At 39.3% G+C, this 121,763-nt stretch overlaps 26 protein-coding genes across 26 annotated transcripts; 14 read left to right on the plus strand and 12 right to left on the minus strand.

The window, feature by feature from the left end:
* Positions 1-6,265: 6,265 nt before the first annotated feature.
* EAE98_010833 (uncharacterized protein) lies at positions 6,266-7,080 on the minus strand. Its single transcript, XM_038958455.1, has 3 exons — positions 6,955-7,080; positions 6,718-6,855; positions 6,266-6,659 (listed from the first exon to the last, which is right to left on the minus strand). Exons 1-3 carry the CDS (start codon positions 6,962-6,964, stop codon positions 6,496-6,498), a joined length of 312 nt encoding a protein of 103 aa, XP_038805115.1. The 5' UTR covers positions 6,965-7,080; the 3' UTR covers positions 6,266-6,495.
* Positions 7,081-8,017: 937 nt separating this feature from the next.
* EAE98_010834 (uncharacterized protein) lies at positions 8,018-9,539 on the plus strand. The gene is made up of 3 exons (XM_038958456.1): positions 8,018-8,255; positions 8,421-8,517; positions 8,569-9,539. The coding sequence occupies exons 1-3, from the start codon at positions 8,231-8,233 to the stop codon at positions 8,855-8,857; spliced, it is 411 nt and encodes a 136-aa protein (XP_038805116.1). The 5' UTR covers positions 8,018-8,230; the 3' UTR covers positions 8,858-9,539.
* A 2,817-nt stretch (positions 9,540-12,356) lies between these two features.
* Positions 12,357-17,031, plus strand: EAE98_010835 (uncharacterized protein; the record flags this gene model as incomplete). Its single annotated transcript, XM_038958457.1, has 10 exons — positions 12,357-12,373; positions 12,431-12,471; positions 12,526-12,535; positions 12,606-12,625; positions 12,683-12,814; positions 12,866-13,119; positions 13,172-13,288; positions 13,333-13,663; positions 13,719-13,816; positions 13,871-17,031. The coding sequence occupies 10 exons, from the start codon at positions 12,357-12,359 to the stop codon at positions 15,242-15,244; spliced, it is 2,394 nt and encodes a 797-aa protein (XP_038805117.1). The 3' UTR covers positions 15,245-17,031.
* On the minus strand, positions 15,416-16,933 carry EAE98_010836 (uncharacterized protein; the record flags this gene model as incomplete). The annotated part of the gene is made up of 1 exon (XM_038958458.1): positions 15,416-16,933. One exon carries the CDS (start codon positions 16,931-16,933, stop codon positions 15,416-15,418), a length of 1,518 nt encoding a protein of 505 aa, XP_038805118.1.
* Positions 17,032-17,293: 262 nt separating the features above from the next.
* EAE98_010837 (uncharacterized protein) lies at positions 17,294-22,452 on the plus strand (the record flags this gene model as incomplete). The annotated part of the gene is made up of 2 exons (XM_038958459.1): positions 17,294-17,475; positions 17,523-22,452. The coding sequence occupies 2 exons, from the start codon at positions 17,294-17,296 to the stop codon at positions 22,450-22,452; spliced, it is 5,112 nt and encodes a 1,703-aa protein (XP_038805119.1).
* Positions 22,453-22,850: 398 nt separating this feature from the next.
* Positions 22,851-23,682, minus strand: EAE98_010838 (uncharacterized protein; the record flags this gene model as incomplete). Its single annotated transcript, XM_038958460.1, is given in 4 exon segments — positions 22,851-22,977; positions 23,006-23,399; positions 23,459-23,632; positions 23,646-23,682. 4 exon segments carry the CDS (start codon positions 23,680-23,682, stop codon positions 22,851-22,853), a joined length of 732 nt encoding a protein of 243 aa, XP_038805120.1.
* Positions 23,683-24,825: 1,143 nt separating this feature from the next.
* EAE98_010839 (uncharacterized protein) lies at positions 24,826-26,350 on the minus strand (the record flags this gene model as incomplete). Its single annotated transcript, XM_038958461.1, has 5 exons — positions 24,826-25,155; positions 25,371-25,772; positions 25,826-25,883; positions 25,936-26,025; positions 26,250-26,350. The coding sequence occupies 5 exons, from the start codon at positions 26,348-26,350 to the stop codon at positions 24,826-24,828; spliced, it is 981 nt and encodes a 326-aa protein (XP_038805121.1).
* A 1,165-nt stretch (positions 26,351-27,515) lies between these two features.
* Positions 27,516-28,886, plus strand: EAE98_010840 (uncharacterized protein; the record flags this gene model as incomplete). The annotated part of the gene is made up of 2 exons (XM_038958462.1): positions 27,516-27,593; positions 27,647-28,886. The coding sequence occupies 2 exons, from the start codon at positions 27,516-27,518 to the stop codon at positions 28,775-28,777; spliced, it is 1,209 nt and encodes a 402-aa protein (XP_038805122.1). The 3' UTR covers positions 28,778-28,886.
* A 9,012-nt stretch (positions 28,887-37,898) lies between these two features.
* EAE98_010841 (uncharacterized protein) lies at positions 37,899-40,912 on the minus strand (the record flags this gene model as incomplete). The annotated part of the gene is made up of 11 exons (XM_038958463.1): positions 37,899-38,427; positions 38,484-38,987; positions 39,063-39,224; positions 39,285-39,358; positions 39,426-39,447; positions 39,497-39,591; positions 39,639-39,857; positions 40,018-40,204; positions 40,254-40,325; positions 40,478-40,637; positions 40,687-40,912. 11 exons carry the CDS (start codon positions 40,910-40,912, stop codon positions 37,899-37,901), a joined length of 2,250 nt encoding a protein of 749 aa, XP_038805123.1.
* Positions 40,913-44,897: 3,985 nt separating this feature from the next.
* On the plus strand, positions 44,898-47,035 carry EAE98_010842 (uncharacterized protein; the record flags this gene model as incomplete). Its single annotated transcript, XM_038958464.1, has 2 exons — positions 44,898-46,662; positions 46,716-47,035. 2 exons carry the CDS (start codon positions 44,898-44,900, stop codon positions 47,033-47,035), a joined length of 2,085 nt encoding a protein of 694 aa, XP_038805124.1.
* Positions 47,036-48,906: 1,871 nt separating this feature from the next.
* On the plus strand, positions 48,907-50,027 carry EAE98_010843 (uncharacterized protein; the record flags this gene model as incomplete). The annotated part of the gene is made up of 4 exons (XM_038958465.1): positions 48,907-49,011; positions 49,075-49,162; positions 49,238-49,297; positions 49,390-50,027. The coding sequence occupies 4 exons, from the start codon at positions 48,907-48,909 to the stop codon at positions 50,025-50,027; spliced, it is 891 nt and encodes a 296-aa protein (XP_038805125.1).
* An 860-nt stretch (positions 50,028-50,887) lies between these two features.
* EAE98_010844 (uncharacterized protein) lies at positions 50,888-52,871 on the minus strand (the record flags this gene model as incomplete). Its single annotated transcript, XM_038958466.1, has 3 exons — positions 50,888-52,449; positions 52,510-52,713; positions 52,763-52,871. The coding sequence occupies 3 exons, from the start codon at positions 52,869-52,871 to the stop codon at positions 50,888-50,890; spliced, it is 1,875 nt and encodes a 624-aa protein (XP_038805126.1).
* A 325-nt stretch (positions 52,872-53,196) lies between these two features.
* On the plus strand, positions 53,197-54,054 carry EAE98_010845 (uncharacterized protein; the record flags this gene model as incomplete). The annotated part of the gene is made up of 1 exon (XM_038958467.1): positions 53,197-54,054. The coding sequence occupies one exon, from the start codon at positions 53,197-53,199 to the stop codon at positions 54,052-54,054; it is 858 nt and encodes a 285-aa protein (XP_038805127.1).
* A 9,406-nt stretch (positions 54,055-63,460) lies between these two features.
* EAE98_010846 (uncharacterized protein) lies at positions 63,461-64,913 on the minus strand (the record flags this gene model as incomplete). The annotated part of the gene is made up of 2 exons (XM_038958468.1): positions 63,461-63,773; positions 63,832-64,913. The coding sequence occupies 2 exons, from the start codon at positions 64,911-64,913 to the stop codon at positions 63,461-63,463; spliced, it is 1,395 nt and encodes a 464-aa protein (XP_038805128.1).
* A 5,545-nt stretch (positions 64,914-70,458) lies between these two features.
* Positions 70,459-71,942, minus strand: EAE98_010847 (uncharacterized protein; the record flags this gene model as incomplete). The annotated part of the gene is made up of 4 exons (XM_038958469.1): positions 70,459-70,522; positions 70,573-71,612; positions 71,691-71,845; positions 71,897-71,942. 4 exons carry the CDS (start codon positions 71,940-71,942, stop codon positions 70,459-70,461), a joined length of 1,305 nt encoding a protein of 434 aa, XP_038805129.1.
* Positions 71,943-72,415: 473 nt separating this feature from the next.
* Positions 72,416-75,862, plus strand: EAE98_010848 (uncharacterized protein; the record flags this gene model as incomplete). The annotated part of the gene is made up of 7 exons (XM_038958470.1): positions 72,416-72,511; positions 72,566-72,786; positions 72,836-73,197; positions 73,248-74,305; positions 74,355-75,017; positions 75,065-75,355; positions 75,416-75,862. The coding sequence occupies 7 exons, from the start codon at positions 72,416-72,418 to the stop codon at positions 75,860-75,862; spliced, it is 3,138 nt and encodes a 1,045-aa protein (XP_038805130.1).
* A 777-nt stretch (positions 75,863-76,639) lies between these two features.
* EAE98_010849 (uncharacterized protein) lies at positions 76,640-80,633 on the minus strand (the record flags this gene model as incomplete). The annotated part of the gene is made up of 7 exons (XM_038958471.1): positions 76,640-77,266; positions 77,416-77,649; positions 77,727-78,655; positions 78,706-78,916; positions 78,969-80,283; positions 80,396-80,474; positions 80,594-80,633. The coding sequence occupies 7 exons, from the start codon at positions 80,631-80,633 to the stop codon at positions 77,021-77,023; spliced, it is 3,054 nt and encodes a 1,017-aa protein (XP_038805131.1). The 3' UTR covers positions 76,640-77,020.
* Positions 80,634-81,417: 784 nt separating this feature from the next.
* Positions 81,418-83,093, minus strand: EAE98_010850 (uncharacterized protein; the record flags this gene model as incomplete). Its single annotated transcript, XM_038958472.1, has 3 exons — positions 81,418-82,784; positions 82,843-82,960; positions 83,031-83,093. The coding sequence occupies 3 exons, from the start codon at positions 83,091-83,093 to the stop codon at positions 81,418-81,420; spliced, it is 1,548 nt and encodes a 515-aa protein (XP_038805132.1).
* Positions 83,094-83,800: 707 nt separating this feature from the next.
* On the minus strand, positions 83,801-85,864 carry EAE98_010851 (uncharacterized protein; the record flags this gene model as incomplete). Its single annotated transcript, XM_038958473.1, has 3 exons — positions 83,801-84,769; positions 84,819-85,112; positions 85,172-85,864. 3 exons carry the CDS (start codon positions 85,862-85,864, stop codon positions 83,801-83,803), a joined length of 1,956 nt encoding a protein of 651 aa, XP_038805133.1.
* A 2,412-nt stretch (positions 85,865-88,276) lies between these two features.
* Positions 88,277-93,819, plus strand: EAE98_010852 (uncharacterized protein; the record flags this gene model as incomplete). The annotated part of the gene is made up of 6 exons (XM_038958474.1): positions 88,277-88,496; positions 88,552-88,587; positions 88,755-88,931; positions 88,997-91,598; positions 91,647-92,610; positions 92,659-93,819. The coding sequence occupies 6 exons, from the start codon at positions 88,277-88,279 to the stop codon at positions 93,295-93,297; spliced, it is 4,638 nt and encodes a 1,545-aa protein (XP_038805134.1). The 3' UTR covers positions 93,298-93,819.
* A 958-nt stretch (positions 93,820-94,777) lies between these two features.
* EAE98_010853 (uncharacterized protein) lies at positions 94,778-99,022 on the plus strand (the record flags this gene model as incomplete). The annotated part of the gene is made up of 1 exon (XM_038958475.1): positions 94,778-99,022. One exon carries the CDS (start codon positions 94,778-94,780, stop codon positions 99,020-99,022), a length of 4,245 nt encoding a protein of 1,414 aa, XP_038805135.1.
* Positions 99,023-99,616: 594 nt separating this feature from the next.
* Positions 99,617-100,737, plus strand: EAE98_010854 (uncharacterized protein; the record flags this gene model as incomplete). Its single annotated transcript, XM_038958476.1, has 4 exons — positions 99,617-99,694; positions 99,954-100,053; positions 100,143-100,516; positions 100,612-100,737. The coding sequence occupies 4 exons, from the start codon at positions 99,617-99,619 to the stop codon at positions 100,735-100,737; spliced, it is 678 nt and encodes a 225-aa protein (XP_038805136.1).
* Positions 100,738-100,851: 114 nt separating this feature from the next.
* On the minus strand, positions 100,852-101,871 carry EAE98_010855 (uncharacterized protein; the record flags this gene model as incomplete). Its single annotated transcript, XM_038958477.1, has 4 exons — positions 100,852-101,112; positions 101,237-101,421; positions 101,533-101,637; positions 101,742-101,871. 4 exons carry the CDS (start codon positions 101,869-101,871, stop codon positions 100,852-100,854), a joined length of 681 nt encoding a protein of 226 aa, XP_038805137.1.
* A 3,566-nt stretch (positions 101,872-105,437) lies between these two features.
* EAE98_010856 (uncharacterized protein) lies at positions 105,438-107,027 on the plus strand (the record flags this gene model as incomplete). Its single annotated transcript, XM_038958478.1, has 5 exons — positions 105,438-105,519; positions 105,587-105,774; positions 105,876-106,065; positions 106,325-106,416; positions 106,617-107,027. 5 exons carry the CDS (start codon positions 105,438-105,440, stop codon positions 107,025-107,027), a joined length of 963 nt encoding a protein of 320 aa, XP_038805138.1.
* Positions 107,028-107,959: 932 nt separating this feature from the next.
* Positions 107,960-108,769, plus strand: EAE98_010857 (uncharacterized protein; the record flags this gene model as incomplete). Its single annotated transcript, XM_038958479.1, has 1 exon — positions 107,960-108,769. The coding sequence occupies one exon, from the start codon at positions 107,960-107,962 to the stop codon at positions 108,767-108,769; it is 810 nt and encodes a 269-aa protein (XP_038805139.1).
* Positions 108,770-113,481: 4,712 nt separating this feature from the next.
* EAE98_010858 (uncharacterized protein) lies at positions 113,482-113,950 on the plus strand (the record flags this gene model as incomplete). The annotated part of the gene is made up of 3 exons (XM_038958480.1): positions 113,482-113,547; positions 113,613-113,813; positions 113,879-113,950. 3 exons carry the CDS (start codon positions 113,482-113,484, stop codon positions 113,948-113,950), a joined length of 339 nt encoding a protein of 112 aa, XP_038805140.1.
* Between the last annotated feature and the right edge of the window lie 7,813 nt (positions 113,951-121,763).

Here is a 121,763-nt window from a genome sequence, read left to right on the forward strand (position 1 = left end):
AAAGTAAATATAAATAATAACTTTTTCAATTTTTCTTTTATCCATTACTATACCTTTTCAATTAGATTAAGATCTGAAAAGGAAAATAACCAATCAAAACCTTATACATTATACTCTAATTGAACTCTACAAACATATCCCGAATACACCTTAGAATTATTTTTTATAAATATATATTTAAATCCTAACTCATCAAATAATAAAAATACAACAAACTCAAGAATTTATTATATATACACTTTAAAGATAATACTTTTATTACCCTCAAGTTTCTTCAAAAAGATTAATAAAAATTTATAATTCTAACCAATTACCCCTCATATTATCATCAATACTCTTCCTAATCAATATACTAATTTAATATAATCAATATACCTCTTTTCATCAATTTGTTTAATAATTTATATTCTACCTATCTTTTTTAGTTTAAAAAAGCTTTCATCCAATTATATAACTAGCCTCTAATCCCCCCTTTTTAGTCTAACAATAATAATATCATTAATTCCCTATTATCAATATCTATATATAAAATCTAATCTCTTTTTTGCTTGCATTCTTGAGATAAAAAATCTAGGATATACTATACACCTTTTATATTTATATCAGTATAATTCTTTTTGAATTGTATATATCAAGACAATAATATTAAGTACATTTTTCATTTATATAAAGATTATCCTCTTTCCATTTTAATTTTTTATAATTATTCTTATAATTCAATAAATCTCTTTAATAATTATTTTAGACTTTTAATAAAACTTTTTTTTTCGAGTTTTCTAAATCGAATTAGATTTAAATATATTTTTTATAATAAATTATAATATACCCAAATTTAAAATAATCCAATCCCAGAATTTTTTATTAATTTAAATTTGAATAACTCTAAAGTATCAGGGAATATATCAATTTTAATAAAATTTATAATTATTATTTTTATAATTATATTCAATATTTATTTTGAATTTGAATAAAAAATAATGAAAATTAGAATAATAATTGAATTTTTAATATAAGATATAAAAAATTAAATAACTAGATTAATCTTACTAAAGTGTACGATAAGCCGGGGCCTCAACTCTTACAATATAAGGGATTTTATTACAATCAATCTGTATAAAGATTAGCAAGGGTATATGAGTAATTCTTACGGAGCTACTTCGAGCTGATATTAATCTATATATAATTATAAATTATAGAATTTTGATAATTTAAAAGAATTAATGAAAAGTCTTTATACTACATTACACCTAGTTGATTTATTACTATTATCTACTCTAATAATTAATACTCGATAAATCAATTTATATATAATTATTCTATCTTTATAGATAACATTAAATTTCTTAAAAATGAATTCGATATATTAATTATATTTATATTAAAAAATCAGAATAATTGATAGAACTTGTAAAGAAAGATCTATAATAATTCTCATAATGATTTATATGATAGGAATTATCAATATAATTATTAAATGATTCCTTATACTAGTTTGATTAGATATTATAGTATTTATATTATGGATATCTAATATATTATAATAGGTCATAAAAGTTTTAATAATTTTAATCTTGTTTCTATTATCAAGAGATTAAAAGAATTTAATGAATTAAAAAAAGATAATTTATATAAACTCATTAATTTTTATATTAATTCTATATTTAAAAAGCTCATAATTAATCAATTCAATCTTGATTTGCATTTTGATTCTCTATTAGATTAAAGCTAATTAATTAATGTGTATTTATTATTAAAAGTTGAATAATTCATTAATATATTAACAATCATTTAATTATATCAAATTACAAATAATCTAAGAAGATAGATTTTGAGGATTTGTTTTAATTTATTTATATTTTTTCTTGAGAAAATGGAAGATTACAAATAATAATATCAATAGACAAAATTATTTGATCAATAAAAATAAAACTAATGTTATCAATATTATTTATTATTAAAAAAATTGAACAATTAAAAGAATCCAAGAATTAAATTCAATTAATGTTTTACAATCAAATATATTTTTATAATAATCGAATAAATTGTTATTAATTATAAAACCTTGAAACAAAACTTTATTTAATATTTAACTATTTGATTTCTATAATTTTAATAATCCTATTAATTGTGAATAAATTATATTACAAAATCTGGTTAGTTCAAATTTTTTTATAAAGAATATTATTTTATTAATTTTTAATACAATTATTGAAATAAAATTTTAAAGTTTAATTAATATAAATATAATGCCTTTGATTTTAATATAAAATCATACATAATTCATTTTAAAACTAAAACAATTTAAATTATCAATAATTTATTTCAATACTAATATTACATAATATTTTTTCTTAACTTTATTTTTATTATTATTTAATAATAGCTTAAGATAATTAGTAATAAAAGGATTTCTATCAAATGTACTTCCAATGATCAAATTGTATTAAAAAATAAGACTATTTAATTTATCCACTTTTTGTTCTTGAAATTATGTAAATTATTTGACAATCAAGATTCTTAAAAATTTATTAATAGATTTTCAGATTTGAAAAACAATTCAAAGTATGTTTAATATTATTAATCATTATTATCAGAAACACAATAAATATAATATAATACAAAAACACAAAAAGTAATTTACAATTAATATGAAATGGGAAATATAAAGATATTGTTAATAATTAATCTTAACATCAAATTCAAATTATATCAAAATAAAAGATCAAATGATTTTTTATTTCTCAAAATAAAATACAAGATAATCGATAACAAAGAATCCTTGTTTTATTTTCTTTTATTATTAATACAGATATTCTAAAATATTTCATGTATTTTTTTTGGATGTGTAAGAAACAAGTTAGATTATATATCTTTTAAAATGTAGAATATTAGTATAATTCATTAAATGATATCAAAAATGAAATTTAAATCGACAAACTTTAAATAGAATTCTAGATTTAAAATATATTACAAAATATAATACAAAGTTTAATATTTATAGTATTCGAAATTTTATAAATAAGAAACGTTTTTCTGTACAAATAAATAGATTCAATTTTAATTTGAAAATAGATCTTTATTAAGTTTGTTAGATCTATTGGATTTATTAAATTTGCTAGATTTATTAGATTTATTAGATTTATTAGATTTATTAGATTTGTTAGATTTGTTAGATTTGTTAGATTTGTTAGATTTGTTAGATTTGTTAGATTTGTTAGATTTGTTAGATTTGTTAGATTTATTGGATTTGTTAAAATATATAATATATAACACTATATGTTCGTTTCATTCAAAATCTTTTTTCAAATATCATATTATTCTCATTACATTCGAAATCATATATAATTATCTTTAATTTATTCAAATCCTTTTAAAAGAAATTGAGCTATTAGATATCAACAAAAGTATATCTTTGTAGACTCAATGCCTTCAATAGCATATAATATAAATATCAATTATTATAAATATTTTGAATCTCTATAGAAATTATTAGAAGCTATTACTTTTCCCTTTCAGCAATCAAGAAAATGCTAATAAAATACTTATCAACTATATGTAGAGTATAATCAATTTTATCAATCTATATACACAATTGATTATTCTATCAAAATATCGTTTAATTCAACTTTTTGTAATAAATTAATTGATATCGATATCTCGAATTTTCTCATTAATGTTCAAATTAAACTCGACTTCATCTCTAAACATTCTATCAACTTATCGCTATTGATAATATTCAGAAGTATAGATCTTTAATCTGCAATATTGTAAGGGAAAGGTCTTTTTTATAATCATGATCTCTAATATTAATATTCTTTATCTCAATATCTCAATAGTTTCTCAAAATCTCAATAGTTTCTCAAAATATCTATTTTAATTAAGAGTAATTACTTTTATATTTCAATCTTCATTTCAATGTTACTATTATAGTTTTAGCATTAAGATATTCTTAAAATTTAATAACATCTACAATGTTCTATTTCCTTTCGAAAAATAAAGTATATAAAAATAATTATTAAATGAAGACGTTTCTAGAATTTTGATATTATTTTAAGTACTCTAATTTTAGAAAATATAAAGATATCTATCAAATTTAAGATTCGAATTTTATTCATCCTTAAGTATTATTACAAGGAGAATTATAGATGTTAAAGAATTTCTAAAAAATCGAAAAAGCTCAACTTCCTATATATATATACTTTAACCCAAAATATAAATATTTTATATCTGAGCTGGAACAATATAATAATATGTATAAAAACAAGCTAATGCGAATGAACATTTACTAGATAATAAGAATATTAGATTTTAAAGCTAATATAGATATAGATAAATTCGAATAAGAAATATATTTAAAGTAATATTGAAATAATATTAGACTATATCGAATTAGATCAAAATAAATAAGATGTTAATTATTTTAGTTAATAGTATTCAAACTTTACTATTAGTTATTAAAGAAATTGAAATGTTTAGACATTTACTAATTTCATATATTAGATTCAATATTTTATCTAATATTATATTCTGTTTAGAAATTTAGAAGATTTCAGCTATATATCAGATCTAACTTATATTGACTTTAATATAGTATTTATAAAAAACGGTATTAGATTCAGTATTTTCAATATAGTGAGTCTATCTAGTTAAAAAATCCATTCGAGCGTACTCTTAATATTTATAATATTAATATTTATAGTAGCTATTATTACATATTATATTACGTATTTGTTTATTATAATATAGTTTTCAGTAATATGATATTGAAACCTTTATAGAGTCTACAAAACTATTGCTTCGGCAACTAAAAATCAATTTCGTCAATTTAAGATAGATACTCGAGGTGTAAAATAGTCAAATGTTGTTGATGAAACTTGAATTTTAGTAGTCCGAGCCTTGTAATGAGATGGCTCACTCTTATTTATTATCTTCAATTTAACATGGGGTGTAGAGAATATACTTCGCTTTGCTATTAACACATAACGAGGGTTTGAATTATTCAATCAAGATAAAGGAAAGTAAATCAAACTCCTCTTTTCCTGGGGTCCAGGAGTAACTCCCGAATCCTGTCGATTTCGAAAAGATTGAATCCTAGCCTAGCTCTCAAAGCAACCACAAGAACACGTAGGTTCTACTCCTCGTTGGAGTATATATAACATATAGCACATATCATATCATACTATGACTGTTAGCCTTTCAAGTTCCACTCGTCACATCAAGTAACATATCAGACGACATCCTATTATCCTTTTCTTTCGACTCTGTATTCAGCGAACCTCTTGTTTGGTATATCCCCAATGACAAGTTAAAATATTCAACCTTAGTAGCCTTTTCATTACTTCAATCCTGCCTATTCATTTGTAAAGATGGAACGAGTTCGAGGGGAGAATATTCAGAGCGCGGAACAAAGACTTCATAATCGGTTAAATGTAGACCTGGTGTTTGGAACACTTAGTTGGAGTTATGCCGGTAGGCCCCAGATATAAAAACAAATGACGACATTAGAGGCTACAGTGTCCTGTGTGAAGATAAATCCACAAGTCAAGTTTGTCCAGTGTAGAACAGAGTATGAAGGTGCTAATCGCCCAACCCAAACAAAGTGCCTCCGTCACAAGCTAAATTCAAGTTCTCTCCACGTGCATGTCGGAAAACAGAGCGGCTCAAGGGCAAACAAACAGAGATGAACCAGGCATGAGAAGGCCATCCGCTGCTACGAAGCAGACATATATATTGTTTCAACGAGGAATCAGAGTCACCGATGAAGTTTATATCTATTGTCAGAGATGTTAAAGCGGGTGTATTGCAAATTTCAACGAGAAACTGTAGATCAGATAACACACATGTAAAGACCGTTTCAAATTGAAACAGCATCACTGTACGGTATGGGAGGATTCAGACAGTGTCGGATTCATGGCCAGTAGCACGGTGATCTACATACTATCATCTCAAGAGAACAAATGATTGAAAGCAATTGAGAACAATCAATCTACGTAGTAGCCAGAGGACATGATGAAGCTGACCTCATACTATTGAAGAACTCAGATGAACGTACTGGATACCATCATATTATTCGAGAACACCAGTTGTCATAAAGGCAAATAAGCATGATGAAAATAAAATAGCAAAGGTGAGTTATATGGAGGACATAAAATGCAGAAAGGCGGTGACACGAGGGACGTCGTAGAGGAAGAAAAGTGGTACCACCCAAGGATGGCGCGTCATTCACACTTAATGCCAAGAAACAACAATAACACCGAAAGACGCGTACAGAAACACAATCACGAGTTGGAACAGATAAATGAAGATCAAGAATTGTGTGTTGATGGTTTTGATTATCTCATGGACCAACCATGCCGGAATACCCCAATATCCTTATGATACAATAAACACCTGAAAGCAAAGACCCATTTCCGTAACACACCCATCTTCCGACACAACAAGTCGAGGAAGAAAATTCATAATAGACGTAGAAAAGAACCGTAAATATGCAACCGTTTAACCACCGAAACCGTAGAGAGTACGTCCTTGGCGCTTGAGTGCGTAGACAACGTCGAGGGATGTGACAGTCTTTCTCTTGGCGTGCTCAGTGTATGTGACAGCGTCGCGGATAACACCCTCCAAGAAGCTCTTCAGAACACCACGGGTCTCTTCGTAGATCACTAAGTGAGAATGTTAGATGTATATTCGTGTGACGAGATGTGCGAAGTGGTAACTTACTGGCTGAGATACGCTTGACACCACCACGACGTGCGAGACGTCTAATAGCTGGCTTGGTTATGCCTTGGATGTTGTCTCTCAAAATCTTGCGATGACGCTTAGCACCACCCTTTCCGAGACCCTTGCCACCCTTTCCGCCTGTGAAGAAGACGCGTTAGTAAATTGAACGCGACGAGAGGAAGGAATGAATCCAATTGAATGGAGGTGAGGTAAGGCAAGGACAGGGAAGATACTTACGTCCAGTCATGATGAATGTGGGTTATTAAAAGGAGATTGTGTTTGGGGTATTGGTATTTTGTTGTTTGGAAATTTGGAAGGGCGTTGTGGAATAGAATATGGAGATATTAAGAGTTGGTATTTGGGAAGAAGTTCTGTAGTTCTTATGAAAAGATGCACTAAGGCCCCTTCCGCATCACCACGCTAAATTAAAAACGCGCTAACACCAATCGGTTCAACATCAACAACAGGCCAGAGCAAGCTTGGTAAGCACGGATTGAAATTATGATTGGTTGGATTGAGAACGTCAGAATGCCGGATTAATTGATCAATGCAATAAGGCTGTGAAATTAGGTGGAAGTTAGAACTTTTAATGGGCAGGTGCTTGATTACGGATGAGGAAAGGGTTTTATGCTTCATGGGGTCCGGTAGGTACAGCAGTCACATGTATGTATGTATTGATAGCAACCACTAAGAGAGGTAGGTAGGCAGAGAAGAGGAGTACCGGATTATCTTCACCAAGCATTCACAGGTGGACGAGGAAATACAATTCAGTTCCATCCAGAATGGCTTTCACCCACTCGTTATCGACGTTGAGTCACTGCTGAGATCGTCACATTAGGTTGAAACTCGGAGGTGTAACACAAAGTCTTGCAAGCACGGTAGAGTGTCCATTCACCAATATGTTATAGCATCGTTGTTCTTTTCTTGAAAGATGATGAATGGTAAGCATTTACCAGCAGGATGAAACCAGTAGTATCTAGTAGTCGTAAGTTACTGCCTTTTATTGTATAGTACAGTATGTACAGCACTCCCAAATCCATATCCAAATTCAAATCCAAATGCCATGCCTTAGGTTTACCTGTTCCTCTTCCATTCCTCCATCCTTCTTTCGGATCTTTCCCCAGTATATTCACCATCCGCTTGCACTTGACTGGGTAGTTGCATAATGAGATCCTTGTTTTCAAAATCAATCCACTTTGTACCGCTTTAAAAAATGCAAGTTGAATTCTCATTGGTCGGTTTACTTTAAAAAACAAAAGTTCTTTTTTCAAGCGATTTGAACAACTCAAAGCTCCTTTCCCACAGATTACACTAGCGTGTTTTTTTCCACAAAAGCACAGCCAAATCAATCACTCACTAGCGTACTTTCGGATACAAATAATCGCCATCGCCCATTTCTATCTCTCTTCTTCTACATCATACAACCACCACTTCAATATCCACTTCATCCATTTCATCAACCCACAACAACCATAAAAGATCTCCATCAAATTATCCATTAGAAGTATCAACAATGGCTCGTACCAAGCAAACTGCCCGTAAGTTATTATCCCCATCCTCTCCATTACCCTTCAATCATTACCTCTTTGTCGCGTCGGTCGCAATATTTTACGTTTGCGACCGATCGCCATTTGCAACAACGCGACTCCTCCACTTCGCCACAACAACATCACCACTTGAGCATCGTTGCTAATACTTTACAGGTAAATCCACTGGTGGTAAGGCACCAAGAAAGCAACTTGCTTCCAAGGCTGCCCGTAAGAGCGCCCCTTCTACCGGAGGTGTCAAGAAGCCCCACAGGTAATTACTCACTTGCAGTCTATTGCTCCAACAATCACTAATTTCTTTCAGATATAAGCCAGGAACTGTCGCTCTCCGTGAGATCCGTCGTTACCAAAAGTCGACTGAGCTCTTGATCCGAAAGCTCCCTTTCCAACGTCTCGTTCGTGAAATCGCTCAAGATTTCAAGTCCGACCTCCGTTTCCAATCTTCCGCCATCGGTGCTCTCCAAGAGTCCGTTGAGGCTTATCTCGTCTCCCTCTTCGAAGACACCAACTTGTGTGCCATCCACGCCAAGCGTGTCACCATCCAATCTAAGGATATCCAACTCGCCCGTCGTCTCCGTGGTGAGCGTGGTTAAATTTGGTTTCTTTTTTGACTTCTCGATGTCTTCAGCTTGAAAGCGCTTCGGCTTTAGGTCGATTGACACTGGCGATGGATCGGGGTGGATGATAATGCTTTGGGGGTATCTTACAAGGGTTTTACGGCATGGAGTTCATTTTCATTTTATGGGGGACCTGCGTTCTTACAGGCTGTACATTATTCAGCCAGCGACGGTGCGCTGAGCTAATGACAACAGATAACAATCACGATTAGTTATCAATCTTTTAAACAAACATTCTCTTATCTATCATTGTGAATATCGTGATTTGTTCTATTGTTTGAAGCAACACCCACCTAATCCAGACACAGCTGCAATTGTGACCAAAGTGACACCGCTCTACAATAGATTGCGCGTATCCGGACCAAACTAGTGGCTCGTCTTTAAGCCCTCAAATATGTTCTTTCCCTTTTGTTGTGCATGTCCCTTCTTGCATGTACGCTACTTAACTACTAGGTATATGGTCGACGATCATCCATCTGTGGATGTATGCCCTTGGAACTTACCCCTCGAATATCGTAGACTACATAGTATTTATTATTTACCCCCCTTCTACTAGTAACTCTTACTTCCTCCACATCCGCAATTCCGTCTGCTGGTAGAATATACCCATCACAAACCACACATGCTCCAATTGTTACATATAGCTACATAGCAGCACCTTTCCCTCATGCAATGTCAATACAATGGCCTCACCGCCAATACCCACTCAGGATTTTCTTTCGCCCTCTTCTTCCTCACTACTCCCCACATGACTTATATGCCTTTTCACCTCTACTGTTAAAGCTACTATGAACTGTTCACCAAATCGTCATGAAGATTTCTGAAAGCTTGAAGCTATCTTTTATCCCCTGGTTCATCACCATTGATGCAATTTTTATTGTCTTAGATTAGCAGCGTCAAGGAATCTTATCCCTTTGTGACTGTCTAAAGCGCAATTATTTTACTGTGAAATGTCCAGCTGTATCCTTTCTCTTTGAATTGTAAGAGTTGAGGCCCCGGCTTATCGCACACTGCCCATTTTTCAATCATATTTTTTAAAATTTAATAATAAATCAATTACACAATATAATTATATAAAAATTGAATATAATATTAATAAATAATAGCTAATTTTTGTATTTTAATTGTATTTTCAAGCTTACAGGTCAATCTTTTAGTATATAGTCTGAAATCTAAGGGATTTACCCTCTCCCAAAAAGCTTACAATTTATATTTCAATTTTTTTATAAAAATAAACACAAATAATAGCTTTTTTAGTTTTTTTTTTATCCACCGCTATACCTTTTTAATTAAATTAAGATTCAAAGAAAAGGATAACCAATCAAAACCTTATATATCATACTCTAATCAAGTTTTATGAGTATACTTCAAATACACCTTAAAATCATCTTTTATGAATGTATATTTAGATTCTAGTTTATCAAATAATGGGAATATAATAGATTTAAGGATTTATTGTATATATATTTTAAAGATAATATCTTTATTATTCTCAAACCTTTTTAGAAAGATTAATAGAGATTTATAGTTTCAATCGATCACTTTTCATATTATTACTAATATTCTTTCTAATTAATATACTAATTTAATATAATTAATATATCTCTTTTCATTAACCCATCTAATAACTCATATTCTATTTATCTTTTTCAATTTGAAAATACTTTTATTTAATTATATAATTAACCTCTAATCCCCCCTTTTTAATCTAATAGTAGTAATATTATTAATCCCTTATCATCAATATTTATATACAAAATCTAATCTCTTTTTTACTTATATCCTTGAGATAAAGAGTTTAAGATATACTATATACTTTTTATACCTATATCAATACAATTCCTTTCGAATTATATATACTGAAACAGCAATACTAAGTACATTTTTCATTTATATAAAAATCATCCTTCTTCCACTCCAATTTCTTATAATTATTTTTATAATTCAATAAATCTTTTTAATAATCATTTTAGGCTTTTAATAAAATTTTCTTTTTCGAATTTTCCAAATCAAATTAGATTTAAATATACTTTTTATAATAAATTATAATATACCCAAATTTGAAATAATCCAATTCCAGGATTTTTTATTAATCCAAACTTAAATAACTTTAGAGTATCAAAAAATATATTAATTTTAATGAAATTTATAATTATTATCTTTATAATTATACTTAATATCCATTTTGAATTTGAATAAAAAATAATAAAGATTGAAATAATAATCGAATTTTTAATATAAAATATAAAAAATTAAATGACTAGGTTAATCTCATTAAAGTATATAATAAGCCGAAGCCTTAACTCTTACCTATTTATTTCACAACTGGTTTCCAAACCATTTGGAAAGCAAAGGACCTATAGCTTGCTTCAGATACTGTGTTAAATATTTTTCTTGAAGACTTGGGAGCCTGTAGTGTATCTGTTGTTCCTCCCTCATTCTCCCTCGTCCCACTACCAAGCAGCTCGTATTCGATCAGTTCTGTAAAGGGATCTCTTCAGATTTCTACACCAAAACCTCCATGATATCCGTACCACTAATGTGCATAAAACAACTTTGTGATTTATCTCTATCTTCTGGAACTTCGAAAGAAATGAATTTGATAGAAATCAATGAATTGAGATAAAGAATGCATTTAGCCATAACTATGCCACCATTTAATTGACATTTTGAACAGACCAAGCGTACCTAATCTACACACCTTCAATGCTCCTCGAGGACACCAATCGCAGGTTACTGTTCTCCTCCTCCATTAGAGGGTAGCAGTGAAAAGCACAATCTCAGGAATAACATTTGCAGAGCCTGCAGGTGCTCCTCCAAACATACGCCACATATTTACAATCTCCCAAAAATATCACTTCACCCTTGCGTTTGGACCTCACAAGCAAAGCAAGCTTTGAGGTAATCTTTACATTTATGAGGATTTAGGTATCTGAAGCTGGGAGAAGTGTGCTTTGAACAGTGAGTGAGCATGAGAAGAGGCTTCGAATTGTGAGTCATCGAGAATTGAAAGATCATACCGTTTAAAGTATGGAGCAGTCAAATGATAAACGTGAATATATGTTCCGTTCCTAGAGATTGAAGCAGTGGAGGCAAGGGAATGTTCATGAATATTTCACCAAGACGCGTCAAAGAGTCTACATTGAAGGTTCGGTTCGTTGGTGTCCCATGTAGGCAGGTACGGTCATTGTTCAAGAAGAAAGAAAGAATTTTGGTGAATCTTTCTTTTCCACAAAGTAAAAGTAAATACGCAATTTATAAAAACCAAAGCATGCCCCAGAAAGTTCAGATAGTAAAATACGCGTTGAGTTGGTATGAAATGCTGCTTCTCCAACTGACCTGAAGTAACAGCACGGATGCGGTGCCGCTTTTGAGCCAGCCCTACGCCTTACAAGAAGGCTATTTTACTTCAACCTCAAATACAGCCATTTTTAATCAGCAACATCAACAGCACCAACAGGGCTGCCTCTTCAAAATGAAGTTCAATATTGAGTATGTGTTTGTTAGACCGATAGGAAAAAGTATCATTTGAACTGATAGATGAACCAGTGATTTGCCGGTGCTCTTTCCATATCCTAGGATATATCCAGGTAGGCATCCAAGATGATCTTGATACTGAGTCCAAATTCTGATGTGTTACACAGAACAATATGCGTATGTCATTCACTTGGCTGTAGTTTACATCAGAAAGAACGTTCGATGCTAATGTATGATGTTAAATCAGCTATATGTGCGATCTGAAAAGTATTTTGCCCCTTACCTACTCACCGTAAGATCATCCGTTGCTGATACGTTTGACAGGAACGCTTGATGCCGGCGGCCATTGCGTTTTGGAGATGCCTTCGGGTACTGGAAAGACTATCTCACTGCTGTCTTTGATCGTTGCGTATCAACAATACTACCCAGAGCATCGGAAACTCATTTACTGCTCACGTGATACAACCCAATCCTGAAGATGAAGGAGACATGCTAATGAGTGCTTAGGTACTATGTCCGAAATTGAAAAAGCGTTGGCAGAATTGAAAGCTCTTATGAAATATAGGGCGGAACAACTCGGACACCAGGAAGATTTCCGTGGATTGGGATTGACTAGTCGTAAAAATTTATGTCTTCATCCTTCTGTGAAGCGAGAGAAGAGTGGTGCTGTTGTGGATGCTCGCTGTCGAAGTTTGACGGCTGGATTTGTGAAAGAGAAGAAGGAGAGGGGTGAAGATGTACCGGTGTGCATTTATCATGATGTAGGTTTTCGTTGCCATGTTGATCAGCATCGTATTGACGCGTCTATAATAGAACCTGGACCTCCTCGAACCACATAATCTTATACCAAATGGAGTATGGACGTTAGATGGGATAATGAGATATGGCGAGGAACACAAACAATGCCCATACTTTACCTCCAGGCGAATGGTGAGTGGTAATGTCTTTGCAGCTTCAGTAACTAATGGAACTAGATGTCCTTCTGCAACGTGATCATTTACTCGTACCATTACTTACTCGACCCCAAAATTGCCGAGAGAGTTTCTAAAGAGCTTTCAAAGGATTGCATAGTCGTATTTGACGAAGCACACAATATTGATAACGTGTGCATCGAATCCTTAAGTACTGATATCACGGATGACTCGCTTCGAAGGGCCACTCGTGGAGCAATGAATCTCGAAAGCAGGATTTCAGACTTAAGGGATAGCGATTCAGAAAAACTCAAGGATGAATACGCCAAGTTGGTCGAGGGGCTACGCGGTGCTGACGAAGCTCGAGCAGAAGATGCCTTCATGTCAAATCCTGGTTCGTTTGTATTCTATCTCACACCAAAAATGCGTGGTCACTCACATCTTTCTAGCTTTACCAGATGATCTCCTCAAGGAAGCCGTCCCAGGAAATATTCGGAGAGCTGAGCATTTTGTCGTTTTTCTGAAACGCTTTATCGAATACCTCAAGGTAAGTAAAGCAAGCTATAGCCACATCGAAAAGCTAGCGGCTAATCTCAAGAAGACACGAATGAAAGTCCGGCAGGTTATTTCGGAGACACCGGCATCTTTCTTAGCTCATCTAAAAGAGTACACATATATCGAGAAGAAGCCGCTTAGATTTTGCGCAGAACGTCTAACATCTCTTGTGCGGACTTTGGAACTTACTAACATTGAGGACTATCAGCCACTTCAGGAAGTTGCAACTTTTGCCACCCTCGTAGCGACATATGAAAAGGGATTTCTTCTTATACTTGAGCCTTATGAGTCTGATACCGCCGAAGTTCCTAATCCTGTTCTTCACTTCACCTGTCTTGATGCCGCGATAGCAATCAAGCCCGTCTTTGAGCGTTTCAGCTCCGTAATTATTACGTCAGGTACTATTTCTCCACTCGAAATGTATCCTAAAATGCTCAATTTTGAGTGCGTTGTTCAGGAGTCTTACCCCATGACTCTCGCTCGACGCTCTTTTTTGCCTATGATTGTCACAAGAGGATCTGACCAGGTTGCGATTTCTTCGGGATTCCAAGTTCGAAATGAGCCTGCTGTTGTCCGTAATTACGGCAATTTACTAACAGAGATGTCTAAGCTCACTCCGGATGGCATGGTCGTTTTCTTCCCATCCTACTTATACATGGAGTCGATTATTAGTATGTGGCAAGGAATGGGCATCTTGGATGAGGTTTGGAAATACAAGCTCATTCTCGTGGAAACTCCTGATGCACAAGAAACATCTCTAGCACTAGAGACCTATCGCACGGCGTGCTGTAACGGACGAGGAGCTATCCTTCTTTGTGTCGCTCGTGGAAAAGTCAGTGAGGGCATCGACTTCGACCACCAATACGGACGCACTGTGCTATGTATTGGAGTACCATTCCAGTATACCGAATCTCGAATCTTGAAAGCGCGATTAGAGTTCCTCCGTGAAACATACCGGATCAGAGAGAATGACTTCCTATCCTTCGATGCCATGAGACATGCAGCCCAATGTTTGGGACGTGTACTTAGAGGGAAAGATGATTACGGAATCATGGTGTTGGCCGATCGTCGATTCTTGAAGAAACGAACTCAATTGCCAAAATGGATCAACCAGGCGATTCTCGATAGTGAAGTCAATCTGAGTACGGATATGGCGGTAGGAAGTGCGAAGAAATTTTTACGGAATATGGCACAGCCATTCAAGGCCAAGGATCAGGAGGGAATCAGCACGTGGAGCTTGCAGGATCTGGAGAAATTCAAGGAGAAGCAGTATGAAGAGACGCTTCAAGCATTGAGAGGTGGTGGAAAGGGCGACCCAATGGATGGCATCAAGAATGGCAACGAGCAAACAGTTAAAGAAGATGAGTATGGCATGGATGATGATGAAATGGAGGCGTCGTTGATGCAGTTAGATGCGTAGGTAAACTTTGATGGACAGTTATCTATTGACGACAGGAAAGAATATGCATCACAATTGTACGATATCAATGGCAGCTTTGTGGCCTAAGAAAGGAAAATAAATTGGTTCATTTGGTATCTAATTCTGGGGTAGGGCTCTAATAATGAAAAGGTATAACTACAGCCATTACTTCTAATTCATGCTCTTCGCCACAGTCCAAAAGCTGTCCATTTTTGACCTTGTCAAGGCATCTCGAGCTGCACTATCTGTCTCGCACACCTTACTTTGCCACTTCCTGAATGCTCTAGACTTCTGCTCTCCTTCCCAGACCAATTGGCAATTGTTCAGCGTCATATCCTTCAACTCTCCTTTCTCATCTTCTGCCTTCAACCAATCTTGCAATGCATCTGCTTTTGTACCCTCCTTGATTCGTGTGGGTGAGTTTTCAGTCCAGTCTATTCGTTGCATCATTAGCTTTTTATATTGCCTGATACTATGCTCGCCACCCTCGACAACTACCAAATTGAATCTTGGATGTAGAATACAGATGCCTGTGAGAGCATGCTGTTCTGCGTTTTTGGCGATTTTGAATCTGTGACTACCATTTGCAAGGCTCCCAATCTTAAATACTAAAGCATGAATGCCCTTTGCGGCATCCTTCTCCTGATTTGCAGCCAGTTTCTCGTGTCTTTGTTCTTTTGTCAACTTTCGATCTTGGTTCGTCTCGACATGTTTCTGGTGTCGATCTGCAATTTCTCGGTTGACACGAGCTTCGACTGCGGTTGGATCCTTGACAGCTTCTTCTCCTAATACACGCATAAGATTTCCCTTCTTGACCTTTGGAGGCGGCGCGGGCTCCAATCCAAGTCTAATCTTTGCTTGCTGTTCCTTCAATTCAGCCATTCGACGCTGTCTCCGTAGTTTGGCTTGTTCTTTCGCGGTCAGGAACATAGGTTTAGGCGCAGGCGCATTCTTTTCCTGTGGCGGTTCAAGTAAAACGGGATGCTGAACATATTCTGTAATAATTGAGTCTGGGGTGCCGATTTTGAGAGTCTTTGGATTCGAAATATCGTCATAATTCTTGCCATCTACCAGGCCTTCATCCCACCATTCGATCTCTGGCGGTGCTTCAACAAGGAATTTCTTCTCGGTATCGATATCCTCGTCAATACCAATCTTTCGCGAAGACTCGGCGATACGCTTTTTCATAGCCTCTAGGGCAGCCTGTCTTCGAAGCGCATTCGCTTGTGCTATATACTTCCCCTTCTGGTTGAAAACTAGTTGTCTCGAGTGTCGATTCTTTGGCGTTGCTGTTTGCCCACCTAGGCTCATATCAAAGTATGGATTGTTGCGAATCTCTTCCGTCGAAGGCCCCGAAATATCGAGTTGTTTCCTAGGCTTCGCCGTCGCCTTTTCTTGTTGAGGGCGAGCATTTCCGATGCTGGTTGCGAACTTGGGCGCAGTTGATTTTGAGGGCTTGTATTGTCCAAGGTCTTGCAGTGCTGGGTGGAGATCGACATTCAAACCTCCTTTCGCAAGCATAGGATGTAAACCGACATTCAACCCACCCTTTGCCTTGCTACCACCGACTGCAGCTGCGACTCTAGCTTTTAGAGATGCGAGCTTCTCGGCAGCAGACTCTGGCTTGCCAACACGGCTGGAGGAATCATGTCGAGGTGCCAAAATTGGAGAGGCTTTCCCTCGATCCATGTTGTCGAAAATATATGTTTGTCAATTGTGTATTAGAAAAGAGATATGTGGCACACATACACCAAGTTGGTGATCCTGAAGTATCGTAATCGTTGAGTGCTCACACGCGAATCATGAGGAAGCTCTGCCTGGCCGTACCAAAAACCTAGAACTTTAACTAACACGTGATCAACAGATGGGGTTATCGTGCTGCCTTATCAGCACCGGGGGCCGGCGAAAAAAAAGTTTCCCCGACGAAAGGAACTTTTTTTTGTATCTACATTGAAGCTTCAACTTGCGAACTCTACGGAATCGCAAATTTCCAATCTAATCCCACAACCTATGGCAGTATTCCTGCTTTAGCGTTAACTGCCAATCACAATGAATATCTCACAGCCAGTTCCGTCAGCCATTGAGAGCGTTGACTTTGCATTTCTTTCCACGGCTGAGATTAAATCTCTCTCTGTAAAGAGGATAGAGAATCCTGTTACTTTTGACAGTCTTCTTCACCCAGTTCCAGGAGGTCTTTACGATCCAGCTTTAGGCGCATGGGGTGACAATAAGTAAGCAATATATCCATCCAATTGCATAGAATACTAACATTAGAAAGCTGCACAACATGTAATCTCAGTTCCTTTTCCTGCCCGGGTCATGCAGGCCATATCGACCTACCTGCACCTGTTTACCACCCAACTTTTATGGACCAAGTTTTGCGACTATTGCGATCAAAATGCAAGTATTGTCATCAGTTTAGAATGTCGCGCAAGGAAGTCAATCGATACGTTTGCAAGTTGCGCCTGATTCAACAGGGTCTGCTGAGCGCCGCCGAGGAGATTGAAAACATCGAAGTTGCTCAGCCAAAGGAAGGAGAAGAGCCTGCTAGTGATTCGGACGACGAGTCTCCTGTCGACAGTGTCATTCGAAGACGACTTGCATTTGTCAAAAAGGAGCTCAAGGCCGCTAAGGCCTCTGGATGGGAATGGAGAAGGGAAAAGCATGAAGGTGTGGCTGAAGCACGCCGAGTTGTAGTTAAGAGCTTTATGAAAGCAATAACTGCAGGAAGGTTATGTGGAAACTGTCAAGGTATATCTCCAACTTACCGCAAGGACCGATATGTAAAGATTTTTGAGAAGTCTTTGAGTGTCAAGGATAAGGCCAAGATGGCTCAAGGCAGCTATCGAGCTGTGAATGCCGTTCAATTGGTTCATGGTGAGAAGAAAGATCGGGATGGCGACGAAGGTATTGCAGATATCGACTTGGAATCCAACGAGGATGAGGATGAAGGCGAAGGCGAGAGCCTTGATGTGGATGGGGATGTAGTCATGGATGGCTCTGCGACTCCAAGCTCTAAACCTCGAGTCGCACCACTACCACAGCGATATGTCGATGCTATGGAAGTGAAAGCATCATTGACATTGCTGTTCGAAAAAGAGCAAGAGATTCTGTCCCTTGTTTACAATTCCCGATCATCCGCCAAGAAGCCATCCGCGGTTAAAGCAGATATGTTCTTTCTACAAACACTTCTCGTCCCTCCAAATAGATACCGCCCCGAAGCGAAGACAGGCGATGGCGAAATTGCCGAAGCACAACAAAATTCACTGTACAAGCAGATCTTGAAGAGTGCTGATACTGTGAACCAAATTTACCTCGATATCCAGAATCCCGATAGGCCGTCGCAAAGCCAAACATTGAGAAAGAGAGATTTCTTTGACCTCCAAGAAGCTTGCTGTTCAATGCAGGACGCTGTCAACTCCTTGATTGACAGAGATCGAAATCCTATCCAAGGTGCAGCTGGAAAGAAGAACGAAGATGGAATCAAGCAAAAATTGGAGAAAAAGGAAGGTCTTTTCAGAAAGAATATGATGGGCAAACGTGTCAACTTTGCTGCTCGTTCCGTCATCTCTCCAGATCCAAATATCGAAACAAACGAAATCGGTGTTCCTCCTGTTTTCGCCAAGAAACTCACATACCCAGAACCTGTCACAAGTCATAACTTCAAGGAAATGCAGCAAGCAGTAATTAATGGTGTTGACAAATGGCCTGGTGCTGCTGCAATTGAAAACGAGAACGGGCAAGTCATCAATCTACGCTCAAAGACACAGGACGAAAGAATGGCACTAGCGAATCAGTTGCTTGCATCGTCCAGTAACGGAGCTAGCGGTGCTCGCAACAAGAAAGTTTATCGACATCTTACCAACGGAGATGTTGTGCTCATGAATCGTCAACCAACTTTGCACAAGCCCTCAATTATGGGTCACAGAGCCAGAGTACTTCCAGGAGAGAAGACAATTCGCATGCACTACGCCAACTGTAATACCTACAACGCTGATTTCGACGGAGACGAAATGAACATGCATTTCCCACAAACCGAAGTTGCTCGCGCAGAAGCGCTACAGATTGCTGACACTGATCACCAATATCTGAGTGCAACCGCTGGTAAACCTCTAAGAGGTTTGATTCAAGATCATATTTCCGTTTCCGTTTGGATGTGTAACAAAGATACATACTTTGATCGAGCTACCTATCAACAACTTATCTACAATTGTATTCGCCCAGAAAGTGGGCACATTGTAGGCGAACGCATAGAGACTGTGCCACCTGCAATCATTAAACCTGTCGCACGCTGGACTGGAAAGCAAGTCATCACAACAATATTAAAAAATATCACACCTCTCAACTGCGCCCCAATATCTCTTACAGGAAAAACACAAACTCCAGCTGATCGATGGGGTGCGGACTCAGAGGAAGGTGTTGTACTTTTTAAGGGCGGTGAGTTCATTACTGGAATTCTGGACAAAGCCCAGATCGGTCCTGCTGGAGGTGGTCTCATCCACTCTGTTCATGAGGTTTATGGTCCTGCCACAGCTGGAAAGCTTCTCAGTATTCTTGGTCGTTTACTGACGAAGTATCTCCATATGAGGGCTTTCACTTGCGGAATGGATGATCTCAGGCTCACCCCCGAAGGCGAGAAAACCCGTATTGAGACTTTGTCAGATGCTAGTAAGATTGGTCTTGAGGTGGCTGCCAAGTACGTTTCTCTCGAAGACCAAAACCCTACAGAAACAGATCAAGAGCTGCTCAACAGATTGGAGGATGTCATGAGAGACGATTCCAAACAAGCAGGTCTAGATGCTTTGATGAACGCTCGCGCCGGAAAGCTTTCTACCTCTATTACTAATGCATGCCTTCCCCAAGGCTTGGTCAAGCAATTCCCACACAACCAGATGCAGAATATGACAGTTTCTGGAGCCAAGGGTAGTGCTGTCAACGCCAATCTTATCTCTTGTAATTTGGGACAACAAGTCTTGGAAGGACGTAGAGTACCGTTGATGGTGAGCGGAAAATCTCTTCCTTGCTTCAAGCCATTCGACACCCACATTAGAGCGGGAGGTTATATCGTCAATCGTTTCTTGACTGGAATTCGGCCACAAGAATACTACTTCCACGCAATGGCTGGTAGAGAAGGTTTGATTGATACAGCAGTCAAAACTTCGAGATCCGGATATCTACAAAGATGTTTGATCAAGGGTATGGAGGGTCTTAAGGTCGAGTATGACACGTCCGTGCGAGATTCCGACGGATCCATGATTCAATTTATCTACGGTGAAGATGGACTCGATGTGACCAAGCAGAAGCATTTGACCGATTTCAAGTTCTTGTTGCAGAATCTCATGTCGGAGCTTGCTCAGTTGAACTATGGCGACCCTCGCTATGATACTATTTTTGAAGAGAAGGAAACAATCATTAAACGCATGAAGAAAGCCTTGAAGCATGCGAAAGCAAATGATCTCAATGGTCCAGATCCGGTTCTCTCCGAATACAACCCTGGAAAATATGGATACGCAACATCTGAGAAATATTTTGAGACTTTGACGAACTACATGAAGACCAACCCAGATGGTATGGTTAAGGACAAGGATCATCCAGACGGTGTCGGACCAAGGAAAGCTTTGGAACCCGTTCTCGTTGCCAAATACTTGAAGTCTGTCGTTGAACCTGGTGAGGCTGTCGGTATTGTTGCCGGCCAATCTGTAGGTGAACCGTCCACACAGATGACACTCAACACTTTCCATTTGGCTGGTCACTCTTCTAAGAACGTCACACTCGGTATTCCACGTCTTCGTGAAATTGTCATGACGGCAAGTAATCATATTTCAACGCCATCCATGACTTTAACACTCAACGAAGAGCTTACGCCTGATGAATGTGAAAAATTCGCCAAGTCCATAAGTATTCTTTCATTGGCTGAGGTATTGGATTGGGCTACAGTCAAGGAGCGAATTGGTCGTGGAGTAGCTTTCCAGCAAGCTAAGATCTATGATATTCACATCAAGCTCTTCCCTTCAAAGGAGTACTGTGAAACCTACGCCATTGACGTCGATGATGTTCTTTTCACACTTCAACGAAGGTTTACATCAAAACTTCAACATCTTACACGCAAGGCTCTAGGACGAAAGAAGGTTGAAAAGGCTGGTAAAGCAAATACCGCTGCGGTACCGGAAATCGGAAAATCTGTCGGTACTATAGAAGAGGCTAGACCAGATGCAGAGAGAGAAATGGGCGAAGATGACGAAGATGACGATGGTGATGATGATGCAACCAATGACAAGCAGAAAGCAAACCGCTCTGAAGCTGTCAGTTATGCTGCAAACGACGATGAAGATGATGCGGTTCAAGCACAAAATGCCGAGCCCGAAGATGTTGAAGACATGGAAGACGAGGGCATTGGGGGTAGTCCACGTGCACCACAAAGTGATGAAGAAGACGAAGGCGATGACGAGAATGGAGAACGTAAAAAGCGCAAGACAACCGCTGCGTCTGAGGAGCTCGAAGCCCAAGTCAAGAAGCGATGCGAAGACATCACTCGTTTCCGCTTCGACCAGGATAATGCAGAGTGGTGCGATGTTAGCCTCGAATATGATGCCGACGTTCCTAAGGTTCTCATGCTTTCTATTGTTGAAGAAGCTCTTCGATCTTGCCTCATCCAGCATATTCCAGGCATTGGATCATGTACCTATGATGGGGATAACGAAGTCAAGGATTCTAAGACAGGAAAGATGATTAAGATACCAGTGGTTCATACCGAGGGTGTTAACCTTAAGGCAATGCAAAATTATGCCGCATTTATCAACCCCAACAAGATCTCGACCAATGACATCGCCGCAATGCTTGAGAATTATGGTGTGGAGGCTTGTCGATCAACGATCGTTCAGGAGTTGCACAGCGTTTTCGATGGTCACGCTATCGCCGTAGATATGCGCCATTTGAATCTGATTGCAGACTACATGACCAGAGGTGGTGGCTTCAGTCCGTTTAACCGAAATGGAATGAAGGGCAGTGTCAGTCCTTTCATGAAGATGAGTTTCGAAACAACCGTTGGTTTCTTGGCGGATGCAGTCGCAGAGTGTGATTGGGATGACCTGGCCAACCCAAGTAGTAGGATTGTGATAGGAAGGATGAGCAAGGTCGGCACTGGAGCTTTTGACGTTCTTACTAAAGTGCCGACGGGAAAGAATGAGGATGAGGACATGGAGGATTGAGTACTAATCTAGGGAGTTGGAGGTTGCTAGGGTTTTTTATTTGGCGTTCTATCGAAGGCATAATGTGAAAAGTGTATTGGTATATTATGATGAAATGGAATAGAATTTACTTAACCAAAGCTGATCATGCCTTTCTCGTGAAGTCAAATTCTAGCATTTTGAACTGTTTTGTAATTCACCTGATTATATTGTACAACAAACTCTGGGGCCTGTATGTGGTATTATGTGATAAAATTATATAAATTGAGCCTGGTAGCCAAATACTTTATGAGGCGGTAGGAGAAAACCAATGTGAGAAAAAGAAAGGTAGTTGTGGAAGACAAGAAGATAAAATGCTTAAACATCTATGTATCATGGGCTCTTTCAAGCTAATAAGGCTCCCACAGCAGCTGTCATTACTAGCATCCACCAGGCCTCTCTAAGGCAAGTAGCCCCGCCATTAAATTGCGCAGTGACCGCACTTCCAATGCTTGTGTAAAAAGAGCCTTCTTGGCTTTGGTGGTTCGATCCAGGTCAACTCTTGATCTACCAGCAATGTTTTTGAAGAACTAACAACATACACAGACTTTTGAAGAAAACTTTTGGTAAACTCAGTTCATGGGAAGAAACTGATACTAATGATCCTCCCCAAACGGCAAATTTGAATACAGAGCTAATGAGTGGTAAGGGCAAATTGAAATGAAAGTCATGGGGGAGAATGTTGACTAGAGACCAGATGTCCCTTTCAAAATCCCACTGAGCTTTGTGTTCCCCAGAAAGGAGAAGTGCTTTCATTTCTGTCAATCCACCTAGGACATCGAACCCTGGGAAAGGCCATCCCTGAGGCGGATTCTTTAAGTAGGACAATGTACTTTGAAATTGTAAATCAGATTCGATGAACTCAATGAATGAGATGGACCTATTGAAATTCAATGGAACTGATTTAAGGCATTCTAGAGCGGTTGATGCTGCAAAAATGGGTTCATCTACGCAAAGTTAGTCTGAATTATTTGCGTTCATGGTCAACTAAATGTGATCTTATCTGGAGATTGGCGGATCATTGCTGAAACGCTTGCACATGCTTCAGATGACGCATCTGTGAAGCCAGTTGGAGCAAATTTCGTTGATATAGTTGGGCTAGAGGATTGCTTGTGTGTTTCTTGAGCAGTCTGACTAGAAGAAGCAGCGGCAGTTGTGGATACTGCATCTCAAACTGCCAATATACACGCAGCCGTGAACAATGAAACGCATTCTGCAGAAAAAAACTCTTGGAAAAAGACTGTAAGAAGAGATAAAAACTCCACAGTGAACAACAGCAGTAAAGCTAAGAAACTCCAAGAAAAACACAGGTATGAAAGTAACGAGAGATAAATCAAGGATCGAAACGGAGATATGATAACGTTACGCTTGGAAGATGACTTTGATATAGATATTGAAATGCATGATTCTGGACCCGATCTCTTCATCCTGCAGCGCTGTGGGCTTTGTCCCATGCAGGTAAGATCCTTCACTGCAGCAATCTTATCGTCGAGAAATCCTCAACGCGTTTAAGTTCACTATCAAACACAGGGCTGATACTACCCGATCATTGTAAATAGGTTAACAAACTCTGAAAAATGATAAGGATGGTGATTTGGGGGTAGCATCGAAGAGCCAGAGGCTGTGATAGACGTCGATATGTGAGTTCTAACGTGTAGTTAAAATTCCGAGCTGCAAATATTACGTGGGAATAAGATTTCAGGCGCAAATAAGCATGGGTGTGGATGAGAAAATTGACCCATCAATTGACCTACCAAGAGGCTCTGTTCGGTTAATACCTCCTAGACTCAACCCTTGACATGATTATCTGAAACAGGGACTTCAGATGGACAAATTTATGCTTACTGGTGTGTAGAGAGTGATCGTAAGATAGGATAGTACTTATATATTCTAGCAATAGTTCGATGCTATTACTCCCCGGAGTTGGTTTTTAGCGTTCTGCTTCAAATGTAGCCGCGATAACACTCAAATAAGACGCAAATTGATCTGAATTCTCCATCTAATTGCATCGACCTTCTTGATCTTCCCAAAGTCAGAAAGATCGCGAGGATGCTAGATTGATATTATGTGGTGTTACATGTCGAAAATTGAAGTACTTTATGTCATGAAGCTTTAATTTGCCTGAGAACTACCCAAGCGAGTGTATTCGTTTATTCGTTACATCACGTTGAAAGCACATGGCTATATCCTTTCAATGCACTTTTCAGATACGGATGGATTATTGTTGTAGATGACAGGATCGTTCATTGGACGAATCTCAGCTATTAGTGGATGATTGTACAAGTCGAAGATTGGGTAACTCCAAAGCATAATCCTTAATTACCAGATCTCCAATGATTTTTTATATTGCTGCATCTATTGATCAAGAGTAGCGACAGTAGGATCCCAAGCACATACATAATAGTCCCCGGTTTCCAGCCCATTCATCTCCTCTGCCGTGAGCTCGAAATCATAAATGTCGGCATTTTCCTTAATTCTGCTGGGGGTAACAGTTTTTGGTAAGGGTACAAAGCCCTTTTGTAAACTCCATCTTAGCAGGATTTGGGCTGAGGTTTTGTTGTACTTCTTAGCGAGTGGTTGAAGCAGTTTAGAGTCATGCCTCTCGCCACGAACAAGAGGGGAGTATGCTTCTAGAATAATGCCTCGTTTCTCACACCATGAAACAATATCAGCTCGAGCAAGCCACTAATTCAAAGTCAGTCCTATTGTACTTCGGAAGAAATACGATCGATATTTACAACGAGGCAATGAGGGGCAGTTGGGAACGAAGACAAATTAAGGAAGCACAAGAGAGGTATCTCAAGAAGAACCATTCCAAATCTTAATCCTTGATTGGATGATTGCGTAACGAACTTGATAAATAGAGGGGATTGAGATGAGCAGGCTATAACCCAACTTACTGGATGGAGTTCCCATTGACCAACATCAATAACGCCACCTCTACCCTTCCCTCTTTCCTCCTCGAGTTCTTTTATATAAACTTCCATTTCATCCAGATGATGAACACCATAATTGCTGACGCCAAGACTGCGAATTTTTCCTTCTTCCTGAGCCTCAACTAGAGCTTTCCAAGCACCTTTACGAGCATCTCGCCCGCCATAAGGAGCATGGATGAGCATAAGATCAATGTAGTCAAGCCCAGTTTCCATAAGGGTTTTGGTAACTTGTGCTTTAGTGTTCTCATAGCTCAAGGCACGAGGTGGAATTTTACTAGTAAAGAAGATATCTTCACGTGGAATGCTGGATTTATGAACGGCAACGGCGCAAGGGCCTTCATTTCGATATGCCGCAGCTGAATCGACCTGTGCCAAGTTAGAGGAGTACCAGAAGCCCCTTATCTTGGAATTGATCTTACATGTCGATAACCTGCATCAAAGGCTTTGGTCACTAGATCTTCACATTGAGATGCTGGACTAGATTTCGTATTAGTTTGGCCCATATTCCTCGATGGTGGTATCTCCGTACGTTTGGTAAACTCCATACCCCAGGATAGGAATATCATATCCCGAGTTCATACGAAGCTTTGAATTGATATCGAATTTCGTCATATTGTTGCTAAAGTATAAGTCAGTTTGGAAGTCCAAATCAATGATGAGTTGTATGGAAAGATGCGGTAGAAACTAGAGTGGCAGTGACCGAGGAGAAAGATCCAGAGTTTAAGAGGAACACAATTTAATGGTACCTAAGTATATCAAAACATCCTGGATTTGAGAACACATTCGATGCAAGGTAACAGAGAGAGGATGTATTAAGTGAGATACTCATCACGAAGTACGTACTTTTTGGAAGAAGCTGTAAACGATCTTGAATGAGTAGCTTGAATCGATGGCTTGAATTGATTTCTTATGAGATTGAGACGTGATGCTAAAGAAGATCTCATGTTATAAAGAATCTAACTGGAAAACGCAGCGAAGAAGAGAAACAGGCCTACCTAAATACCCAATTTAGATATCTGATGTATTTCCGCGGTAACCTTGCCCCTCGATTTCAAATATCTTTGTTTTTGCTTAACCTTAAGTCCGAGTCCGACGATGAAGAATGTCAGACACGTGACAGATTTATAATTGCAGAGTAGGGCATGATTGAACAGGCACCAACATTTTCAAAGCACGACACGGAGTATTCTGTATGCGGTGGTACTTATATGAAGAAATAAATGTATTCGATATATGACGCTCCGCTTGGCCACTGCCGTGGAGGCTTCTTCGCTTCGCTCTAGACGGTAGGTATACTATTAAGATATATATAAGAGAGAGAGAAGAAGCTTGATTACACGTGGTGATGACTTCTTCAACCTTGTATCTTTTGACATACCAGTACCAGATGCTTGAGTCTTAAAGTTCCTCCAGTTGTAACATCACCCAAACACAATGATAGTCGAGATCCTTTCTAAGAGCTGCCATGTACATACAGCAGCACGTGAGCAGACAGATGAGATCAAGGTGTTTATGCTTATGTAAGCTCTGATAAGATAATTCTTTGTCCATCGAGCCATCCTCGCCATCCCATCCTCGCCCTCGAGCCATGTGTTGATCTTAGCATTGAATTTCACACCCATTCATATGGATTGTATTGTTTACGTCATGTTGAAATCAAAAAGATCCTCCAGTCACATCAAAAGAATTATCAATCCGATCTCACGAGATGATATCGAAATGTGTGAATGTCTGTCTACCTACCTACTACCTACATACCTTTATGTATGTTTATCAGATGAAATGTACTGAATAGGACCGCATCTTTCAACCTTTTATACGATAGACTCCAGCTTGTAGACTAAATCTTAGTACGACACCGGCTGCACACTAGTCACCCCGCCATCATTTAGCCTACGGTGAAATCATCATCATCATATTTTTTTCTCCCAAGTCTATAAAGTGTATTCCTTCCAACCTTGCGCGACACAATTTCCTACAAATTTCACACCACACAATCCACTTGAAAGATACCATAATACTTTTGGAAAGTCCTACATACAATATAATATAATACATTATACAAATAAATCTTGGAAGAATAAAACGCATCTGCAGAAATCAAAAGTGATGCGCCTTCTTGAACAACATATCGCGCGTGATGGCTCTGGAACCATCACTCTTATGCCCGAGGAACCAGAAGATATGGTTCGTCTGCTCCCTATCCTCTCCCTTAACTCACTAATTCTAACATATTTCAGTGGCATGCCTTTAACCTCATAACCCCCACCGACATCCTACGCGCCAGCGCCCTCCGCAAGATTAGCAGAGAAACCGCCACCGGAAGCGTAACCACAACCCGCACACACTGTACCTTATCCATCAGCGTAGTATCTTTAGATTTCGATCCACAAGCCGGTCAATTGCACGTCAAAGGTCGCATAAGCGAAGAGAACTTATACGTCAAGGTCGGCGCATATCATACTCTCGACCTGGAGCTGAATCGCAAATTCAGAATCGCCAAAATCGATGGTTGGGATTCCGTTGCTCTAGATGTGGTGAAAGAAGCTATTCGAGAGGACAAAGAGGGCGTAGTGCCTGCGATCGTGATGCAAGAGGGAATGGCCAACATATGTTTGATCACCGAACATCAAACCATTTTAAAGCAGAGAATCGAAACCAGGATACCGAAAAAGAGGGCTGGGATGGCTGGAGATTACGACAGTGGAATGAAGCGCTTTTACCAGACGGTACTCGAAACACTCCTGAGATATGTAGACATTACTCAACAGCGCCCATTATTACTCGCAAGTCCCGGATTTGTCGCACAGGGTTTCCAGAAATACATACTGGAGGAAGCAAGCAGGACAGGGAATAAAGCCGTCCTAGCCAATAAGAATAGTTTCGTCGTGGTACACAGCAGTTCCGGTCATCTTCACAGTCTCAATGAAATCCTCACGAGTCCCGAAGTATTGGCTAAACTCAGCAATACGAAATACGCCCGCGAAACCCGGTTTATGGATGAATTTATGACGATGCTTCGGAAAGACGACGGTAGAGCATGGTATGGACCGGCTGAAGTGGAGAAAGCAGTTGAGCAGGGTGCGGTAGGAGCAGGCGGTGGTGTTTTACTAATAAGTAACGAATTATTTCGAAGTCAGGAAATAGGAGTCAGGAAGAGATGGGTTAAAGTGGTAGATAAGGTTAGAAACGATGGAGGAGAAGCGAGAGTGTTAAGTAGTGATCATGAAAGTGGAAAGAGGTTGGAGGGATTAGGCGGTATTGCAGCAATACTGACGTATCCTTTAGAGGACCTGGATGAGGAGAGCGAGGAGGAAATTGAAAACGACGAGGATTCGACGGCGAAGGGAGTACAGGCTATGGTTATATAGCCCCTAGATGAAACGTAAAGCGATTAATATGTTTGTAAACTCATGATCTCATCTCCTGGGTTAGCGAGATCTAAGAATAATGAAAAGATCATAAATCACTTAAACTACGCGAATGCATTCGGAATGTCTTGATATCATCTCATCTTTTCCATTTCTTTTCATACTCCATAACCACCCATCTATCCACTTGATCCATTCAATGTAAACTTCATACCTGTCTTCCCGCTCAAAGAAAGAACCCTTCATCGTAGATTTTCTCGTAGCTGCTTAACATTAAAATCAGCATCAATCTCAAAATCAACATCAACCTCAAAATCAAAGAGAAAATCATAATATAAACACAAAAAGAATCCTTCCATCTCAATCTCTCTCTATCTACTATATATCATATATACTAGATATATACTTATAAGTTATATTTATAAACTTAAACTTAAACTTAGTAGTAAAAGATATTTATTTTCTCATTCGTTATCTATCTTTTAATTTATATTATATTATCCCCTTAGGTGCGTTAAATGGGCTCCGAAGGTGGTCTGTACGATATATCTTGAATAATAAAGCCTTATTGGATAGAATAGTTATTTTAATAGTTTTTCAGTTATACTATTTATAATATAGAATCTTAACTTCTGTTTTTAATTTTTTTAATTTTAAAAAAATCCTAGAAATTGAAAATTAGTATTTATTATTATATTCGAAATTTCAATATAAAAATAATATTGATTGATTTTTATATTAAAGATTAAGTTTGAAAATTAGATTAAATCAAGGAATTCTAATAATCTAATTAGTTAATACGCTTATATTAAGCGACGGAGCCTATTTAACGCACTTAAGGGGATATTTCTATTTATATATCTAAATACTTTAAAATTTAATTTCTATATTTATTATGTTTCCTCTCATTCAAAATCAATCTCATAATCAAATACTTAATTTATTTATTCAAATTTATATCTATAACTTTTATTAGAATAGATAATAGTAATAAATCAACTAGATATAATATAGTACAAAGACTTTTTATTAATCCTTCTAAACTATAAAAATTCTACAATTTATAATTATATATAGATTAGCATTAATCCGAAATAATCCTGCAGAAACTATTTATATGCTTTTACCAGTTTTTACACGAATTAACCATAATAAAGCCCCCTATATTGCACATCGCATCCTGAAATATATATATTTACCTCCCGAATTCAGTTTGTGTAATATAAAAAAATGGAATACCAAATAATTATGTCCATACCACATACCAAAAGGAAATAAAAATATTATAAAACTATAAATAATCAATAAACAATATTTCAATATATTTATCACTTTTATTAACAGATTATTAGAAGCTTTATAAATTTCCTTCAATTTCCTGAATTTATTTTCTCTTCTAGCAGATCATTTTTTATTATCTTTTTACTAGTTTTTGTTTTATTATAACTATCCCTCAATCTATCAGTCTCTAGGCAATTGCAATTTGGTTTATAATAAATTCTGTTAATTTGATTATTCCTATATATCTTTATTACTTCAAATATATTACATTCTTTATCCCTGAAAATTTCTATTATTACGATAAGGGTTTTTATACTAAATATAATTATTGTTATATTCAAAAAAAGGTTTATCAGTCAATACCTCCCCGATATATTCCCAATATCAACTTGTTATATCAAACCCAAGCTTTTTAACAAACTATTCCTGTTAGTAGTTAAAAGAAAGAGAATGCTAAAATTGTGATGGTATATTGAAATGAGTGCTATATTAGAAGTGTAAAGGCCTTTTTGTGAAAAAAAGATAAGCAGGGTAGTACTAAAAAACCAGAATTATTTAAGGCATTATCTCTACTTGTTATAAAAAAATTAGATCGAATAAACAATCTCATAAAATGCCTTATAAACTTTTATCAAGCTATTATTAATCACTCTTTATCTTCCTATAGTAGTGCTTAGCTGACTTCTTTAAATTCTAGAATAATTTGCCTACACTGAATACTGTTATTCCAGATTCTATTATAAGATTGATAGTTATAATAGATTCGGATAATAAAAGCGACTTCATAACTCCAATTATTCATTCCCACATTGTCAATATCTCCACCCTGCTTTTTACTTCTCTAGAAGGTAAGACTCCAGATACCGTAAATATACTAGCTAATTCGAAGGGTTGCATCCCCCCTCATACCAATACTCAATCGTCGTTTTGTTCCTGTTCTCGCACTCGTTTTTCTATACCTAAAAAGAATTACTTTAGATATCCTAATAAATCCCTTTCTGATTTTAATAACAATAAAAAGAATAATCCTTTTTTCTATTAAATTACCAGTATCTCTTAATATTTTGATATTCCCCATATTTCTAAAGATAATATCAATATTACTATTCCTCAAATAAAAAAATATATTGCCAGAGATTTAACAACTTCTGCCCATCAATCCACCACCAGGAGCTTAATTATTTAAGTTATTCTTTCTCTTCATAAAACTTCCTATACAATTTCGAAACAAAAGATAATATTAGTTGTTGTTGGTTTTTTTTCTGATTTTTGATATCGGGATACTAACACTCCACTAAAGGCTAAGACTTTTTGTATGAGTTATCCCATTTACACTAGAAAGTTTGATACCATTACAAGTTTTCCTGAAAATATTCAATCCCATAAATACTTGTAGGTTACTGATAATTTATTAATAAAGGTTTGAAAGTTTAATAAGGCCCTTATAAAAATAAAAGAAAAAGAAAATATAAATAAGAATGAAATAAATATACCTTCAACAAATAAGAGTAAATGAAGTAATAGCAATATAAATAATACTATCTTTAGGATTCTCCTCTCTACACCGAATCTTTTTGATATATAGAATAGAAGAATTAATTCTTGCTATAGGATCTTCTCAACATATTAATGTAGTAATACTTTTATGATAGTATTCTCATATTAGTTAAAAGTATACTCTTACTAGAAATAAGGCTTTATAAAAGGAATAACAACAATCTTATTAGCCAAGTATTGATGAAGATTTAGATAATATTGATCCTGATATTTATGAATTAAAGCCTAAAGTATTCCAGAGATATTAGAATAAATTAATATATTTAGCAATAATATATAATATACCGGTAAATAAAGGATTACATTCTCGTTTTTATTAGGGTAGAAAGGAATAAAGGAAAAAATATTGTGAATAGTTTTATATTATTAGTAATTTGCTTATAGATATATAACAAAATCTTATTATCTTGTAGCTTTTTTTCTTTTTTCTTTTAAACTATGTATTAATAATTCTCTTCTTTTATTATATTCTTCCAATACTTTTTTCGTATTATCGAAATTATAGGAAACTTCCCATATATCTTCCACTAGTTGGTAGCCTTTTTATTGGATTAGATATTGAATATCTCTACCTTTTTTTCTATATACTATAATCTTTTCCATTTTGTATTTCAAGTAATTATCTATCTCCTCTGATAGTAATGGGTTAGTAGTACTCTATCATTTATACCATAATTCCAATAAGAAAATATAAAAGATATTATGAATCTTATAAATAAATAATAGTTTAAATTTATATACTTGATTATTGATTTTTATACCTATTATTTGAAAAGAGCCTATAAACCTATCCGAAAACTTCTTTTTGAATTAAAGTTACTTGATATTTCGGGTATTTAATATTACTTTATCTCCGATATTGTATCACTAGATTATTGTACTATTTGTATCCTTTGACTTTCGATTTATAACTACTTACTACAATTTTCTCAATTTTTTTCTTTTTTTATTAAGAAAAGCAATTCGCTCACATATTACTAATACCCTCTCTATAGTATTAACATCCTCGCCAATATAATGAAATATTAATAGGAATCTATACATCGCTTAGAATAAGCTTATATTTATTATACTATGCCACATAGTATTATAAGTGAACTTTGTGAGTGGTAGTAGTGAAAATCAATTGTTTTATTAGTAATTAGAGTAATAACTAATATAATGAATCAGATTCTGATTTTGTTGTTCCATTTGCTTATCAATCTGAAAATGGAACACAATAGATAACTTGTGTTGTATTCACAAATAAAAAAGAAAATTATTTTAAAACTTGTTTGTAAATTGTAATTCCCTATCTAACACAATATCTTCCAATGTTTCGAAATCCTTAAATATACTCTGTATTAGCATTTAAGTAAGTTTCGGTGAAGTAATCGTTTTATTAATAGATATATATCGAACAAGCTTTATGAATCTATCAACAATCACTAAAACCATATTATACATATACTTACCTAATTTCGATGGGGGTAGATCTGTAATAAAATCTATAGTTATCTCTTTTCAAGGTTTATAGAGAATAGGGAAAATCTGTAACTTACTATAGAACTTATACCTTTTGATAATAGTATATTGATATATTATGTATATTTTAATATACATTTTTATATCCTTTTTTATTAAAAATCAAAAGTATTTAGATCTCAAGATTTCTAAAGTTTTAAAAATATCCCAATATCTATTTATAAGATTATTATAATAGATTTCCAAGATCTTTACTTTCAAAGTAGAATCTAGCAATATATAGGCATTCCTATTATATCTAAAAAGCCTATTAATATCTATTTGTTAAGGTGAGGCAATTCCAATAAAGCACAATCTTTGATTTAGGTATTCTTTATTTTTTATAAAATCATTATTTGTTTAGAAATGTAATAAAGCATTTCTTATTATCTTTAATACTAATTTGAATATTATTTTATTTTTTATTAAAATACAAGCTATTTGATATGGTATCAACTATTTATAATCAATTTTAATCAATAAATATTTGAATTCATAAAACAATAGGCTATATTCTTCCTTTTATAAGAGGTTTATAATATTATATAGAGATTCTATTTTTTTAATAAAAAAACTTTGAAACAGATTTATAATTATCAATCTATTTTTTAGTTTATTCTAAAGGGTCGGAAGTATATCATTTATATTATCTGTATCGATAGTGTAATTAGGGTGGTGCAATGGCCTATTTGTAGGATTCAATCTTCTAGTTTTATATATTATCTTGAAATTATATGCAGTCAAAACCTCCGTCTATTTTGCTTACTAGCTATTCAGACTTTTCTTTATTATAAAATATTGGAGATTGTTGTGGTTCGATTTAACTATAACAGTATATCGACTTTTTATTGTATAGTAATATTATTATACAAAAACAGTATATATTACTAGTAATTCTTAATTATAAGTAAAATATTGTTATTTTACTAAACTCAGTTTTCTTAAATAAAATATAATAGAGTACCACTATTAGATCAATACCTTTTTAATTTCTTCCAAAAAGAACTATAATAATATATAATCCAAAGCAAAGATTGATGTATTGGTTTCGATTATTATATAAAGTAAAAAATCGAAATACTAAAGAATAGGTATTGATATAAAGGCTTTCTTTAATACTTTAAATGTCTTTTATACTTTATCAATTTACTTAAATTCAATTATTATTTTTTCTTTTTTTATTTTCTTTAATAATGTAGTTATACTGTGAATTATTACTGAGTAGACTTTAATAAATTGTTGGTAAAAGTTTGTGAAACCAAGAAATATCTGTATATCTCTAAGATTATTAAATATTAGTTATTCTATTATAATCTGAATGTGGCCTGATTTTATAGTAATATTTGTAGATAAAACAATATATTCCAGAAATTCCATTTTATTAATATAAAAAATATATTTCTTTAGTTTTATATAGAGCTTGTATTCGATAAATTATATAAGAATCTTTCGGATATCCGTTGTATATATGGCTTTATCTCTTAAATAGATCAGAATATTATTAAGATATACTATATAGATATTATCCATTAAGCTGGATAAGGCTTGATTGATATATATTTGAAATGTTGTAGGGGTATTGGTAAAATCGAAAGGCATTATTCTATACTTATATTAGTTATATTATATATGAAATATAGTTTTTCATTTATTTCTTATTTTTATATGAATTCAATAATAAATATCTCATAAATCTAGTTTGATGAATATAATATTTTATCAAAATCAATCTAGGAATTTACTAATAAAAGATAGAGGGATTCGATTTTTTCTGGTAATTTAGTTAAATTCTTGATAGTCGATATATAATTGATAACCTTTTCCTTTTTTTGAAATAAATATAATAAGTGCTTTTATCAAGCTGATAGATTTTCTTATTTATCCTTTTCTTTAATACTTATTTAGGTATTCTTATAATATTATTGATTCTTTTTTTGATAAGAAATAAATTAAATCCCAAGGAAAGATCGAACCGGGTTTAAGGTTAATACAATATTTTATTAAATAATATTCGGGTAGAAGGTTATTTTCGTTTTTCGAGAAAGCTTTCTTGTACTCCTAGAATTCTTCTAGTATTTTATATAAGATTAATGTAAGTACTAAATAACCCCCTTTTATTTTTGATTATAAAACTATTTTATCTAAAAAGATTGTAAAGATTATTTTGCTTTTCTTCATTTCTTAATAAAATTCTTTTACAAAAATAATCTCGAAATTGCTTAAGATAAGGTGATATTGGAGTAATATTGATTTCCAATTAATATCAGGGTTGATTATTTGTAATTACGGGAGACCTAAAATAATATCTATCTGTAATAGATCCAGTACTACTAATATAAAGCTATAAGTATGGGTTCTCTTTTCCTCTTTTTTATCTTTTATTTTGATAAGGAATTTATGATTCTTATATAATACAATTGTAGTATTATTTGCTGATATAAGGGGAGTGCTTTTCTTGGTAGGAATCCAGTTCTATTTGATATACTTACTTTGCTGTATAATATTGACTTATACTTTCGAATTAATAAGATATTGGAGCACTATCAGCTTGCTATTGTTATTAAAAATCATCATAATTATAAAGATTATCCACCTTTTTTTATATAAACTCAATATCAATGGGATACTCATTATAATTACTGGGTTTAGGCGTTTCCTATACAGGTAACCTCAGGGGGGTTATTTTGGTATTTATTTTCTTTATATCTTTCCTTACAATATCTATATATAAAGTTGTTTCAATAGTTCGAAACAATATGCTCTTTCTATTGGTATTTATAGTATATAATAGTTCGCATATACTCTATATACAATATATTGATAGAATATCTTAATATCTTGAAGGATTCCTTTCGAGAAGATTGATTTGATTTTTGGACCTTTGTTTTAACAATTAAAGTTAGATTATTTTCTAAATAAAAATATTTAAATAAATTTCGATATCAAAAAAATAATTAATTATATTTACAAAATCAATATAAATCCTTTGTATCTTTTTCTTAAAATAATTTCTTTATATTTTTTAGTCTACAAGCTTGTCTTATAAGCTCATTATATAATTCAGATTATTATAAGAATTCCAATATTTTCTTGGTTATACTGAATAATAAACTTACTAAAAGCCTTTCAATCTAAATACTTTCTACCTTCTATTCAATATTCTCCTCAAAACCTTTTAGATAGATTATAAATGCATTTATAATTTCTCTTTCTTTTTGCTTTATATATACAATCTTTTGGATTACTTATTACTATTTAATTCCTTTGTTTATAATAGTATTATATATATACTCTCTAAAGTTTTCTCAGTTTATCTCTTTATAACTTAACTCGCTTATATATTGATACCAAATCGCTAGAAATTATTATTCAAAGTATTAGATGATATATTCTATTTTCTTAGTATTGATAGAAAAATGGTATCCATTATTGCTTTGAAATATGATTTTTGTCTAAAAAAAGAAGTTCTTAATTTCCTTAATATTCTTTCCTTTATATTGTTTCAATCTTTATAACTTCAGTGATTTTCTTTGATCAAGATTAATACCCTGATGAATTACATTCGATACAACTGCAGATCGATTATACTCAACCAGAATGATTGTATATAAAATGCAATTTATAGCCATTCTGTAAGCCTTTCTCATAACTATTATTTCTTCTTTTATTTCTTTAAATTGTTAGACTAACAATATATCCTTATTATTACTAGGGGAATGCAATTAGGCTGAATAGGTATTGCTATTAATACTCTACAGAAATTGATTAATAGTTTTACCGGATTGATTTTGAGTTGTATTGCGAGTATCCCACTCTCCCCTTGGGACAGGTATTCTTCTTATTGAAACTATAGTGGTATTGATAGTTGCTTGATTAAGAAATAGTTAATGGATTGTTTTATATAAAGAAATGAAAAGAATTGTTAGAGTAGATAATAGTAATAAATCAATTAAATATAATATAATACAAAGACTTTTCATTAATCCTTTTAAATTATAAAAATTCTATAATTTATAATTATACACGGGTTGGTGTCGGCCCGAAGTAGCCTTACAGGGGCTACTTACATGCCCTTGCCAGCCCTTATACGGATTGACCGTGACAACTTTAACTATATCTCATCTCATTTAATATTTATTTATTTATTTATTTAATTCTTTAATTCTTTCTTTTTCAAGAAAAAAGAGATATTGATATATAGATATTTAAATAATATAGCTAACTTTTTAAGTTATAAGATTTATAAGAATCGATTAATTAATTATCTATAAATCGATTATTTATAACGCGTTTTATTTTTATTTTTATATATTTTTATTTTTATTTTTCGAGAATCGAATAGATTAATCGTCTGAGATATTATTTATTATTACTATATTATATTTGTTTACTATATATATATCTATTAAGATATTAGAAATCATAAGACTTAATATCGAGGAGATAAAAGTATTAAAGAATTTGAGAATAAAACTTTATACTATATATATATAAATTAACAAACAATCTATACCCTATATACCGATTTCGTAACTTCTTTTGCCCGTCTTCTTTTCTCATGTTGTATAAGCGATACTTCAAATGCCTCTCTTCATCTCAATCGTTCAAATTATTCTTCGACAGAGGATATCGTACTACTAACTCGAACATCAACCTCACTACAGAAAAAGGATACAGACTACCATCATCCAAACCCGAGCGAACCTTTATACGATTTATAAACCTATCTGCTGCCCCTGACACCCTCTCCTATTTCAGTCTCAACGATACGCCTTGATCATCACCACATAGACATTTCATCCGCATCCTCCCCAAGGATATCTTTAACACCCAATCTCATCGGATCTCCCCGCGTCAGACTTTGATGAATATTCTTCAGCGGCGGAGGTACATAAGGGCCAATCCCAGGAGCATCAAGACTGGCTCTTCGGACCACTCCCTGACGATAAGGCGCATCTGTAAAGTATGGCGAATGCCAAACACACGCCATGAAAAGTTCCTCGCCCGCTTCGTCATCGGTAAAACCGTCGGGCATGTCAGGATGCTCTAGGAGCTCTGTTCTTGTGCCTTTGCTTTTTTCTATCTGCCATATTATATTTGAGTCGTACATCAAAAGAAACGCGTCGATATCTCTGGATTCTTGGTGTGCATCTACATCTTTGAGATTGTGTCGACAGATGAAGTCAAATATTTCTGTGAGTTGTGCGTCGGGCTGCGGAGGTACTTTTATTTCTGTTTGCTGTGGTGGTGTGGGGTCCATCCAGCCTTTATAGTTGACTTGAACGACGCCATACGCGGCAAGAGAATAGCTAATTTCGATTAGTAAACGTTTCAAAAACTGACAGAAAACAATCGGATATCTTACTAGAAGAGTTCATCTTTCGTGTTCGCCACAAGTAGGAAGGTTTTCCATTCCCCATTCGTGAGTTCAATTCCACCGTGACGAAGGATATAGCACCTGACCAAATGCGCAGGCAATTGATATTTAAATGTGTGTATGGCAAGTGCGAACTTGTTTCGTTCTAGATACATTCTGATCTCATCGTACCTGGGACAATCCATTTCGACAGCATCAGCTCTATCGGCACGACCGATGATGGGCTGAAAACCATATTCCCCAGTAGGAAGCCTTGGTGATAAGACCTTCGGGTGGACATTTTTTGATGCTTCCTTGATTATCAAAGCCAATTTTCTTTTTTCGGCCTCAAACGAATGGGTGACTTTAGTCGTTCTTCTGGAAAAAACTCCTGGAGCCTTTTTCTCAGGCCCTGGAGTACCCGTAGTATGTCTGAGAGTAGCCGCAGTCTCACCTCTTCGTCGAATAACACCTATTATCTTGGGACCCGCTTGAGTTGCCTTTGAGCCAAATCTGTGTGATTATAAGTTAAACTTATGGCCATATTCCCAGACTATCCTTGAGCAGATTTTAAATGAATAAACTTACTTCCTCACGTAAACGTCCCAAAATTCTTCACACTCGAGGCTCATAAAGTAAGAGACAGGAATCGGATAGTACATTATGTTTTCCCAATTCTTCTGCTTTTCCGGAGCCAGTACAGGCATAGTAGCCGTGTAAAACTCATGTCTGTACGTAGGCCAATTATAGCTAACATTGATGTCAGATTGAGGCGACGCGGGGTAATATAAGGAGATAAGAGTTGCTCACAAGATTAAACCTCCGGAGGAGTATCCCGCAGTGTCTACTGGATTAATAACCGAAAGCGAGATGCCACCAAATACCTTAAAAAAACTGTTTAACAAGGACTAATATGAAGATCATGAGAAGAATCTAGACTCATAGACATACCTGATTTGTTGCAGAGAATCCCCTATATAATAGTTAGCTTCTTCGGCAAAAACGAATGCTGCTTGACTTGCAATTCTGGTATAGGCTCGTCGTCAAAGTAAGGCTCGGCCCAGCCCCAGCCCTCAAGTTCTTTGTTCATTCTGACCATTTGATGGCCCATGGCATGCTGATTTGATCAATGGTGAGCCAATCCGAAATTTGAATGCAACTTACCGCAGTCTCGTGAAGAATATCTTCTGCTAAGCGAAAATCGTCCAAGGCTCTGTCTTCTGGCAAGAGAAGAGGGTTTAACAACGGCTCGACCAATTCATAGGCGATGGTAACAAGTGTAGCTCGATGTTCGGGCGGACTGCTTGATGTACCTCGACGTGGGGACCACCTGGTCAAGCCGGCTTGAAAGTTACCTAGTTCAGCCATTCCATCCTGAGTGCTCTTACACGGGATGCAAGTTTCAGTAATTGTCTCACGAGGAATTGATTTTTGGGAGGAAAACAAGAGTCAAAAATGTGCCTGTACAGAGAAACTTGCCGAAAGGAATTGAAAACTTAAGATCTGAAATGGAGAAGTAGGGTCCACTAAGCTGAATACATACTTTGGCTCCTACCAATGCATAATTAACTTGTTTTGACATCTTCCCCAATAGCTCTATAGCGTAAGATGCAAGTTCCTTGTTTTTTCTGTCCTCCTTGGACTTGAAACGCATTGCATGAAGGCCAAAATCGGGTGGAAGTTCCGTTTCTGGAATCTCTACCAGTTCACCCTTCAGCAACGCATTGAACCTTTGCCGTTAGCGAAATAGAAATGAATCCTAACGACCGGAAAGCATACCAGTCCCACGTATGTATGTTAGCGATAACGCTTGATACGATCTTTATAGCCGGTAACATTGCATTCCACACGCTGGATGCCGGTGTTTTAGTAAGGGTGTGTTCAAAGATAGAGTATACTCACGCATCATTCGCGGCCTGATTTGCTTAGTAAGTCTCAACTAAACATTTCGATACGGCGGATTACTTGCCTCCCAATATTCATTACCATCTCCTAATGGATACCTAGCCAGATTTTTCGGAAGCTCATATAGCCAATTGCTTCTTTCCAACAAGGGATGGATTGGGACTTTTCCAAGATCACTTCCATAGTCTATCCTTCGACTTATAGTTTCCTGAGAATCTGGCAAAGCTAGAACTGATTTCAACTCTGCTGCTGTGAAACCTTTGACCAGCGTTAATCATCAAGTAAAATTTCATTGAGGAGAGCCTACCAGAGAACCTGATTCTTTGATACAATTCAAGACGTTCGTCAAGATTCAATTTATCTTGGGGTTTTAAGAATTGTGCTGGAGTTACTGGTGTGAGACCGCTCTTCAATTGGGGCAGGTAGCTTTTTAGCACGGAATGAATGCCTCCTTTGGGATGTCCATACTTTCTAGCAAAGGGTGTAGGTCCTGCAAACCTTATGTGAGTTCCTTTTGGTGTTAATGGATCCATGTTTTGTACCGCTGTAACGTGCAATTGCTGTAATTGACGAATAGTTCATAGTAGATTACTCGAAAATGCAAATAACAGAAGGTAATGGATCATTTGTTCTTCATGTCTGCACTGCACAACAACAGAAAGACAAAGGACGATGGGCCCCTTGTGATTGTGAACAAAGAAATGTGACTCCAACACTTACATTCCGTATAAAGCTAGCTTTTCTCCTTCAGTTGGGACGAATTTATCACACTAATCAACTTATGGAATATCAGTGATCTGAAAAGTCGTTTGGGGTAGTTCAATCTCGATTTTTCGAAACGGTATCATATTTTGAAGATGAGAAGTGAAGCTTAGTATGGTATCATCATTGGTTATCTATAAAAAGAAGCTCAAGACGGGACAGACATCCATTGACGATAAAGAGAGAAATATCATCCCATACCTTACACAGTTTGCAACTGCCTTTTGATTTAAATTGACCTAAACATAAAAAATCACGTGCATATATAATTGCAAGCGGGGGTCCTCAAGTGTTCCTGAGATGAATTGTTTGTATTCATCATCTCGGAGGGTCTTCAGTCGCCGGGGGCTTTCAGTCGCTAAGAATCGAAACATATATAAATTTAAAGAAGGAAAGATGGTAAATTAGCATCGAGCGAGATTGGTAGAGGTCGAGGAAGTTGAGGATAGTTGAATATTAGAGTCTAGACTCGGTGTGGAATAGTTTCGTGCACCAAGAATGATCTCGACCTTCTTTAGGTTATGAGATTGCAACATAGTTACCTGGTCAGCTTGACTTGAGGTTACCTAAGATGCATGCATTGCATACACTAGTATAATAATATCTGGATAGATTGGAAATGGAGTAAACCAAGGAGAGGAAGGTAGTAGAGGAGATGACAAGAGGGATTGGATTAATTTGAACGATGTTAGGCTTGTCAAGATGTTTGTTGCCAAGTTTTGAATCTGGTGCAGGTAACTACTACTAGATGTAGGTAGGTAGGTAGAACTTTCAACGTTTTTCGAATACTCATGGTCTTTTGGAAAAATGTGTCAATATCTTCAAAAAACTGAAGGTAGGTGTGGACACTGTGGAGTCGATGAAGTTGTTATGCAGCAAAAGCACAGATAAATTTGAATTTGTTTCGAGTGAGCGAGCGAGCTAGTTCAGTATCAATAGTGGAGTACTCACTGACCACTGCTCATTCTCATTCAAGGACTCAAAGGTTCCCCCACAGTGCTCACACTTTGAACTTATGATGGATACAACTCGGTACGGCAAGACCGATGTCATAGAGGGGGAGGGGCCTCGGAGGTGTGAGGTGTGAGGTGTGTGAGACCTTACCTACAAGTGTATGATGATTGATCAATGATCAATGACGATGGTCCAATAATGATTCTGATCTTCTTCTATCGTCGATTGTACTCGTAAGTGGAGAAGGAGTGATGATTCTTTTCTTGAAGTGAATCTCATGATGAAGCTGTACGTGAGTTTTAGATGCTAGCCTCCTAGGTACATACATACGTAAATGAAAATAGTAATTGTCGCTCCGCTGGGCCACTGCCGTGGGGGCTTCTTCGCTTCGCTCTAATAGAAGAGCATTATATGGCCACTCCTCAGTTCACTGCAAGTCATCATATTCATCATCGATGAGTTGAAGAATTGAGGAAAATCGAGCGCAGCGAGGACGGGGGTTTGGGGGTTTACCCCCATCAAGAGAATATACAATAATGATAATAAGACAGATAAAGAATTGAGGTTTGTCATACATAATAGAAACGTGCGAATGGATAATGAAGTATGGATACTATGATAGGTGCCGGTATGTGAAGTATTGAAGTATTGAAGTATATTGTTGATGCGTGCGTGTATGGTATGTGTGATGTGTGTGATATGTGTAGTATGCAGACGGCAGAAGACGGCTTCAAGGTTGTAACTTGTCACATCAAACTGATCTATACCGTTCATGGATTAAATCTCCACATTTTACCGTTCATTGGACCAACCGTTCCTTCATCCCCGCCCAACCTTAGCTCTGCTTGCTTCTGTTAGTCCTCTTTGCTTTCCTAGTTTCATCGTGATGGAGGTCTGAACTTCACATATATTGGCTGATCGTCCTTTAGCTGCAGTTTCTCGAGACGCGAAAAGACGCCACCATGCAATATAATTGGGGAATTTGATATCAGATGTGACTCTAGGGAAGAGATGGCTTATTAGGAATGCAAGAGACCGTTTATCCAAGCTCCAAGCTCCCAGGTCGATACTGGATTGGATTGGATTGGATTGGATGAGAAACGAAGATGAAGATGTAGATGAAGAGGGATGATGGAAAGAATCGAAATAGAGTTTGAGGTGAGGGTATGAAGTAGGTATGAAGTGAATGAAGCAGGTATCAAGTGGTGCAAGAAGAAGTGGAAAGGAGAAAGCCAAGAGGACAAGATGGGAACGAGGAGGAAACGGAGATACAGATGCATGTCTCTATGCTTGTTTGAAAAATAAAATTGAAGTTTGAAGGACGGGAAAGGGTTGGCATTGGTGGATGCTGTGAGCTATTCGAATCTAGACAATGCAGGTTGGATGCAAGTATGTAAGTCTTACGACTTGGGTATGCATGAAGAAAGAAAAGAAGGAAGGCGTTGATGAGATAGATAGAGGGATATGAGTAGAATGACTGAGGATGTAGTAAATGTATTTGATGAATAGTTGTATATCTAGATGAAGGGATAAGTGTGTGTTGTGTTATTTATTATGATAGAAAAGAGACGACGAGATGAAGATTCAACAATTCCCATTGTTTCTCCTTTGACCCTTCTTTGACCCTTTTCTTTTCTTTTCTTTCCTCTCCTCTCTTCTCTCTGACTCTAACCCTTTTTCTATTTTTCCTTGGGGGGTTTGTGTAAATGTATGAGCTGCCAATTAAAGTTTCCTTTCTACATATTGATTAGTTTCTTTGGTTGAGATATCCAATGATAATTTCCCACACTTCTTTTCTTTTGATCTTTCTCCTTCTCCTTCTCCTTCTCTTTCTTTCTTCACTCCATACTCCCTCCATCTTCTCTTTACCATTAATTTCCATCAATTACAAATTCACTCCAATCAAACATCCATCATAAATCCGAATCACACCAAACCCCTTCCATCCACTCCATCTCCGATCATTCAAGAATTGAGTTTGGTACTTGACAGTATTTGTTTCTACACAGTATACATAAGAAGATAAAAGTGGTACTCTTATTATATTCTTACTATATTCATACTTTATTCCTTTGATACTCATACTATACTCAGACCATCATATCCCCTAGTCCTTACTATTCGTCCCCAGACTATTGACACGGTTGTGCTTATCTATCCGCTTTGGAAACTTGGGGTCTGCGATAAGATAGAGATCCCCTGCCTGCCTGCCTGCCCTTCCACCACCACCACCACCTACCTAATCCTTCCACGCACTACTTCTACTTCTACTTCGTCTTCGCAATCGGAAAGGGAAGTTGTCTCATCTTGTCCATTGCCATTGGATGGATGATTTGATCCACCAAGCTTTTGGGTATGTGTACGATATATGTTTTACTTATTTATTTGATACTTCCATTTCCTTCCAACAGCGAGAAGACAGTCAGGTATATCAAGATCAATTCATTAAACTGTGTTTGCATTGCATGGCATTCATTCATTCATTCATTCATTTACTCACACTTATAAAATCACAGATGCTCGACTCGAATTCCTCACATTCCTCACAATAACCACGTCCCAGCCTTATCTATATCTCCCAATCCATCGATTTGGCTTTGACGGTGGCATTACAACCATCACACGACTTCCCACAAATAGCAATATAAACATTCCTCCCGCAACAACACACTACATTTTTGCTAAAGGATCGTTGCGCTGGTTACATACATACATACCCTCCCAATATCTTCTTACATGTTGAATCTCGACCATAAACAATATTTAACCATTCCAAGGTTGCAAGATTGCTTCAATTCAATAATGGCTACAATTGCTCTCCCCAGACCCATTCCCGCAGGGCACACGAGATCTTCTTCACCACCCCACTCACACCCGTTAACTCCCACGCTAAGCCTGGATTCTCTCAATTCATCGTCGGCCTTCCCAATTCCTATTCCAAATAAACATCTACCAGTATGCCCACCGGGTCCCACCCCATCCGAGAAACCAGATACCCCTCCCAACTCCCCACCAACCAAAGAACTTTCTTTGTCCCAACGATCAATCCTGTATCCGCCCGTCAATTATAATTCACGATGTATTGACTCGTCCATAATATATGAGATTGACGCCGGTGGTGTAGCTACTGCGTTGGAACATTTAGCAGGCCAGCCTCTCCCTGATCCCTCCCAAGTCTTTCCATGGTTTCATGGCCTGCATCCCTCCAATCACATCCAACAAGCTTTCTTTATAGCACGGCGGCGAACCTTGCGCAGAACCCCAAAATGTTTTCGAGGTATAACCATTGTCAAGGCCGATGGAGATTTAACTTCTTCGAGACTGAAAGGTGCAATCACTCCTGACGAGTTCTTGAAGTTTGGAATCACGACGGAATTTCAAGAAGTCGACCCCAAAGAAGGATTTTCGGTCCGCAACTTTCAAATACAAGCCGCGAAATCTGCCATGGTATCAGACATTATTGTTTACGGAGAGGATTCGCGTAATGTCGAGCGACTGGCGAGGGAGATTGCTGCTGCACAACAAGCTGTTCGTGAGACTCATTTCAATCAAGGACATGAAATATCTCAATACAATACATTTATATGCACTAGTGCGTTCAGTGAATTCGAGGAAAACTATCCACACATTGTTTCGGTGGATTCTCGGGCGAGGTGGACTGGGGAAGTCATGGATTTCTTTCATCAAGAGAGAGTGGAGATGTGTGCCATGACCAAAGCTTCGGAAATCGATCATAATGTTTGGTTGGGTCCAACCCCAGATGGATACGCGGAAACTCGCCAAGCGTCTTGGGAAGGAGAATTCGATATTCTCATCGAATGCAATGATCTCGGCCAAATCAATCCTCGAGAACTACAAGACATTGCAGAAGGGAGATCAAGTAAACGACAGTTAGGATTTCCATCTTCCGGAATGATTCAACCACCATCCTGGGAGCATGAACAAGCCGATGGGATTCTCGAAACTTGTAAATGGATATACAATCTTTCTCACGGGATTTTGCCTGAAGATGAAGATGGTGATGTTGATTTGATCACCAAGACAAAGGAGAGAAAGATCCTGATTCATTGTACTGATGGCTACACCGAATCTACACTCCTCGGTCTTGCATATTTCACTTATGCTACCGGTCTCTCTATCCCTAAAGCCTGGCTTGAATTGCATATTGCAAAGAAGCGCAACTTCTTTGCATACCCGCAAGATGTCAGTCTCCTTACAACAATCGCACCTCGGCTCCTTTCTGAATCGCCTGTTCATAAAAGATCAAGCTTATTGGATATTACCGATCTTGCCAAAGAGGAACCGGAGTGGATAAAGTGTATGGATGGAAGTCTACCTTCTCGCGTTACTGACTATATGTACCTCGGGAATCTCGGACATGCTAACAATCCGGATCTTCTACGACGTCTTGGCATCAAGCAGATTTTGAGTGTGGGTGAAACTGCAACATGGAAAGATGGCGAAATGAATAAATGGGGAAAAGATAATGTGATGGTGATCCAACGGGTGCAAGACAATGGAGTAGACCCGTTAACCGACGAGTTCGGACGATGTTTAGATTTTATCGGTATGGTTTCCCCCTATGTGCTACAAGAGACCACTTGCTAATCAAACAAACAGAAAGAGGCAAACTAAACAATACAGCAACATTGGTTCATTGCCGGGTAGGCGTTTCTCGGAGCGCAACCATTTGCATAGCCGAAGTCATGCGTACAATGCATCTTTCATTTCCGCGTGCTTATTGCTTTGTCAGAGCCAGAAGATTAAATGTTATCATCCAGCCACATTTGAGATTTAGTTATGAACTCTTGAAATGGGAAGAGAAACTCAAGATGTCAGGAGGCAAGTTTGGGGGAAAGTGGAGAGGCAGGGAATTGGAATGGGCGGATATTGCGAGAGAAATTGCAGAGATGAATAGACCGTACAGCGCTGGTAGATGATGTTGGATTGGAGTGACATCATATGGGATGGTATGGATGGATTTGGAGTTGAATATTGGGTATACTTACTTTTCATGGGAAATTATGATGTTATGATTGGGGTCTACTTTTCTTCTTTGGGATGGATGACGAATGATGGTTGATGGGTGGGATGGATTGGAGGACATTGGATACATACCCCTTCTCGGTTCAAACGTTTTGGTAATTTGGATGCGACTTTTGGTTACGATTGGATTACGATATGATAGCGACAGATACCACATTCTTTGGCAGCGTGTAGGAACGCTTGCAATTATTCTTAGGGATACCTTTAGGGACTTCAGGGAAAAGGAAGTACGCAATTATACGGTGTTCGGTTTTGAATTTTATATGGTTTCTGGGTAATGCATCTTGTGAAGTCTGCGTAATTGATGATTGATGACTGGTGATGAGGATAATGGATGTTACTTGAAGAGTAATGATGTGGGTGCAGTGCCATCAGGTTACCTTGATGCCGGGGGTATAGTAGTGCCTACCTAGACCTGCTACTACAACTCTTCTTGCGATCGCTTCTTACCATAAGTCAAGAACTAGTGTCATATCTTGTGCAGTCAATTGAATCACTAGAGCCTTTATTCTTTTAATCATTTTATTATATGTATGCAAAAAACATTGTGATTAACTTGATATCTCCGAGCTATTTTCTACTGTTGAAAAGAAGCATATGTCAATACTATTTAGAGAATTCTGTTTAGGGAGTACTTAAATTGGATGGAAGTGAGGGGGGGGGAGGGGGGTTGTGGTGTGGTTAGTGAGGATAATGAGGGGGGAGTATCTGGGGGACTCACATAGTATTTTCTATATCTAAGTGGAGAATTAAAAGATGTATTGACTATGAATCGAGAAAAGCGTTGTGGGTTGCTCATGTAGGCTGTACAGTATGATCCAGGTTACTGGTATATCTTTCATCTCCTTTGAGTACTGGAGGAAGGAGGAGGAGGTGGAAAGTCCAAGGGAAACTGCTTTCATTGACGATATCTGCCATGTATCACATATCCCACCCATCCAAATTTTGATATCACAACATCATCACATCGTCGAAATTCCAAGCACCATCATCGTCCCGTGATATTCATCACATCAACTTCTCCTCCACTACTAACCTTTTGAACTACCACTGCGCAGCGCCGAGTTCTCTCGGAACTCTATGGTTTCGAGGTATACTTCTCCAGTTGAAAGAGTTGTGAACAGGATACTGGCAGTGAACCATCTCATCTCATGGTTTCTTTCGAGTCGTTCTGCTTCGTCGTTTTGTACGTACAACACTTCTCCCCCACTCTTGAGGCTCGAGATACATTGCATGGGTTTTGTTTCAAACACTTGTTTTCAACATCCTTCACAATCATCCACGGTATCCTCCATCAAATGATATGATGAATTGATCCCTAGGTAGGTAGTCTCATCATATACAGAAATGCAAGAAACCAAACATTCGAAGAATTTGACGTTAAATAATCGACTTAAATAATACGTAGATGTAGATGGTTATTGCATCCACATCCGCGACTCCCAGTCTTGGCAACTCAAAAAGGGGCGGCAAGGTGAGCGGGTCATGGTCATGGTCATTGTCATCATCTCCGTAGGTAGAATGCTCATGGGAAGGATCGACGCATGACACGGGGCGATAGGTGGTACCATACCTTGAATATCCAATTTTACTTTTTGCGAAATTTATGGTTAAATTCTTGCTTTTCTTCCTCGTCTCGATTTACCCATTGTTGAATTGTTGTTCTGATCCGAGGAAAGCTTGTGCGTCACGTTTCGTGCAGAGAGAGGTATTGATTAACTTTTTGATATCACCTTTATTAGAGCCCGAACCAGAACTCGACATCATGACGGATAAATTCACACAAAATTGCTATGCGTGGTTTAATGGCGGGGTGGAGACCATAGAGCCGCGGAATTATTTTCCGTGTGGAACGGTGAATAGTACTTCGGTATGATGAGTTTCCCTGAGGAATCGATATCTGCATCATCATATATGTACTGATGCGAAGTAGGATTTCTTAACTTGTTGCATGGAGTTTGATACGTGCGTGGGGAACAACATCTGTAAAGCTTCGGCGGGCATGACGGAGGGGTCGGAATGTAAGTCAGATCTTTGGGATTGCACGCACGTGCGTGAATGGAATGTTGTCTACTCGGTGCTAATGCTTTTTGAAGATTATCTGGGGTATTGTAATGATCCGACGTATACCGCTTCTGTATGTCCGAAGGAATGTGGTACGTGAAAATTTCATCTGTCCCTTCATCCAGCTAGCACGTGTCTCCTCCCGTAAATCAAACCTGCAACTCACCATTCCTCGATACTAAAGTCGATCTTGAAACCAACGGCGGCGGCGCTATCGGAATCGTCTACAACTCCACAACCAGCGAATGGAACTGCTGCAACGATACCGCGTGCAAGAGTCTCAGCAGTGAGGTTTTTGATGCGCCTGCTCCTTCCTCTTTATCAGTAATAGCTTCACCCACATCAAGACCCTATTCTACTTTTACTACCTCTTCGGCCTCTTCGTCTAGTCCTTCTTCTTCATTAGCGATAACAACTACTTCTTCTGCATCGTCATCGTCATCGACGATAGAATCCTCAACCACAACTCCCCCATCCTCATCCTCATCCTCTCCACCATCCTCCTCATCATCAAAGCTATCCCCCGGCGCCACAGCAGGAATCGCCATCGGCGCCGCCATCTTCATCGCTCTCCTCGCCCTCCTCACATATTTCCTCCTGCGCAAGCGCAAAAACAGCAATAAGCACAACCCCAAAGCGGGAGAAGCATACGCCAAACCGGAGTTAGCAGGCGAACCTGCGAATCGAGCGGAGAGGAGCAGAGAGTTGGCGGGAGAGAGGAGGGTGGAGATGGGCGGGGGTGAAGTGCCGGAGATGGGAGAGGGGAGGAGTCAGGTTTGGGAGTTGCAGGGGGGTGAGAGGGGGAGGGTGGAGTTGGGGTGAGGGTGAGGGGTTGTGGGTGCGAGGGAGAGGGAGGGGAGGGGAGAGGGTGGGATTGTGGATGTGATGTGGTGATGTTAATTTGGGGATTGAGTGTTAGAGAATCTCTCTCTCTCCCTCGCTTGCTTGTGTGATGATTGATACGCGTTATTTTACTGTGTGTGCATTTATTCTCTATTTTTGAACCAAAATCGAATGTGGTGGTTCTTTGCGAGGAGATTGTAACTTAATAAAAAGAAATGAGATGGTAATGATACCTACTTTGCATAGTCCGGTTCAATTCAGTTCAGTTGAGTATGTAGATAGATGTACAGGCTGGAAGATAAGACGGGTAAGCTATTAATTAGACCTTTCGTAGCATACAGATACAGTCTAGGGCTCCTGGTAGATAGATGAAGTGGTACGTAAATAGAAACGAACGTTTGGGGATTATCCCAACATCTCGTCCATTTCGCCTTTGTCGAGATTGGGTTTCTTGTTTCTGCTAGAATGTTTTCCTAATGATGTATGGAGATGCGATGACAGGGTATAGTATAGTGTGTCTAGAAGTCTGAATTGTAATCTAATTATCAAAACTTTGTAATATCGTATCTATTGTAGATGTTGATTTTCTTCTTCTTCTTCGTTTTTGAAAGAGTTTTGATTGTCAAGTGATTTGAGATGAAAAATTTATGAAATTGAATTGTGTGTTAATTCGGATTTTCAAAATTAGATTCGGAAGTAGACTACAGTCTAGGTCTAAACCATATGTAACCACTGCTGCAAACATACAATCGCGATTTGAAGGCGAGAGTTTAGTGCTTTTCGGAAGCCATTTCGTTACTGATTTAGGTTCAAGATGTATATTTCTTATCGACAACCTTCTAATCACTCGTGTCTCCCTTCGCTTGAGATCCCCGATCGAATATGTCATCCCATACAGACTTTTCACGCTTGGCAACCCAAGGTGCAAACTCTGGCTTATCTGAGACCTCTCCTTTACCTTTCATCACACGGCGGACTTTAAAAGTCTTGAGGTCCTCAACAGCTTGCAGACCCAGATCAGACAGATTTATCTTCTTGTACCTACACGACCACTTCACATTGCTGGAGCTGACAACCTTCACGCCCAAAGATGGTAAGCCGAGAATCACTTCCTCGCCCACAATCATGCCCCCATGTGGTCTCCATACCACGACAGGTAGGGAATATCTCCATCTCTCTTCGCCATTCACCGTCCTTAAGAGTCTTTTTAATACCCGGAGCCCTCTCTCGTCCAGAGACCGTTCCAGTTTGGGTATGTCTTCTTTATTAAAAAATCGAACGATTAAGTCACCAGCCTTGGAGGGCATTTCGTTATGTATCTGAAGCCAGTATCGATTATCGAATAGAAACCACTGAGGCTTTGTTCCTGGGAGTAGCTCTGGAACAGTGGTTTCATCAAGTGATGACCTGTATCTAGGTTGACGGAATATATGCCATTCATTCTTTCCCGGGTATTTCCGATCGACATTGAATGGTTGAAACATGATACCAGCGGTGTTGATGGTTTTTGGTTGCGTTGTGACATCAGGTAGTGGGAAAATTTCCAGAACTGCGGCGGAAACCTGATTCAATGATACGATGGAATTTGGCGTGATGGTCATGATTACACGACGGAGTAGCATAGCGGCTAAAATGGATCTGCTGGAGATATCTTGGGGAGTTATAGAAGGTATCGAGGGGAATTCCATAATAAGAGTTCCTCGTCTAGTATCAAAGCTTAGGACTTTGCATTTCTTTATGAGCTGATCAACCTTTTGTTGACGTAGATTTTCAACGTTTTGAAGTTGAGCAGAAAGATCAAGAACTCTAGATTTAGGTAACACCATAGGCAGACCACTCTGATCATATAGATGCCGTATTGCATTCCGGTCTGTCAGGGTGGGATCGCTGTTGGTATTATCTTCAAACCACTCCACGCCTAAAGCCTCACATGTCGCGATGAGTCTTTCTTTTGGAAACTCGAGAAGAGGACGATAGAGAGTTATGCCGCCAGACTCGACTTCTAATTGAGGCATGATCTTTAAAACACCGGATGCAGACTTATCTTTTCCAATGATATTGGTCCACTTTGTGCCTTGTTTGGACTTTATAGGTAGAGCAAGTGTTATTGGGTTTCCACTCTCATGAACTCCATAAATGCCTTCACATTCTGGTATGGGAGAAGAGGGTTTAATACCAAGCAAACCAACACCCCGAGCGCCTTTCGCTAGACGCATTAGGATTGTCTCGGCTTGATCATCGGCGTGGTGTCCAAGGAGAATTGAACTGATATCAGACTTTTGACAATACTTTCCAATTGCCTGAAAGCGGTATTTCCTAGCCAAGCTCTCGAAATTAGGTAGCTGGGAAGGATTCCCAGTAATATCTTTCCATGGGAGAGTCAAAATTCGTGCGGTCATACCTATAATTCATTTTTGTGTTAGGAGCCTACAGACATACAAATCCAAAAAGAATAACATACCAAGAGATTCCAACACCCCCATAACCTTCTGAGCCTCTTCTAGACTGCCATCTCGTACTCCATGATTGACGATAACAGCTCGAAAGTCGATCTTGCCAAGATGTATTGGATATCCATCAGAAGCAAACGGTATGTAGTTCTTTTTCATCTGCATACACAACGCCGCAAGGGCCATAGAATCTACCCCTCCACTCACTGCAAGTCCTATCGGGCAATTAGTAGTAATCAATTGTACAATATAGCAACTACATACCTATAGTCCTATGACCCCGCTGGTCATGACGATAAGGAACTTGACATGGCCTTTTGAAAAGTGCATCGGCAAACTCCTTTATCGAAATCGGAAGTGCATTTTGCTTCATGGTGTTCTTTCCATTATTTGATCAGCATTTCATTCTATCAATATCCACAATAATGCTTGAGGATACAACTGCTATGAAGAGTGATTGTGTCGCGTGTTATCGCGTCAATTGATGCTATCAGCCCGCAAAAAAGAGACGATGAAAATCTACCCGAGCTCCAACCTCAACTTTGTCATCCCAAATTCACCCCAACCATGAATTCGAAATTCACCCACCACATCTATTATCTTCTTTGCCTCGGTACGATCCGGCTTCGGCCACCTTAATACCACTTCTTCTACGGTCCTTAATTATCCCACTTGTTCAATTCCTTCCTTCCGCATAAATGTCACAATCAAACTTCACCCCCGCTCTCCTAGCGGGAGCCCTCGCCGGTACCACGGTCGACCTCACCCTTTTCCCTCTCGATACTTTAAAAACCCGTCTTCAATCTTCTGCCGGCTTTATTGCCTCTGGAGGCTTTACAGGGGTATATCGGGGAGTGGGTTCTGCCATAATTGGCTCTGCGCCCGGAGCTGCATTGTTCTTCTGTACATACGAAGCTACCAAAAGCGCATTCGCGAAACGACGAGATACTTTAAATGCAAATATACCCGGGGGTCGCGAAACGGGGAAAGCAGTTGAGCATATGGTTGCAGCAAGTTTGGGAGAGATCGCCGCTTGTGCCGTTCGTGTGCCCACGGAAGTTGTCAAGCAGAGAGCTCAGGCGGGGCAATATTCAAGCTCCTTACTCACGCTCAAGGCGATTTTAGGACAATACAAACACATTGGAGTTGTAGGAGTGTGGAGGGAACTCTATCGTGGCTGGAGTGTTACCATAATGCGGGAAGTGCCTTTTACAATCATACAATTTCCTCTCTGGGAATCTATGAAGGCATATAGGAAGAGAACAAGTGGAAGAGATACTGTGAACGCAGTGGAAAGTGGGCTTATGGGAAGTCTTGCGGGTGCAGTGGCGGCTGCGGCTACTACCCCTTTGGATGTGCTGAAGACGAGGATGATGTTGGAGAAGCAGAAGAAGTCGACGAAGGTTTTGTTGAAGGAGATAATAGCTACGGGTGGTCCAAAAGCATTCTTCGCAGGGATAGGTCCAAGAGTAATGTGGATTAGTATTGGAGGGGCGATATTCCTGGGTAGCTATCAATGGGCATACAACGAATTGGCTAAGGAGGGAAAGGAATAGAAGGAAATGATACATAGGGCTAAGTTACTGGTGGGGCAAATAGTTTGATGGAATGACTAGGTACACATAGATAGCTTGATGACCACGTAGATACCCTCTCTCTAAGAGCATGATCTCACGATCGATATGAACACAAGTGTAATATTGCCTTAATAAACCAATAGCCTACACAGAATTTTAACGTCACAATGAACAAGCTCAGAGGCAAATCGGTTATTTCCCAGGAGATTTTCACCCACATACCAGCCAACTTCAAGAATTGTATAGACGCCTCTGAAGGACAGAGTATAACGGTACGCATGCTAAAACCTGACTCATTGCAAGCAAGACTATATACATCCAATAATTTTTCATACACGGCTTATTTAGGAACTTCAAAGACCGAATTGAAATGTTGCCCATTTCCTCATCATCGCCCCAAACTGATAAATGCAGAATGAGTATATATTGGGGGATCAAGCCGGAAAATCCAGTACACTCCACCCCTCCAGCTTTGCAGTGATATTACCTAAATTGTGCAAATCTACCTATTCATTGACATATATTTAATTCTATGACCATGTTCGGACGATCTAGTATTGATCACAAAATGGCTCCTTTCCTTCCGAAGCAAGTTCTGGAAATACATTCTGGGGAAGCGAGGTGTAAGTGAGGTGATTGACTTGGCCATTATGCTACCAAATGAAACGCCATATTGAATTCTACGAGGGTTTATAAGTCAATATCATAAACCAGACAGCTCAAATAAGTTTTAGAAAGATCAGTTGATTGACATTTATTATCAGCATCAAAATCGAAGTTCGTTGGTATAAGCACGGCCAACCTTCACTGTCGTTGTATCTCCACCTACTTTTATGGCAACAACGCATCGCTACATTATCACTTCATAATCACCGCCGTCAAGAGCCATTTGATTCCCACAATGAGAGCATAGTCGCACATACATATCCGCACATTCTGTTCATGAGGAAATGAAAATCAGCTGCCGAGATGTTGAAGAACATCTCGCTTCCAGCTGGAGCTTCTTGGATGCTACATATGGTAGTTATTCATAGGCATCTTCAATGAAGAATGTAGTTTATGAGAATTACATAGTTCACGTTAGCCGTGACATTTCAGATCATTGATAGGCCGTAAAAAGACGAGATTCGATCTACGCAACGCATAAGTCTACCAGTTTTGCATATTGATTAATTGTCTCTGGTAGCTTGTAGTTTAGTATAGTAAACTGAGACATAACGTTAAGTATAAGCCAAGTAGAAAAAGAATTAGTTCAATCGTGTACATGGAGGTCTTATTCTCATAGGACAACCCATATAGTATCTGTTTCCTCCGGAAGACCGCACGTTCCCTTTCCTGAGAATTGTTTGACACTCATATATATCCGCATGCTTAGTATTCGTGGGGCATCTACGAAATTGGAGGGCTTATGATTCCCCTTCTGAGTGATGCCATACTAATGCAATGACTATACTATCTATCTCCAATATTCAACATTTTCCATAAGACAGAAGCATAGATCGTGGTAGCTGACAAGCAAAACTACTATAGGGTAGGCAAATACTGTAGTACTGGCATGCCGAACGCAAATCCACAAGGGTGACGAGGGCAGTTACTTTCCACTAAGTTATAAAACAGCTCTGGAATTTGCATTACCAAGTCAACCAGATGAGCACGAGGGCAGGAATGGAGATATGGAATTGATGTAACGATACAAGAAGCCAAATATTCGAATGCTACTCGTAAGGTTCACAGACTTCAAGATCTGAGTGACTTTACGAGGATATGGCAATTCTGTTCAAAAGTAGCAGAAGAGTAACATCGTCATCATCTTCGCTACTATTCCCCAAACTCGGGTTCTTTTGGCGAAGATATACAGCATCATCTCTGGGAGCCGAGATACTATTCTCAGCAATTTCAGACGAGAGACTGCATATACTACACGAAAACCAGCGTTTACAAACAACTTTGCAGAAACCCTAGCCCCTCTTCCAATCAATATTTTGAACATCATGTTCTCTTTCGCTCTCGCTCCTTAGGCAGCACAATACGAACTGTCGTAAGTGGCTCAAATTTTCGACAATGCGACATCATTACTAACAGGAAATGCTGAAAGATCAGAAAACTATGAATGAATACCCATCGCCGACCGAAGCCCGAAGTCGGGTTTCAACAGGCCTCGTAAATCCCGAAGTTCAATTCAGAAGTCTAGATAAGTTTTCTTAATCCTGTTAAAGACCCAAGTTGCAATCTGATCTAGACTGTTAGTTTCGATGTTCTAAAAATATTGTTATTACTCTTATGGGCTTAATTATTTTCAATAAAACAATTAATCAAAAACACTTACCTGAAACGTTAAGAGGAGTTGAATGTTCCAACGTTGTTGATTGTGACATTGCAGTCCGGACTACTGGATACTCTAAGTAAGCACTTTGTTATAAAAAATACTACTACTTCCACGCTGCACCCAACTGTTTCTAAACACAACAGTCTAGAAACATGTGGGATGTACACTAACAGTAAAGTGAAATCCAGGGGACATTGCAGAAGTCAGCGTACCATTCGTACCTCGTAGCATTGCATGGAACCAACTTCGCGGAAGCGAAGACTATGTTGTTTTGAGTAATTGTTCCTCTGATATGATCAAGACCCTGAGCTCCGGAACTCAAGGTAGACTTTCTATCTTTCCCGAGTACCTATCGTAGAGTGTGATTCATTGATATGTTTGGACTAGGTATTTACACAAACTGGAGGGGTTCGTAGATGGTTGCCTACACCGGTATCTCATTGCCTGTTCTCGGGCAAGGAAAATTTTCGAATCATCGTCTGTATAAAGAAGCACAGTTGATGCAGCTTATTTCCCTGAAGAAATGAAAAACTTCAGTGATTACCGGGAGTAGTTCCGTTGCTTCCCCGGTGAACGAATGTAACCTAGAACCATTTTTTGGAAGCCTGGTTGTGAAACGAAATAGCACGATAAGAGGCAGCTCTTACCAATTCAAATGGAATCGCACAATTGTTATTTTTGGGAAGATCTGCGAAATTCCTCACGTTGCAAGGTGGGTGTCGTGCAGCTTTTGTCCTCTATAATCCCGTGATCGACAGCCAGTCTTGCCATGCCGCATCGAATTGAAGCAATTCGGGATTCTACTAGGCATGTGGTAAACATATCACTCTCTGCCATTGTGCTGAATGGCTGTTTTCCTTGTACTGTATGTAATATTCGCATAGTATCAGATGCGTAAGTGAGGTGTCTCGGAGTAGTTCCGTTGCCTTTCTTCTCGGCGATTACCAACCCATCAACTTAGCTTACCGGCGACGTCGGTGATACTAATGGGGTAAGCTGTGTACTCTGACACAGTTCAGCTTTATTAGAGTGACGAATGTTTACAGGGTGTTAACATATCGGATCATGACGGGGCACTGGCTTGGAGGCAGGTGTGAATGGCTACTTGATAGGTCACAGCCGGAAAACCGTTGAGCCATTCAAAATGGGGAGGCACATAATAGGTGGCAAAAAGTCACTCGTGTCATATGAGTAGAAGGATTTCATTCATGGATGTTTGGTTGACAAGGAAAGGCTAGACTAGGGCAACTCGAGACATTCAAGTCAACTTGACCTGTTATTGGCTGAACAAACGACTTCCCATGTTCCAGCGGCACCAAGCTAGTTAAAACCACCTTGTATGGAATTGACCAGATGATTTGAAGCCAAAGCAGATTTATGTTAAAGATCATTTGCTCGAAAAGCGGTTACATAGAATCTCTCCTCGGTCTCGCACTGGGCCGTCCAAGTTCAAAATACAAAATAGGAAATAAACCGAGAGTTCTAGTAATGTTCATATTTCTATTCAAGACCCAGAATTAGCTTATGACTCCTGATGCACTGCTGATGAGTCCCAAATGGGCAATGGCTGAAACTTTTTACGAGTGCAGATAATCCTTGGAGAACTAAAGAGGCACAATATCAAAATCTTTCTCTTATTGGACAAACCATTTCTCTAGAGAACTGAAATTTAAGGCCCCTTTCTATTGATTATCGCATTGTGGAGTTCTTTGGGACCCAGAATACTTTTTGAAACAAGAGTGTCCACTTGGTCTCTAAAAATATTCAGATGCACATCAACACTGGCATATACGATTTGGTGTGTGTGTGAATGGCTGTTCCACCGACTGCATAATGCTTGAAGATCTTGTTTGACTTGCCGCGATACTCCACTGGAAGGTATTTATTAAGCGCTGAAGATGCGCAACCACTAGGACTGCATATGGCGTGTAGGCCGTGGGCTCTACTGCCATTTCAGGTGCAGACTGTGCCTCGCGGAACGGAACGACGCTGTGAGATCTTTGATGGAGATGTTCTTAGGATTCTACGCTGCCTTAACTGGCTTCGATCCGAAAACGAACATTCGTTGAAGTACCCGAAACGGAATTCAACTCCGAATTCGTTTCAAGTGCGGAGTGATGAGATTGGAGGTATTGGATATAGAGTTTAGTGATAAGAATAGGTATCATCTTCTGATGAACAAGGAGAGGATATCCAGGTAGTTTATCCGGAAATGCATTACAGGGTAGCTAAGGTAGCTTTGGTGAACGTTGCTTGATGCCAATCAAGTGGAAGGATACTTGAAGGAATCGATCATCGAAGGTTGCGATAGGTGTGATGGAGGGGTGGAAGTCGTCTAATTTTGGTGGCTCATTGCTCCTACCAGAAGGTTGACCAGGTTTCTGAACCCTGCAGAATAAGAAGAGCGTGTCATCCACGTTTTGGTATATTTTGGTGTACGTAAAAATGCAAGCAGACAGATTTATAACGACTTAGCAAGGGGAATAGATTGAATCTCCGGGGCTATGTCGACATATGAAACGATCTTCAACTGTTGAAGACTTTCCTGCAGCTCGAACTGCCGCATTCTAACTATCAACCTTGAGTGGAGAATTTTAGCGTAATGCATTCGTTCAGACGAAATATACATCTTGAATATCAAGGATGATGTAAGGCTGGTGGTTGATCATGTTGGGGGCCAAGTCAGATAGATGGGGCTGTCGGCTTAGATCATGGATTATAGAATTCTGGTCCGCATTTTAGATGAGATGAGATGAGATGAGATGAAGCCCCCGTCAGCCAGTCAGCTTTTGATAGTACGCATTGTTGCTGTACGAATTAGACAATTGCCGTTGTCCTGTATCGATGTGTGGGATCATTTGTGAGACTATTCAGGTTCCCCCCACGTAGACATGATTGCTTACTTACATTGCAGTTCGTAGACTTGACCAATGAGAAGATATCCCGCAATATCCTCCCAACTTGCCAACAATACACAATAGATTTGATGCATAGTAAGAACTAGACAATCAGCCAATGTGAGTGGTGACCATAGAATGGAAGTTGGTACAAGAATAGAAGATGTAATGTAATGGGCTGGGTGTAATGTAGTAATGGAACGGAGAATACCCCGAATTAGGCGATGGGCCTCTTTAGCGTCGGGGAACGATCACCCCGATATTCAGTAAGATTCACAATTGTTTTCTCGTTGCCCATGTACAACATAACATTTCAAGCACACACACCTTCTATTTTGTATGAGATGATGAGATATGACATAATATCAAGAAAATAAGTCCGGATAATTTCTTGCTTTCTACTTGGGAAACTTGTTGATAAGTTTTTGTGAAGTCGGCCAAGACACTACCCATGATTTCACAATTATCTTTCCATTTATCCTTCCATTTTGAAGTCAAATCTATACACAGAGATATTGCATGTTACGTCTCCAACCCAGGTATCTTGTAGTACCCAGTACCTTGTTTGAAAGGACTTGCCGAAAGAGCATCACTAAAGTAACTTTTGCAAGGTCTTCGTATATTATTAACCACTTACTACTCAGCGGAGGAACGGATGGGAGAATGTGATGGTGGGCACTTGAGATTCGAAGTGAATTCAACTCTTTTCACCAATGTATCTAATCCTCATCCGAATGATCACAACCCAGTCCTCGTCCATAGTTCTCCATGATTTTCACTTGCCACTATCAATCGAACGATATATCCCGTTAATCCCCTGAGTTCTCCACTATCGTCCAGAACATCATGGATAACATTTCCGGAATTGTTGCTATCCTCAAAAGGAAAAAACAAGCTCAGATCATGTCAGATGAGATTAATAGCAGGCATCAACGATGATCTCCCATGGAAGATCAAAGCGTCTATCGAAAGATCATCTACAAGGCGAGATGCTTTTGATTGTAGCCGCCGTTTAGGAGCGTACCACTGCCGTGCTATCCGTTGCGATATCATCTGGGTTTGATTGCTTCTTGGCTTATCGGCTTATATAATCAGATCTCAGCCTCCAAGCTCGTTTGTTTCAAAAGCTTCTGAAACCTTCGATCAAGGGTAACACAGAAAGAGTGTTCTTTGCAGTACTCGGCGTAGCGCCATTCTTTTGAAGTGTGGGTGAAAAAGAAACCCAATTTTCAGAAGCGAACTACACCATGTACCATCAAAACAAACAGTATATCGGACAACGTTGCCACGAGCATGACAAGCAAGAAACGGGCCAGAATGTAACGGTTGTACATGCATCATGTATGACAATCATGGGTCATGGTTATTATGAATTCGGTTGCTCCCTTGTGCATAAATGTAAAATATCCTAGTTCAAATTACAATTCACGGTATTACTCCGTGCAATTAGCCTCGTCTATCGAGAAGGGACGAGGGGACTCAACGGGAGCTCCCCTTATCAATTGCATCTCGATGTGCAAATGATCAGCATTGTCAGCCGAAACTAGCCATGTTGACGGCCAGCAGTAGAACCAACATCTGACATATCTAACAAATCGAAAGACAACACATCAATCTTAGGGGGTGAAATGCGCGCGCTTAAAATACCGACTCTTCCCCTGCCCGGAACACGCACAGCCATTTACCCCGTCTCCGTCCGGACCGGTTTTCACTGTGGGGTTAAGTTTTGGCCCGTTGGTCTCTACTCCGTAGAGACGCAAGGGTATGCGTTCTTTTTGAAATTTAGCCTTCTGACCAATGACCATATTTTTCACCAACCAACAGCTCGGATTTTCAGCCAATAGATGGCCAATCCATTGGAGCGGTATCGATGCCAGATTTACAGTCATTACTGTGTAAGCACCCTTCAAAGCAACAGAAAAACGTATGATTAATCCACAAGGAGAGGGGGATATGCCCTGATTTTCTGCTCTTACCTTCTCTATTCGGTCTAGTCCGTCCAAAATCATTTCCCATCTAATATTTTGATTCTATTTCCAATTTTCCATCAAGTCATACATCTACTTCGTACATACGGTAAGTACCTTTGTTCCTCCCCGGCCACTACTTCCCGGTCATTTTGCCCTGCTAATACCCCTGTGATTCTCGCTTACCGCACACCCTCCAATCCAACCCATCGACCCGGCATAATGTTCTCCCTTTCTTACTTACATCTTTACCCCTACCCTAGCATTCATATATTCTTGAGCTATTCCTGTTCGATTACACCTATTCTTTGTCAGTTTGTACCCACTAGCCCCATCATATAAGTCAGCATTAGCCTCATTTCGTACCTGCCGCCCTAATCACATCCATCATTCTAAGCAGCAATGACCATGGTTCCATTTCACCTATTGATTAGATACTTGAGTAGCCAATAAGTTAATTTACATTCAATTTATATCTAATAGCCCAAGCTCCTTACCAACATTGAAACAACGAAATACAAATAATTCCTATCATGTGAATGATTTAATTCCAAATTCAGAATTATGTCCCCAATTGGGATTTCACGAGGTGCCCAATGATCTCGAGAGAATCGAAGATTATTCCAACTTCTGGTACGATGATAGAGACAGCTGAAAGGGGCATACATGATACAGCATCCAATTCGCAATGCAAAAACGAATGCATACACCGAGAGCACTCAAAACAAGGCAAACGAAAATTTCATAATGGTTGTTCAGGCAAGGCAAATGATTTAACTCAGGTGTCAATTCAAAATGGAATTTTATTTTTCTATGTCATCTTATCTCATCTATTTGATCTGTGCAACTAACAGTCCCCAAATTTTAATTTGGCCATCCAACTATCGAAATAGTTCCAGCTTCAACTCGCTTGTAGACATCCTTCCCCTTCACCATTTTTTTGGCAGTTACAAAAGACGGAAAAATAGAAATCTCTCTATGTAGTGTACCATATCACATAACTCAGCTCCGATTCATACACATAGTAAGGAAAGAGATAAAAAATAAGAAAATAAAAATTGATATCAAAAATTGAAGAGATCCGGAATTCATCATGTCTTTTCCATCCAATCCCATTAGCCCAATCCCATATTTATCCTGCCGTATAAAAATCATCTCGTTTCCATCCATCATCCTACCAAGCCTTTGTTTCCCAGTGCCGACCGACCGTTTGTGTGATGTTGTATCCCGCTGACGGCGGGATTATAGAATTTGAAAAGGGTATTCGTACGCTGAAGGAAATATAAAAAAGAATGAACAAAAGAGAAGTTATAAATAAAACAAGATTGCTAGAGAAGAAAAAACGGAAAACAAACAATCAATACAATAAGTTGATGGATAGCATCAAGATCCCACTCTCAAGAAAATCCACCCAACTGTTTGTAAAAGTACATGTGATGAGTTGATATTGGAAGCGACCGAGGTTCGAATCCAAACCATCGGGATTTCGCAAATCGCAGATTGCAGAAAAAAAAATGGTGGATGGTTTCCCCAAAATGACACCGAGTATGATTACACAACGCAAAGCAACACAACACAACACAACCAAACAGGTAGGAAAGGGAAAAAGGGAACAGTTGACCCGATGCAATGCAAGGCAGGGCAGCCAACATTGCGACTGCACTTCCCAATGGACGCGTGAACGAGCGCTGAGCATTCATCTCCCAATCTTGCATTTGAATTCGTGCGGTCGGTCGTGCATCGTACATCCGGTTGTGGAACCATCAGCGACCCCCAACCTAACAAGTGTTCTTTGGCGTATGGAGACATGTAATTGTTTGGAATTGAACCGGAAGTATCTTTTTAGTGTGATAGTATACATGCGGAATGAATAGTGCGGCGGTACAATACGATACCAAAAATGCAGGTTCGTGCTGACATCTGACATCCGCGCATGCACGTCGGTTTTTTTCTGGAAAAATTCATTTATGATTGATGACTGATGATGACTGATGAGTTTGAACCGAAGCGCTGAGCTATCGAAAATCTAGGTGATCTTTTCGTGTTGTGCAATATTTTGTGTAAGGCTCTGATGGAAATGGAAATGAAATGAAATAATCTTCAAATTCCCTCGGAAATTTTATGCCCATGGTATCCATCTCGCCGTGACCGTTCTCAATATCCTCCCTTGCGCCGAACAATAATGATAGTAAAATCTACTGAGTATGCCAGATAGGCTCATGATTGTGATGTTCCGAGCTTGTCGTCATTAGATATGGAGCCCCTGATGAGGCTGATGTAAGAGGGCTAACCATAGCATCATGAGGCGCATGACCGGAGCTTCCGCTGTGTGGGGGTGATGAATAGTGGGAGTTCTGAATGTAAGATGGATTCCGTCCCATCTGATCTGGATGAGGTGGAAGCACTAGCTTTAGGGTGTTCATGGCATTGTTGTCCATAGCGTAGTTCTGAGGTCTGAAATCAACAGTTTCGATATCAAAGCGTTTAGAACAACCATCTTCCATATGTCTATTGCAGTTGTTAGTTTGGGGAGACAGTAAAGATATAGAGTGGGAGGGAGGCGTACCTTCTCAGTGTGTCTTTTCTTGCAAAGTATCTACTGCAATAGTCACATTTATGGTTTCGTTGCTTCATGTGAACACTCTGGTTGTGGCGTTGGAGGTCCGTCTTCCGAACAAATTTTTTGGTGCAGTTGTCCACGGTACATGGAAATGGATACTCTCGGTCTGCATCATGAGTTTCCATATGCGCCTTGTAGTTGTAACTACGACCGAAAAGTTTTCCACATCCTTTAACACGACATTGGAAGTTTGCGTCTTCCTTGGTGGTGAGCTTTCGAGGTCCCCTGGTTCTTGCTACTACGCTTGGACGTCGAAAATCTTGTGATGGCGATCTATCCTGACTTTCGGATCGTCTGTCATAAGTCGGGATTTGTAGAGCTGAGAATGGTGGCAAGTCAGTGGAAGTGTATTCAACCTTTTGTCCCCATGGTGATTGGTCGTAGTATGAAGTCTCGAGCGACCCTGGATAAGTATTTGTTGCACCAACATATTGAGTGTGGCCATTGTGGGGGGAGCCTAGTGTGAAGGAATCACTATTTGGAGCAAATTCTGGATGGTCTTCCATCTTTATACGTGGAGTGTAAGAAGGTATTGATCCTGCTTGAGTAAAGATCTCTGAAGGTGGAACAGAAGAAAGTGAAGAGCGATGAGAGGTATTGCTGGAGTGAAGTGGAGAAGCTGGAAGAAGGGATGTTTCGGCAGTTTGGGAAGTGGTATATATATCAGAAGTGAAAGGAGCTGATACTGCCGGATTATAGGAGGCAAAGGGATCATACTCCGCGGAAAGGATGTTAGGCGTTGACCTTGATGACCTGGGCGAATCACGGTGTTGCAAAGGCGTATCTGCCCAGTGGTTGGTGATCACAGACGATGAGCCTCCTGACTCCGAGCTAGCATCCTGATTGTCCATTGCTGGTGGAGATCCTGGAATAGAGCAAGAATAGAGTCCCAAGTCTTGAATAGAATCCGTCGATCTGTATCTCGAGTCACTTTGAGCCGGTGAAGGATATTCAAAGAGTGGCTGTGAGTGGCCTGAGAATGTGAAAGGCGGCGTTGGGGAACGAGTGGATTGTGGTGTCAACTCCATAGTGTTTATAAGAATAGAGAAGATATATTAGGAGAAGTAGAGAAGTGATGGAAGGAGCAAATAGCTAATGTAACGGTTGGGGGCTAGAAGTGTGACTTGAGTAATGGCTTATAGTGCCAGGTACTGGTAGATCACGACTTGGAGAGGTGTAATAAAGATCCCTGAAGTGTGATGTGATATTTCATACAGAATCTGAGGCGATGACTGTGGAGAATGAGGACTTGGACCGTGACGAATATGAACCTGAAGGAATCGGGAGTTTGGGAGCTTTGGGAGTGATATCCAACAGGATGGGAAAGGTTGAAGATGCAATATGAAGCTACAAGAATAGCTGGAGTTCAAGTGTTAGGAAGATTGAAGGATGTAGGGTGGTAGATGAGCTGTATATTTCTTGTTCTTTCGAGGAAGAGAAAGGAAGACCACGAGCATCTAAGTATTGCAAGGCAGATTTCCAAGGGTTGTCGTGCTTTTCAAATAAATATATATAAACATAGCGGCTTTCATGGAATCCTGTAACTCACCAGGGTTGCGGCAGTCTAGGTTGGCATACGGAACTAGTCAGAAGAGGAAGCAGGGGGGTGAGCCCCATGGTCCATGGAAGTTCAAATCGGTGGCACCCCTGTCATATAAGCCAACTGCAGGAGACGCACTGGTTAAGATCCGACATAAAGGTAACAAAAGTTACCCGTAAGCAAGGATATTATGCTCATTCTGCTCTATTATAACGGCAAGTAAGTTAAATAAATTAGGTTAAGAGTGCAAAGTAATATGGGGAAGGGCAAGTGGAGGTTTTGTTATTGTATGGGGCAAGTTATTAGTACAATCGAAATGACTGTATGGTTTTTAGTCCCTCGTTTAGAAGAGCTAACGACCCCAAAAGATTGTTAGAAGCAGTAGCTGAAAACGTAGAATGCATCTAATTGAATGAAATTGGTATTTCCAACAGACGATTGCAAGACAACACTTCAAGTTGCTACATTTGATGGTAAAAAGCAGGCTCAGGGGTCCATTCGTCCCAGGGTCTTGAGGAAGAGTACAAAATGAAAGACTAAGCCTTGTCATTGTTGTCAGATAGATCTGACAATGATTGGCTGAGATATGATTTGAGGTATCTTTTTTGGGCCATCTCGTAATTTGATCTCGTTTAGAGTGAGTGCTGAGGCCGTTGACTGAATTGGGGATGTGTTCTCAAATATCGGGATATCTTTCACCATCAGATAATGAGATTCTTATCCGCAAGGGTTCCCGCTACAACACCACGCTCAATTTTGGAAAGTTCGCGAGAAATCCAGGGACGTCTAAGTAAAGCTTTCCTGACTCCATCATTACCCTTACCATATATGGAATATCCGTACAAGACTTCTTAACAGTCAATCGTAGAGTAGATATCTCTCATATCCCGGATGTATGATCGTACCGGAACCGGAACGCTGTGTGGATCAGAGATAACATGGTTGCCCTGCCGAATAGCACGTTGTCAATAGCACTTGGATTTGTATTTGATCTTTCCAACTCAGTGTTTCGAGAATCATCACGCAAACTAATTGGTATTTGGTCATGGGGAATGACCTTCTAGAGGGCAAACGTGTTGGATGACTGTACTCCGAGTCTCCGTAAGGGAAGGTTACTAGCAAACGCGCTGCAAGAATTAAAAATTGATACTAATCATCATAACCATTAGTGGCCGTTCTAGCGTCTGAAAGCTTATAATTTTTTACTTCTCCACTGATCACTTCCATTATCTCATCCACATATTAATTAGCTCGAGACTAGGTAGCTGGGTGCCAGGTGGTAGGTATCCTTTGCCATTGACGCGCGAAATCACCAATTTACCCGCTGTTTGGGTATTAAAATCAGATCAATCTTACTTTTTCGACCAGTCATTCAAGACATTCCCAATCAAATGCCAGAGGATGACGATAAAAAAAGTGCGCACAGCCTTGGGTAGTTTAGTAGCGACGTTAGAACTTAGGACAGTACCTAGGAAACGGCTATTGGAATAGGCCAGTAGGAAACATACCTCAGATAACAAACAACACCATAACAATATTTTAAGGGTTCAGGGCTGTACGGTACGGTACTGTACTTTATTATGGCATTTCTGAGTGGACCACATGTTTAGACCCGCAGTCAAGTCTGGTCAGATGAATGAAAATAGGGAAATGGGAAAATTGATGAATTCAGATCTTACAGCATGAAAATGATGCCTTGCTAGACACATCGTGGAGGCCAGGTTACAGGATGGTCGATCGGTTGTTGTACTTGTTGTAATGCGTTACGTTACTTTATCTTTGTCTACTTGCTTGCTTCCGTGTTATTCTTGGGTCATCGAGTCGAGATCAAGATTGATATTTTGGTCAGATAACAGTCAGAGAGGTTCGGCTGCCTGCAGATGGGGGAAACAGATTGTCTCGGCTGCCTCTGCCCTAGATAAGATTAGTATGATTTTATGAGATTTCGAGAGTTGAAGCAGCAATAGATCCTCCACTTCTGGTTTAGCTGCAATAAAACTCAAGCCACTGTATTTTGTATATTTTGTACGTGACAGGCTACCGAGCATGACCCTGAATGGCTATGTCTTTTGACCTCCCACCAACACAATTAAGGGACAGCTCGTTTAGGTCGATTTGCGGGCGTCCTTGATCAGTGCATCAGAGGGCTTAGACCGGTACAACTATCGAAGTATTATCAAGATCTTGGCTGATCAGTATGATTACCTCAGTCTTTCACTCTACTCTATCTACTTCTTTTGGAACGATTCGCGGATTGTCGTTGCATCATAGAGCCATTTGTTTAGTACGTTTGCTCCCCTCCTGATCCCCTCCTGATCCCCTTCATTCACGCGATAGGATGTAACTCATTTTCTTTTCCTTCCTCCCAATTACTTGGGTCCGTATGTTCGTACTTTCGATCCAGTCAGAAGCCCAAGTTTGCAACCGAGTTCATAGGGCCAGTTGTTCCCACATACTAATAACTAGCCTGCCCTGCCAATCTAATTATCGACCGTGTGAAGTTTTGGTCTAGGCTAACAAGCATGTAGATCTTTTTGGGACCGGATGGGTACATATAACTCTGATGGTCGGATCGCACTCTACTCCGTATTAAAAAAGAGGCTGTTGGACCGAAATGACAATTTTCCACTTTATTAATAATAATGACCAAATCCTGACCCATGGAAACCGAACGGTGAATGCCATATTCCCATGTTTGAATCCAACAGTTACTTGACCAGATGTCCATCTTCTCTGCTCATCCGCTCATCTAATCCCATTTTTGGAAATGTCTAAATTTGACCTACCGCAATGACTGTGATGATATACAAGATGTCAGACAGCCTAAGACCCATCAACAACCTTCTTACACCTAGCCATTGAGTCGATCTCGTTCCAACATCCACACCTCGTCGTCTCGTCTGCCTGTGCTCCCCGAGAAAATGCCCACACACTCTTACTGATCTAGCTTCATACCCTGGCTGTTGTAAGTTGTAACTGAAATTCCAACCCTTGTAAGTTCGTCCCAAATAAATCCCATAGGTTGAGAACGGCTTATAGCCGGATGTGTTTTTCCTGCGACAGCGCTTAGATCCCTGAAGTTTTTCAAACCCGACTGGCCAGTACAAGCAGGAGAGAAGGTCAGTAGATGGAGGAAGATGAGGGGGAGGAAAACCAAGTTTTGGGGCCATCCGATGTTGTGTGATTATGGAAGAGATGCAGATGCACACTTACACGCGATGCAATGCTACACTTTCCCTTGGGTAGATTATTATGTACCAAGTAACCGTACGTGAAAATCCCTCCTTGCCATGCATATCTCTTTGTTTGGGAATAATGAATGACATCTATATTTATCAATGATGCATCTGGGTTTCGTCCATGTTGGTCTATTCGAAGTGATAACGGCCCCACGACCGGTACCCTCTTCGTGAGATCGAGAATAGACCTGAGATGATCATATGCCAATGATGCAATCACACATCCCTTGTTTGTTTGATGACTCTTTTCTTTTTCTGCTTCTTTTAGCTGGCCTCCATACTCAAGCTCGATACTTTGATACCGCAAATCTGCCTTGAGGAGGCAGACTTCGCGGTTAATGTTCAGCCTCTGCTCATGAATCATGTAAACGAGCTTCGATATCCTGCATGTGCAGGTAAACTACGGAGGAACCACGAGATAGAATCATCTAATCATATTCATTACAAAACCCCCATAAGTAATTTTCTACTTACAATTTCAAAATTCCATCTGCACTCCGCCGAGGCTGTGGTGGGGCTTCCATTCCCTTCTACCAATTCCGAAAATCCTCCCCTGAATGCAACATCACCTACGTAGACATAGATCACATGAACATTGACACCTTGATCATAACAACAGCAATCAAGTTCTAAAAAAGAATCTAAAACAAAAAGTTCTCCTTGGGGCTATCAGGATTCCAAATCCACCATCCAATCAAATCCAACCCAATCCAGAAATTCCTCCATCTAATCACCCACACATCAAAGGATTCGAAACAACACTATACCTACCTACATACTGCTGCGTATTCGCACAGAAACTCAAGAAATGCCAAACATGCTCTATCTGTCTACAAAAAGCCCCCCCGGGTAACATATCCGATCTCAACTCAATTTGACACCCATCAGTTTAATCCATCTCTATCTAGTAGGTAGTTCTCTGCGGTGAGACTCCTTCCGGAACCGTTTTTCTTCACGCTAAATTATCATCTAAACTTAAACGAAAGGATTCACATTCTTGCGCAACCACCACAACAACCTCAAGGCCCATCGCCACCACCAAATAATCCTATACCACAAAAATAGGCGATGTACAATCTGTCAGGGTCTTTCTGTAAGGTACGGTACCTACATCGTGTATTCGTAAATCGTGCCCTGAAACGCGATCTGATGTATAGTATTATCTACGCGGCGCTTCATCCTAATCCATCCCATCCCATTTCGTCTCATCTCATCTTACCTCATTCACATGCCACAAAAGGCCTGGACAATGAGTAATCTGGGGATAATGGAATTTTGGCCATGTACGATCCATTCTAAATACACACATGTAGACAGGGCTACAACTACATTGGCACAGACAGGTACGGAGGAATTACTCCCCTATCCTATCCGTCGACGATTCGAATTTCATGCAGCAAAAACCATGCCTGTCACTGAATCCTTCTCGCGCGAAATAATCAAACAAGCCCTATTCTACCACTCCACTCTACTCTAGCCAAGGTAAAGGTGGTTGAACCATATTCCGTGTCAAGTTCCATTTTGTAAGTGAAACTTGTCAACCTGCTGCATTTGGCCGAAAGACGATAAGAGTTACTAGGGATGAGGACGAGATGAGATTGTAATGATATTTGTTATTAATTTTTATGATCAATGAGATGAGAGACGGCTCGTAAGCTTGGTCAATATTTGCCCTCCTAGTACCGAAAACGACCGACCAGAAACACCTAACATAATGCTGAAAGTTTTAAAGACTGAAAATTAGAAAAAAGCACGCTAAAGCTTGATGGAAAAACGCCATTAAATATACACCCTCTAGGTACGGTAGCTCACATAATTAATGGGCGGTGGCTCCAGACTGTCGTCGCCCTCAAGGACACTACCGAAGTGGTTAGAAATATATAAATCGATCACAGGATTTTCACTCACGAATACTGTTTAACCAAAATTCCCTCTCCTCCAGTCTCCATGTCTATGCTGTAAATGTAGAAGCCCCCATCGCTCGTCACTACCATTACTTGAGGACTACTGCTACTCATTGCCACAACACTTTTGACTGGACCACTTCGGGGAGTAACTCCCATTCCTCCTTTCGGAAGCTTAATGAAAGCGAAATCTCTCGCTGGTTCCCACATTTCAGTGACAGCTTGGGGTAGGTATCCTCCAACGACTCCAGCAACACCTTTACCCACCATTTGCGAGGATCTCCTGATCATGCTTCCAAAAGTGCCACTAGACTTGGTTTTTTCTATAGGAACATCTGCCATTTCACTGCCAGGTGATATCCCAGCTGGAGGAGACCCATTCTCACTATCAAAACTTCGGGATCGTCTCCATTTATCTTTATCGCCGGGAGATCGTGGGGACTCCGGCAAACCAGTAACAGGCCCGCCCAAACGGAATATATGGATTGTATCAGAGTTTGAAGATACGCAGAGCAGCGTAGAGCTCATATTAAACGATAGACTAAAAATTGATGACGGATAAGTGCCTCTTCGAAATTGGTAGAGCTTCTGTCCATCTGGTACCGAAAATACCCTAATAATGGTTCCTGTTTCTGACGCGGTTGCCAGCAACGTCCCATCATTGTTCAATGCAATACAAGACAGTGGCGCCCGATGTGCCTCAATAACATTTACAGCCTTTAATGACTTCGCGTCAAATATGAGAACCTCTCCGGATGTCGGTGCAACGTATGGAGAGAGCGGTGGTGCATGGGCTGGTCTCTTATCTCCAGTCTCCTCCCTGGGCTTTGGTAGTGGATATGCCAAATAACAGTTGTCAGACGAAGCGGATAGGGAGCATATGGCGTTGGGGTTTGCTGACGTAGAAATGGTGTATAGTAGACCCATGTTCTGTATATCGTACAAGTATATTTCCTCCTCCAACAACACGGCAAATCGTTTTCGGTTCAACCGCACCGCCAAGACCGCAGATGGGAATGTAAGTTCGCATATCACCGTGCCTCTCTGTAGTGAAAAAAATGGTCAGCATATGTGATACTCGGAGCTCCCAAAACATATGATAACCTTGATCTCAAACCGTACCTTGGTATTCTGAATCACAATATGTCTGGGTGACTGCTTGATGGCCACCAAAGACGTCGAGAAAAGCATCTCGATTATGGTTACGTTCTCATTGTCCCCCGTGAATATCTTCGAGAATGGCTCGGTGTGGTATATTCGAAATCCTTTGGCAGTTCCTGATGAGAGGCATTAGTAATTATCGGTATTGGATCAGATAGAACACCAACCAACTGCCAGGCAGCTGTAATCCTGGTTGAACGTAACATAATTCATGGCTGCGAATCAGGAGGCCCCAAAGCGATTATATGCGCGACGATGTTTCTCCAGGATAATGCAAGAACTGTGCGCTGCAAGCTTCAGGGTTGATTGGTAGTCACAAAGGCGTTGGTTGAAGATTAGGAATGGCTCTTCTGCGGATGTCACTCAAGATCAACTAGACAGCGCAGCTGTAGCAATTGATGTTCTTTTGTATGAGCTGCACATTTGATTTCGAGTCTCAAGATTGATGCCTCGATAAACGACTTCAAGGAAGTTATTGAGGGACGCGGGGTTGTTTCCCATTCTCTCTAAAGAGCTCCAGGAATGGGAGCTGGTTCGCCGCCTAAATCTCGGTAATTCGGCCGCTAGACTAAAATGTCAAAGCCGTTGAAGTTCCAGTATCAAATTTTTGCCAGAGGACTTTTGAGCAGTTTGTGAGACCTTTCGATTTATTATACTCGTAGGTAAGGGAGAAATCTTTTGAAATCATGGAAGGTCAAATACAAAATGGGCATCGCCCAGCGAAAGTCTCCAAATCTTCTGGGCAGACCAAAGCCCAGAAAACTGATGATTCAATCATGGGTGTAAGTTTTTACACTGGAAAATCTCTATCTTCTGTGGATGTTAATGAAAATTAGACCAATAACAGCAGTATTGTTTCCAAACGCAGTGTTGAGCGTCTCTACTTTCCAAATGAACCACATTTCTTTCGTTATTTCGTTAAAAAACCCCTTAGGCGATCCCCTCTCATAAATCGTGGGTATTGGCTACGTATGAAGGCTATAGACCATGTAGTGAAACAGTTCCTGGAGCAGAAGTCTGAAAAACAAAAGGTTGTTATCAATCTGGGATGCGGATAGTAGGTCTTAAAACCTCGGGTTTACACACTGTTCGCTGATGTTCCAAAGTGATCCCCTTCCATGGCAATGTATGAGTAGATATCCTGCTGCTTCTCAAGGTGTGAAGTTCATCGATATCGATTACAAAGATTTAATGATCAAGAAGCAAACGGTGGTACAAAACGCACCAGAGCTCAATTCCATGCTCACTAATCTGAATATCATTCAAAATGGAGACATATTGCTCAGTAGTGATCAGTACTTGCAACTGGGATGTGACTTGCGAGATCTTAAGCGGCTTGAAGAAACTATATCAAAAGTTGTGGATATAGAGAAATGTTCATTCTTGTTTACGGCAGAGGTTTCAATCACATATATGCCCACGGAGGCAGCAGATGCACTGATACAATGGGCAAATAAACTTCCCGATGGTAAAATCATTTCCTATCTTCTCCAGGGTTGTAAAGTTAACCTCTTTTAGCTCGTTTCTGTCTTCTAGAGCAATTACTTCCAGAAGAAATAAGTCATCCGTTTGCAAAAACAATGATGGCACACTTTGACAAGCTCGGTACACCTTTAGGCGCCTGCAAGAAATACCCAACTGTGGCGGCGCAAGACAGACGTTTCCGTTCTTTAGGGTGGCCATCTGTATTAGTTCGCAATCTATGGGAGCTTTGGGGAGCCGAAGATTTTCTAGATTCTAGTGAAAGAATTGCTTTGGACAGCGTTGAACCTTTCGACGAGTGGGAAGAGTTTGCTTTATTTGGCTGTCATTATCTATTACTCGTCGCAGATAATGTGAGTACAGAGAATCGTGAAGCGATCCAGGAGAGCTCTAAGCAAAACTTGGATGGCTTTAAGACTAGCTACACTGAAAGTATATATTCTGAGTATCCAAAAGCTCAAGGCCAACGAAGATTTGCCGCTACACTCTCTCTAAAAAGTGAGAAAAAGGGCCAAGATCTCATTGGTAACTTTTCCGGCATGGGTCTCAATACTCGAGTTAGCAGTTGTGACGTGTACTCTACAGATATACATGGTTTCAGTTCATTCGATTACCAAGATTCTCACTCATGGCCATCAAGTCGCATGTGCCACACTATCACCGAAATTGGCGATGGTGGATCTCTGTTAGTTGGTGGTCGAACGTCGCCAGATAATTCTATAGCGGACTGCTGGGTGTACCATAAATGGTTAAACGCTTGGGAGAGAGTTGATGATCTTCCTCAGCCGAGATATCGACATTCTGCTGTCCATCTTGGCAATGGCTATGTGATGGTTATTGGTGGCAAAAGTACTTCAAGAACTCTGGTCGACGATATCATGATCTGGAGCCGACAGGGTGGATGGGTGAGATGCAGTACAGATTCAAACGAGCGGCCATCACCTACCATTGGTTCTTCTCTTGTTATCTATCCTAAAGGATTGCAATCTGATTCTCCAGGGTCAAGTTTTGGAGTTATCGCTGGTGGCATAGCTGGAGATGGACTAGTCCAAGAAGAGGTTTGGGAATGGAGTATATCGCAACATACGGGAAAGGTATGCCTCACACTTAGATACATTTGATCTTTAAAGCTGACATAGGTAGCAACCTTGCATCGTTTTCAAACTTCTTGGACGTCCCAATACAAAGGCCGAAAACGGGGCAACTCTTGCTCGTTTTGGCGCACAAGCACTGATCCACCAAGGCAATATTATTGTTGTAGGCGGTATTGTTAGAGATGTTCTATTGCCCCTTTCACATGAGATATGCAGCAGTAGTATCGAAGATATGACGAGAGCCGAGCTCTCTTGCTCAAGCGTATCGATGAGTTTTGAACCGCGGCCACTTCTCATCGGCACTTCTGCAATCTCCAATGGCGATAATATCATAATCATGGGCGGTTCAGCAGTATGCTTTTCATTTGGAACATTCTGGAACAAGGGTTGCTATACGTTAACCGCGAAACACTCTGGCGATTCCAACTCCGGTGAAAATGCCACGAACGATGCTTCGTGTGCACCATGGAAATTTGTGCATACTTTCGATGCTGCTCCTCCTCCTAAATCAACTCCTACTAGTCTCTCAAGCTCGGCTCCAGGAACTCAGATTCTGGTCAAAGTACCACGGGTAAAGATCGATTCATCTGTAGAGTTTGACAAGATTCTTGACGCCAGCAAGCCTGTCATCCTTGAAGGCCTCGACATCGGTGTTTGCACTCAAGAATGGACCTCTGGGTATTTGAAGGCCAAAGTTGGTGCGGATAGAGAGGTAAGTCTGCACCCGTCCTCCTTATAATTTGTCTTTAATTCTTATAGGTTGTTGTGCATGAAGCATCATCAGAGAATATGAACTTTAGCTCGAAGAACTTCGCGTATGTCACAAAGAAGTTTGGCTGCTTTTTAGACGAGGTAGAAAAGGGAGAAAAGCTCTATCTACGTTCACTATCTGCGGAAAAGGCATCAGAACTCCCTGCCGATATCGTGAAAGATTATCCTGCGATTTCCGCGGATTTTAAACTGCCTCCAGAATTAGCGTCCGTTACGGATAACGCACATAGCTCCCCGCTACGTATCTCCGGACCCGTGAATATGTGGTTACATTATGATGTAAGTTTTCTCCCCGCTAAATCAAAAGATGAAACCCAAGTCTTAACTTAACGTCTTTAGGTTATGGCCAATGTTCTCTGCCAAGTCAGGGGCTCTAAGCGCCTTTTACTCTTCCCACCTTCCGATGTCAAACATTTCGACTTCGCCCCCGGTGCTTCAAGCTCGGGTATAAATGTTTTCGAAAACCTCAGCGATCCTAGCCTATCGCATACGCACCCCCATGAAGTCTTACTCCAACCGGGCGATGTACTATTTCTCCCTTCGCTCTGGCTACACACTGCCTCGCCTACTTCTGGCCTGAGCGTCGCTGTCAATGTCTTTTTCCGCAATCTCCGAAATGGATACGCGGCAGGCAAAGATGTTTATGGTAATCGCGATCTCCAGGCTTATGAGAAAGGAAGACAAGATATCGCTAAGATTGTGAAGTCTTTTGAAAGTCTGCCGACGGATGTTCGAGGATTCTATTTACAGAGGTTGGCAGATGAGTTTGTGCAAAAGGCTACATAGGTACTGACGTCACGATAAACCTTTCTTGCAAATCTGATGGAGAGACGGTGCGGGCATGTGGTCAAAGATAGAGAATCTAAAGATTTGGTGTTGTAAGGTGGACTACTTTCTCAAACCCAAACCAATTCGAAGACATACACACTTCTTCCCCGTTCCCGGATACATTCCCAATAGCCGTCTCTCGTAGTCTTGAACATGTAATCGATACCCAGCTTCAAAAAGCTTTCAAGAAAATTGTGAACCGTAATAGCTAAACTCCAGGCACTGATCAGCATTGCTGATTTCCTTCATCTTTACCTCCCTCCCATCCATGGCTTCGAATACTACATACAAATTGAATACAGAAATCAAGCATTCAACAATTCTATTTTATATGTCGCTATAAGATTAAACTGATCGTCTTGATGTTAATGGAAAATTAGTAGCAATTCCCTTTTGTCTCCCCCCGGAATGTGTTTCTGCATCACACGCGATTAAATACTTGACGCCACTTGCCAAAGAATATAGAAATGTCTCACTAATTTTCGACTTCTTTTCACAACTGCTATACTCAAACATACAAAATCAACAGCGTGCGTTGTATTGATATACAACACCAGCTTCTTTCAAAAAGCAAAAAGGCAGATTTCTTTAATTTTTGGGATTTTTGGAATTGCTGATTAAAAAAAATCGATCAAAAAAGTACCAAGATTATTCAAGTAAAAAATAAAACTCACACCTACCTCCCCCCAAAAACACTCTTAATACTTTTCAAAAAACCTTTCCTCATACTTCGGAAAAGAAGTATCCTAACGGTACGAGAAATAATATCACTCATCCTACAACATCACATATTCCACACTAAAGCTTCTGCAATCTCCGCAATCTCAAATAGATAAGAAGTATAAGAATGTTATTCACCCCTAAATCTTACTCCTAAATTCGAGCATCTAGCTTCCAACTATCAAGTATAACATAGCCTACTATATTCCTCCCAGCCAAAGAGGTTTCAAACCTCTTTCGTTCACCAATCCATACATACACTACTCCTAACTTTTTGTTATACTAAACGAACACCACTTAGCACGCCAGCCATACGTGCATAACCAAGAGTCTTCTTTCCTCCCAAATTTCCGTCTTCGCGGCTTCTGCCTTGTCGTTTTCAACTTCAACTCGCATCTACGGCCCAACATAACTCGTAGTTCCACCTCCGGTCACCGGCGTCGCAGCACCATTTCCAGCACCAGTAATTCCAGTTCCGTTTCCAGCATCCCCAGAACTCTGCTCGCCATCCCCATTTTCCTGAATAAGCTTTTCGGATCTGATAGTCCTCTTTCCATTGCTCTTGTAATACAACAATACATCCGCGCCGCCCTTCCAGACGTGTGCACGGAGGGTAGCAAGGGACATTGTTATGGGAAGTTTCTGTTTGAGCAGTAGATTAGCCTTATTTTCCTATCTTACTATCGTCGACTTTGACAGCTAACACCGGAAACTCATCTCACTGAGAGTATCTAGAGAGATGACGTCTGACAAGCAAGAGAAAGTAAAGGAAGAAAGGACGAGAGACAAACCTGTTCATAACAATATAAATCCAAATAATCCTCCGGCTTCATAACCTCAGGGCTCGGCTGCTCGCTTGCCGGCTCGATTCTTTCCGCCACATAAGCCAGAATCTTCTTAACCCTCAACATACGATTTGCATTGAGTCTCGCATTGCCATCAGGGCCTGCGATAGAGGGGAGAAGATCTTGGTAGGGCTGAAGAATGAATGAGACTTTGACGGGATCTTTGAGTGGAATTTTGTTCTGTTGGTCATTAGATTTTGGTGCTGGGAGTATGGAACACAAAGTGTGAGCTTGAACAGGGAGAGGAAGATACATACCTTTAGAAGTAGTTCGCCCAACCACATTGGAGCTTTCTCGGCAATAAGATCAGCATCTACACCCACCGTCTCTACACTGCCTCTATACAGATCCTTAACACCACCACTCGTTTCTTCTTGAATGATAACAGTAGTGCCACCAGGAATCTTTAGCACTGGTGTCTCAGGTGGTAAACTAGGTGTGATACCAGTCTCAACTTCTTGAGCCGGATTCTCCACGAGTAATCTATCATATTCGTTTCGAATCTTCTGTATCGTACCATTGAAATTATCTTCGACTTCTTTTTCGGCAGGAGGTTTATCACCTGCTTCCGAAGACTCCGATCCTTCGTCTGTGGCTTTGTCCTTGTTGTCATCTAGTACGACTGGTTTATCCATGGTAGTAGAAGATGAACGACCAAGTTTCTTCGTCCCGAAGGACATTCCTTTACGAAACTTCATGCCAAACGATTTGCTGCTATCCTTACCATTGTTTTCCTTTTCTGTATCTACCGCTGGAGATTTAGCCTCTTGACTGTCGCTTGTTGTCACAACTGGTTGTTTGGGAGGATCGTTTGTGATCGCTGAGCTTCCAAAATAGTCTGGCTTTTCCGCTGAGCTCCGACTTGCTTGTGATCCTCGTTTATCCAATGGCCCGCCATCTTCAGACACAGAAGGTAGATGACTCCCAAGCCCAGGAGTGGCAACACCAATACCCATTCCAGGGGTCATGGCAGGATAATGAGTGCCGTTTGCTCGCGGAGTCAATGAACCTTGCTGATCCCAAGGAGTTACAGAAGCATTGGGTATGATGATGGAGGTCGGTGGACTGGCTTCTCGTCTTGCCTTGACGCTTTCATTAAGCTCGGCGCGGAAGGCTTCATCCTTTTTAATTTGCTCATCAACCAGTCTAGAAAAAATATACCGTAATATCCACTTCCCGAGGTTTACTATGAATTGTTAGCTTGAAACCTCCACCGTCCCCGAATAATAGACATACTTCTTTGATCTTCTCTAAACTCAATGTCATCTTTCAGTTCTAGTTCATCCGCATACATCTCTGCATCGAAACAATTATACTCCTCTAAAACAACAGCCAATCGACCAGTTCTAGTGTCCAATGAACACCAAGGCGCAACGGCTTCCATTGTATTCACTTCCGGCTCTACATCTTCGAGATGACATTTTCCGAAAGATTTGATAGGCATGCACTATTTTATGATTAGTCTTCAGTCTAAAGCCATTTGTGAAAAGGTTGCCTACTTTGAGAAGATCCCATAATAGCACATCTCCAGCAGTATCTAAAGTCAAAACCCTCCTACGATCATTCAAAAGTTTGTGCTTCACCAGACCATGTTGTCCCTCGATAGTTTCTTCGGGTAATGTATGAATTGGAACAATCACTCCTAAATCCTGATCCACAATTGGCTCGGATGCTTTCCCCCCACCATTCACTACCGAGAAATTGGTGAGAGAATCCGAATCTCTTACGGCTGGCGCCGGAAAGCTTGCCGTATTTGAAATCCTCAAAATGGATTTCAGAGGAATCTCTTCCTTAGGTTGTCCATTAGTGACAGGAGGTGAAGCCGCCCTGGGTTTTGACGCAGAGCTAGTAGCGCGATGACGCTGATAGGCTTCTGGGAATTGAATATCTGATCCAGTATCGACATCTGCCCAGCGATTAATGGAGGAACTTGACGTCGCCGTCCAGATATGCTCCCCGGAAGCAATAACTCTAGTAACACCATCATTTTCTTGCGCCAGCGCCAGTGAAACTCCATCGTCTAGTTCTCCTAGTGTACCTCTGATGTCTGTTTTGGCCACCAATCCAGAGCGATCACTACTGTAAAAAACGCCAAGCGATGGATCCTCAGAAAACAGCGACCAAACACTATCATTGTGCATCGTGAGTGTATGCATACATCTTCCAGCCGTCATACTCCACACTTTAACTGTCTGATCCGAACTCGCCGTCATAATCATATCGCCCGCTTCATTAATCAATATATCCCTAACATTATCCGTATGGCCCACAAACTTTGTGATTCTCTTCCCCGTTCTCGAATCCCATAAGCGCACGATTGATTCTGGTCCTCCAGCTGCCAGTATATTGCTTCCAGTGCTTAACGCATATACCGATCCCTTCTCAGAAGTGTCCTCGTCGCCGACTTCAATTTCGAGTTGTTTTCCGCCTCCGTTCAAATCCCAGAGACAAATTCGTCGATCTAGACCACCCGAAGCAACCCAATTGGCGGTATTGCCAGGACTAGCGAGGCATTTCACATAATCCGCATGCTGACCAATTGTCACCGGTTCACTGTCCTTCTCCAAAGGTCTCCAAACCCTCACAGTCAAATCGCTCGATGCGCTCACCAGCGCCGTGTTATTTTTCGCAAGTACTATATCATTGACCCAATGCGTATGAGCTTGAGTTTGCGCTCTGAAAGTGGTCGCAGACTTTGGCTTAGATTCGGAAGAAGGCGGATCGTCGAATGGATTATTGGTGGAGGGTTCCTTTGGTCGCAGATCCAAATTTAGATCCCAGGCGCAAATAGCACCATCTCGGCCTCCTGAGTATCTTTGTCCTGTTAATCCATGCGCCCATTTCTAACCATAGCTCTTCTCTTAAAGAACTCCACCAACATATGTTCAAAGAAGTAAAACCGCAACACAAAAGCCACAGGACTCACAAAATTGACTGCTCACTATCCACGGCCAAACCATTCACACCCAATCTATGTCCGCCCGGAGAATTCGCAAGTGGTAAGACTATAATCGCGCAGAACAATTAATTAGCTTCTGAACGATCTTTTGTTCTTTCCCATATTCAATGCGGAGACTCGATGCGACACCATCACACACAACGAAATCAGGGGCTGTTGGCATACCGTAACTTATTCTCTGCCGTGCCTTCTTGGCCATCGCCATCTTATCTTAGAGGCTTGCCCTCTATCATTCGCATGAAAACAAGTTTATACTTGTTTCGCGTCTCTGTGTACAAGATTTGAAACTTTCTTCTATGTAGATTCGATTGACAGTCACAAAGATAGAGATTGGTTTATGTCGCAAACAAGGTGAGTAGTAAGTGACGACTTGCAGATTGGAGGATCGAGGTTAGCAGCGGGTTTCGGTTTATTAAGAGATTAGTGGGGATTCTAGAAGGATGAACTGCAGTTTGTGGGGGAGTTAGCATTTTAACCGGGGTTTGTACACATAAATGTTGGTTTGTGGTATGATTATGATAATAGCCATGAGCCATGAGCCATGGGTTATATTGATATACGGAATTCACATTGTTGACAGTGAGTAGGTATTATGAGTGTGCTTTGTGATTATTCAAGTTTCGAATTATGATATAATTTTGGATTTCCCAACCCATTATTACTAGGTATGTGTGATTCAACCTACTAGCACCAAGTAAGCAGGTACAAGGTTCTATCAGATGGAATAGACCATGCCGTCTTCTGCATGTGTTCGTGTCAATCATACGGAGTCATCGCCCCCAGCTCATATCATCCATCCAATGAGGGTTATTGCCTCGGCTCTTCTTTCCCTTTCCCTTCCCATTCCTCTTTCTTGACCAAGACTCCATCTTTCAAAATGCATCTTTTAACACTCTTCCGGTAACCTGCCATTTTTTATACAACACATCATGGGTATCGTTCCTTTGTCCTTGCTAAAAAACGCCTGTCCCAAAAATCACAAAGCAAATTTAAAAAACTCCCCGGCCCCAAGCGAAATCTCCTTGAAAGCCTTTATTAATTAAGAGCGCAGCGATGTTCCTTCTCATGGTCGTCATATCCGTCCCATTATAACAGTCAGTATTGACGCCCAGAGCAACGCAAAGAGCATTTGTGCAAACGAATACTCCACAATCATAACCATTCATTTGTCGAGTACATCCAGTGTTTGGGGTCTTCCATTCATCTTCTTTGTAATCTGCACCGAGTTGAAATTTCAACCATCCCCGCATCAGTTTGATGAATGTCTTTGGAGACCCTTGCAAACTATCGAAATACTCAATAGTTCTAGCCATGGGTCGTACAACTCCAACAGTCCAATGGCTACCTCTGCAGATAGGAACAAACACCGTGTCAACCTGGAGCAACGAGACTCCGGGAGCTTTCTTCCTACCCATCAGACGTTGTGTACTGCTTGGGCCTTTCTTATCTAAGTTCTCGTAAAAGAAGCTGTTATGTGCTATAAATTTTGGCACTTTGCCTGCAGGTTCCCCAAAAATTTTTGCCTCTTCTTTCGCGAATTCGTTTGCAGCTTCCACCACCCATTCAATATAAGTGTTGATAATCTCATCGTTGAGCCAGGAATTTCTACCCAATAGAGTTCCAAAATCTTTGTAATGTAACGGAGTGCCACCCTGCGATTGGGTAATTGGCAAATTCCCATTTTTGCGAGCGCGATCCAGAGCTTCACAAACAATGTCCTCCCATTTGTCGTCTAACGCATGTACTAACCGGTTCGATGGATCTCGTCGTGTCAGTCTGCGTTCCTTTGCAATTCGAATCTTTTCTTGCTTTTCCTTGAGCTCTTGCGCTTCACGTTCCTTCTTGTGTTTTTCTTGAGCTCGTGTCGAGATGGCTAACGGCGAGGGTCCATATTTATCGTCTTGTTCATCACCAAATGTTAATAAAGTGGCCAAACGGTCGTTTAAAGATCTCTCATCAGTGACCGTGGCCGTGGATGAGCGCCTCAAGGCACTCATCGGTGGGAGGCGTATGGTGGGAGCTTTGGGTGATCGTGGTGATCGTAGCGTATCTGCTATCGACTTTGGCCTTTCTTCTTCATTTTCCCCCTCATCATCATCCGAAATTACTATAACCTCTCGTTCTACGGGTTTCGTAGGAGCACCGAAAGCTGGTGGGATCCATTGCGCGTCGGTCTGTGCCCTCAGCTCTTCTTCCGACAAGCTCTTTGATTGGTCCATATTTATCGATGTTGTCCTTCGTTGATGTGATGAGGTTCTTCGGTGCTCGTCGCTTCTTGATTTATTTCTCTGCCGCTTGACCGCGGTTGACCCATCTTCTCTCGCTTCTGCCCTCTGAATATGTTCGTCTGCGACTACTGTATAGAAGTTCTTAGTAAATTCGGCAGGGAATAAGAATACCGTAGTACCACTCACCATCAATGTTGCTGTAGCTCATGTCTGTATATAATGGATCGACCCTTCTACGAAACCATTCCAAGGCGCCCCAAAACCAACCCAATATAGTCTCGAACATTTCGTCCCCGTGAATCGGCTTACCAGAACATCAGCTCCTGTCTCCTTGCAAACCCTAAGCTAATAAGACTTTGGGGGTCTGGACATACCTCAATAACTTCAATCGAATTGTGAGTTAACTCTTGACTAGCTTTGCGCTTAAGACTGGTCATGACGGAAAGGCGAAATTCCTTTATTGCTGGGATCGCCCAACATTGAGAAGTACGTAAAAGTAATATCCCAACTGACTTTGGAGTATTTCCAGATTGATGTTGATTGTTGATAGTTGATGTGCTGTTCCTTCAAGTGGGCTGAAATTTGGGAAAGATTGCATGTAGTTGTGGTTTATTGGAAGAGTGATGGTTGTGAGATTTGCGGCAAATCAATGATGAAAGAAGAAATGGAGAAATAAGTACTACTAGGTACCTTACCTTACCCTACCTAGTGAATGTACGGAATATGGAACTTCTTTTGGTGAAAGATGATTTAAGGTTTTGAAGAGGACTGGTGGACAAAGCTTTTTGATTGGATGAAAGTTGTTGGTGCCGGAATTAAAAGCAGGGGCTGGTCATAGCTGGGTTCAGGCCGAGACAATTGTAAGTGCTTATTGAAAACAACAACAAAGATACACATAGATATATACACATAGATATATACACATAGATATATACATATATCTATCAATCATCAAAATGATCAATATTAAATCAATAAATTTATATGTAGTTTTGACATGGTTCATTTATCTGTTGGTATATTCATCAACTACCTAATTGCTAAGTATAACAATACACGCTCTTGCCGACTCCAATCCAGTCCAATTCCATACATCATTGGTATCAAATCATACAGTGCATACTACGTCTTGTCCCCATAGATTTTATAGAGATGGCCTTGACTCCCCAAGCTTCTTCGAACAGAAGGCTCCAAAATATTCATTCAGCGAGTCCACCGTGACGCTACCTGTTTCCAAAGCCACAACAATCCCTACATATCCGTCCGGTCTAACAACAACCACACCTCCTTTTTCTTCATCCAATCCCATCTTGCTATGACTCGAAGCCTTCGCATCAGGCACTACACGATCCCAGATGTCATCTGCATAGACGTGATCGCTATATCTAGCCAAGATCTTTGGAACGTCTCGCGCAATCTCAATATTTTGCCTCTTCTCCGCGAAAATTGTGCAGAAGGTGAAGAAATGACTGTGAGGGTTATGCCGTTCGTGATAGGACACCTTATCGACATCTGATCGTAGATATGTGGAAAGGAATGAACCCTTCTTGGTAAGGTTTTGTGCAAAATCATCCAGTGCTTGCTTGGTAGATGCAGGCTTTCCAGCAAAAACGTATACTCGGAATGAACCATTGACGGGAATCTCTTGCTCGAGATGAACAACGTTGGCATCTGTGACTCGTGTGACATTGGAATTGGTGAGGATACGGCCGGTTCGGAGCTTATTGCCCTTTGGATTTATGGCGCTGGATTGTGCTGGATGAGATGATGACCAGTTCAGAGAATTTGGGTTATATGCCACTCCATAGCCACTGGTAAATTCACAGGACTCTTTGAATGTTTTGATAAATTCGTTTTCCTCTCCCTCGACGTTTGTGTGCTCTGCTCCGCGTTGTGTAGCTGCCTCTACATCCTTAGCAGCTGGCGCCTTTTGTGAAAATAGAGCTGCATATTTTGCATCGAAGTCCAATAGATTTTCAGCAACCTTCTTTCTCTCGGCCTCGTATGAATGCAGAATAGATCGATCAGCGAATCCTGATTCGACATGGTGAATTTTCCACGCAAGGTTTTGGGCATCCAAGAAGGCTGTATTCATTCCCTGTCCAGCTTTTGGCTGCTTTTTGTCAGCGGATGTTGAGATGGGAGTATTAAACATAACTTACACTGTGTGTATGGCAAGCATCACCGCCCATGAACACTCTATGATCAAGAGTATATTTGTCCGCAATTCCTTGACCAATTGGATACACAGAGTACCATTCCACACGCTCCCATTCAATGTTGTACGGTTGTAGTATCTTCTTTGCAGATGCCTGCACTTCTTCTTCCGTTGCCGTTTTTCTAGGATTCCAGTCCTTATCGGTCGAAGATGCAATCTGTATGTAAAGACGGACCATGTTATCTTCTCGAGGAATGACCATGATAGATCCAAAATCTGAATGAATAGTACATTTCATCTACCGATTTATCAGTGATTGGTAGCTTAAGATGATGTGCGTAGGAAAAGATTGCTTACCTTGATATCAGGAAAGTCCGTTTGAACAACCCCATCCATAACACCCCATACATGTGCGATTGGATCCTTGTGTTTGATACCAATATTCAATTGCTGTCGTACAAATGATCTCGCTCCTTCGCCACCAAACAGATATTTAGCCCTAACTGTCTCTTTCACGCTACCTTCAACTTGAGCTAAATTGACCTCTACTGGATATTCGGGATCTTCCTTCTCATCTGTCTTGAAGCCTGTTATGGTCCAAGGTCTCTGGATATGAACATTGTGCTTCTCTAGATCTGCAATGAAAACCCTTTCAATCATTCCTTGATGTAACAATGTTGTGAAAGGGTATCTGGCGTCAATAAAGCTCGGACAACTCGCCCATGTTCCGGTTCTGTGTATGCCCTTTCCGCCCGAAGTTGGATCCCAGAATGCGACTTCGTAGACCTTCGCAGGTTCGTATGCCATGATGGCAGGCTTCAAACCCATATTCCTTAATAGATCCAAGGACCGAGGCTGAATACCATCTGCTCTTCCAGTTTTGGTTGGCTCCGATCTGTTATCGATGTGCTTGATCTTATAACCCCAACGCGCCAGACAGGTTGAGAGCAGTAACCCTACCGGCCCAGCACCAACGATTACAATATCATACTTCTCCACTACACTTCCAGTGTTTCCAATGTTCTCCTGGGGTGCCATACTTTTCTCCATTGTTGTGACTGTATGGCTAAGAGCGAGAAATTTAAAGGTCTTGACAGAAAAGGAAGGGAACTTGATTGAAGCAAGATGACAAGAAAAGTAGAATAGTTATGAGAATGCAACAGAAAAGAGAAGGGAAACCGTGAGACTTTAAAAAAAAAAAAATTAAATTGCTGTGAACTACATGTTGAGGTCGGAAACCTCTAACGGCATTTCATTCGGGCGCCATTGATCCATTCTGAAGCTCGATTGACTACCTTGATCTAATCCCGAAGAGCATTGAAAGCTAGAAAGGAGTGTCAGAAAGGTATGAAATAGTAACGGGAAGGCCTACGGCAAGTTCAACTTGGAAATATTGCGGGGAAGCGTGGTTGAAGGCGGAGAGTGAACCAATCATATCGCTTGTATTGATTGCCATGAATTGCAACTCGTATCGGCTTCGAAATTCGGTAGCTGCTAGGTTAGTTTTAAGCTTGGTTTGAAGAAGTGGACGACTGGGGCCAATGTGTTTGCTGGAAAACGGCTGCACGTGGCATTAAGTAAGCTCGGTGAACTTTCGGTGTATCATGTGACAGATGGTCGAACGACCATCAACCACAACCAAATGTCGATAGGTCTTGATGATTTTCTATCGGTAGGAGAACCATCATACAAGAGCAATTGCGACAGACATTCCGGGAATCATCAAGATACACGAAACTCGGGCAATATCGCATTTCGGGGTGGAGATACTCAATGTGTTCAGTAGGCCATGGAAACAGAATCATGATCATTGGCAAAGCAAATGCAAAGTCCATGACGAAACGCTGTTTGCTGCTCTATATTGCATGAATCCCCTTGAAACTGGTCACCGCTACATAAATAGCACCTCTGTACCCGAACCTTACAACACAAAAGAGGTTCAGCAGGCTCCAAAGGCGCACTGAGAGAATGGTTCCTCAGCTGAAGGCGAGAGTGACAAATGATCTTCACTGAGACGAAAAATTGGGCACCAGTGAAGATGAACTTAATATAGAAGATTTAATCTGTCATGTGGGTGGTATTAGAGTTTCTAGCTCGGGAGCAGCTCTCGTCTCAACCGACTCCCAACAATCTCATACGTCGGACGCACTCGCGATGAGTGGTTCAACTCTCATGCTTTACTGGTGGGTGGAGCTCAGAATGTAAATTGTGCTCGTTACCTCTTATGAAGGGCAGGCAGGGCTTTGAAGGGTCCAAGAAAATTATGCAATGGGTATTACTTCGCATCTACTAGGCAATACTTCTTTGTAGGGCATTATGGAACCAAGATTGCAGCGTAGAAGATACCATACTTCTGATATGATCTTAAACATATCATTAGGTGCATGCATCAATGCCGTATTATGCAAGTTGTTCGGATTAAATTTGGACATTGATGGCATCTTTTTCCTTGGTAGACACACAAGATGAAGTTCTCACACCAACCGTGGCAAATGGAGTAAGATGAGTTCAAGAAGGGTCTATGCAGTAGGTTTCGCTAATCTGAAAGCCAAACGGCGGAACTCAGAGGATGAATTTGTGTTGTAAACCTCTCAAGCTCTCAATCAAAAAATCTCATACCACTCTCAATACTGGAGAGAAATGGCTGGCCATGGTGGTTGGTCTCTTATCACCACCAGCACTTATGTTATGGTGGAGATTTATTTTTAGCTCCAGACTTGACTTCATGATCGTTCCTCAAATACCTAGTAGGACACTTGTTCTACAATCTTTGTTATTGGTGGTAGTATGTTGAGTTGAAGGATAATCGTGCCTTCCTCAATTGTTGCCATTCCTTCACTTGGGAGAGAACATCGTACGATGGCACCATTTTCAAGTCGCATCTCTGTCAAAAGATGATAAACAGATGAATATTCTTAAACAAAGGGCTTGAGACAGTGGGCAATATGCACTGTTATTTCTCTTCGAGTTTCTCTCCAAGTTCCTCACTTTACAGTGGAAGCACTAGAAGTTATTCAAGATGATATAAATTATTTCAATAACCGAAGAGATTCACTTTCGACTTTGTCGGACAACAACAAAACAACCAGCCGACTTCTCACTTCTCACCCTCACTTCTTCTTGTTCTTCGGGCTGTCAAAATACTTGCACATCATAAAATTCCTTATTGTTTCTTGAACTATTGTATCATAGATCGACAGATACGATTCCACCATATTTGAGAGGTTCTCTTAGGCGCTTCCATCAGTTTCTTCAATACACTCTTCTTCATAATTAAATGAATTTGTTTCCTCCTTCCAACCAGTAAAAACAACCGGATGTTACGATTGCTTGGTTCCTTTCTTTCAGCCAGTATAATTCACTGGACTTGTTCACAAGAAACTGTTGTTCTTTGGAAGTTTTGTTTTGGCAGCAATTGTCATTATATTCGTGCTGTTCACTTACTATAATTGCTGGTTTGACATGGTCATAAACTATCCAGTCAATACTCTGTCTGATGTCTATGGAAATGCAATGATGAAGACCAATTCCATCGATATCAATGGCGATAGTCCATCAGGATATGACAATGGTGACATGATACACCCAATTCTGGGCAATTATCATCTTCCTGTGGAGATTGAAAATTCACGGAAGCAATCAGGAATGCATAACCTCTCTCGGGAAGGTTGGGGTGAAGAGAGTGAGTGGAGTGTCTTCAACCTAATAATTCATAAATCCTGATTGACAATTTCTAGAATGTCGTAATTATTTAATCCGACTTTGTTCAGATGGTAAGCAATCCAATCCTAGATCTTACACCTTTGTACCCGCCCGTTCAGAAAGGCATGGTTTCAGTCTTCAGGGAAACCAGAGCAGACTTCCCAAGTTGGCCAAAATTACTTCATTTTGTCATCTGATTATCTTTCGTACAATCTATACTAATTGTGAAACCATTTAGTACCTCGAAATTTTCCATATAAGGATGGATTGCGCATATTACATCCTCGACTTCAGGAGAGATTTGGCGACGAGAATGTTGACTTGGCCCTGGGAGTCTTGGAGGAACTGATCGAAATTGAAGAGCCACCGCCATTTCCGGCTTCTGTTTTCCAAAGATGGAAGCACGAACATCTTCGTAGAAAGGCAAGTGCTCAATAAGCCATTGCGTGCTCCTCATCTTTCTAACAACATTGTAGGAAGACTTCACCAATCCACATGCTCCGCATACTGCAACAATACAAGCGCCAGTCGTACCTACCCAAGCACTCGTTGCGTACAGAGAAGAGCAGGCACGAAGAAAATTCGCTCAGCCGCAGATAAGTCCTACTGCTATCCCATACTGCGAATCGTGCAACTCGAATATTGCCCACCAACCTAGCTGGAAGATTGACCATAGCGTATTCGTCTCAGTGGGAGGAAAGCCGGCAACTTTGGCATACTGCCCAACACCCGAAGAGCTTCACAAGGGAATGTGGGATCCTGAATATGGCCGTGCAGGCGTTTGTGTGCGACCAAATACTGCTCAAACAAGTCCGCCTGGCTCGGCAATGGAACCCATTGGACCAAATGCAACATCATCAAAATATTCCACTCCTACTCGATCTTTCATGAACAATGCGAAGAGAGAGCTAGGCCAGAGGGTGATGAGTGCTCTCTCAGAGACTAGAGAAAGTCTAAGCAACGTGGCTTCTGACCGAGTAGAGTTGTTAGATATCGAAAGATGCGAGAAGTTTCCCCGCGATAGAATCTCTACCAGTTCCGAAGGTTCCAGAAAAATTAGTGGACAGAGTGAAGTTCGCAAAGTCTCTAAGATAATGAACGTCAACCTACCACCAGGCCGCGAAATCCCGAATGCAAATTTCGCAAGAAAAAACGAGTTGATTTTAAGCGGACCATCAAGTCTAGATTATCTTCTCACTTCTCGTCAGCCCACTCTTGATGAGGTTGTCAATAAAATGTTGGAATCGAAGACAAACTGTCCTGGTAAAGCCACCTCAAACATCAATGCTCCTTTGTCCGGTGAAGACGCCAACCCACTCCGTTCTTACTTGAGTACCTACCATAGCCTTCCAGCTAGTCCCAGCGATTTCTTCGATGGTGGGCTTGACTATAAGTGGGACACTCCAGACCCTATCGAGAGCGCAGAAAACGAAGTGTCCAACACGTATTCCGTTTCAGGAGCCGATGAAGCGCTACCGTCAACTCATCTTACATATGGAGATAGCCACAACATCACAGACGATTCTCAGGTTGAGAATGCATATCATGCGCATACGACTGACTGTGTTGATGAAATCAAGGCAAGCAAATTCTCGATCTTGGACAGCTATGACACGAAGCTGCTTGAAACCAAAGAGCAAGAAATGCTGTATCCTACGGTGTATGTACCTCCTCCAAAGAGTGACATCCTGAAGATGAGAGACTCGGCAGTAACCTCAAAGAATGCGGTTCCTAAGGAAAGTTCAGTACCAAGCTCTGAGTCTTTTGAAGATGAGCATGGGCATGAAAATCGCAATAGCTACGATGGTACATGTCAGTCCTGGGAATGTCGATACAAACAAGAATACCGAAAATCTTCTGGAAATCTTGTGAAGTGGAAGGAGCCTTCTTCCGAGTATGATGAAGAATCTGAAGAGTCCGAAGAATCTCGGCTGTCACCGGAGATCTACAGTCCCCCATCGTCCCTTGATCCCTTTAACAAGTACAAGGGCTTTCCACGCAGTACAGAACAACTTTCACGGAAAGCAAGTAACATTTCGTCCAACTCTGAGCTCGATTATTTCGAAAGCTACAATACTGAAACTGCAACAGCCCAGAACATGACATTCCCAAAAGTGGAGAACTTCGAGATTGTGCCCAAATTATCGAAGTCGCAACTATCTACCTCAGTCGGGAAAGTAGATATTACACCACCAGGTCGATTGTCTGAGCGTCCATACCTTTCAAAAATTCAGGTTCCGATAAGAAGTAAATCTTCTGCCGCTTTTGGTACACAAAAGGTGGGCAGTCCAGCAAGTTCGATTCCCTTGACAACCGAGTTTCCACTAACTTCACAGTCACAAACGAAAACAAATCAAATAAATCTTGCAAACAAACGCTTGAATAATTCGTATTCCTTGGAATCTTTGGTTGAATCAACTTCATCTGTAGTTGCGTTTGAATCAGTTCAAAAGCAGGTCATGAATTTCGACGGTGCAGCCGATGATTGTTTACCAAAACAAAACTATAGATCCAAAGTAGCGACTCGCGACAATAGATCCAAGAACAACGACGGCGATTCACTTTACAATGAGAACAATATAAGCGATGCGGCGAAAAGGTTCTTGATGGAACTCAACCAAGGACGTCTCCCTACCTTACAATCCCCAATAATTTGCCCTCCTCAACCTTTGTATATCTGCAAGCAACCGAGTCAAGTTCAACTTAAACAAGCAACAGAACATCAAGATAACAACTACAACCACGAGAAAACCCGCTATCCGCCTCGGTCATCTTCCATTCCGAAACGTGAGTGTCTGGGATCAATTGAGCAGGCCACACCTTTTTTAGTTGACGAAGACATTGCAACCCGTGAGCCAAACAATCGCAGCACAAAGGACTCGCAGATGTCAAGGGATCATCCAAGCACACCTGAGACTACTGCGCGCTCAACTGTCTCTGAAATCAAGCAATACTACTTCTCTGACACCTCTGGCACCTCTGGTGGCTTATTTGGTGATTTTATTCCAATCGGAACCCCCGGATCTGTTTATTCTCCTCAACAACAACAACAACAGCCATTGTACACGATGCCTATTCATAGGTAAGCCAAATAATACATCAATATTGAGACTTTTCTAACATGGATTAGTTTTTCACACGGTCGCAAGACAGGAAATTTCAGAAACCCATATATATTTGAGCCAGACACTCCGCTGGTTATGGATGAGTCGCGCCAGACCACAATGACCGACTTCATGCATATTGATGCAAATGTCAGGCCTGCCTCATCGCCAAGTCTTGGCCATGTTAAAAACTCACGGTCAGTTGGCCATGCCGGAAGTAGCAAAGATCTTTTGATGGTGCCCCAACACTCAAGTCATGGCCATGGCCATGGTCTCCAACGTAGCGATACATCCCCAAGTATTACGCCGTTGCGATTTGCAGCACGCGAAGAATCTCCTGCTTCTGATCATCGAGCCTATGATGCCAGTGTTGATTCTATCTCACCAATCCTTCAAAACGCTTTTGCGACTCAAAGTCTCCCCAACCGCGGTCGCGCTGCTACTCTTGAACTGTCTCGACTTCCTGTCAACAAAGGGGCCAGAGATAAATTTCCGCAGCCATCCAGCTCACCGGTTCATCAAGCTGCACGAAATTATCAACGACGATCGCGGTCCCCAGTTCGTATGCCATCTGGCGAGCATCGCAAGCAGTCTTCACGCCCATCTGATGAAGACGTACCGGATGGCAGAGGTCGTTCTGCAACATATTCCCCAGTCCGAAAGGAGGTAAAATCAAGTGAAAGCAATGTGTCTTATTCGAGCACCGCTTCGACTACCGTCAATCGTCAGATGACTCGATCCCCCACAAAAAACCTAGTCGACGTAGCTGAAAAGGAAGAGCCCGATTTTCACGGCCAGGACCTGCTTCCGATTTCTCCAAAGAAGAGGTCGCGTTCGCCAATGAAGAAAATGTTCGGGGAGCATGGCTGGCTTGGCTCATCTCAAAATGAGGTCCGACCAAGTGTTATGTGTTCAAAGTCGACCCAGAAGGTGGATAGACCCAAGAAGCCTGGAATGATGGAAAAGATTAAAAATAAAATTGAGGGCTTCGTAAGTGTATACCATCCATGTGCCATATCCATTACTGACTTTGAGTAGGCTGAAAAGGCCGACATGAGACTCGACAAGAATAGAATATCAGTTTTGTCTATTTCCATCAACCCGTATGAGCAGGCTAGATATTTGGTTGAACTTGAACTTATGGTAGTTCACACAGCCAATACCTTTCTCATGATACAATTCAGCCAGGGCCGCATGTCTATCGATAGCATCAAGAAGACTGTGGATACATGGAAGAACAAGGGGCGTCCTGCTGTAGTCGAATTTATGTATGACCAAGGCACCCAGCGGGATCTCGTCACCGCCAATCAGTACAACTTCCGATTTCATGGTAACCGACTAGGTGATGATGTTCGTATCTCATCTATGCTTTACAATTGGAAACAGGTGGCATCTCTCATGTCTATCCGCACCTTCTGTAATGCAGATACTGTTCTCTTGAAGCTGGTGTTCGATGTAGAGCAGATATTAGAGCTCATTGGTGGTTCAGAACAGATTATGTTTCGTCTCCAGCATCTTCGATTGTCAATCAACGAGGCGATTCGCGTTGCAAAAGTTGAGAGGTCTACTTCACGAAATGGCCATGAGAAGGAGTGGGAACCACAATTATCGTCAAACATTTCGCACAGTGATCCATATAAAGGTATGAAGCTCGTTCCTGAACATTACGCCAATTGAGATAATTCGATCAATCCGCACACGTCTATGTGTTGTATGTATGTATGTATGTATTTTCGCCGTCATTCGACTGATTTATATCGACCTCGAACTCATTCAAAAGACATGTCATCTAGAGGTTAGAAACTCCAGCGCACAAGATTTCTCGTGGAAATTGAGATTCACGATTGTACATGGGTTGATCTGTGCATTGTGGAATGGATAATAGATTTGTTATTTTCGCCGTATTAATTTGATCTCAGTGTTCTCATGTTCTCAACTTAGCTTTTCTGTTTTCTTTAAATCTTTGCCATTTTGCTGATTTGCTTCGAAATCCCAATTCATCTGAATTCATCTCGATTCATCTCAACCTTCTGGGCGAGGGTTTGACTGCAATCCTATTGTACTCAGCGTTGCACATTTTGATTACATGTGTGTACCTAGGGAGAACGGAGATGAAGCTACGAGTATGTACGAGGAAGAATGAAGCAACAGCTGGTAGATATCTTAGGAGATAAGAAACCTTCAAAGTTTCAAGCAGTATTTAAAATCAGAAAGTGTAAAATGAAGATTGCTTTTGTTCTTTATGTGCACCGTGATTGTGATGTGTACCTGGCCTGGGTGGTGTAAAGTGTATCTCGTCCAGGGTATGAGAGATTGGGCCACCTCTCTGAAAGTGGTAAGGTGTACATGCCTACCATGGTAGTACTGATTACCTACTGATTGACAAACGGAGATTACCATCCATCCATCCATCCATCCACCATCGTTCAACCAATTTCTTAAGATTAACCTTGCGAGGTTTGGAAAACATTACATTGTAAGAAAGACGACTCATCACTCGTATCTTAATACCACAATACCACAATTTATGACTTGAAGCTATTCAGAAATAGATAACAATCCAATTTTGAATACATTTTTTCTCTATTCCCCAATAAGGCTCCAAGATTTACTTTTTTCCTTCTATTGTCTTATCAATCAAACTATTAGGTAGGTGGCATGTGATGTTCCCCAATCCCAAAGCGCCGCCCGTAACCTAGCAGACGTCATCTCACACAGAAAGTCCGCTGTACTGTCCTGTACAAGTCTGGATTGCAGTTGCCTCCACGCCCTCCAAAAGAAACACGACTACAGTGAGTACTTCCTTCCTATCTTTGGCTTGCCCGATATTGGCAGCGACAATCTTGGTTGTTCATGGCTTCTTCTTCTTATTTTTTCTCTTCATCTTCTCTTTCATCATCTTCAGCATCATCATCATCTCTACTACCATTCTCTATTCTATACATTCTTTCCGCTTCAATACAAGTTACACCGCCATCAATATTATTATACTGTCTCTGCTTTTGATTTCTTGACGACGGCCACATTCGCAGAGCAGTGACCAGTATCTAATCCTTCTAATCCTATTAATCACCTAATATTACTTTCTTTATAACGGTAAGTGTGCCAGTATCCTTTCTACGGGACCGCCTATTGATTCTTAGCAGTACAAGACAATATGTCTCAACCTATTCATACCTTCGGAAAAGGATGTGACCTCGCTCCTCCTGGTAGCAGCGAGCAAGCTCGCAAGCCGTGTGATGAGATGCCCCCAATGCGAGCGCAATTCTTCTATTGTTCTCCTCTTCCGCTCGATGATCCTCTCACTGCTGTACCACCTCCTACGGCCGACTCCAAGAATGTGAGACATCCTCCACGACCATTCCCGAAATGCGATAACAAGGTGCTCCTGGAAGCATGGCTGGGAATGGGTTCAAAGCGGGACCGCAGAAGTCATAATCGGACATGTAAGCCTAAGTTAGGGATCGAGCCGATAACAGACAAGATGATCACCAGTGCTATCGGATTTAAACCAATAATCAAACGCGAGGCCAAAGAGTTGAAGGAATCTTTGATGTCGACTACAAGAAATTTTGAAAGACAACAGACAAAGACTGGATCGGCAACGCAGCCACAGCAGGCCCACTCCGAGCATTCAAATAGCCATCAGGAACATAAGGTAGGAGCAAATGAGGGGAAGACTTCACCCTCAACTATCAGTTGCCCTTGCAAGGGGAGTCATCTCTGGTGCAGAAAGAAGGCAGGGAAGTGCAAATGTGTGTCTTGCCCCAAAGCTCCACAAGAAGTGGCTGAAGCCGAAACCCACCCACCCCATGCATCCGCCCCTAAGGCCAATGACAAGCCACCTGTTCCTGGGCCAATCACCAAATGTAAGTCTAAGGAGAATCTTCAAGAAGAGACTACCGATCATAGCAAGCGATCCAAACACCATGGGCATAGTTGCAAGAGAGAAAGACCTGACAAAGAAGTGTCTGAGAAGGACTGCAAACCAGAAGCAGACCCTGAGCATGAGTGTACGTGCAATCGTTCATCAAAAGACTCAAATTACACAACCGGAAAATCCAAGGAAACCAAAATAATTCACAACCGCCCTACAGAGCCATTCCCAGCCGAATCACTCAAACATGGTCAACAAGGAAAAGTAATTCCTGAAGAGTGCAAGCCACACAACCATCAGCCTAATTGTTTGTGTACCAACGTCGAATCTCACAAAGATAGCACCGATCAAAAGACGAGATCTAAGCATTGGGAACACAATTGTAAAAAAGGAAAGGCCGAAAGAGAAAGGTCTGAAAAAGAACTTAACTCGGAAGACAAGGCCTGTAAAGAGGAACCCGAGGAGAAAAAGCCTGTCAAGACGAAGTTGAGCGACAACGGGAAGGGTAAGGCTGTTGCCCTCAATGACCAAGATGACACGGATCAAGTGGAAAAGACAAAGGCATGGTTTGACGAACAGTTAAAATCTCAAATGGAGTCAGATTCAACCTCGTTTTACAGAGATCAGCGTCACCACAGCGAGAGTACTGAAGATACGGAAGATTCCAAAGCACACGAGAGTGAGGAAGACGCTTGCTGCGTTGAGGATAGAAAGTATAATCCAGATCCACTTACCTCAAGAATACCAAGCTGCTGTGATGATAGCAAGGCTGATGCCAACTCTAAGCGACAACAATCCGAAGCCGAAACTGTATTTTCAGGCCGATGTGAGGAAAGTAAAGCTGATAAGGCTTCCGAGAGAAAGGAATCCGACATCGAGACAGAATTTTCTGGCATCTGTGACGGAGACAAGGCAAGAGATCGTCCAACGCGGAAAGAATCCGATCCCGACACTGTATTCTCAGGTAGCTACGACAAGAGTAAAGACGAAAGATCTAAGCAAGATTACCCCGAGTCCGTAACAAGACTTGGAAGTTGCTGCGACGACCTTAAATTCAAAGATAAACAAGTTTCTGAGGGGCAAACATCTGGGAAGCAAAATTACGAGAGGCCTACATTGAAAGCATCTTCTAAAAATGTATCGGGCGGAAGCAGATTCTTCGGTGGACGCCAGGCAGATGGTACGGGCGATCAAGACGGTGGTCTGTGTGATGACTCCTATGAAGATCTTCCTGTTGATTACATGGTTGCCGATCAAGGAGATGCTACAAATGACAGATGTACCTGCAAACGTCAATCGCAAGTCTCTGAGCATGATGTACTTTCAAGCGGGAATGGCAATGTATACACTAAAAGTGCAAAAACTACCGGTTCTGGTACCACAGGAAAGCCATTTCTGAAACTGCCTGCTCGTGGTGAAAGTCCTCAGATGCAGAACAACACAGCATATGACGATGAGCCACCCACTGATTCTCGGATCTCGCACGAACGTGACTCTACAGAAGACATGGAGGTTGAAGGATGCAAGGCCTACAAACATAATGAGCATGCAAAATGTCAAGTTGACATACCTGTTGGGACTTGTAGACTTCATTTGGTCAGCTTATCATCTCTGATTTTGAAGCCGATATACTGGTCACCTCTCAATGATCAGTACCCTTGTATATATGGCACGTGGTTCTATAAAGATAACATGTGTCCTGTAGAGCCCGCAGTCGCAAACCAGCTAGAGAAGGGTTACAGGGAGAATGAGTGTTGGTCTCAGACATGGGCCGATCAACTTAACTCTGCAATAGAAGTTGGCGCGGAAGGCGAAGAGAAAATCGTTCACCGTCTCTGGCCAAAAGAAAATGACGACAAAACTCTAGATTATGATTCTTCCAAACACATTCTCTCCGCAGATCCACATTGCGCCGCACGCTGCTTTCATGGCGAAGCTGCCGCAGAAGGCAAGGTTGAAGAGTCGGATTCAAAGCCAGGTGCAGCTACCTCCATTAGTAAAAAATACCCTAATTCACAAGTCATCTATAAGAACTGTGAGGAAGCCTTCATTCTGAAGCCCAGCATTTGCCCTTCGGCTTATTACGGACGTAGACCCCTCGCAAAAATCAAAAGTGGGCTATGTGTTGGTATACCTGTCGTTCGTGGATTCAACCGGAAGGCTTGGAATAAGCTTTATCTTTCAAAGAAATCAATGACCGCCACGAAAGTACACACCAAAAGTTCTAAGCATAGTAACACTGGCTATAATATACTGGAAGAGTGCCCGGCATGTAAGGCACAAGAGGAACCTGAAAAGGTTACTGATTTGTGCCTGGTCATTCATGGCATTGGCCAAAAACTTTCGGAGCGCATGGAGAGCTTCAACTTTACATATGCAGTGAACAGCTTCAGATGTGAGATGAAGCGGGAATTAACAAATGATGATGTGAAGAAGGTGCTCCGAGAAGACTTCTGTGGTCTTACGGTGCTTCCTGTCAATTGGCGTGCCAATCTTTCATTTGAAGATGGTGGGCCAAGAAAGCCTGGAGACAAAGAACGTCCAGGCTGTGATTTCTCTCTTGACGACATAACCCAGCCAACAATTCCAAGAGTACGCCAGCTCATCTCGGATGTGATGTTGGATATTCCATACTATATGTCTGGGCACAAGCACAAGATGATTGCAGCTTTAATTGCCGAAGCCAACCGGATATATCGTCTTTGGTGTAAGAACAATCCAGGTTTTCACAAGAATGGTCGGGTTCACCTTATTTCACACTCCCTTGGTAGTGTCATGGCGCTCGAAGTGCTCAGTAAACAGCCCACCACTTTACCAGCCGAGCTTTCATGGCGACCCAACACCAAGCATTTTGACTTTCAGACAACAAACTGCTTCCTGGCGGGTAGTCCATGTGCATTCTTCCTCCTACTCGATAGCAAGTCTTTAGTTCCTAGGAAGGGTATCTCTAAGCCTGGCTGTGAATGCGAAAATGGCAGCAGTAAAGACATTTTCGGTGATGCAGGTACATTTGGATGCTTGGCGATAGACAACCTTTACAACATCATGCATTGCAACGATCCTATCGCATATCGCTTGAACGCATGTGTAGACCCACGATATGGGGCAAATCTCAAAGAAGCGGAAGTACCGGACTCTTCTCGCAGTTTCATGACCGCAGTGACCCATGCTATGAAATCTGCTGCTGGCATGTCTCAAGATGAAGCGCTTCACGTTGGAGAAATGCCTAGACCTACTTTAATCACCAAATTGCCATCTCAAATGGAAATGGAAGTCCATGATTTCACGGCCGAGGAGATGGCTGAGAAAAAATTCTGCCAATTGAATGAAAATGGTCAGGTAGATTGGATTTTGGGAAATCGTCCAGGAATGTTAGCCAACCAGTATATTGATATGTTGTCAGCTCATAGCAGCTATTGGAACAGTAGGGATTTTATCCGCTTCTTGTGTGTGGAAATTGGAAGGAGATCGGGGAAGATGCATACTTTGCCAAACATGAGAGCGAGGAAGAAGAGCCAGAAATAAACGGGATCCATAGGGGTCACAACATTAGGGTTTGCGTATCTGCTTTCAGAGGGAAGGGTCACTAGGGAGTACAATATGGGTTCGAGAGGTGTTTATTGAGTAACTTTGGTACACAGACATAGGGAGACAATTGTGCTTTAGGGAGTTGGAGTGGTATGGTATGGTTTGGTAATGCTTGCTTTGTTTTACGTCCTCATGATAGACCTTTTTGCTGCGATTACCCTAGACTACCTAGTACATTATGATACCCAACTAGAATGAATCATGAAGTATAATTATGACCACAATTGAAATACATGGATACTGACGACTTGGTGAAATGTTGGACTGAATTCGTGTTAGATGAGATATTGATAATTATCTGGTGAGGGATGAGCTACGTGCGTGATGCGTGGTGAGATTTCCCCACATTCCCGAGAACCGAGGTACTGGAATTTTGATGTGCGGAGTGACTTGATAGGGTGGATATATCAGGTTTGATTCATTCGAAGGTATAGTTTTAAAGGATTGAAGTAAGCTGCATTGAAGGAGTTTGTAATTTGATCGTGAGAGGGTCACAGGAGGCTTACAAGGAAGATTGAACACATGGAAAACATGGCAGCACGACCAAAAATCACGTTATACGTTGATACAGTCAGCCCTTTTGCTTATGAGGCTTATTGGATTTTCAGGGTAAGTGGATCTCACGATGAATAGGTTTGAACGGCGGCATGGTGGTGGAACGGGCAGCCAAGGTTGACGAACCTGATAAACAATAGAAAGGCTTTTGTCTTCACAGTCTAGTCAAGTGAGAACTGGATGTTGGTATTGATTGAGAGAACATGAAAAACTTCTTGCCTCACTCACCATCTCTTCCGGGTTTCTCGCTGGATACAAAGACTTGTTTCTTAACTTGATTACAATGGGACGTGCTAATTCATATGTTTCCTAGCATGATCCTACATTCTCGAGATGCAACATCGAATACATACCTGTATTCCTGGGTGGCATCATGAAAGACGTTGGGAACAATCCACCTATCAACATCAAAAGTGTGTCTCATTGCTTGCTTTCTGCTTAGTCTCTCTCTTTCTTCACGCCGGACTTCTTCATTCTCTACAACAATAACACTTCCCCTCAGATAAAGATAAATGGATCGACCGTGATCGTCTTCATTGGGCATCTGTCTTCAATATTCCCATGTCTTCTAAAACACCAGTCGGCTTTCCTCACATGACGCTTGGGATTCAACGCGCGTTAGGTGTGTTGCCATTCTTGTTTCCGGAGGGGAATGAAGCGCACGAGATTTTATGTCAATGTCTAGATCGTGTGTATGAAATGTATTGGGTGGAGGGGAAGAATATCACGGCTCCTGGGGTCTTCGAAGAGGTGCTTCAGAATTTGATTGGGGAGGAAAAGAAGGAGTTGGTATTGAAGGAGATTGCGGGGAAGGGTAAAGAGGCGGTGCTGAAAAATAATGAGAGAGCGGTACGGGATGGGGCTTTTGGGTTACCTGTGAGTTTGTCTCTTTTTCTGGGCTTTTGGTCGTGGAAGCTTGTGATGATGGGGAAGCGGGAGAAGTGTATACTTGCTGATATGAATGAAAACAGTGGATGGTATGCACGAATTCCGCAGGTGAAACGCGGGGATTCTGGGGCGTGGATCATTTAGCACAAGTGGTGGATTTCTTAGGGTTGGAGAGAACAAAGAGTAGAGCTTGGAAAGCTTATCTTTGAATTGATTCAATGCTTGTCTTTATTATGCTAAGTCCAGAATCCTGTACTCAAATACGTCAACGAGCCATATCCTTTGCTCCTTTGATCTCGTGAGTGTCATTGCTTCTCTTGAAATTAGATAACTAAAAGTCCAGCAATACCAAAAGCACCTAGGAATACGACAATAGCACTTAAAGAACCACCGGTACTTTTCGATCCGATTGAAGTACCAGTGGCAGAAGTACTAGATGTGGTGTTTGTGGAGCTAGAATTGGAAGTGGTGTTTGAAGCATCGGCAAGTGTTGTGACTGTGATGCCCGGGCTGGTAGGACACTGGGTTGAGTTATCTGAAGCCTTGAGTGCAGTGACGTTGCTAGAGAACGTTATATCTGCGCACTGATTGTTTGTCAGCTTTGGAGTTCGTTGTCTTCCTCGTTTGTTACTCTTCCTATTGGAATGAGGGAAATGGTGTACAGAAGAGGGTTGTTGATCAGGTGATTAGAAAGAAGGAAGAACTTACGTTGTAGAGGGAACTACCGCTTTCGCCCACAGTAACAACTTGGATTGTGGCGTTCATGCCATCTTCGAGGGTGACACCGGAGGGCAAATCGAAGTCGGAGAGACAGAGGTGGCCGGATCCGGTGGCGTTTAAGGGAGAGGGTGTGAGGGAGATGTTTAGGTTAGAGGAACCGTTGATACCGAGGCCTGGGGAGGTGTTAGATTGGATTGGAAAGTTTAGAGGGTGTGGTGAGAATGTGGAGAGTAGGATAGCTGTAAGAAGAATGGAGTGGAGAGATACCAAGGGAAAAGACGTACCAAGATTGATGAACACATATGTCCATGGATGATGCAAGTCAAGATTGATGGGGAAGGAAGTAGTAGGGTAGAGAGTACGGTTCTCGGTAGTGTTAATGTTTGCGCCTAGGAGGAAGGTTAGAGATTGTGTGAAGTACTAAACTAGTCGTTTGGAATTGGATGGGAGTGGAATGGAGAGGATGAATCCTAGTAATGGTAGATGTACGTACATGGATACTCCCACTGAGACGCAGGCGGAAGAAAGGAATCGCCTCTCGGTGGTGGGTACTCGATAGAGAAATGGGCGGAGACGATGGATGAGAGGAATGAGAGAAGGACGATGATATTGAGGGTAGCCATGATGATTTAACTTTCCGCGGTGATCTAGATCAAGAAATTCTCGAAGATTGGGAAGGCTGCCTGTTAAAATGAAAATCCAAGACACAGATCAAGAGCCCAATACGAAAATCAAGAAAGATCGACGTTGCTTAAGAAGATATTCGACGAGACTATTTTCACAAATCCAGCCCATCTATGCAGGAACACATACATATAGATATGCACGAACAACAAGGTACCCAAACTAATTCCCTCATAATCTGCTCAAATATTCAATATCAAATATCACGCCCATTGGATTTACACCGAACCATCCCATCCCATTCACTCCCCCAAATAAAATCCCCACTCCACATCTCCTACCTGCCAGATGAAAAATTTCCCCAGAATACATGACAAAAAGACAGACCATATACTCGTATGTAAAATGTGCTCAACTGTAGCGTCTTACGGTTCTTGGCGACGTAGGATTTCCGGCTCCATTGACCCAATAGAGAAATGGTGGCTGGAGCTTTGGCTTGGCGTGAGGAATTTGGCCAATTGGGTGAGAGGGGGGATGAATGTTTTCTTTGTTTGCCATGGCGGGAGGAAAGCGAAGGTGTGTGGAATCGTGCTCATATTTGCGCAGTTGAGATATGGGGAGGATTGGAGGGACAAAGGCGTGAGTGAGGTGAGAGGAGGATTTTTTGGTTGTGCATGTGGAGTGTGGAGGTTTGGGGAGGGGGCTGAGGAGATGAGTTGGGGGTTTTAGGGTAGGTTGGCTGGTTTTTATAGCATTTGAAGATGAATTAGATTGAATGTTTCTGTTGGAGCTGTTGATTGATTTGTATTGTCGCATTGCATTTTTGACATTCACGATGGCGATCGAAGGGAAGTTGCACGAACATACGACTTTGTATTTTGACCTTGACTGGAGCGCGAGCTTTTCTGCACTGAACTTGCGATTACTTGTCTCACATCGAATTGCTATTTTTTCTTCTTTTTTTTTCGGAAAATTTGTATGCACAGGATTCTCGGCGAGGGGCAGGTGTGATATGCAGCAGCAGTGCGGGTTTTTGAGGGGGGGGGATGACATTCCCTTTGCGCAACAATCTTTCTTTTCTTCATGAGGCTCGAGGAAGTATATGAGGGTGGTGTTATGACTCCAGAGTAAAAGACTAATAGTAGATATGGACCGGCAGAACTGAGTCCCAAGAGCCTAAACGTCCTCCGTTATTGCAAAAGATGTCAGGAATGTGTCTAGCGTGTAAATAGGCATGGTACTATTATTCGGCAATGAAAGCTATGATTCAGAAATGGTTGTTGTCTTGCTTGGTCAAATTCGCTGCATATGGGAGGACTTTCAGATTCTAATCATTCTTGGGGTTAAAGCAAGATTTATTTTCACTCACGTCAGAAGAGCTATCGCATTCGCACTAGAAAGTGTTAATGTTATGACCTTTTCTGCTTGCGCTGTCAAGCTTACTCTATAGCCTTGGGAAAGTAGCAAAGGTACCATGAATGAGAACACGGCTTCACGTCTTTAACACGCTCTCTTTCTGTCTAGCAAAAGACTACAAGGAATAAGTTGACTCAAGAACTGTTATAAAAAAGGTACAGTCCTCTTCTCCGGCACAATAAGGTGCACTTTAGATTATGTCGACAGTGCACTGAGCAACAGGTTAATATTGGTATAGCTAAGAACCTGAGTTCTACTCAAACAATCTACACAAGATATCTGAATAGCCAAGTAAACTATTGAGGGCACACCAATAGTGAACAAACTCCCTAGCTCGACAAAAGTCATCAAATCGGCAACTAAGAACTCAGAGCCTGAAATAAGGCCAAGTTCTCCGAGCCATAGGCTCAACCATCTTTCGGTCTCCATGATGAATAGTGCATGAAGTCTCCCCTGTCAGAGCTTCCACTGAGGCTTGGATGCTGTCGTTCAGTCGAGAGGGTTTCTGCGTAAATTTGCCCAGAGCGCGGCTCCATATATACCGTTGCGTCCGCTCCGCCAGACTGCAGTAGGCTTGAAAACGCGTACTCATGAGCAAATTGCTGTTATGGCTACTAAAGGTGTTAGCATTATTTGTTGGTGATGGGTGCCAATTTCGATATTTTTTGGACGAGACATACTGAACAGAACATATCCGATAGGGAAATGTTTCCATGGCCATGAAGGCTGAGAAATCTGAACGTGTCAGGCATGAGCCGCTCGGTGACTGGAACACTGATGTTGAAAGGGCCTGGTTTATTGTTTGTATTCTTTATCGCAATGATCACTCCAAGACAAACTGCTTGAGTTACTCCAACTGCTAGATTCCAGTTGGAGTAGATGTTCAAGTGGGAAATCAATTCCTCTTCTGTTCTTGGCAGACATGCCCATAGATCGTCAAATTTGCGTATAGGAGCGAAAGACTAATCGAACCACTAAGGAATAGACCAGAATTTAGGTGGTTGAGAAAGCCCCTGGCAATTGAGTTCTGGAAACAGGTAACCTGCTTTCAAGACGGTTTGAGCTTGTGGGATTGATTATTGAGGAAAACCAGGTGGCAGGCAATTGCGCAGATTGAGAAGCATTTGGTGCGCTCGTTGTGGCATCCGGCAGAGGCTGAAGTTATGGAATTCGTGACAGAATCTGGGAATCAATTATTGTTAGCAAGTCTTATAATTGATGATAGTTTTAGATATCTCTACCTGCTAAGGGTTTGAATTGTTGAGGTGAATGTGGTGGATTGCGGTGGTGAAAACGAATGAGCAAGTCGTAATGGTTCCTCCATTTATATTTTGCAATGCTTGTCATGAAAGGTATTCAGAATACCGCTGCTTTGTCGAAAAGCCTCAAGAGGATGACTTTAATTCGTTAGTCAAGCCTTTTAACAAAGCATAAAGAGGTAAATTGGATGTGCAAGGACAACAAACATAGTACCATTAAAGACTCCATTCTGACGTTGCCTATCATGTCTGCTCTGCTGAGACAAAAGGTGAAACTTGTGGTAATATCTGATGTTATGTTTAGTGTACGATACCAACCTTGGAAGGCAGAAGAAGGAAAAATCAGACGTTTTTTGATCTCTAGGAGAACAATCTGTGGTGAGTAATTATCAGAATTCAAACGAATATACTTTTCTGTGCAACTCTCACAACTGTTTTTGAGAATCCTACTGTGAAAAGAGGAATTTACTTACACAAGTTTGGTTGTTCGAGTGAAAACAAAAATATAGATGCAAGTCAAAAAACAATGTGCACATGTGAAGCTTTCGACTCGGCTAAATAGGAGGCATTTCTAAAGATCATGCACAAGTCAAAGATTGGAAAATATGATGTATCATTAATGACCTTAAAAAATAACTCAAATTTTGTTGATGAAAGTATTCTGAAGGGAGCTTAGTCTATTTGAGCTTCAAAGCAGCATGGAAACCAATCCAAAATTCAGGATCCTAGCTCCAATTACAATTTTCGAACGCTTGACCTCTTTCCAACTGCAACCACAACTGCAAATTTCAACCTTCAGCCTTCAACATCAATATAAGACCTACAGAACCAGTATTATCATTACCATCAAACTTCTCCGTCGTTATATTATGCGTCATGTGTACCAATAAATGCTCAGCTTATATCTTTCAATGAAAGAGCTACTTTTCGGCCAACCCCATGCCCTTCACCACATCTCTTCGACACCTATTTGTAAGTCAGCTCAATCATGCCCCAACAACATTGCGCTGAGAGATATCAATACTGATAACAGTCGCAGCATCGTGCTTGAAAAGCCCAGGATCTTCCGGCGGACTTTATCACCCACCGCATATTTCGAAGAGTCAGAGCTCAGACCGAACACTTTCACTCGTATTAAAAAGTGAAAGCACAGCATCGGCTGCCACTACATCCCTCCATGTAGGGAAGGGGTCTGCCAGACTTGAGGACCAGCTCTTCCATATTGAGGTACGTACATGTTTCATCACATTTCATCCCAAGCTTAAATGCGACTACTTTCCCGACTTGGGTTCAACTTTTAAGGACTGGCAGCTAAAAAAAATTTCCAGTCGGCTCATGAGCCAAGAATTCATCAGACGACCCAAGCAGCCCAGACAATAATTTCGAGAAGGACACCTGAAAAATTCGAGTTATTACTTTCTATCCTTACACCCCAAGCTAGAGACAACGTGGAGTTGATCTGGTACTCCTGGCCAGTTCAACTCGAGTTTTCTGCTGGCGCTCAAAACCGCAGGTTAAGTTAGTCAACAAATCGACCACAATCGAAGGGTCTAGGTGTCCAGCGCCAACATTCTTCTCTTCCACATTCCTTCCTAGATCGCCTACGAACGCGAAAGCTTCACTTCCACATAGCTTCTGCTACAATTTTTTCTCGTGAGCGAGACAAATCAATGGTTGTTTTTCGTTAGTTTTAAAAGCCATAAAGCTTATAGTAAGTTATCTTTGATTATACCTCCATTCATTTTTGTTCATAACAAGCACGGCTAATCGATCATAGTCCAGGATTATCCATGGATCAACAAACCGATTGTCGAAAGAATACGTGGACAGGGCACGAAAATGGCACGCGAATATGTTGTCTCGTCGACTGTAAGTTATCTGTAAATTCGAGGAAACCCTTCTTTGCCCGGTCGAATGATCCATTTGCAGTTCCACGATCTAGTTGGTTATAACTTGGCATGTATAGCTTAGATTTGCATTGTGCCACCTGCTAGCTTCCAATAGTCATGTTTTCGATCAATTTACTGATATTCTTTTTTTCAACAGGAAGTTCGACTATATCCGAATAGTGGACTATCAACAGCCACCAAAAGAACCAGCCCAACCCCGAGGGTAAAAAGAGAAAGCTCGCTCCCAAAAAATATGACCTGTTGATATTGAGAGGACCTCGAAAGCTTGATGAAAGAGCGCATCCAGAAAGAATGGGAACAAAAAGGGATATCTGGTTAGGTCGAAGAAATAACCTCACCACTCAAGTGTCCTCGTCAAATTTCGACAAGGCAGGATCAACTGGCAAATCACACGCGATTACCCATCGGAAGCTTCTTGAGCTGTTGATCGGAGTCAACCAGTTGCAACACCGAAACTCCGTTATAGAACTGATCAGCCCAGACCAGCACCAGAGAGGTATGTTCCACCAATCGTGCCGGCAAGGAAGCTGGATGGAAAAATTGAGCTGGACAAGACAAGAACCAACTTAGATATGATCCATACGTGGAAGAACGGGAAATGGTTCGGAGGCTACCTCTTGACATTATCATACTTTCAATAATATGGGCAGAGTAGCTGCAAGTGTTTGCAGAACACTCTCGGTATTGGTAGAATCTAGACTAGTTAGAGGTTCGCCCTCTTATTGAATGTCTTTTCTTTACGGTAGTTGGCATACGCAATTTATTCCACTCTCTTATAGATTTGTGAATGAGTCAGTCAGTTGAATAAATCGCGTTTCTTGCATTCCGTCAAAACTTAGAATTGTGTTCGCCTTCAAAAATGTACATTGATATACTATTCATAATTCCTGAAGCACTCTATGCGTTGGGAGAATGGCATACTGGCGTTAACCTTGTTCACAATTTTTACAGACAGAGCCTATCCCCAACATGTTTCATAACTTGCGTTCACGCCTTCTATTCTTGTATTTCGAATTGACGCTTTTTAGATTGACGAGTCGCATGTAAGTTGAAGCCTTGCTTCCTGTTTTGGGACTTCGTTTTGAGCCATTAGATTATTGGCTATATAATTGATTACACCACTTTATCACTCCCTGTTCTGTTTAATTAAAGCAATCGAAAAATTGAATAGAAAGTTGTGATTGTAGGTTTACAGTTTTTTACCTTAACACCACCTGGCGCACCCGCTCGCTTAATTAGACTTCTATGTTTTGCAACATCTTGAATTATCAAGCAATACACGCAGAAGGCCGACCAGCCACTTTTCGAATTTTTATCGCAAATCTCGAATTTTTATTCGCAACCCATGAAGCAGATTATCTTGCGTCTTGCTGCCGACGTCTATCGCTTTTTCGATATTCAAAGATATTGTGTTTGACATATGCAATTTGTGAACAGCTTATAAAGTCAAATAATCTAGGAGATCTCAAAGAATAGGAAAACGAGAGCAATAAATTTTCGAAATGACTCTACACAGCACGCGGTCTCAGAAAGGCAAGCAAGTTGAAACCGGTACACCTAAGATACAGACGGCACAAGGCATCGTCAACGACAAGAAAAACGCGCGGTCTCGCAAAGGAAAGGAAGTTGATACCAATACAGCTCCCTCAGAGCCGGTAAAAGATAATGAGGGTGCCGCTAAAGAGCTTCAAATGCAGGAAGTCTTCAAAAAAATCCACCAGCTAGCATCTGACTTGAAAAATCTCCGACATGGAGTTGCTGCCCTTCTCGTCGAGGTGTTTGGCAATGTCCGAGTAGAGTCACTTCTTGGCGATTTATCGAAGATCAAAGGTGCGGTTGACGCCAGTGGTACTACCTTTCATGCCATCGTCAATCTTATACAAATAGGAATCGATGAACAACAACATGGCATCGACAAGGCTAAATTTATGATTGTTGGTAATTCATCAAATGATTGCGAGGAAGAGGGAGAAAATGATCTTGAGGACGGTCATATTTCTAACGGTAGCGCTGGGTCTGGTATTCCAGCTGTGCCAAAACGTTTACAGCAGCCTCCACAAAAGCAAGTCGATGAATCCCAAACTTCTGTTGTTGAGCCTTCGGCTGTCGCAGATGTTGCCTATCCATTGCTTCACCGGAAAGCAGCTAAATTGTCAGCCCGAATAATTGATGTCAACCGTCGTCCAAGTGTCAGTGTAGCGTTGGGCAATGCTGGAACATCTTCCGGTGCTGATTCATTGAGAAGAAGCAAGAAAATTCGTGACACAGCACAAGATCAGGAGAGAGAAGATAAACGTCAACGCCGTTCCTAAGAGGTTCAATTACGAAGGGTACTTGTGGCGAAGCACAATTTCATAAGCAAGTATCGGAAAGGCAGGGTGACAAGAGCATATACATGTAGAGATATGTTTTTCTTCCTGAACGGTTGATACCTCCCTTCAGTGTTCCATTACAGCAATTCGCCCTGGCTGGCAGTTTTCTCGCTTTATTCGTACCAGATAAGAGAGCCCAACAGCACTTGCCTTTTGTTCTGGCAAGGCATGAAGAAATACAGGGTATGAACCGTTGTAGAGAAGAAAAATGGCGGACGACACATAATTCAATGTCCTTGCACAATCAATGACACAACTATAAACCGGCTTTCCGACACACTCGTGCGGCACAACTACACATGACGGGAAGGCTCTTGCTTGCAACTGGTACGCAATTGCAAGAAGGGGAAGCAGGAAATGGAAATATTTGGCAGGGACATGTCCCACATGCACCGATACTAACCATATCGAGGCATTTGCTTCTGCTTCAATAGCCGTCCCGTTTGGCTTGTTGCTTTTCAGATGAGGAAAGAAGTCTCCTTTTCAACACCAGATACCAGACTTATAATATGGATTGCGTTTCCTTTCTCGCCATCTTCTCGAAAACTTCGAGAATGATTTTTCTGCAAGAGGAACAGGCCAGGATCTCTCAACTCAATATCAAAAGCTTTGTCGTTATCCCCTTTATGAAGTTGACGTCTATGAAAGTGACAAAGTGTGAATTTGACCCACAAGAGCACATGCAAGGTTCAAGAGTGACAAGTGATTCAATATGTTTCCATCCTGTTCAACGTCCCCTTTTCTTTGAGATGATTGATGAAGAAAGGAAGCTATCAAAGAGCAAGGTTCTTTGATGTCTTCCTATATGTCTGCCTGAGATGTAGAGTTGTTTTTTAAATCAAGAGGTTGTTTTTGATCAGTGTGATGTTGTTGTGATGGTCCGAGCTCTGGAAAAAAATTTATCCCCTCCGAACACCTAAAAGGACCATACTATTACAACCTCTTGTTAACCTTCCAGTAAAACCTTTCTACCCCTAAAGCTCTCAAAGGATCTATAATTCAGATGCACTCGATGATGTCTGTTTAAACCCTTCCAAACGGTCATTCAAACGGCCATTGTAACGAATCGCCACACCCTTGACCTGATTGTCTACCAAAAAGACCTCAAGTATGGAATGAGCACCCCGCCTTCGATCCTTCCTCAATTGTTCTACGCGACATACTCTCTTGGTGCTCTGATTGGGGAGTAAGCTTCCAAAAGAGTATGCTGAAAATTCCAATCATTCTTATGGATATACAGATACTTTGATGAACTTTCCACTCCAAAGCGTTTTGAGGCGTTTCGGATTCAAAGCCAACGCCTCTTTCTATTCCCACTCAATGCAATCACCAATAGTTTAAGAACGGAGTTCAAATCGAGGATATATTGGCAAATTCAGACGATCAGACTCACCATGCCGTTGTCTGCTGCTTTTATAAACATCCTCCCAGGAGGCCTTGGGCTTGGAGCTAGATTTATATTACCTACACCGTGACACTCGCTGCCTCATAACCCTCTCGAACTTTCCAAAATCTCACACTGCTCCTGAGCCTATTCTCTTGTGGTAATGATAGACTCAGTCAATGGAATGGTACTTTCAGTCCTGGTTGCCATTGCTCGCTTTACTGATTTTGAGGCTGCTCTCATGTTTCCAATTAGACTTCATGTCTTGGTGATAGCTCAGTAACTACTTTTGGGGGAGAGAAGCTCTGAAGATCGTTGTGTTGCTCGAAGATATAGCTTTTGGATTACTGCAACGATGTATTACCTCAGGCCGTCCCGAAAGACTAACTACCCAGTCAAGACAACTTTCCCTTCCTCCCAGCAGCTCATCGTCAACGGCTGAAGATTCCTTCCTTGCTTCTTGAACGTTTCGGACAAACCAAGTTATTAAAAGCTCTTCAGAATGGCGGAGCAACCATGGGGGAAGAACTCCGTGTCTCACTCTACAGCTAATGCACCAATCGTTCGCCAGCAACGACGGATCCCGATGTCATATTGCACCTCACTTCAGTGTTCGCAAGCACATGTACTGTGATCCCATAGCCATCACCTGGGAATCTAAGACTTGAATTGCGTTTGAATGACTTGTAGCCTGTTATTCTTGAAGACAGCAACACATTTCTATGCACGTTTACTGCCCGTATCCGGCATGTTAGTTATGTCTCACTATTTCACATGGTGGGATAAAGTTCGATGATTGAATGCACAAGTACTAGAACAACGGTACGAATAGGTTGATACCTGGAGTATCAACCGCTGGTGGCAGAGGCAATTCAGAATTGGGGGGGGGGGGGGGGGTTAATAACTTTTGATGATACTTTGGACTTTGGACATGCAATGCCTCTCCACTTCCACTCCTTTTGAGAGCTCATGACATATGTAAGTCCCAAGGCTCAGTCTTTTACACTTCTCATTACGATGCTCATGAGAACCATATTTCTATTCTTAAACTTGGCTATGTAGCTTGGCTCTTGTCCCATATGTGCCTCATAAGATTGAAGGTGCATTCACAGCGACATCTTCCTCTCCCACACGAATGTATCCGCCTGAAAGTTGTAGCATAACATTCATGAAGTTACCATTCTCAAAGTGCGCGAGTTCTCACCACCATTCATCTTGTGGCATTGCATCGTCAGAACTGAACTCTTGCCAAATGCATTTTGGACCTGCATACTTTTCAGAATAGATCCCACGAAAGGGTCTATCCAACGACCAACGGAAGCGTCAACATGTCCTTCACGATCTTCGGACTCGTCGGGCACCATGGTTTCCTTATATTATTCTTCATCTAAAAGCTTAGGGAATTTCGAGCTGAGATCATCCACTTTCTAGATTAGGACTTCTGAGGGAGGTGCTGCAAGCAATGGCATACATTAGCATTTTGATGGCATAACATAGAGTACGACAATACTTATCTAACCGTTGATTGTTGTACCCTATTTGCGCAAACTTGTACAGTTCATGCGGCTCCTTTTGAGCAAGAGGTTCATAGACTTGAGATCCTCTGCCGGGTCTCCTAGGTTACGTCAAAGGCAACGAGATTTCTCGGCATCTGCGTCGTTATAGCTGAGCGGCTTCACTTTATGCCCTGAATGAAATCCATGGTGTCGTAATCGTGATCAACAAGTATCGTATGCATGGTTCATTTGGCCTGTCCGGGTTATTTCATCTCGTTGGCGTTTATGCATATAGGAAGACCATTATTCCGGGGCCTTTCAAGTGATTGTCCTAGGCCCTTCTAACCTCCGAGAGTAGCATTGATTCGACTTATAACTCTTAGTTGTCGTCGACCTCTTATCTCTTATTTCGTAATTCCTTTGACAGTACCTTTGGAAAGGGCGTTCTTCTTTGATTTGCTGTAACTTTGGGACATTTTCCATCCTCCACATTGCATATTATTGTTTTTAAAGGCGGCTCTTATCTCATTGATGACTTTAGGATGGGCTTATCAGCCTGTGAATTTCGTCACGGAGTAGGGTTTTGTGTGTGTGGTTCCTTTTTTGCTTGACGGGAATTCGACATTAGGACCGAGATAGATAACTGCCTTCGTTGGGACATTGAGATATTTAACGTAGATGCGGGCAATACTAGCTTCTTCTTTGATTAGCTATTGATCCCTTGCATACAAATTTATTGATATCATATTAAAAAGGGCCTTGAACTCATGAAACTTACTGTGATGGTTCGTATTTTATTATTTCGAACTTGCCGGTCAAAAGTAGGTGCAGGAAAACGCCCGGAGAGGCATTTGAGAGCTGGACCAGGGCATGTCCACCACAGGAGAAGACACATAACGCATTTTCCTGCTCGTTAACTGCCGAAAACAATTGAAACGGCAACAGCACATACATATCTGCGGCGCTCGTTGGAGATTGGGAGGTTGTGGAAAGAGGGATGTTTTGGTGGGGTCAATTTTCTCAAATAAACGGATTTATGAAGAGCTTCAGTCACATAAAGTCGCAACGTCGTTTGATGATAGCTCTTTATTTTGATGGATTGCAGTTCTAGTATTTTAGATGTGCTCTTAATCGAGAAGATTAATCGTTTCATTTATGATTTTTGGTATTGTTCAATTGGGATTCTCGCTGCAGAATCGCCTACTTCGTAAACTGATCCGAGAGGACAGGAGACTCCAGCAGACTTCCAGACTCTCAATGCGAATCAAAACCTCGGTAACTGTTGATCAATTCTTGACATGACTCTATGATACTACGTCGCCTTTCTCGCCGGCATCTGCGATTACTCTCGATGGCCTCATGCGTCGTTTATATTCGAATCTTCTTCGCAATGTCTCAATATACTAGTAGATTCTGCGTGCTCCAGACCCAACGTCCATCACCTAAATCTAAGCTGCTACTGATTCAAAGGACTAAACTAACCTCAAGCTCAAGAAAACATGAACCAAGCTGCTAGTACTATACAAGCCTAGAGACTAGCCTTTTCTGTCCTTGGGGCAACGTAAGTAGGAGGCCTCAGGACGACTAGGTATCGAAGCTAGCGTAATTTCTGGTCTCTGGCCCCACAATAACGAGATAAATCTCGCGTAGGCTTCCGTCTTCAGGTAATTTTGAGGTTAAATTCAGTTTCTCGCTGCAGAAATTTCTAAACCTTTACAACCTCAAAATCCAACTCAACAATTCCCACCACATCAACCAAACAACTCGCAAGAATGTCGCGCGTGCTTCCAACTCTTTGCTTGTTGTCTCAAAAGATCTTTCGAATGATTGACAAGATCGTAAGTTTCGTCAAGATCGATCTAACACTCTTGGCTTGAAGAATAACTAACGTTTTCAATTATAGCGTGAGCTGCAACAGACGATCCTGAACAAAGACGACGTAATCCACGATTGGTGGACAAGAGCACAGTGGGCCGAGCGAAGAGTTGATGTCTTGACCGCTGAGATCGCTGGCAAGGACTCGGAAATAGCTGAGAAGAACACCAAGATCGGGGAGCAAGCTGATGAGATCGCTGCGCTTATGGCAGAGCTCGCTGTCGTCAGAGTACGTATATATCCTGCTGCGGCTGCACTCTTCCTCTTGATAAATCGTTAACAGAATTTCTACAGGCTGGTCAACAGGCGAATCGTGGCAGATCCCGGGGAATTCCGCGGAGAAGAGCAAGAAGGGTCCGCAGGTAGGGAATGTCTGTGGGTGGAATCATTTTGCTCGCCTCGAATCAGTTTTGTTGTGTGGAAAGAGGGTGGTGCCCTAAAGAACCAAATCCTATTACCAATCTTTCAGAATTGAACTGTTTTCCGCCTCAAATATACTTTCTATATATGCCTGTGACTCGTAGTGACGTGAATAATTCTGTGACTACTCATTGCTTACTACACTTTCTTACCATTATGGACTACAAACAGCTTTATTTTCACCTTTCCCCGTTCCCAATTGTGGGAATTTGCTTGGGCCGTTAAAGATTTGATATCGTAAAAGGTTCCTAGCCTATGAACACTATAATCAACCTGTAAATTTAGAGATCCATGCCTTCAAGTGAACTCTCTATAGGCTTCAGTATAAGCTTTCAAGCCTACAAATAGCCGATAGCTAGCTCAAATAGACTGCTTCTAATGTCTCTGTCCCCTGATGAGTAGCCAGCTTGAAATTTCAAAGTAGTTATATACTGGTGGGCTATTTCGTCTTGCAAACTCAGTATCGCCGGCGAGTATTTCCCGGTTAGCTACTTGTCTAGATCGTGCTAATCACCTGACCCTAGCCCTAGATCTCGTGACTTAGATATTCCGAGTGACTTTCGTCTGAATCTTCAAATCTAATGTGTTGTTTTGGTCGACATACTGAGAATTCTCGTCTTTTATACTTTAGTCTGATCTCTTACTTCTTTCATCTATATTTATATAATCATTCTACTTCAAAAGAAAAACTTAGACTAAGTACTTATAATATATCATCTGAGTTCGAGCTAATTTATTCAAGTATATAGTTCTATCTAGTAGATGAGATATATTGTCTTTTATACTAGAGTCTATTATCTTACTTCTGTTTTATTTCCTTATATATTATTCTACTTTATGAGAAAGATTTGAACTAGATATCTATAATTTATTATCTAAATGTAAGCTAATATAATCAAGTATATATTCTAAATTATTAAATAATAGATCTCGTCTTTTATACTCAAATCTATTATCTTGATTATTCGTAATAGATTTTTAAAATATATAGTTATATAACTCCATCTTTTATTTATATATAATCATAGAAGTCTATTATATTATTTTTATTTAATAGTTCTCATTTTATATATTCGAATCTATAATTTTAAATCCTCTACTTATAGATATGTATATATTACTATAATTATAGAATTAAATTTAACTTAATATTTAAGATCTACTATTTAACTAAAAGTTATAGACATCTAGTCTTGAGAAATAAGATTTAGACTATTCGTTATATCTAATTTCGTATAGTTGAAAGATGATTATCGTCTTCTCTATTTTGTTATATAGTTCTAGATAAGTAAATTAGTTAAGACTTTCTATTAATTAATTAGTTTAGATTAAGTCTAATTATCTTGATTTCTTCTAATTAAATTAGATATTATATAAATTCTATTACTAGTAAATCAACTTTAGTAGATTGATTTCTTTAGAAATCTAACTAATATAAGGAGTTCTCATTCTATAGAATCTAGATGATTATTTTGATAACTTATATTTGACTATAAGTTCTCACTTCTATCTCGCTTATAGATTAGATTTGACTACTTATACTATTATATTAGATATACTCATTGAGTTCTTATCTTTAATTATAGTTATATCGAACTCTTACTATTTTCAAAACTAATATATAATATAACTCTTTCTGAAATACATCTTAAGGATTATAGTTATATATAATCTTTATTATAGATTACTTAGACATTAGAAATAGTTGAGCGGATAATAGCCGAGAGTAGATGAATATTGTTTTTAATAAATATTATTTGTATCACTTAATACGATAATACGATAGAATACTCTCATGCTCTAAAAATCACACTTGTTTTACTCTTATGCCTCTTAGATTCTATATAGATATTATAATAGCATCTACTGTAAACTTATAGAATCTGTCTATTTTAGATTAGATACTATAATAAAGGAATAGATTTTGAAAAGAAATTAGATTCTAATTATCTTAAATAATATTCAATCTAAAAACCTAACTATCTATTTATATATAGGAAATAACTAGTCTTAAAAAAAGCTTTTAAAAAACTAATCTTCTTCGAATTCGTCTAAGTAATATAATATAACGAGTATTACGTAATCATTTATTATACTTATCTTACTTCAAGACTTACTTAAACTAAGCAATTATTCTTACATAAAAGATAGAGGGATCCCTTAAGGATCTCTTTCCTCTTTAGCTTTCTTATTCTAGTTATTTAACCTCTATAATAAGTCGGGTACCCCACTTTCAGACTACCCCTCTTTTGGGTCACCTTAAAAAAGCTCATCGCAAGAAGGGATCTCTCTTATTTATTCTTTAATAACTTTATAATACTTAAATCAATTGATTTAAAATTTTGATATATTATTATTTATATTATATTTAAAATATATACCGAAATTGATATTAATTCGATTTTATATACAATAATAAATAGGTATTCAATTCGATAAACCACTTTAGATTATAAAATTCTAAAAATTATTTTTCAAAATTATATAAATAATTATTTATTTTATAAAAAAGGTATATAATATATACAAAAGATAGCCTTGATGTAAAAAAAACAATTAATAGATTAAATATTAGTTTAAAAGTCTTTGGGTATTAATTCTATATATCAACAAATTCGGAAAATTAGGAAATATCTTTTCGATATTAAAGAAGATAATTTTATATTTGAAAAATAATAGATTATAAATTTTCTTTAAAAAAATCCAGAAATTAGAATTAAAAGACAAGTTAGGATTGATTCAATATATATCAAAGGTGCAATTATTAATATTATTAATTAATAATTCCTAAAGTTGAATTTGTTCTTAATTCGTTATATTAAATCTTAATATTAATATAATATAAATAAAACAGGTATACAAGAAAACTAGGGATTAAATAAATTAATTTTAGAAAGCTTAAAATATTATAACACTTTGCCTTAAAAGAACTACGAGAGCAGGATACAATTTATTCTTAGAATCTACAACTACAGAATCGAAAGCAAAGTATTTATTAAATACATCTATATATCAATTATATATACATAATTATATATATATGTATATATATATATAAGCGATTATAATTATAATTAAATGCCGATTTATAACATTACCCCCCCCTTTGAAAAAGCTTACCCTTAAGCTTTATAATTATTTATTTTAATTATTGAATTGATAATCACAAGATAGCATTATTATTATTTGATTAAATTAATATAATAAACAAATATATATATAGGTTTTTCTTTTTTGCGATAGGAAGGCATATATAAAGCAAAGGAAATTATTCTATAATCTAATAATCAATCAAATCCTTTAAAATATATAAGTTAATTGAATTCTTTTTTTTTAAATTTTTTTAATCAATCAATTCTCTTATATCTTTCGATTAATATATCTTTGATTTTTAAAAAAAAATATAATAATAAAAATAAGCTATTATTGATGTAGATTCAATAATAGAAGGATGCATATATATTAATAAATTATTTATAGTTTTTCCTATATTTACTTTATTAACTTACTCTTCTATTTAACTTATAACAAAAAGAGCAGTTACTTTTTCTATTATATAAGACAAATAGTCTATTAAGAAGAAAAAGTTTCAATATGGAAATAATCATAACTTTAATAAAGCAAATAATAAATTGAATTTTAATAAGAAATATAAATAAGATTTTTATTTGTTTATCTTCAATATATAATCGATTTGTTTAACAAATACAATTATAACTATTGAAAATAATAATCTCAAGAATAAAATCAACCTTCGATTTGCTTATTAAATATATCCATTTCATTATATTTCTAAATAAAATTTGAAAAAAGAATATAATCATTTAATCGATTGTATTGATAATTATGAAAAAAAGTTTGCTAATAAATTGACTATAATAATATATTACTTTAATAATATCGAAAATAATAAGGACGAGATTATTAAAAAGGAGATTATAAAGGCTTTATATTAAGATTAATCTAATTATAAATTCAATATATTTTATTACAAAAGCATTGATTTTATTAATATTAATAAACTAGAATCTTTAAGTAAAAGATTATTAAAAAAGATAATGTTATAATAAGAATAATGTATTCAGAAAAACAATTGGATTTATATAAATTGTATATATAGCTATATCTCTGATAAAAGGGATAGTATATGCTATCGAATTCTTAACCAATTATTAGATTAAGCTTACTATTTGCTTTATTTTACTAATAAGTATAAATATAAGTATTTATTCTCCAAAAAGACTTATAAAATATTTCTCCAGTATTAAACAACTATTATTAAATACAATAATATAATAAAAGTAAATTACAATTTTATCGATTTTTAATAAAATTAATCCTTTTTTGATAATTTAATTTGTAAAAGAAATTAAGGAACTATATTTCGAAAAAAATACTTCCTATTACCCTTATTCAGAAGGATATAGAGTATTATATAATTAAAACTATAGCATAAGGAAATAAATTGGAATAGCAGTATTAATTTACTATAATATAAATAAAAATAAAATTTTTAATAACTTATAAATAATTATGAATAATTAAATATAAGCTTGATCTTATTATTATATATATTGCAATTAAAAGTTGTTTTATCTTTCAGCTTATAATTATTCTATATATATTTATCGTTACTATTAATTAAAAACTCGGCTAGTATTTCGATTTAAACCATTTAGTTTTTATTTTTGTATTTTATCCGATTATAACTGTTAATACCCATAGAGATTTCCTTTCTAATTTGCTTTAAAATTATTAAAATAAGGAAAAAGATTTTCTTTATTTTATTATTTTAATAATTCAGTTTTTATTTGATTGTTTTTTTATTACTTATAAAATTATAATTTCTTTATTATTTTGATATATAAAAGAAATTCTTTTAATCTTTTTTATTTATATATTAATTATTATTTATAAAATTATAATTATTCTTTCTATTCTTATAAAAACAAATCTATTTGAATAAATATATAAAAGGTTTTAATAAAAAGGGATTTTGTAAATAAAAATTATAAAGAAAATATAAAATAATTTTAAGATTAAAGATAGGATATCAAATAAGATTATTATTAATATTTAATCATAATATTCTATATTTGAATTATCAATATATTTTCTTAATAATTAGAATACATTTTATTTTCTATTTAATATTATCAATAATATTTATTGAAAATAATAGTTTAATAATTTGTTCAGAAAATAAATTATCTATTACTTTATAAAATTTACTAAATAAAAATACGAAATAGATTTTTATAATAAGCAGTAGATCCAATTGGAAGGAATCTTTAATTTAATCAATAATCTTGAATTTACTTTAAATTAAATAATCCAGCTTTTTTAAAGATTATTGTATTAAAAAGTCCTTTATACTAAATTATACATAATTTTTTGTATTGAAGTTAATTAAATAATAATATAAATTGATTAATTAAAATATCTTTTCTTATATATATAAAATATTCTCTTTTATTTAATCAAATATTAATTTATTATATTTAGTATATTCTCTAATATCAGTTTATATTTAAATTTAATAAATATAATAAAATTGAGTTTCTAATCTTAAGGATTATAGGGTAAATGGTTATATAGAGTTTTATATAGAGATTAATTATTTAATAATTTATAAGAAAATATAAACTGAGCATAATTTATTATTAATAGAAATTCAAATTAATTATTTAATAATAGTTTATAAAGGATTACAAGTATTATTAAAAATATTAATTATAAATCTAATCTAATTATCAGTTACAATAATAAGTAATAAATAGTTTAATTTGTATTTTTAAGATATTATTAAATTCTTATTAAAAGATTAATATAAATTGAAAACTACAATCAGAGATTATAAACTCTAAAATACTATAATATTTATATATATAATATAGATACAAACAAATCTGATTTTTCAAATCGATTAACTTATAATAGGATATCGAAATAGCTTATTTAATTAATTAATTAATAATAATAAATATATTATTATAATTATATTTATTTTTATTAAAATTATAATAATCCATAATAACATATTACTATACTTTTATAGGAATAGAAAGTGAATAAAATAAATCAGAAATATAATTTCTAAAAATAGAGCTATACTTGTATTTATAATAATTCTATATATATTAATCGATTATAAGAATTATATTCTTTTAATAATATTATTTAACTAAGAAAGAATAGATTTTCTTTATACTAGAATATATAATAGAGATTAAATTATAAGCTTTATAAATTAAATAAATTTATAAATTATTGATATTCGGAATATATAAATAATTGTTATAAAATAGTAGTTTTTTTATAAATATAAAATACTTATAAGATTTGATTATATAGTTATATAAAGTTTCTAAATTCAAATAGAATCTATTTGTTTTAATAATATAATTAATTATATCGAAATATAAGAATATTATATTTACATTAAGATTTATAATAATATTTGATTTTTATTAAAAGGATTTATATATAATTTTAATATCAATCTAATTATCTTTTATAAATTATTATAATTAATTCTTTTCTTAATATTATTCTATTGATTTAATTTGTTAGTGTAGTAAGTAAGTGTATTTGCGAATAGATTATTCTTTTTAATATAATATATAATAATAAAGTTATAATTAGTGAATAATTCTATTTAGTATATTTATTAAGTATTTAATTATTTAATAAATATAAAATACTTGAGAGCTTTATAATTAGTATATATCTTAATTTAATATAAGGATTTAATAAATTTAACTTTTTAATAATTTAGGAATTTAATAATTATAAATATTTTTTTATTATAAATTTTATAAATTCAATTTAATAATAATTATTATGTTCGAAAATAAATAATTAATAATTATTTATATTATATTTTTGAAAAAGTACATTAACAATTATATTATTGAATATATTAATTTCCAGTATATAGAGTAATATATAATTATAATACTATAGAAAGGAATAAAAATAGTTTATCTTTAATATATTAAATATATTTTAATAGATTTTTTCAAAATAAAATTTAATATTTATTTTTATAAATTGTAAAGAGATTTTATTATTATATTATAATTTTTAATAAATTAATAATAAAAATTATAAAAATCTAAGAATAATTGAATATCTTTTATAATAATAGAATAAATTCAAGTAGTAGCTACTTTAATTTTCTTTAAATCAATTTATACTTTATTAATAGAAATAATAAAATCTAAATATTTAATATATTTAATATTGAATTTGTATTTTTTGAAATCTATTTATAATTTAATAAACTCAAATTGTTTGAGAATGTATTTAATATATTTTTTGTATTGTTTTTATTTTCAAAATATATTAATATATTATTAAAATAAGTAATACAAAAATTATTTAAATAATTAAATAAGATATCATTTATATATTATTAATAAATTACAGAATTATTTATTAATTTAAAAAATAAAATCTTATATTTATAGGAATTATATAAGGACGGAAAATAACACATTTTTTAGAAATAGGATTTATATATATAATAGAATATTTATTAAATATTTAATTTAATATTTATTTTTATATTAATAAATTATATAAATATCTTATTAATAAAAGACAAAAAGTATTTATCTTTATATATTAAAGAATTTAATAATTTAAAGTTTATATAGAATTTTAAACTTCTATTTGATTTTTTATAAAGAGAATCAATATTATAAATAATATTTAATTAAATTCTATAAATCTTTTAATAAGATTTTTAGTAATA

The sequence above is a fragment of the Botrytis deweyae genome (assembly GCF_014898535.1).
Source record: "Botrytis deweyae strain B1 chromosome Unknown BDEW_041, whole genome shotgun sequence".
Classification (NCBI taxonomy): Eukaryota; Fungi; Ascomycota; class Leotiomycetes; order Helotiales; family Sclerotiniaceae; genus Botrytis; species Botrytis deweyae.

What these genes read in the sequence shown, in the direction of transcription:
- EAE98_010833 (XM_038958455.1), bottom strand. An exon ending in TGTCAAGCGTATCTCAGCCA is followed by an intron (nt 6,660 to 6,717) that starts GTAAGTTACCAC and finishes ATTCTCACTTAG; the next exon opens with TGATCTACGAAGAGACCCGT.
- EAE98_010834 (XM_038958456.1), top strand. Translation starts at nt 8,231, where the DNA reads ATGGCTCGTACCAAGCAAACTGCCC. An exon ending in TCGTACCAAGCAAACTGCCC is followed by an intron (nt 8,256 to 8,420) that starts GTAAGTTATTAT and finishes AATACTTTACAG; the next exon opens with GTAAATCCACTGGTGGTAAG. An exon ending in GGTGTCAAGAAGCCCCACAG is followed by an intron (nt 8,518 to 8,568) that starts GTAATTACTCAC and finishes AATTTCTTTCAG; the next exon opens with ATATAAGCCAGGAACTGTCG.